This window comes from Malania oleifera, chromosome 4 (assembly GCF_029873635.1).
Source record: "Malania oleifera isolate guangnan ecotype guangnan chromosome 4, ASM2987363v1, whole genome shotgun sequence".
NCBI lineage: Eukaryota > Viridiplantae > Streptophyta > Magnoliopsida > Santalales > Ximeniaceae > Malania > Malania oleifera.
In genome coordinates, this window is record NC_080420.1 from 55454954 (window position 1) to 55599132 (window position 144179).

General features: G+C 36.1%; 1 protein-coding gene and 2 pseudogenes across 4 annotated transcripts; 2 read left to right on the plus strand and 1 right to left on the minus strand.

Moving 5' to 3' along the window:
- Positions 1-33732: 33732 nt before the first annotated feature.
- LOC131153276 (inositol phosphorylceramide glucuronosyltransferase 1) lies at positions 33733-59302 on the plus strand. Of its 4 annotated transcripts, none has more exons than XM_058105478.1 (10): positions 33733-34544; positions 34902-35022; positions 35959-36144; positions 36945-37108; positions 48399-48506; positions 48844-48981; positions 49101-49238; positions 49520-49805; positions 49911-50034; positions 58792-59302. In XM_058105478.1, exons 1-10 carry the CDS (start codon positions 34296-34298, stop codon positions 58931-58933), a joined length of 1656 nt encoding a protein of 551 aa, XP_057961461.1. In that variant the 5' UTR covers positions 33733-34295; the 3' UTR covers positions 58934-59302. The 4 variants fall into 4 exon arrangements, with proteins under 4 accessions (XP_057961461.1, XP_057961462.1, XP_057961460.1 ...); XM_058105479.1 differs by having other exon boundaries at positions 33770-34544; positions 48844-48990; positions 49538-49805; XM_058105477.1 differs by having other exon boundaries at positions 33772-34544; positions 48844-48990.
- Positions 59303-66339: 7037 nt separating this feature from the next.
- LOC131153812 (pentatricopeptide repeat-containing protein At1g11290, chloroplastic-like) lies at positions 66340-77556 on the minus strand (annotated as a pseudogene).
- Positions 77557-125214: 47658 nt separating this feature from the next.
- On the plus strand, positions 125215-127218 carry LOC131154004 (peptidyl-prolyl cis-trans isomerase CYP19-3-like; annotated as a pseudogene).
- Positions 127219-144179: the final 16961 nt, after the last annotated feature.

Consider the following 144179-nt stretch of genomic DNA (forward strand, 5'->3'; position numbering starts at 1 on the left):
GTATTAGGTACTTGTTCTTAACTGTCACCTTACTTATTTCTTGATAATTGATATACATCCTCAACAACCCGTCTTTTTTTCAACAAACAAAACCAGTGCTCCCCATGGTGACACACTAGGTCAGATGAATTCTTTATGCATTGACTCCTATAACTGATCCTTTAAATCTTTCCAATTTTATTGGAGTCTTAAAGATTGGTGCCGGGATATCTTCCAACTTTTAATTCCTCCTCCTGGCACTTCCTTCATATAGGTCAGGTACACCCCAGCATCTCACCGAGGCAGCCTCCTCGCTTGATTAGCTAACAACATCTATGGCAAGGCACGCACGCACGACACAAAATTATGTACTCCTACTCCCTTGATTGTCTGACCACCACTTCCTTTTTTATAACAATCAATACTAGCATAACCAAAAGTTAGCCAGTCCCTCCTCAAAATCATGTCAAACCCATGTATATAACAAACCATTAGATTAGCAAGTTGCGTCCTCCCTACAATACTAATTGGATAATCCTTGAGAAACCCTTTACAAACTGCAATAGTTCCTATCAGTGTGACCATAGATAAATTTTTATTTAACAGCTAAGCTTCTATCAAACACAATTCGATATATTCCTGAGATATAAATGAGTGTGTTACCCCGGAATCAAATACTACAATAGTTTTATTTGAGAATAATAAAACATTACCTGTTACCACGTCATTTGAATTGTTTGCTTCTCCTAGTGTAAGAGCATAGACTCGCGTTGGGGCGGTGCTCCTCTGATGGCTATCTCGAGATACCTGACTATCCCCCCAGAATTTTCTAATAAGGATTGCATTGATTAGCTGCGCATGACAGTCTCGTGCAATGTGGCCAGGATGACCGCACAAATAACATACATTCGTTCTAGCCCGACATTTCCCTGGATGTCTCCTTTTACACTTGGGACAAAGAGGGCGTAACGGATTACCCTGCCCTGTTCGATTCCCTATCTCAGATCTCTGGCCCATATTATTTTTATTTCTTTTCCATGAACTCTGATTCATATCGGCTTGGAAACCAAGAGGCACATGCCTCTTCCCCTGACTTTGTAACCCTGCATATCTTTACCGACTTGTCTCTGCTACTGTGGCTTTATCCACCAGTTCCAAGAAATTTTGCACTTGTAAGACCACCACCTACTTATATATCTCCTATCTCAGCCCCCTCTTGAAGCTTTGCACCTTTCTAAATTCGTTAGGAATCATAAATGGGGCAAAATAGGATAGCTCCACAAACTTAGTGGCATATTGTGGCATTGTCAGATGGCCCTGAGTCAAATTCAAAAAATTCTTCCATCTTAGCATCTATAACGGAGGTGGGGAAGTAGCAGTCGAAAAAGATCTCCTTAAAATGTCCTAGGTCAGTGTTACTGGTACTGGCCTCTGCTCCTCTAGGAGCTTCACCATTAACCACCATCGCTCGACCTCACCTGTCATCTTAAACGTAGCAAAAAGAACTTTCTGTTCATCAGTGCAATGTAGCATTGACAGTATCTTCTTAATCTCTCGTACCCAATTCTCTGCAATAATTGGGTCGACACTTCCTAAAAAAGCTAGGGGATTCATCCGAGTAAACTACTCTATGGTGCACCCCTGATCAGCAAGTGGGAAACCTTATCCCCTAAGGTTCTGTGCAATTTCTGTCATGACCTGCTGCACAACACTATGCAGTACTAGATCTGAATCACTACCACCCTTATTGGAAGCCCCCACATTGTCACTACTCCCAACATTTGCATTGTTATTCCCAGGGTCCATCCTAAAAATTGGATAGAAAACAATCTTAAAACTCCAATACCTTAACATCACAATTATCAAACTAAAAAAAAACAATTTAACATCCATGTTCTTAAGGTAAGCCTTAACACACAATTCAGTCACAAAATCGTCGACGGCTTGTACCTGTCACATAAAATCGTCGATGGTTTGGCCCAAAAATCTTAACTATCCTCCTTCTTAGATGCCCTTAGCTATTTTAAGGACCAAACCCTAAATCCAAAGAAATTATAACCTATCCAACCAACTAACATCTCAAGTTCTAGTCCCTCTGCACAGAAACAAAACCCATCAAAGGTTTGCCATAATTTTCCTAAAACCGACGTCTCAGGAAAATCATAGAAGACCATTAATGGATTTCTACCTCTAGGCTACGAGACAAAACCTAAAATTTCAACTTACTTAGGATATTCCATTTCACTATAAATCCTCTACCAAATCCACCATACACTCCCATCACCACTCATTCCTATACTCTGGTAGTACTATCAATTAAAGTCTACAGAACCTAACAACCCAGGCTCTAATACCAGATTCTAATGCCCTAGAAAATATATGCTGATATAATAATATTCATAATAATACACCATCGCGACATCTCTGATACCATACTTTTACATTCCTTTTTTTTTTCTTTCATTTTAATCACAACACACGCGCGTGTGCGCACGCGCACACACACACACACACATATGATAATATAAATATTACATCTGCCCATTCACTGCCTGCAAAAGCAAAAATAGACCTATCCATAACTGTACATACCAGAGTACTACCTCTCAACCATTACTATACCGTTTCCTTAGACAGAACTATAATCCAAAACTCTAAACATTTATATACATAGATCCAAACTATTTATATACATAGATAAAAACTAACACTTATCCTATCTATAATATCTACACCCCATCCTTGAGCTCCTAGGCTTGGTTACTTGGTGATCCTGAAATGTTGAAATATTAACAGGGTGAGACACCTTTTAGTAGGACAAAATAAATTAGTGCCAGTGTGTGGCAATGAGTTTGTATATATATGTATGATTCAACTCTTAATTAACTTAAATGAAATAGCAATGTTGGCCTTACAAGGCTTAAAATCTTGTTATCTTGTTTTGATGCTAACAAACAAGTGGAATTTAACATATTTGTGTGAGTAATGTTATTTCAGGGCTCACATATGAGAAAGTAAGGTTAAAGTGCTCACAAGGATCAAATGAAGCTTAAATGAGTCAAAGCATGGATTTGAAGATGATATATTAAACCTTGAAGAATATGAGGTCATGCATGATTTGTTGAAAGCCAAGGAATGTTTAAAGTCAAAAGAGCCAAAGAAAAGCAAAGTGAGAGAGCTAAAAAAATATTAAAGCTTGAAGACCAAGAAAGGGCCAAAGCAAGCATGAAGACTTGAGCGTTTAGAATGTTAATGTCTTAGAAGTCTCATGTAAGTGCTTTAATGTTTAAAATATCGTTTGAAATATTTTGAAACTCTTAGGTTAACTTCTTGGACCTAGATACCTTTTAACATACTTGGAAAATATTTTTATAAGGTTGAAAATTATTTTAAAAAGGTTAGAATCATTTTTGAAATGAAAAATACCAAAAAGAGTTTTTACCAAATGCTGTCAATTTTTATACATCTGCATTGAGGTGTATTTTTCTCTATCAAAAACTCTTTATTTTAAAAAGTGTTCAACATAAAAGTTATAGAATTTTCTCGTAGCTTTCTTTTGACACCAAGAACACCTAATTTGGAGTTATACATAAAAGTTATGTCCAAAATACGAAAGCGGGGTCACAACTGTCAGTCAACCGAACACTGTTCACACGAGGCACTTCAGCTGACTGAATAGCACACAGAACCACTTCATACCACCGAAGTGTAACTTGAGACGTCTGAAGAATAACTTCAGATGACCGAAGATTAAGTTCAGTCATCTGAAGATTTTTTGCTAAATTTTTTAAAGAGGCAGAACCACTTCAGACGACTGAACCCGAAAGTTCAATCATTTGAACACTGTTAACGGTCATATTTTTTAAAAGATTTTAAATTCAAACTCATATTTTTTGTGCTCCAAACTTTCTAAAAACTTGGGAAATTATCTAAGGAAACTTTTGCAACAAGGAAACTTGTTTGAAAGCCTATAAATACATGATTTTGCAAATCAAAACACACCAAAAATTGAAAAATCTGTTTGTGAAGCTGAAAGCACTCTTGTTTTTACAAGTTCTCTTGCTCACTCATTGCAAAACTCTTTTGCTAAGATATTCTGAAGTGCTAATCCTTCCTCCTCTGAATTCGTACTACTAATCCTAATCTAAGAAGGATATTGGTGAATTCTACACTTGAACTTCATTCTATTTCATATTGATATTTTACATTAAAGTATATAGTGTTGAACTTGTACTAACTTGCTCTTTTTAGAGAGTGTTTCTTGTACACAGCTATTCTTTTTATTTTTCTTGTAGATTGATGATTCCAAGTATTGTTTGGATCGTTGGCTAAGCAAGGGGATATTGCTTAAAGGGGCGGGCTCTAGCCTAAAGGAGTGACCGAACGAGGGGACATTGTTTGGAGAGGCAGGCTCTAGCTTAGTGAAGGAGTTTTTGAGCGTGGGGTATTGCTTGTAAAGGTTTTGTTCCACCCGTCAACATAATAGGTTTAGTGAATCCTTTGGTGGTTTGCCAAAGGTGAGGACGTAGGCTAGGTATAAGTCGAACCTCGTAAAAATCTTCGTCTCACTCTCTCTTTCCCTATTCTTTATTTTCAGTACATATTTAAATTGTGTGGAGGGTTTTAATTTGAAAATCAAGTAAACCTTAAAGTTTGATTTTGATATAGGTTGCGAAAACCAAAAGGGAGTACATTGGTTGAACCATTCTTTGCAGAAACCATATGGGAGTATGTTACTTGGCTAAACATCCCAAAGATAAACTAACTTAAAAGTTTATTTGAATTTTGAAGTTTGGAAAGAGCAATTGGATCTTATATTGAACATCACATTGAAGAAGCATTTTCATATATACAGGGCTTTGTTCAAACTCGCATTTACTACAGGGCTGAACATAATACAAAAGTTGAAAGTTACATATACCATTAATATATTGTGATTCTATGGTATAAAGCTTGAGATTGAGTGAACTGTGTTTATATTTCAGAAGGTGCTAAATCTTGAATGATTTCATAAATCTAATTGTGTTGAAGTGAATTTATTGTTTAAGAGAAACCAAGTTATTGTCTGATTGAAAAAATAGATAAACAAGTCAAAGAATTGGTTAAATATTAAAAGGACTTTAAAGAACTAAAAATAAAGTTTTAAAAGCCAATTCACCCCCCTCTTGGGAAGCTATTCCTAATTTCAAGTAATTTAAACTATACTCATACCTATACAATTTCATAGCACATATTCTATTTCATTTCATAACTCGACTCTAAAGCCCTATACATATAAATTACAAGTTACATGATCTATACACATATAAATCATTTACTAAGATTGAGGCATTTTGTACCGCCGTCCCTTAATCCAGCCATTCATACTCAGTTCACAATTCAGCTTAACAGCCTTATGCATATAAAATCACAAGTCATATGATATGTACACATATAATTCATTCGCTGAGATTGAGGCGTTTCATACCGCTGTCCCCCAATCCAGCCATTCATAATAAATTCACAATTCGGCTCATAAGCCCTATGCATAGTTCCACAAGTTACATAATCTACACACATATTAACATTCACTGCATGATTGAGGCATTTCATACTTTTGTCTCTCAATAAGCTAATCATACATTCATTTACCACGATTGAGGCGTTTCGTACTGCCAACCCTCAATCAGCTATTCATACATTACACTTGTTGAGTTTAAGGCGTTTGGTACCGCCATCCCTCAAACCAACCATTCATACTCATACCTTAACAAACAATAATATGTTTTGGTGAGCGTTTTCGTTGTGTGGTTTTATTCGCAAGTTTCGGTTATCCTAAGCGTAATTTGTGTGTTATCGTTATTATTAAATATATGTTTCATGGTTTAAGACTATATGTTTCATGTAGCGACCCGATAATTTAAACTGCTATAAATATAGAAATGCTCTCTGATACCACGTCTATATATAATATATTGCAACCCGCCCTAACCAGGGAATCCTGAGTGCACCTGTCATTATTGGAATTAAAACCATACAATGGAAGATACTAAAATATCCAAACCACTTTACCAGAGTTCTAACTATTCCCCAAATACATATATACAACTACCTGTCTATATAATATAGCCCCTAAAAATAACAAAATGAAACCACTGGTGACTCACCAGCTCTGTTTATCACCCCCAAAAGGTAATTCCTGCCCATAGTAAGTTAGGCACGATTCCCTGAACGACCTGAAAATGATTTGTATAATGGGGTGAGACACTTTTCAGTAAGACGAATTATATTATCATCAGTGTGTGGCTAGCAATGAGTTCCCATGTGAATATAAATCTTCCATTATTTAACTGTATATGAAATGACATTTTAAAACTGTACTGCACTGTATATCTAAAAATAAATAATTTTAAAATAAAAAAAATTGTCGGCTTAACATGACCCATTTATAGTAAATTTGCCCATATATGCATAAAAGACACAACTGGACTGATAAATTAGCGTCCTCATGCTATCACATACTCATACGACATGCTTGCCCCCATGATGGGTTGTGCGGCCCGAAGGCTGGACTCAACTCCCAGCTGGCCGACCATAGTTGAGTAAGAAATAAGGTTGTAAGTACGATTGTGCCTACCTATGGTCACCTGGAATTGCCTCGGATAGGGCCCCCTGGCACTAACCTCGGGGTAGTACTACGACCTAGGTCTCCAATCGACTATCCCATATCACACTTCCATGCTCATGTGATTACACTCACTCCCAACATATAGCTACGATATCGTGCTCATAACATCATATTTCATATCCATAGGGTTTTAGAACCATTTATGGAAATTTATACGATAAAAATTGTATTATAACTCATTTTGTATAAAACTTGACATTCTGTAAAACCTAGCCCCCGACTGTTATATCAAAACTCAGCCCCCGACAGTTATATCAAAACTTGACCCCCGACTGTTATATCATATTGTATTATATTAGTAAAAACATTCTGCCCAGATATTCCATTTAAAAACTGTTCTTATGCCACACAATTTTCATCTAATAACCATAAATAAATAAATTGACGGGAAAACATACAAGTTGCTGAAAACAGGGTCTGAGCATTTCCATGGTTTTATTTAACTCAAACTACATATTTTATAAAAAATTGGAGATTTCAAACCAATCATGTTAGTTTTCCTAAAAAAACGTATAAAACTCCAAATAACCTTTTTCATATACCTAATTCGTTTAAAAAACCATATATACCGTTTCTATAAATATATATTGCAATTTAATCAGTCCATAATTAAAAAAATTGACATAATATAATCCGCTTACCCGTTTTCCTAAAATTACGCCTGTAGAGATTCTAAATTTTGTGCCTACGACGCACACACAAACCCTGAATTCATAAATCCTTGTTTAATCAACTCAACCCCAGGTAAAATACTATTTTAACATTCCTTAGGGCCACAAACTCCAAATAAATTATTAAACTTCCAAAAATATCAAATGTTCTAAATTCCCTAAACCTTACCCTAGTCTTGAGGTGGTGCTTGGAAAGCCCAGCTCAAAAATCCACTCCACTGGACTTGTAGAGAAATGCTCATAGATCCTCGTGGTGACTTCCGATCATTGATTCGAGCGACGAACGCCAAGAAATCGAAGAGAGAGGGGATGGGAGTTCATGGGCTTAGAGAGAGAGAGATATTTCATTTTCAAAAAAAATATCTTCTTTAGCTTCTTTTATAAGCCATTGACCCGACCAGCTTCATCGATGAAAAGGAGCATTTGTCAACGAGTTGCAGAAGCACATTCGTCAATGAAAGAGGGGTTCGTCAACAAACCTTAAGTCTGATATTTACCATCTCTCGGGATTTCTTTGTCGATGACGCCTGAACTTCGTCGACGAGTCACAGAAGGGAACTCGTTGACGAAAATAGGGGATTCGTCGACAAGTCCTACTGCTTTGCCCTTTAAATTTTCCTTAATTTTTTTTCTTATTTATTTTCTTTTTATTTTTTGAGTTTGGGTTTCTACAATCTCCCCCCTTTATAAAAATTTCATCCTCGAAATTTGCTAATTGTTACCAATCACATCCTTAACTCACAATCCATCTCTATAGAAGAGTTGTTAGTAGCCCACATAGCGTCCCTGTCCCAAGTTTATTAATTACCCTCACTTATGGCTAAGGAATACCATGATTACACACAATGTCTTGAGAGATTACACTATCCTACAAAACTCTCCCAAAGACCATTCAAATATGAAACTGAAAATAACTAACAAAACTAGAAAGCCTATCTTATCTAACCTGCAAACAAAAACATTATTTACTTGTGTTGTCGTACTGAACTGTCCAGTACTAAGTTTCTCTGAAAATTTGTGGGTACTTCTAGTATATTTTTGTCTCTAACTCCCAAGAAGCTTCCTCAACTGCATGATTCCACCACAACACATTCACTAACTGTATGTCCTTAGTGCGCAGTTTCTGTATTTGCCAATCCAGAATCTGAACTAGTACCTCTTCGTATGCCAGAGCATCCTCGATCTCCAAAGGTTCATAACTTATCATGTGCGAAGGATCTGGCATGTACTTCCTTAGCACTGATATGTGGAAAACATTATGAACTCTATACAACGCTGGGGGTAATGCCACTCGATAGGCAACTAGACCAATCCTTTCCAAGATCTTGAATGACCCAATGTACCTAGGACTTGGCCTTCCTTTCTTCCCAAACCTCATCACCCTTTCATCAGAGCAATCCTAAAAAATAGCATATCACCAATCTCGAACTCTAGTTCCCATCGGCGAGTATCAGCATAACTCTTCTGCCAACTCTGCGTTGTTTTAATCCTCTCCCTAATGAGCTCAACCATTGTAAAGGTATGTCGAACTAGTTCCGACCCCAAAATTTGCCATTTACCGACCTCTTCCCAATACAATGGAGATCGGCACCTCTGACCATATAGTGCCTCATACGATGCTATCCTAATACTGACCTAATAACTATTATTGTATGCGAACTCTTTTAATGGTGGATATTTAATCCAACTACCCCCAAAATCCAGTATAGACGCTCGCAGCACATCCTCTAGAATCTGAATGGTCCTCTCTCATTGGCCATCGGTCTACGGGTGAAAAGCAATACTGAAAGCGAGTTGAGATCCCAAAGCTTCCTATAATCTCTTCCTAAATCAAGAAGTAAACCGCAGGTCCCTATCTGAAACGATAGACACAGGCACCTTGTGTAGTCTGACTATCTCGTACACATAGAGCTCTGCCAGCCTATTCATGAAATAATTGACTTTAACCGGGATGAAATGGGTAGTCTTCTTTAGTCTGTCAACAACTACCCAAGTAGTATTCTGTCTATGAAGTGCTAATGGCAATCCCGTGACAAAGTTCATGAAAATGTGCTCTCACTTTCACTTAGGAATGAGAAGTGGTTGCAACGGCCCTAAGGCCTCTGGTGCTCGACCTTCACCTACTGACATGTTAAGCGCTGCTCACCAAAACGGGCGATCTCTGTTTTCATGTTAGACCTCTAGAAAGATTCCTGCAGATCCTTGTACATCTTTGTGCTCCTTGGATGCACTGTATATAGAGAGCAATGTGCATCTTCCAAGATGGTTCATTTAATCTTAGCGTCATTCGGTAAGCATATCCTGGTGTGAAATATCAACACCCCGTCATCTAAGACATTAAAATCTGACTTCAACCCATATTGTACTCTACTCACAATCTCTACCAGCTCTACATCTATTGTCTGAACTGTCTTGATCCTTTCCTGTAAGTTCGGTTGCACTACCAAGCTAGTAATGAATGTCTGGTGACTTCCTTCCACTAACTCCATACCCAACCTTTCCAGGTCCATCCTGATCTGATGTTGAACTCCAATTGCTGAGACTAACGCAGCCACTGACTTCCGACTTAAAGCATCTATTAGAATTGGTGTATTCCCAAGAGGGGGGGTGAATTGGAAATTTAAACTTTTCCCCTAGGTTAATCTATCCAATGGCAATATATACACAACCTAGGGTTTGTCTGTGCAATTTCCAAATGCGTAGATACATATGAGTGGAAATTAAATCAAACGCATCATTCACACCATAACATACATGTGCGGTAAATATAAAGTGTAGAAATATAAACAAGGCACATGATATGTTATTGGGGTTCGACCAACTGTGCCTACATCCTCGCCTCTAGCTCGCAAGCCCGAGGATTCCACTAATAGCTCACTTAAGGGTGGAGCAACACCGATTACAACCAGATCAATTAGAATAGGGCTGACCTCAACCTTAACTAGGTCAATTAGCGGGGCTGACCTCAACCTACACGCCTTAACAGGATAACGCATCTAGCTTTCCTAACCGGGTCTAACCCAATCCGGGACTATTCCAAGGCTAATCTCCCTCTTCAGGCCCGTGTTTGGAAATACAAAAAATGTGTATATAATCAAATGGTACAGTGATTGTGCTTTTGTGTAAAGCAGATGTGTACCCAAATACACGCAACTACAAACACCACAATATGATTTAATATGTAAGCTCAATGTGGTCCAGTATCTCAACTCTTAAATATATATGTTTACTATCAGTGAAATAAGTGCGTTAGAGTATCAATCAAGCAATCTTTGTATCACAAAATATTCAGCAAATAAGTTCACACAAAGATGTCGAGTCTCAAGTATTTCAATCAGCAGGATGTCTCAAGCATGTAAGTATCAAATGATGTATATGCTTGGTTTGCAAAAGATGTGTACTCTTTGTATTCAGCAAATAATATATGAGTGAGTGAATATTGCAATAAAGATCACTATCACACAAACAAATATCTCTTCAAATATTTTTCAAGATAAAAGCACAATAGATATTTGAAAATATTTGAAGAGTTTTTGCAATCCGAAAACAAATACAAACTCCTCAAGATATTGCAATGACTATGCAATACTCAGAAGTTTTATATAAGTCTTCTTAGGAGAGACTTATTAACAAAGTCTCCTAAGAACACTTAGATTTAGCTCTTGTAAAAATCAAATCAATCTAATCAGAATGGGAGAGCAAACCTTTCTAATCAAGCACTCAATCAACTTACAGAGAGTTTGAGCAATAAGAGAAGGTAAGTATGAGTGGTTGTGGCTTAGATATGAGTATTATAGGATTTGGAAATTCTAGAGAATTTCTCCTAATCAAAGTGGCTAATCTCACCCTAATTTTCACAAATGTTCTTATATATATAGACATGGGAAGAGATATGACCGTTAGGGACCTATTGGGTATTATTAGGAAAGTTTAATGACTTTTCAAATATTTTAACCCTATTTAAAAGATGTTTAAATGCGGTAAAAATCAGGGCAACCCGAGAGGTCCGGTCGACCAGAATAGTTTCGGTCGGCTAGATCTTATATGGTTCGGTCGACCAGGGCATATTTGAACTGAATGGTCGGTCGACTGAAAGTGTCTTTCCAAAGGTGATTTTCCATTTTATTGAGGTTGGGTCGACCAGGCCATTTTGAGATGGCTAGTTTGGTCGACCAGACCGTTGGGATTTTTCCCAAGGACCCTCGGTCGACCAAGTAGTTAGAGTACAATCAAATGGTCAAATTGTTGACCTAGGGGGTTTCGGTAAACCGAGGCTTTTTGAACTACTTTGGTTCGGTCGACCAGGGCCTTGGTCAACTATTGACCTAGGTTTGTTTCGAACGACTAGGGCAAAATGAACTGCCTTGGCCGGTCAACCGAAAGTGTACAAAGTGTGCATTTCGGTCTCATTTCAATACACATTCACCCTATTCAAGTATATCAATCAAAGGTGTAATGGTGTGTGTCCTTAAGTCATTTTTGTCCATAATAAAGACACCGAAAGAATTCAGTGTCAGTCGACTTAAGGCCATTCTAAGGTCATTTTTGGTTTACAGTTTGTTTGAGCTTACGTATTATCATGCATGTGATGTGTATGAGCTTATTACAAACCAGAGCCCTAATTACTTTTATAGACCAATTTTTACAAATGAAATATATTACAACACTGAATCTAAATTGGTCTTCAGGCTTTTACTTGCTTTGTGCCCATCTTGATCTTAACAATCTTAGTTCCTACACAAAACCTCAAACACCCATTAGATACAATGAGTATTTGTCATAATCAAAACCGGGTGTGACCTATAAGGTTAACAATATCAGCTACCACATTAGCTTTTCCTATGTGGTAACTGATGGTACAGCCGTAGTCCTTTATCAACTCAAGCCACCTCCACTGCCTCATGTTCAACTCCTTCTGAGTGAAAAAGTACTTAAAACTCTTGTGATTAGTAAAGATCTCACACCTTTCACTGTACAGGTAGTGCCTCCATATCTTTAATGTATAGACTATTGCTGCCAATTCCATGTCATGCATTGGATAGTTCTTCTCGTACTCCTTGAGTTGGCGAGAAGCGTACGCGATAACCTTTACCTACTACATTAAGACACACCCGAGTCCTTTCTTTAATGCGTCACTATAGATTATAAATCCACCATCTCCTGATGGAATGGTCAACACTAGGGCAGTAACTCGTTAATACTTCAATTCCTGATAACTCTATTCGCACTCACTAGTCTATTCAAACTCCATGTTCTTCCTCATGAGTCGTGTCAGCGGACCTGATAGTTTAGCAAATCCTGCTACGAACAGATGGTATATCCTGCCATATTCAAGAAACTTCTAACCTCATGCATGTTCTTCGGTCTTGCCCAATCAACTACCTTTTCTATTTTACTCGGGTCCACTAAAATACCTTCCCTGGACACTACACGTCCCAGAAATGCCATTTGCCCTAACCAGAATTCGCATTTCTTGAACTTCACAAACAACTTCTTTTCTTTAAGTACCTCGAGTACCAACCTTAAATGAGTTGCATGCTCCTCAGGACTCCTCGAATAAATCAGGATGTCATCGATGAATACAACTACTAGCTAATCTAAGTACTCATGGAACACCCTGTTCATTAGGTCCATAAATACCGTAGGAGCATTGGTCAATCCGAAAGGCATTACCAGAAATTCGTAGTGGCCATACCTAGCATGGAAGGCCGTCTTTGGTGCATCCTCTAATTTAACTCTCACCTGATGATACTCAAATCACATATCAATCTTGGAGAAGACCTGTGTACCCTGTAACTAGTTAAACAAATCATCAATTCAGGGTAACAAGTAATTATTCTTAAATTTAACTGAAGTTATCTCTCTGTTGTCAATGCACATCCTCATTGACCCATCCTTCTTCTTTACAAACAACACATGCACTCCCCAGGGTGATACACTTGGTCTGATAAACTCCTTGTCAAGAAGTTCTTGTAGCTACTCCTTTAACTCCTTTAATTTAGCTGAAGTCATTCTATATGGAGCCTTAGAAATTGATGTTGTCCCTGGAAGCAACTCAATGGCAAACCCCACCTTGCAATCAGGAGGTAATCCCGGTAAGTCCTCTGGAAAAACATATAAGGACTCCCTCACCACGGGATATCCTCCAGCTTAAGTTCTTCCCTTGGTGCCTCTTTCAGAAATGCTAAGTACCCCTAGCACCCCTCTAGAAGTAGCCTCATTTCTTGAATAGCTGAAAGGATCCGTGGTGTAGAGCGCACACATGACCCGACAAATATAAACTCCTGCTCCCTAGGAGGTTGGAACACTACTTCCTTCCTGTGGCAGTCTATACTCGCATAGCTAGTTGCTAACCAATCCATCTCCATAATAATATAAAAGTCATGCATGTCAAAGATAATCAAGTTAGTAGGCATCATTCTCCCTTGAATCTTTACTGGACAATCTTGGATCACTTTACTACACACTACCCCTACCCCTATTGGTGTGACCACCTCTAACTCGGCATCTAACGATTGTGTTTCTACCCCACTCAATTTGATGAACTCCTGAGAAATAAAAGAATATGTCAAACCTAAGTCAAACAATACAATGACTTTATTTTAAAGAACGTAAAAGTTACCTGTCACCACATCTCTTGCATTCTTAGCGTCTCCAGGAGTCAAGGAATACACACGTGCCTGAGTCATACCCCTCTGGTAGTTTCCATGTGGTTCCTGGTTACCTCCCTGATACAACTGCTATGAAGGTGGGAAATTCAACATTTCGTTGCAATCTTGTGACATATGTCCAGGCTTATTGCACCGAAAACAATCACCCGGTCCGCCCCTGCACTCTCCCGAATGCCACTTGCCACACTTAGGGCAAACAGGGTGTGATAAGGTACCCTGAAATGATCTACCACCCATATCCTGTCGCTGACCTCCGTTGTTACCATACCTCCTCCAAGAACGCAACTTTGCACTCGTATGTGAACTAAAAGGCATCAACCTCTTCTTCGGGTTCTAAACCTCCACATCTCCTTGTAGACTCGTCTCTGCCATAGAGACCTTATCCACCAGTGTAGCGAATTTCTGCACCTGTAACACAGCCACCTACTTTATAATCTCCCGTCTCAGACCCCTCTTGAACTTCCAAACCTTTGTGTACTCATCCGATACCATGTAAGGAGCAAAACGTGACAGCTCCATAAATCAGGCGGCGTACTACTGAACAGTCAGTTGTTCCTAAGTAAAATTCATGAACTCCTCCGCATTTGCTTTCTTGACAGAGGTTGGAAAATACTGATAAAAGAAAACCTCTTTGAAATGGCTCTGCGTTATCGCCATCAATACCAGTCTTTGCTCCTCTAGTAGCTTTATCGCTTTCCACTATCTCTCGGCCTTTCCAGTCAACTTAAATGTGGCATAGAGCACCTTATGCTCATTTGTGCATTGTAGTACGACCAAGATCTTTTCAATTTACCGAATCCAATTCTTCGCAAGACTCGGGTTGGTACTTCCTATAAAGGTAGGAGGCTTTAGGCTAGTGAACTTCTTGATAGAATCTCCTAGTTTAGTAGTGGGACGATCCTGCCCTCGAGAACTCCGCATAACCTCGGCCACAAACTGCTGGGCGAAATCATGAACCGCGACTGTAGAATCACTGCCACCCTCATGGGTAGCCCCTCACTGCTACTCCCTTCGGCGATAGCGTTATGGCCCTTGGGATCCATCCTGAAGATAGAACCAAAACAAATTTAGAATTCTAATATCCTAACATATCTGGTGCAATTATAACACTAAAATATTCACTTTAAATAAACTCCAATACCGGCCTAAATCTTCTCCCCTAATTTACGACATACTCTACCAATTCCATATTCTCGTTCTAGTTTTCAAGTTCCTACCCTTCCACTCAGAAACAAAATCGTCGATGGATTGTCGCGGTTTTCTGAACCCGTCAACTGATCCAGAAAAACACAAAAGTTCGTCAAGAAATTTCCGCCTTCAGGCTTACGAAGCAAAACTCAAAATTCCTATTATACTCCTTCCTATCCTCATCCTACTTAAACCTATACTTTGGTAAGATCATACGACCTAGTTTGCAAAACCTAGCAACCTAGGCTCTGATACCACTTGTAGCGACTCGACAATTTAAACTGCTATAAATATAAAAATGCTCTCTAATACCACATCTATATATGTATATAATATATTGCAATCCGCCCTAGCCAGGGAATCTCGGGTGCACTAGTCATTACTGAAATTAAAACCATACAACTAAAGATACTAAAACATCCAAACCACTTTACCAGAGTTCTAATTGTTCCCCAAATACATACATACAACTACCTGTCTATATAATACAACCCTTTAAAATAACAAAATGAAACCACTGGTGACTCACCAGCTCTGTCTATCACCCTCAAAAGGCTAATCTCTGCTCGGTAGTAAGCTAGGCATAGTTCCTTAAAGGACCTGAAAATGATTTATATAATGAGGTGTAAGATGAATTATATTATCATTAGTGTATCGCTAGCAATGAGTTCCTGTGTGAATATAAAACTTTCATTATTTAATTGTATATGAAATGACATTTTAAACGATATTGCATTGTATATCTAAAAATACATAATTTCAAAATAATAAACTGTCAGCTCAACATAACCCATTTATAGCAAATTTTCCCATACATGCATAAAAGATAACCTAGAATGATAAATTAGCGTCGTCACGCTATCACATACTCATACAACATGCTTGCCCCCATAACGGGTTGTGCGGCTCGAAGGTTGGATTCAACTCATAGTCGGCCAGCCATAGCTAAGTCAGAAATAAGGTTGTAAGTACAATTGTACCTACCAATGGTCACCTGAAACTGCTTCGGATGAGGCCCTTCAACACTGACCTTAGGGTAGTACTATGGCCCAAGTCTCCAATCGACTATCTCATATCACACTTCCATGCCCATGTGATTGCACTCACTACCAACATATAGCTACGGTACCATACTCATAATGTTGCATTTCATATCCACGGGGTTCTAGAATTATATATGGAAATTTAAGCAATAAAAAATGTATTATAACTCATTTCGTGTAAAACCTGACATTCAATAAAACCTGGATCCCAACGATTATATCAAAACTCGGCCCCTAGCCGTTATTTCAAAACTCGTCCCCCAGCCGTTATATTATACTATTTAATATCAGTAAAAACATTTTGCTCAGATATACCATTTAAGAATTGTTCTCATGCCACACAATTTTCATCTAATAACCATAAATAAATAAACTGATGGGGAAACGTACACGTTGCTGAAAACCGGGTCTAAGCATCTCTAGGGTTTTATTTAACTCAAACTATATATTTTATTGAAAATAGGAGATTTCAAACCAATCACGTTAGTTTTTCCCAAAAATGTATAAAAGTCCAAACAACCATTTTCATATACCCGATTCGTTCGGAAAATCATATATACCGCTTCTGTAAATATATATTGCAATTTAATTGGTTCAAAATTCAAAAACAACTGACATAATATAATCCTCTTACCTATTTTCTTGAAACTACGCCTGTAGGGATTCCAAAAGTGTGCCTGCGGCGCTCACACGAACCCTGAATTCATAAATCCTAATTTAATCAACTCAACCCCAAGTAAAATACTATTTTAACATTCCTCGGGCTCACAAACTCCAAATAAATGATTAAACTTCCAAAACATGGAGAGTGTGGTGTGGCAGTCGATTGGGCCAGTGAGAAGGGTAGTTTTGCCGCCTAGCGTCCGGACCAAGAGAGGCAAGCCAATCGTACTACAAACACGTGGTTACATTATTTTGATCTAACAGGGTAGCCCAACCGCGGTTTAGATCCAGCCCTTGGGTTAGAATTTAAATAAAACAATTTAATTAACACCACATGCACCAGAAAGCAGTAAAGTAAAAGTGACACACAGAAATATTATTGAGGTTCGGCCAATTACCTACGTCCCCGCCTTGGCTAATTAGCACAAGGATTACCACTATAACTTGCTCACTTTAATGGGTGGAGCAGCACCTATACAAACCAGGTCAATTCAAGGGGCTGACCTCAACCATTACAACAATCCTTACTAGGTTAGATTACCGCCCCCTCAGGCCATGCCTAGAAACACTCAGATTTTACAATCAAATGGTACAAATAAAAGTGTTTTCAAGTAAAGCAGATTTGTACCCAAATATGCACAATCACATACGCATCAATAGCATGGATATATTGTAAGCTCAGTGATGCAAGATTTGTTCAATTATTACTCTACACAGTATAATCAATATGAAGCTCAAGAGTATTCAACACAATACAATCAGTATGATGCACAAGAGTATTCAACGCAAGTAAAGTCCTGGAATCTAAACAAGATATTTCAGTAGCACATCAATATTCCAAGTAGGCTAAACATATAATCAAACTAGTTCCAAAGTGGTTTTCCTCAATGAAATATGCACAATACTAGTTTGAAAAAATAACTTGCTTGTTTGAAAAACCTTTGCACACCAAAAGTAAAGCTTTTGGACACTTGCAATGGAATGCAAATATCCTAAGCTTTCTTGGTTTAATCCCACACGAGATTTATAATGGGGAAATCTGTGGGATAAACCTAAGCTAAACTCTCAAAGAAATAATTTCAAGTACACATACAAGAGGGAGTATTAGCAAAGAATAATAATCACATAAGCACAAGAGAAACTCTCACACTCTCTGATTTTTCGAATGGATGCAAGATATGGGAGTATTTGGATAAAGGAAGATTTTTCAATAGAGAGAGTTTTTGGTTAATCACTTTTTGCTAATTGCTTGCTAATCATGCAAATGAAGACATATTTTATAGCCACGTGAAAAAATATAACCGTTCGGGATATAATGGGTATTATTAAAAGAGTCCCAAAGGATTAAAATCCAATTAGCCTGAAATAACCCTGTTTTACCGCGGTTAAAATAATTTTAACTGGGCGAGGTTCGGGTGGCTAAACCTTGGTTCAGTCACCTGATCAGACACAGTTCAAAAATTTTTTCAATTAAGTTTGGTCACCCGGATAAAGGTTCGACAGCCCGAATCAAAGTCAGTAGCCATGCTTCGTGACTTCGGGTGCCCGATCAAATTTTTGATGGCCCGAAGACAGGTGTTCGGTCGCCTGGGGATATAGTTGAACTAAAACCATAGGGCGCCTGAGTTGGTGAACAGTCCCTTTCGAAGGGTTTGGGTGCCCGGGGAAGATGTGTGCCTTTGAGGTTCGGTCACCCAAGGGCTAGTCAACATTTTGACTTTCAAATTTCGGGCGCCGAAGGAGTTTTGTACTCCAAAGGTTCGGTCGCATGACTCCTCTAATCTTGCTTAGATTTGTCCAATTTTAAGCACAATTATAACACACTCATATATTTTATGCTATGTGTGTGAGTATTGGAGCCTAAGGTCTTGCTATGGTCTAATTGAGCTTACGCTATAACTTGTATGCATGATGTGCATGTGATAAACATACAACCACTGCCTATGTTACTATTACAGACCCATATAAATTATTACAGACCAATATGAATTACAATTATAAATACAAGTCTTCATGGTCTTGTTGTTTCTTCAAGCGTCCTTCCTTAGGATATTTATTTGAACCTGCATAAGCACTTGACAATCATCAAATATCAGTATTTGTCATTATCAAAACTAGGTGTGACCTATGAGGCCAACATTCTCCCCCTTTTTGATGATGACAAATACACCAAGCAAAAATTGGCTATAGCTTAAAGAAGCTCCCCCTAACAATATACATCATATATTTAACCCAAGTTTTTGCCCTACATCTCGCCCTTTTGGCAACAGCAAAAAGGGTCATAGGAGTGAACACTTTAGGCAATGGGTAAGTGTTACGTTTATATATTAGAAATTTTGAAAAGATTTGAAAAAAATTCGACAGAGTGTTGTTTGTAAATCGGACTTTCCAAAATAATGCCTATATAAAATGTAACCCTTTTGAGTTTAAAATTCCTAACAGTTTATCCAAAACTACTCAAACAATTCAGTATGGACCAACAATTCAAGTAAATGTTTCAATATCATTATTAAGTGGACAAAAGAGTTGTGCATTACTAGTAGTAAGCAATATGCATTACACGCAATAGGATCATGCTATAGATATAAGATATGTGCACACAATCAATAATCAATATTCACAAAGTCTAAGGGAAGGAAACAAATCAACAATGAAATTGGTTGCTAAGACTTGTTAAATTTCAATTAAGAGCTCCCCCTAAATTTATGCAAACTATGAAACATCTAAAAAGCTTCTCTACTGTGCATTAGACCTAACTCACGTCTAATTTGAATGAACCTATCCTCAGGAAGTGGTTTAGTGAATATATCCGCTCATTGTTCATTTGTGCATACGAACTCAAGAGTCACATCTCCTTTTTGCACATGATCACGAAGGAAATGATGTCTAATTTCAATGTGTTTAGTTCGTGAATGTGAGATAGGATTTTTAGAAATGTTGATTGCACTAGTATTATCTCATTTAATTGGTATTGTTTTATAGTGCAATCTGAAATTCCCAAGTTGTTGTTTCATATAAAGAGTTTGGGCACAACAACTTCCAACCGCAATATATTTAGCTTCGGCTGTGGATAAGGCAACTGAGTTTTGTTTATTGGAGAACCAAGAAACAAGAGATTGTCCTAAGTAATGACAAGTGCTGCTAGTACTTTTCCATTCAACCTTAATACTGGCAAAGTTAGCGTCAGTATAACTAACAATCTCAAAAGTAGTACACTTAGGGTACCACAAGCCTAACTCTATAGTCCCAACTAGATACCTAAGGATTTGTTTGATAGCTTTTAAGTGAGATTCCTTAAAGGTAGCCTGAAACCTAGCACAAATACACACACTAAATATAATATCAGGCCTACTAGCAGTAAGATAAAGAAGACTCTCAATCATGCCATTATACTATTTTACGTCAACAAGAATTCCTTACTTATCTTTATCAAGCTTAATGGAAGAGTTCATAGGTGTACCAAGAATTTTGCAATCTTCCATATTAAATTTCTTTAGCAAGTCCCTAATATATTTAGATTGGCATATGAAAGTTCCATGTTTGGCTTGTTTGATTTGCAGCCCTAAGAAGAAACTAAGTTCACCCACCATGCTCATTTCAAATTCGCTTTGCATGCATTTGGCAAACTCATTACACAATTAATCATTAGTTACTTCAAAAATGATATCGTCCACATAAATTTGAACAAGAAGCATATCATCATTTTTGGATTTGATGAAAAGTGTAGTGTCAATCTTACCACGAGTAAACCCATTTTCTAATAGAAAATCGCTAAGCCTCTCATACCAAGCTCTAAGAGCTTGTTTCAATCCATACAAGGCTTTAGACAACCGGTAAACATGATCTGGATATTTATGATTTTCAAAACCGGGTGGTTGTTCTACATATACCTCTTCATTAATGTAGCCATTTAGAAACGCGCTTTTAAAACCCATTTGAAACAATTTAAAGTTTTTATAAGTAGCAAAGGCAAGTAGCATACGAATGACTTCTAACCTGGAAACATGAGCATATGTTTCATCAAAGTCAATCCCTTCCTACTAGTTATACCCTTGGGCAGCTAATCTAGCTTTATTCCTAGTTACTACCCCATTCTCATCTTTCTTATTTCTATACACCCATTTTGTTCCAATAATTGATTGATCATTAGGCCTAGGAACTAGAGTCCACACTTTGCTTCTTTCAAATTGATTAAGTTCTTCTTGCATGGACATCACCCAAGACTCATCCTCTATGGCTTCTTTAATATTTTTAGGTTCTTCTTGGGATAAGAAAGCGAAGTGATTTACTATATTTCTCAAGGAGGATCTTGTGGCTACTCCACGGGATGGTTCGCATATGATTTGATCTATAGGATGATTTCTAATGAATTTCCAATCTCTAGGCAATTCGTGATTTTAATTTTCATTATCTTCAGGTGATTTTTTATTTGCTTCCTGATTTTTACTTGCATTGTTTTCAATAGACATTTTTTCTAAGCATTTTCTAATACCAATATCATCTTCATAATCTTTATTAGAAAATGGATTAGATTCATCAAACACAACATGAATAGATTCAATTACGGTTAATGTTTGTTTATTAAAAACCCTATATGTAACGACCCAAAAAAATAAAAAAAATAAAAAATATATTAATTAAAAAAAATTATTATTAATAATTAATTAATTATTATTATTAAGAAAATTAATTAAATTAAGAAACTAGAGGATTGTGGATATATATATATATATATGTATATTTAATTTTATATATATATATATATATATATATATATATATATAAGTATATGATAAGGTTAAAGAAAGGATAAAGGAAAGAAAAAAAAATAAAAGAAAAAGAAAAAGAAAACTTAGTGTTTAAGTTTTCTATTGGAACAAAACAGAGGGAAAGAAGAACATTAAAAACAAAATTTCACGCGCTGCAGCAGGAAAGAAAGAGAGAGAAAGGGAAAAAAAATTAAATATATTCTCTCCACTCCTCTTCTTCTATGATTTTGCGGCCGATTCTCGCCCAATTGGAAATCTGAAGATACCACCGAACTCCATTCTTCACCACTGACATATCTACCGAAGTGGATTTGTCGTAGGAGTAGCGTGGACATATCTCCTGGGGTAAGCCAAATGGGCGATCAGACACCACTGATTACGCACCGAAACTGCGTAATTGGACGTTTAACCCGAGCTTTACGGTTTATATTTTTAATTAAATATCTAAAATTGTCCAATATTTTAATAAAATGCCAAAATCATCATTCTTGAACTTTATTGCACTATTTATGAAGTTTTGGTAATTTTTTGTCGCAGGAAAATTCCCGGGAATCAAAAACGATACCTATTCATATTTTGTGCATAACTTTTCCATCCGAGCTCCGATCAAGACGATTCAAATTTTTGGAGAAATAGAAAAGGATTATCTACAACTTTTGTGTTTTGAGTTTTGTGAGATACAGGCTCCAAAAGAGTCAGATTTGCAATGAACAAAGAATGAAAAAAATGAAAAAATATAGCAATTCGGGTTTCCTATTCAGGTCTAGGGCTTTCCCCCTCTATCCTATTTAACCCTTCTCTTTCTCTTCCTGCATAGGCAGCCCCCATGGCTCCCCATTCTCCTCTTCTCCTTCCTCTTCTTCTTCTTCTTCTTCTTCTTCTTTAGTTTGTTTTTTTTTTTTGTTCTTTTCAATTCTGCTTCTCTCCCCTTGTCTCTCTTCCTTCCCTTTGTCTTTCCTCCCTCACTCTCCCCCTTTCCTCTGTTTCTCTTGGCCTCCTCTGCCCTTTTGCAGTATGGCCAGCCTCCTCCACCATCTTCAGCAGTCCCCAAGCACAGCAGAACACTAGCCGACTCCATAGCAGGACCACCAAAGCGCAGCAGCAACTTCTCCAGCACAGCAGCAACTTCACGGCTCCGTGGATTTGTTTCTCTCTCTCTCTTTTCCTTTCTTTCTTTCTTTTATTTACTTTTCTTTGAATCTTAGAATATTGAAAAAAGTTTAGTTTTTTTTTAATGTTATTGGAGTTTTCTTTCTTTTTGTTTAAGTTGAGTAATGTTGAGTATTTCATTATTGTTAAATTAATCTCTTTGTTTATCTAATTGATAGTTATTTTAATTTAGCATTCTTAATTAAATTCAGATATTTTTTTTGTCGAAATTCGATTTAGTTAGGGTCTATGATTAGTAAAGGTTGTGTTTTTATTGTGTCCCGTTATTGTTTACGTTTTTTTAAATTTCCATTGAATTCATGTTTGCATTTAAATTGTGAGTCTTGATTTGATCTCTTAATTGCGCTAAAGGTTCGAATTTTAGTAGGTTCGGTTTTTTTTTTAGTATGTGTCTAGTTTAGTTTCCATTGTGTGTTTTTAATTCCATATTCTAGGTTGCCATTTTTAATTAACGCGTGTCCTAGTGTTTCCTTAAGTAGACTAGGGTTCTCATTATTGTTATTTTAATTCCATGTTTAAAGTTTTCATTTTTAGTTAGAATGATCTAGTGTTTCCTTAAGTAGACGTAGGGTTTCTATTCTTATTTTCTTTTATTTAGTGCATGTTAATTTTAAGGTTTAAATTGCGTGTCATTTAATTTGTCACAAGTGAAATTGAACCATCTTGAAAAACCCGAATCTGAACTGAGTTCAATGCATTTTTAATTTCGATTGGAAGAACGTAAAATCTGAGATTAAACGCATTCCCTGAGGAGACGATCTAGCCCTTGGGCTTAATATTACATGATAGAACTCCTATACTTGGGATAACTTCCGAGCTGCTCATTTTTCGAGTGAGTCAACCACCACGAGAATCTAGGGATGATTCTCTACAAGTCTAGCGGAGCGAAATTCTCATGGGGTCGTTGTAGGAATAACTCCAAAACTAGGATAAATGGGCTATTTAGAAATTAATTGGTATTTAAGTATTATAAATTAGGAAATGTTAAAATAATATTTTATTGGGGTTGATTTGATTGAATCAGGGTTCGGGTGAGCGTCGAGGGTATAAGTTTGGGAGCCCTGCAAGTGTAATTCAGAGAATCAGGTAAGGGGGAATAAAATTATATCAGTATTTTATTAAAGTAAACCAGTTATTTATAAGCATACGAAATTTTATTATTTATCTATATAATTTTCAGAACAGCCTGATTACTAGGAAAATGATGATTTTGGTTTAAGGTTATATTTGGGATAATTGTTTATGATATTAAATTCGTGTGACATGAGAGTAATTTTTCCTAATAAATTGAATATAAATTGTTGTGGCATTTGGGTTTGCATGTGGGGATGTTTGGAATAATTATGACATGATGAATGAATTGTTATGTTTGATTCCTATGTGGAAATATATTGATCTGTGGGGATACTGTGTGGAAATGTATTGATCTGTTGGATTACTGTGTGAGAATGTATTAATCTGTTGGATTCCTGTGTGGAAATGATTTAATGTGTCTGTGTGAACTAACTGTGTGGTTATTTGTATGCATCTCAATATAACGTTGGCATGAGGAGGTTGTTATATTGCCTAGATGTAAATCATGATATGACGTTGGCAGGTCGAGGAGCTTGTCATATTGTTATTTATATGGGGTAGGACATTGGCAGGTCGAGGAGCTTGTTCTACTGATGTACGATGGGTAGGTCATGGGGATTGGATATTGGTGAATAATGGCACCTGTGTAGGCCATGTTATATACCCTGTGTGGGTAGTGGTGCCTGTGTGGGCCATGTTATATCTTGTGTGGATAATGACGCCTGTGTGGGCCATGTTATATACCATGTGTGGGTAGTGGTGCCTGTGCGGGCCACGTTATATCCTGTGTGGATAATGGCGCCTGTGTGGGCCATGTTATATACCCTATGTGGGTAGTGGTGCCTGTGTGGGCCATGTTATATCCTGTGTGGATAATGACACCTGTGTGGGCCATGTTATGGACCCTGTGTGGTTAGTGGTGCCTGTGTGGGCCACATGTAGATAAGAAGTACGTAGGTGCCTGTGTGGGCCACGTACTGACATGTACGCAGTTGCTCTATGTGGGCCACGTACTGAGGACATTGGAAGATGAAGTATGAGATGCATGATTCCTGTGTGGATGTGTTGTGCGCATGTGAATTTAATTATAACATAAAAATAATGGTATAGCATATTGTGAATGCATATGTGTGCATGCGGCGAGGTAAACAAACCACCGGAGGCTTGCTGAGAAAGGCGAGTGCTCTGCTAGGTAATTTCTTGGTATCAGTGCAAAAGGATGCTACTTGTATGGGCGGGTAGACATCCCGATCCTCAGAAACCTTCGCCTTTAAAATAATAAAGATGTGTGTACTGGCGGCGAGGTAATACTTCACCTAAGGGCTTACTGAGTAAGGTAAGTGCTCTGGTAGGTAGTTTTTAGTACCAGAGTAAAGGGAAGTTACTTGTATGGGCGGGTAATCTTTCCTATCCTTGGGGACTTTCGCCTGCATAAAAATTATGTACTTGTGCATATTGGATGTGTGTATGATATTAGATGTTAGGGATGTTATTAATAGTATATTTTCTCAGTTGTTATTGATATTATATGAGAAACAGTTTATTTTGATATGTAAATATTAAAATTCAATTGTCACACACTGTTATAATTTATTTCACCCTTACTGAGAAGTGTCTCACCCTAGTGGATTAACAATTTTTCAGGTTCTTCTGGAGACCGAGTTTGAAGGCCTAGGATGAGACTGTTTGTGGTAGTTTCTTTTTGGGGTATTGTGAGATACTGATATATGTATAGATATATTTGTACGAGATTACGTTTTAAATACTAGTTGTGGAGATAGATATTTGGATGTTGTAGTGTTGGTTTTTCGTTGTTATATAGAACTCTGGTATTTATTTGAGGTTATTTATTATGTTTCGCTGCGTGCATGATAATTATGGTATCAGATGCAGGTGATTGGAACACATGGCACCCGGGCCCCACTTGGTGGGTTCGGGGTGTCACACTATATGCTTTGCTATTGAGTGCATAACCTAGGAAAATGCCTTCATCGGATTTAAAATCAAATTTTCCTAAGTGTTCATTATCCTTAAGTACAAAGCATTTACAACCAAACATGAGAGTAGGAAATATTAGGCTTACGATTGTTTCATAATTCATAAGGGTTTTATTAATCGAAGGTCTAATCAACACCCTATTCATAACATAGCATGCAGTATTAATGGCCTCGGCCTAATAATATTTAGGTAAGTTATGCTCATTTAACATAGTTTTACCCATTTCTTGTAGTGACCTATTATTTCTTTCTACTACACCATTTTGTTTAGGTGTCCTAGGTGCAGAGAAGTTATGTGATATGCCCTCTAAGTCACAATATTCCTCTATGCCTTTATTTTTGAATTTCATGCCTCTATCACTCCTTATGTGAGTTATTTTATATCCCTTTTCATTTTGGATTCTCCTACAAAGTTTGGTGAACTATTCACATGATTCATTTTTATGTGCAAGAAACAACACCCATGTGAATTTAGAAAAGTCATCCACAATTACAAAAGTATAAGATTTACCACCAAGACTTTGCACAGAATTAGGTCCAAACAAATCTAGGTGAAGCATCTCTAAAGGTCTAGTAGTAGATATGAATTTCTTTTTCTTAAAACTAGATTTTGTTTGCTTACCCATTTGACATGCATCACAGATTTTATCCTTACAAAAGACATCTTAGGCAAGTCTTTAACTAATTCTTTTCTAACAAGTTTAGACAATAAATGCATGCTAGCATGTCCTAGACGCCTATGCCATAACCAACTAGCTTCATTTATAACAGAAAAACATGTTACTTGTTGTGAAACTAAATTATCAAGAGAGGTAGTATAAACATTTTCATGTCTATCAGCAGTGAAAAGCACTTTGTGATCCATTTTATTTTCTACTATGCATTTGTCATTTTCAAAAGATACTTTGTATCCTATGTCACAGGACTGACTTACGCTAAGTAGATTATGCTTCAACCCATCAACTAACAAAATATTGTCAATAGTAAGAGAGAAGTTCTTACCAACCTTACCTACCCCAATGATGCGTCTTTTGGCATTGTCGCCAAATGTCACATAGCCTCCATCCTTGGGAATGATTGAAGTGAATTTTCCCTTATCGTCGGTCATGTGCCATGAGCATCCGCTATCCAAGTACCACCTGTCCTTGGAGGAGGACGACCTTAGGCAAACTTGCAAAATAAGCTAAGTGGTTGATGTTGGTCCCCAAGTTTTGTTAGGTTTACGGGGGTTAGTAGCCGGATCTCCCTTAACTACCCATACTTTCCTAATTCTAGCATGCTTATTTCTAAGTGGACAATCAAATTGAATGTGACCAATCTGTTTACATTTAAAGCATCTTAATCTACACTTAGGCTCTTTAGGAGGAATATGAGATTTTGACTCATGTGTAAAGTGTCCTAAGTAAAGATTAGGTTGTCTAACATTTTCAATACCATTAAAACCACCACCCTCTTTACTTAAGGAGTTTCTTTGGGCACCAAGTAGTTTTTCAAAATTGTTTTTGCCCTCAGTGAATTTAAAAATGATTTTGGAGTTATCCTCCAATTTCCTTTCAAGCTCAACAACAATGACATCTTTTTTTTTTTTTAAATAGAAGCATGAGAGGTTTTTGTCATATTAAACAACTTTGATCAATTTTCACATTTCTTTTTCAAATCATTATTTTCTTTGGTCATTTTTCCAAACAATTTAGAAATACGAATATATTCAAACTGTAATTCCCTAAATGTAGGCATGCAATCACAATCACAATCATCAAATGAACAGTATGAAGACAATGAACTAGAAGGCAATACCTGATCCTCATGTGCCATCAAGCATAGATTAGTGACCTCCGAGTCACTGTGATCTGATTTTGAGTTGCTGCTACTGAGTTTGTCCCATGAAGTCCCGACCTTCATGGCTTTCTTCTTTTTCTTAGCCTCCATCTTCAGCAGTGGGCAATCAAGTTTGATGTGCCCCCACCTTGTTGCAATCATAGCATGTAGAAGCATTTGATTTTTCTTTTCTTTTGCTGGACTCTCCCTTCTCATTAGTAAACTCTCTGTATTTTTTAAAGGGGTTCTAGTTCTTCTTGAAAAAAATTGCTAAATTTTCTAGTTAGCATAGCCATTTCATCATTAGTGTTAGATTCACTACACTCACTAGATGTGTTAGTGGAAGCTTTCAATGAAGTAACCTTCTTAGTCCTACTATGCTCATTAAGTCTCTCGTTTATGCTCAATTCATATGTGATCAGGGAACCTATCAATTGATCTAAGGTCATGGTCTTAAGATCTCTACCCTCAGCAATGGCCATAACCTTGGCTTCCCAAACATGAGGTAAGCCTCTAACGATTTTCTTAATCATCTCATGTGTGGGATAGGTCTTTTCGAATGCATGCAATGAGTTTATGATGTGTGTGAATTTGGTGTACATGCTCTGAATGGACTCACCTACATTCATCCTAAATCCTCATACTCACTGGTCAACATATCTAGCCCACTATCCTTCACGTCTCTAGTACCCTCATAACTAACCTCTAACTTATCTCATATTTCTTTTGTGGTAGAACATGCCATAATTCTGTTAAATTCATTCACATAAAGACTACAATATAAAATATTCATGGCAGTGGCATTAAGACTAACAACTTTCATATCATCATCATCATACTCATCCTCAGTCTTAGGAACCCTAACTGCACCCTCTATTTTCATAGGGACATAGTTTCCCTTAGAGACGATCTTCCACACCTTCCAATCAGTATTCTGAAGGTAGATACACATCCTCTGTTTCTAGAAGGTGTAATTAACACCACTGAAAATAGGAGATCGTGTGAAAATGGTCCCTCAGGGAAAGGGGTCACGGTGCTATGAGTTAAATCTGATCTTTTTGCAAAATAACAACTAGTCTATGCAACGTGGCTCTAATACCAATTGTTAGCTTTACTGTGATTCCAAGAGGGGGGGTGAATTGGTATTTTGAAATTCAATACCTAGGTGAATGTTCTAACACCAGTGTGTTCACAACCTTAAGGACAATCTAGTGCAACTAAAGTAAATATAGCAGAATTTAAATAAAGTAATTTAATTAATGCCACATGCATAAGAAAGCAGTAAAGTAAAAGTGACACACAAAGATGTTATCGACGTTCAGCCAATTGCCTACGTCCCCGCCTTGGCTAACCAGCACAAGGATTACCACTATAACTTGCTCACTTTAACGGGTGGAGTGACACCTATACAAACCAGGTCAATTCAAGGGGCTGAACTCAACTGTTACATCGAGTTGGATTACCGCCCCCTCAGGTCACGCCTAGAAACACTCAGATTTTACAATCAAATGGTACAGATAAAAGTGTTTTCAAGTAAAGAAGATTTGTACCCAAATATGCATAATCACATACGCATCAATAGCGTGGATATAGTGTAAGCTCAGTGATGCAAGATTTGTTCAATCAGTACTCTACACAGTATAACCAATATGAAGCTTAAAAGTATTCAACACAATACAATTAGTATGATGCACAAGAGTATTCAACGCAAGCAAAGTCCTGGAATCTAAATAAGATATTTCAGTAGCACATCAATATTCTAAGTAGGATAAACATATAATCAAACTAGTTCCAAAGTGGTTTTCCTCAATGAAATAGGCACAATACTAGTTTGAAAAAATAACTTGCTTGTTTGAAAAACCTTTGCACACCAAAAGCAAAGCTCTTGGACACTTGCAATGGAATGCAAATATCCTAAGCTTTCTTGGTTTAATGCCACACGAGATTTATAAAGGGAAAATCCGTGGGATAAACCTAAGCTAAACTCTCAAAGAAATAATCTCAAGTACACATACAAGAGGGAGTATTAGCAAAGAATAATAATCACATAAGCACAAGAGAAACTCTCACACTCTTTGATTTTTGGAATGGATGCAAGATATGAGAGTATTTGGATAAGGGAAGATTTTTCAGTAGAGAGAGTTTTTTGTTAATCACTTTTTGATAATTGCTTGCTAATAATGCAAATGAAGACATATTCATAGAAAGGTGAAAAAATATAACTATTTGGGATGTAATGGGTAGTATTAAAAAATTTCCAAAGGATTAAAATCCAATTAGCCTGAAATAACCCTATTTTACTGCGATTTAAATAATTTTAACCGGGCAAGGTTCGGGTGGCTGAACCTCGGTTCGGTCGCCTGATCAGACACTATTCAAAAAGTTTTTCAATTAAGTTCGGTCGCCCAAATAAAGGTTCGGCAGCCCGAATCAAAGTCAGTAGCCAAGTTGGTGAACAGTCCCTTTCGAAGGGTTCGGGCGCCCGGGGAAGATGTGTGCATTTGAGGTTTGGTCACCTGAGGGCTGGTCAACATCTTGACTTTCAAAGTTCGGGCACCCGAGAGGTTTTGTACTCCAAAGTTTTTGTTGCCCGACTCCTCCTATCTTGCTTAGATTTGTTCGATTTTAAGCACAATTATAACACACTCATATATTTTATGCAATGTGTGTGAGTGTTGGAGTCTAAGGTCTTGCTATGGTCTAATTGAGCTTACGCTATATCATGTATGCATGATGTGCAGGTGATAAGCATACAACCACAACCTAGGTTACTATTACAGACCCATATAAATTTTTACAGACCGATATTAATTACAATTACAAATATAAGTCTTCGTGGTCTTGTAGTTTCTTCAAGTGTCATTCCTTGAGATATTTATTTGAACCTGTATAAGCACTTGACAATCATCAAATATCAATATTTGTCATTATCAAAATCGGGTGCGATCTATGAGGTTAACAGATATTTTTCTCGAGAAAATTTTTGAATTTTAGGTTCAAATTTTCTTAAGAAATGGAGCGAGCTTCTTCTTGTTCGGGTTTTAAAAGAGGAATCTGGGTGCTTAGTTGGACAAAGAAAAAAAATAAAAAAAGGAGACATCAACGTAGAAGTTTTCAAATGTATTTTGATTTGGTTTTGAAACTTCTGTAATACATTCGGTGTTCTTCTTCGACAGCTACGTAAAGACTTCTTCCCATTTTCCCCCAAAAGGTGTGAAAACACTTTTTTTTATAATCAGAGACTCCAGCATCAAGCCGATCCTTCAAATCTTCATGAGCGGCACCAACTCTGGAAGTTGGAGGACTGAGGGTATCCTCTAGCTTCCAGAGTTGGTGCCGCTCATGAAGATACAAAGGATCAGCCTGAGCCTGGAGTCTCTGGTTATAAAAAAAAAAGTTTTTCACACCTTTTGAGGGAAAATGGGAAGACGTGTTTACGTAGCCGCCGAAGAAGAACGTCGAATGCATTACAGAAGTATCAAATTAGCATCTTCATTTAAACAACCCCCTCTCCCCCAGTTTGGGGAACCCTGCAAAGAACTAAATGCAACAAAATTTTCAAAGCTTCCTTTCCCTCACTTCTTCCCTTTTTTTGTTTGTTTGCAAAATTTTCCCAACAACCAAATGGAGACAAATTCTAAAAATATATATAACAAAAAATGGTACCTCTAGGAGCTTCGCAGCATACTTCGATATGCCATCGAAGACGAGGACCAACATATCCCTGGTCGATCCCATATCGCGAATTGACTTTCCCAGAACTCGAACGTCCAATAGAAATTCATTGCCATAGAGAAGACTCACATACACCTCTTTTAGTTTTTGAGATGCCAAAACTCCATTGGGTTCAAAAGATCCAAGAAATACCACCAAAATCAATACTAAAAGCGAATTGCACAAATTGGACGGTTTCATTGTAATTCAAGTTCAAAATTGTGATAATTTTCTCGAGAAAATTTTTGGGTTTTGGGTCAAAATTTTCTCGAGAAAAGGAGCGAGCTTCTTCACATTTGGGTTGTAAGAGAAGAATCTAGGTGCCTAGTTGGGTAAATAAAAAAAAAAAAACGTCGTCATGGAAATTTTCAAATGTATTTTGATTTGGATTTGAAACTTCGGTAACACATTCGCTATTCTTCTTGGGTGGCTATGTAAACACTTCTTCCCATTTTCCCTCAAGAGGTGTGAAAACATTTAAAAAAAAAAAAAAAAACTTAGAGACTCCAGCCTCAGGTCGTTCCTTCGGATCTTCATAAGCGACACCAACTCTGGAAGCTAGAGGATACCCCTAGTCCTCTAGCTTCTAGAGTTGGTGCCACTCATGAAGATCCGAAGGATCGGTCTAAGGCTAGAGTCACTGAGTTATAAAAAAAAAAAGGTTTCCACACCTTTTGAGGGAAAATGGGAAGAAGTGTTTATGTAGTCGCCAAAGAAGAACACCAAACGCATTATAGAAGTTCCAAATCAACATCTTCATTTAAACAACCCTCTCCCCTTGGCCGGGGGAACCCGCCAAAGAACTGAATGCAACAAAATATTCAAAGCTTCCTTTTCCTCACTTCTTCCCTTTTTTTGCTTGTTCGCAAAACTTTCCCAACAATATAATTGAGACATTCTTAAAATATATATATATATAACCAAAAATAGTACCTCCAGGTGCTTCACAACATACTTTGATATGCCATCGGAAACAAGGACCAACATATCCCTGGTCAATCCCGTATCGCGAATTGACTTTCCTAGAACTCGAATGCCCAATAGAAATTCATCGCTGTAGAGAAGAGTCACATACACCTCTTTTGGTTTTTGAGATGCCAAAACTCCATTGGGTTTAAAAGATCCAAAAAAACCCACCAAAATCAATACTAAAAGCGAATTGCACAGATTGGACAGTTTCATCGTAATTTAAGGTTTGATTGGGGATAATTTTCCTAAGAAATTTTTTGAATTTTGGGTCCAAATTTTCTCGAGAAAAGAAACGAGCTTCTTTGCGTTTGGGTTTTAAGAGAGGAATCTGGGTGCCTAGTTGGACAAAGAAAAAAAAATAGGAGGCGTTGACATGGAAATTTTCAAATGTATTTTGATTTGGTTTTGAAACTTCTGTAATGCGTTCGATGTTCTTCTTTGGTGGTTACGTAAACACTTCTTCCCATTTTTAGAGTTGGTGCCACTTATGAAGATCTGAAGGATTGACCTGAGATTGGAGTCTCTGGGTTAAAAAAAAAAAAAAGTTTTCACACCTTTTGAGGGAAAATGAGAAGAAGTGTTTACGTAACCACATAAAAGGAACACCGAATGCATTACAAAAGTTTCAAATCAGCATCTTCATTTAAACAATCCCCTTCTCCCTATTCAAAGCTTCCTTTCCTTCACTTCTTCCCTTTTCTTGCTTGTTGGCAAAACTTTCCCAGCAACCAAATTGAGACAAATTCTTAAAACATATATAACCAAAAATAGTACCTCCAGGAGCTTCGTAGCATACTTCGATACGCTATCGGAGACGAGGACCAACATATCCCTGGTCGATCCCGTATTGCAAATTTAATTTCCCAAAACTCGAACAACGAGTAGAAATTCATTGCTGTAGAGAAGAGTCACATACACCTCTTTTGTTTCTGAGATGCCAAAACTCCATTGGGTTCAAAAGATCAAAGGAATACTGCCAAAGTTAATACTAAAAGCGAATTGCACAGATTGGACAGTTTCATTATAATTCAAGGTCGGATTGGGGATAATTTTCTCTAGAATTTTTTTTATTTGGATTTTGGGTCCAAATTTTCTTAAGAAAAGGAGCGAGCTTCTTCGCGTTTGGGTTTTAAGGGAGGAATCTGGCTGCCTAGTTAGACAAAGAGAGAAAAAAAAAAAACAGAAGATGTGGACGTGGAAGTTTTTAAGTGTATTTTGATTTGGTTTTGAAACTTCTATAACGTGTTCGGTGTTCTTTTTTGGCGGCTACGTAAATACTTCTTCCCATTTTCCCCCAAAAGGTGTGGAAACCTTTTTCTATTTTTTAGTAACCCAGAGACTCCAGAGGCCGATTTTTGAATCTTCATGAGCGCACCAACTTTAGAAGTTAGAGGATACCCCCAGTCCTCCAAGAGTGGCAAAACGAGTGGACGGGCTGGTCCGGACGAGTCGCCAACAGACCGAGTTATAAACAGATGGGTTAATATTAAATGGGCCACTTACATGACCAATAAGCAAAGAAAGCAGGCGGCGCATGATCAGTAGGGCAGTCAAAGATAATTCATCAGCAAGATCGGAGTGGAAACAAAAAAAAAATTATAGAAAATAAAAATAAATAGAGGTAGGGATATAGCAGAAAGTTGGACTACTTTTCGATTTCTCTGTATCAAGCATTTCTGAGGACAAATGGATTGACCCTTTATCAAATCGGAGAAAGGCGGGAGAGACTACTTGTTCGCAGGCAGCAGCGCACCAGCAGGAGGGAGGCAGCCAGATGAGAGGATTGAGAGGGTGAGAGGAGAGTCGACCGTGACCCGCCGCGACGTGAGAGAGTGAGAAGATTGGACTCAAAATCCAAAAATTTTCTCGAGAAAATTATCCCCAATCCGACCTTGAATTACGATGAAACCGTCCAATCTGTGCAATTCGCTTTTAGTGTTGATTTTGGTGGTATTCCTTGGATCTTTTGAGCCCAATGGAGTTTTGGCATCTCAGAAACCAAAAGAGGCGTATGTGACTCTTCTCTACGGCGATGAATTTCTACTGGGCGTTCGAGTTCTGGGAAAGTCAATTCGTGATACGGGATCGACCAGGGATATGTTGGTGCTCGTCTCGGATGGCGTATCGAAGTATGCTGCGAAGCTCCTGGAGGTACTATTTTTGGTTATATATATTTTAAGAATTTGTCTCAATTTGGTTGCTGGGAAAGTTTTGCCAACAAGCAAAAAAAGAGGAAGAAGTGAGGGACAGGAAGTTTTGAATATTTTGTTGCATTCAGTTCTTTGCTGGGTTACCCGGCGGCACCCCACCCCCCACCTCCCCCCCCCCCCCCCCCCGGGGGGCAAATGAAGATGCTGACATAATGAGTTATGCTTGGCAGAGATGATTTGAGGTTTTAGTAGATCTCTGGATATTTTAGTACTATATTTTGAATATATTCTACAAAACTTGGTATTACTCAGATTTTAAGTTAGTTTCCATTTCTTATTGGCCTTTTGAATTATGCAGGCTGATGGGTGGATCGTGGAGCATATTAGTTTGCTGGCGAACCCAAATCAAGTGCGTCCAAAGAGGTTTTGGGGTGTCTACACAAAGCTTAAAATATTCAACTTGACTAAGTACAAGAAAGGTAATCTTTTTTTTTTGGCATTAATTACTTGTTAGTTGGCGAAAAGAAGAGGAAAAGATTGTGAATGAAATTTGGAATTATGTGTTTTTGCTTTTTGGTTCCAAAGATTAAAAACCCCATCATTACCACCATGACCAAGGGTTATATCTCACTTCAGGAAGATGGCTGTATGAATCTCTTTTTGTCATTCTGCCCATTGATCTATATTGCAACTGTCCATCTATCTTCAACTACTTACTAATGATTATGGATATGTTCATTCCTTTATGTTTTATAGCTATACTGACCACCCTTTTTAACATTCTTATTCAAGCTATGTTCACATTTAGAACGTGTTGTTCTTATGTTGCCTAACACTCTAGTCCATATAATGTGGTTGTTATATCTTCTGGCTTAAAACCAAATTGAATTTTTTAAGTCCTCATTTCTCCCCCTGGTCTTTGTTCAATTATCCTTTCCCAAGTTCTATTTTATGGCTCATAAGTTTACTTCCACAACAATTGTTGCAATTTTGAATGTCTCCTTCATTTTTTATATAATCCCCAGTTCATATAATAATCTCCTTCAATCAACCATATTATCTCATTTTTTTACTTAAGCATTTCTAAACTTCTATAGGGATCCATCAAGTCATAAAACTTTTGCATCTCTCAATTTTTTTTGCTGCATACCTGAAAGAAGTGAATGAGTAATTTTAAAATGATAAAATAAAAAGAAACCAACCTCAAGTAAGTCATGAATGCATGATGTAGTTGTATCCTTTTGAAAAGAATCTAAGATCTCAGTTGTTTATCCAGCAGTTTCACAGCCAGCAGAGGGGCCTTATCAACTACCACAAATATGATTAATCATGCTTATTTTCTTATTCTGTAGTGCGGCACTTGTTTTGGTAAATTGTGTTGATAAGTTACTTGGATTTTTTTTCCTGTTTCTCAGTGGTGTATCTTGATGCTGATACTATTGTTGTGAAAAGTATTGAGGATCTTTTTAAATGTGGTAAATTCTGTGCCAACTTGAAGCATTCGGAGAGGTTGAATTCTGGAGTCATGGTAGTGGAACCTTCTGAAGTGGTTTTCAATGACATGATGAGCAAAGTGACAACATTACATTCGTATACTGGAGGTATAACATTTAAGTACTCTTCACTTTTAATATACATATAATTATAATGTTTCTTTCCTGCCATACATGACAGGATCATTTTTTACACTAAATCAAGATCTCTTCAGTTGGAAATGACCAAGCTATTGTATATGATTAAATAAGCAATATTATTGCTGACGCAAAGTTCCGTCACTTTTAACCAATTTATTTTGAACACGGCAGGGTTAAAATATATTTCTGTCTTAGAAATAATGTTGGCTTGAGGTTTTATAATAATGATGCTGAACTGTTTCTGTCTGAGACAATAATCACACAATTTATTCTGAAGACGCCAGGGTTAAAAAATATTCATGTCTTAGAAATAATGTTGGTTTGAAGTTTTAATATAATGATGCTAAATGGTGTCTGTATGAGACATAATCACACCTAAAAGTGAATGAATTGTGACATCTATGTAAATCCCAAAACAATGTCCAATTTGTGTATTTGTTGATGAGAGTGCATGCTGTAGAAAGATACCAATGATGTGTCCGTAAATACATGTTTGTGAGTGTACAGCCACACTTTTTTCCCCAATAATGCATATACAACGATATTATTCAGATACTACCCTGTCATTCATATATTATCCAAAATATCTCACATGCTTGTTTTATGATGGTTCTGCTTTCAAAAATAAGCTCATTGGTTTTTGAATCATGAATCATTTGCTGCATAAGGTTTGAAAAAGAGCAGGCATTCTTATTTTTTTAAGTTCTTGATGTTGCTCCCAACCCAACCTCAACCCAATTTTTGCTAACACTCATTCATGGTTGCAGGAGATCAAGGGTTTCTGAATTCATATTACAGTGGATTTGCCAATGCGCATGTTTTTGAGCCAAATCTATCCCCAGACATTGTGAATTCTAGACCTGTTCCTGAAATGGAGCGTCTCTCTACTCTATATAATGCAGATGTTGGTCTCTACATGCTTGCTAACAAGGTAATGATTACTGACTTCTGTTCTCATGCATATTGATCTTATAATATCACTTAATAAATAAGATTAGGTGATTAGAACAGTTCTCATCCTAGTTATTCAAAATATTTGGTCAATATGTTAAATGCTTTGTGAAATATAATTTGTTATTTACTGCACTAGTTGTTTCTGGCTGGTTTGGTGTGCTCTGATCTCTTTCTCCTAATTAGGGAATTTTATATAATTTCTTAAATAGCTTTACTTTGTGATGTAGGATGAGAAGCAGGTATTTTGACTCAATTTTTAGGCCTATGCCAATGATCAGGGTCAATGAATTTTTGGGTCCTAAACCTAAATGTGCTTAATTAATTTTTTATTATGTGTGTTTAGTTTGCTTGTAGTAGGATTATGTGTTTTGGGGGCTTGTTTGTAACGTGTTTTTGTTTTATTTTAGGGGTGTTTGTAATTTCATGTATCTATAGGGGTATATGTGTAATTTCTTGTATTGTAGGCTTTCTTATGATAGTGTGTGAAAGCCATGTAGGAGGTTGGTTATTGTTGAATTTGAATTGAGAAGTAATGTGTGATCCCAGGTGTATCGGACTTCCTTCTTCTTCCCCTTCTCTTTTCTCTTCAATTTTTTTCTAATTTTTCCCTTGGCAGCAGATTCTTATGCTGTCTTCTTCTTCTTGTCTTTTCCATCTCTGATTTTCCTTTCAAATTTCTCCTCTGTTCTGTAGCTTCTCTCTCTCCCTGCTCTGTTTCTGATCAGAGTTTACTCCTCTCTGTTTTTTCTCTCCTCTATTCTGGTCTGCTTTATGTTCTGCCTGCAGCAGCTCTTATTCTTCTTCCTTCTTCTTTCTTTCTTTTCTCCTCTTCTCTCTATTTCTCTTACTCAATTCTCTATCTGTTTCTACTATTTCCTTTTCTCTATTCCTTTTTTTCCCCTGCTCATATCAGCCCTGTAATTTTTCCACTCCAGCCAACAAAAGCTGCTCGTAAGCGGTTTTGTACTTTCGTTGTTGATCTTGGTAGTTGTAGAAATTTAGTTTTTGAAGAAGTTGTGAGAAGTTAAATTTGGAGGTCTAACCTCATCCTCTTCGATACAAAATTGCTTGGGTGAACAATACCAACTTGAAGGTTCATGATTGTTGCTTGCTTACTTTCAATGTTGGTTCAGTTGTGGAGGCAGTGCAATGTGATATCCTTCCTCTCAAGATTTGTCATATTCTCTTGGACCGTCTGTGGTTATTTGATGGGAGGGTTAAGTACGATTGATGTGAAGACTCTTATTCCCTCTCCAGTCTCCATTGATTAGAAGAAGTATAGGCTGATGCTATATTGAGCTCTTCTTCTCACCAAGATGAATTTTACCGTTGGTTCCTTTCTTATGAAGTGGGATGATCCTATTCATGAAGATGGGCTCCTTGGTGCTTTCCCCAACTCAGTGGAGTCGAGTTCTTTTCGGAAGGAGGGAGCTTATGCAGGATGAGATGCGGGTATTTGGATGGATCATTTTGACCCAATTTGGAGGCCTATGTCAAAGTATAGGGTTAATGGATAATTGGGTACTGAACCAATTAGTTTAGTAGTTGTTGTGTTTAGTTTGCTTGCAGTAGGATTATGTATTTGGGGGCTTGTCTGTAATATTTGTGTATTTTAGGGGTGTGTTTGCGATTTCATGTATCTTTAGGGGTATATGTGTAATTTATTGTATTATAGGCTTCCTTGTAAATAGTGTGTGAAAGCCATGTAGGAGGTTGGTATTGTTGAAATTGAATTGAGAATTAAAATGTGATCTTTCCCCCCCAATTGTATCTTCTTCCTTCTTCCCCTTCCCTTTTTTCAATTTCTTTTAATTTCTCCCTTGGCGGCAGATCCTTGATGTTGTCTGCATCATTTTGTTTTTCAGCATTCTTCTTCCTTCTTCTTCTCCTTCCCTTTCTTCAATTTCTTCTAATTTCTCCCTTGGTGGCAGATCCTTGATGTTGTCTGCATCATTTTGCTTTTCAGCAACGGAGTTTTTGTGCGGTTGGATAAGCCTAAACTTGCTTCTTATTCTATGAAGATCATAACAACATTGTTGATGTTTTTTGTGATCTGATTTTGTCAAATTGCCTTTGTTGCAAATAGTGTTAAGCAATATAATTTCATATGGGAGGTCTACAACATGTAAGATTGATTTTTCTTTGAAACTTCAAGAATTTCTACGAGCTCATCTGATGCTCAGGCCAGGACTCATGGGTATTCAAATTTAGAGGAAAAAAAAGCTTTGGTTTTTCATGCTGTTGATGGGTTTTAGAGCATTCCTGACAGGCGCCAAAAGTCCACTCACAGTGTTGAATGGCAGAGTTCTTTGCAGGGGTCTGGTAAGGGTTGAGTCATGGCTTAAGGCAATTTAATCTGGTTTGAAAGCACACAAGTTATTTGAAGAACGATACCTTTGCTTAGAGTTGCAATAAGAAAAGCTCTAAAAGAATTTAGGGATGGAAGTTTTTCTGTTGTGGAGAGTTCTCTTGAAGCAAGGAGTGATTCTTGGAGAAGTGGTGTGAGGGTGGCTTTTTAATGATGGAAAAGAAAAGGGTGATCAGTCAGATGAGGAGAGGAATTGGTGATCTTAAGTGGCTTAAAGGAAAAAAAGTGACTTTGTGCATGATGGCGGTGATGTAGGACAGATGTTAGAATATATATATATATATATATATAGAGAGAGAGAGAGAGAGAGAGAGAGAGAGAGAGAGAGAGAGAGCAATAACTATACAATAACTTGCATGTCCAGCACTTATACCACTAATACAACTAACACATATTTACAAATAAGACCCAACTAAACACATAATTACAAATACTAAATTCCCTAAAAATACAAAGAATTCTTTTCTAAACCTTCCTAAACCTACGCCAAAAATATGTGTGCTGAATGGGCGGCCTAGGGGGTACAGGTGGTCCTCCTCCATCATGGCTGAAAGGAACTCTGCTCTGCAGAGTGGGACTGCAAATATGACTCCAGCAAGTTAGGAGCGCTGTCACAAACATCATCCTTGGCAAGCCATGTAGGCGTCTAACTCGGGCTGGCCTCTCCACTGAACCAAGTAGTGATGAAAACCACTATGAGGAGACGTCACAAACTCATCATCCAAAATAGACTCCACTGTTTCCTGTGGTCGAGAAATAGAGGGAGGCTGAGGAGCGGCTGAACCTACATGGGCATCAAATGGCAAACCAGGAGGCTCAAAAGTGCTTTGGTAAGGTGTCAAATCCTCTACATTAAAAACTGGACTAATGGTCATATGAGTAGGTAAATCAAATAAATATGCATTAGGTCCAAGTTTCTTAAGCATGAGGAAAGGGCCAATGGCACGAGCATGGAGCTTTTTAAATGAATTTCTATGGTAGTGCTCAGGTTTTATGCGAACCATGACACTCTCACCTGCATTAAAATCTCTGGCTCTACGATGTATATCTGCAGCAAGCTTATATAATCCATATTATTCATAGCAAGTTTTCGCCTAACTTCAGCATGCAGCTCATGAATGTGATGGACAAAAGACTCAGAAGGCTCAGAAATACAGGCATCTGGTGGCAAAGCAACAAGATCAATGGGTGCATGGGGTTTGTAACCAAATACACACTCAAAAGGACTCTTACCTGTGGACCTATTCACAGAATTATTATTAGCAAATTCAACAGCAGACAGCACCAAGTCCCAATTGCCCTGTTTTTCTCCCACAACAGATCTAAGTAGGCCACCAAGACTACGTTCACAACCTCAGTTTGCCTGTCAATTTGAGGGTGGCATGCAGAAGAAAACAAGAAGTGAGTTCCACACAATTTCTAGTGTCTTCCAAAAGTAGCTAGAGAACTTGAAATCCCTGTGCAGAAATCACAAAGTCGAGAAAGAGCACACTAGATTGTAGAAAGCTGCACTTCTTGAGGTTAGCAAACAATTTCGCTTCCCTCAAGGTGGCAAAGACCTCATGAAGATGTATGAAATGCTCCTCCCTAGATTTACCATAGACCAGTATATCATCAAAGTAGACCACTAGGAACTTTCCTATGAATGGCTGTAGAATATGTGTCATAACCCTCATGAAAGTATTAGGTGCATTAGAAAGGCCAAGTGGCATGACCAATCACTTGAATAGACCATCCTAGGTCTTAAAGGCTGTTTTTAACTCATCTCCTGGTCTAATTCTAATTTGGTGATACCCACTACATAGGTCAATCTTGGAGTACCAACTAGAGCCAACTAGCATGTCAAGCATATCCTCAAGTCTAGGAATAGGGAACCTACACTTGACGGTGATTTTTTGATGGCTCTACTATCCACACATCCTCCAAGATCCATATTTTTTTGGAGTTAGGAGAGCTAGTACAGCACATGGACTAAGGCTATGCCTCACAAAGCCCTTGTCAAGGAGTTCTCCTACCCGCCTATTCAATTTAGCACGCTCATTAGGGTTCATCCTATAATGTGGCAAGCTAGGTAGCTGTGAACCTGGAATGAAATCTATGGCATGCTGAATGTCTTGCATTGGTGGTAGCTCACTAGGTAACTCACTAGGCACAACATCAGGGAACTCAACTAGCAACTTTCCTACCTCAAGTGGGCACTCACATAAAGACTCTTGCTCCTCAGAAGGAACCTCTCAAGTGATGACAGCTAAAATGCACCTGTTTTCTAAGCTCTCGCGCTCAAAAGTCCTATGATCAAGCAACTAAACATTTCGTTGCACTAGGGCTTGATGGACATCTTATTCCTTAACTTAGGATCTTTGGGGGTGGGCTTGGTAGGGGTCAAAATGATGTTCTTATCTTTGTGCCTAAACACATAAGTGTTTTCCCTACCATGATTAGTGACATCATGATCAAAGAACCATGGTCATCCAAACAGGACATGGGCCACATCCATCGGGAGTACATCATAATAGACCCTATACTTGTAATCTCTCATCTAGATGGGCACAAGATACCTCTCAGTAATGGGTAGATTTGTCCTGTTTACCCAATCCACCTTAAAAGGCTGAGGGTGTCGCTCTCCTTTAAGGTTTAATCTTTGTAGAGCAGCCTTAGAGATCACATTCATGCTACTACCCCCATCAATAACAAGCTTACATGTCCTCTCTCCACAACGAATGAAAGTGTGGAAAATAATGGTCAGTTTCTACTTCTTACTATGCATGGTGGTGGATAAGACACACCTAACCACTCTAACATGGTGGTCAGCCTCCTCAATCATCTACAAGCTCCCCCTCATTTCCCGAGTACTCAACAACATCTACAACCTGATCCTCACAATTGGGCAAACCATCAGTCTCACGCTCTAAAGCTAAAGCTTGTTGGGGACAATAGACAACATATGACCTCTAGCATGGCAATGATGACATTGCACAAATAGCTACTAGCTTGAGGAATACTAGGTCCACTAGAGCGAACAACATGATGTGACTCTATTTGCTTCGTAGAACTCTATCTAGGGGTAGATTGAGGGATGGTAGGCCAAAAGATTTGGACTAACGTGACACACTCACCTACGATAAAGACCTACGAGAGTTCTTGAGGTACCTTTCGATGGCAAGTTCCTTTTGATAGGATGCCTCTAAGGACTCTAAAGAGAACAACTCAGCCTCTCGCTTGGCATCCTCCTTAAAACCATTCACAAACCTTGCTACAGTGTGATGTGTGACCTCAACAACATCACTCCTAAGCGTCAGTTCCTCAAATCGATTAATGTAGCTAGCTACAGTATTGGTTGTTTATGGTTCAAGGGCTCGTTGAACAGCTGGCTCCTAAAGGAAGGAGGGATGTATTTTTCCATCAATCGTTGTCTCATCACTTCCCACCAGGTAATAGGAGGTTCACCTAACAGTTCTAGGGTTTGTTGTACATTTTGCCAATGCTTCTTTGTCGGCCCTACTAGTTTCATCTTGGCAAACCAAACTTTATCCTCACCCTGTGTACGGTACCAATTAAAAAGTCCTTCTCCAATATCCAGTCTAAAAAGGAGCTTGGGTCGAGTTTCCCATCATGCATGCACATCCACCTTAACCTTTTTTGTCACATCTCCATAGTCTTCCCAACCCTGCCTAGGGGAATGCAGAGCATGCTTGGGGTTAGGTTTGTACCCTGCATCGTTACCTTCCTCGAACCTAGACTCTAGATTAACTTGAGGCTAGGGGGGCTGAACTAGCCTAGCGGTCTGTTTTGGAGCCTAACTCATATTATTAGGCACTAGAGAAACCTCGGGAGTAAGAAGGATACCTTGGGCTGACCCTATTGAATATGGGGAGTCGTTAGGGTGCTTAATAGATGGCTCTATGTCTTCCACAACAGGGTGCTTGCCTAACATCCTCAAGACTTTGTTAAAATGTTGTGTGAGGTGCTCAAACTTTTGGTCCACAGACTCATGAAGAGTGTCTAATCGGGTAGACGAGGACTGAGTGTCAGTGGGTGCAAGTTCGTTGGGGTCAATGATTTTGTTGGTGACCATGGTTAATGCAATATGCTACAATCATGTCGTGGAGGGCTAAAATTGACTATGAATGATATGAATCCTAAGATTACTACAATGCACAAACATAAAGCTATAGAATATAATGCATATGAGTGGATATGGTCACACATAACATGGCAACATGCGATTGACTATGCATGGATTTGAACAAGGATGCAGTGATGACTTAGCTAGGGGAATGTACAGAATGAAGGGCAGTATTTTTTATTTTGATTTGATTTGATTTTTTATTTTTGAGTAATAAGAAACTTGGGAGTATGCAACTACGAATTTTCCTTAGCCGTTCAAACAATAGTCAAGAAAATGCAAGAGTTTGTTCACCCTGCCAAGGAATTGGAGCACAATTTGAGTTTTCCATTGATTTCCAATGTTAGACCAGCAATTTCTCAAGTCCCTACTCCCCGATTCACAGGAAAACAGATGTCAAACAGTAGTTCGAACTCGATCTGAATGCTGACGAAGCTTCAAAAGTCTGAAGTTTGCTCAGGCAGCCTAATTTTAGGCTGTATGTGATCTTAGGAATGCAAACAAAGCTTGATAACTCAATTTCTCCTCTGACAGCTTCATAATCTTAGGAGACAAGTCAAATTCTTAAAGCAGGAAGCAGTTTCTCGTTAGTCTGGGCAAAACTGGAGAACTCCAGCAACTTCCCCACGCGTGTGGCCGGTGCGTGGAGCGTGTGAGCTGCCGGCGATGGACCTCCAGCGATGGGGTTCCGGCTGGTGGTAGATCAGGGGTAAAGATTCCAGTGATGGTGGAGGTGTAGCAAAAAAAAATGCAGGAAATAGGGGATTTAGAAGGGCTGCCGGCTGGGGTAGTTTCAGGTGGCGCGTGGGGGCCAATCCCTTGTTGGTTGGGGATGATATTGTAGGGGAAGGGGTTTCGGGGGTGTCTGTCTGTGATGGTGAAGGAGGTGCTGCGAAGTGCTGCCTGGAATTTAGGGTTTTGAAACCAGTGGCACGAGTGTAAATTCCTGGAAAAGTTGCAGGCTGATGAATGCTTCTTTCTGGGATTTTTCTGCGACTTCTGACTTGTTATTGCATCAATGAAGTCTGTTAGAGTAGAATGGAGTTATGCGGTGGATGTGGTTTGAGCTTTTGAATGAACCGTGGTGGAGATTGTTACAGGAGCTACAAATCTGATGGAAAAACTGCAACAGGAAAGTCTGGAGTTGAATGGATTAGGTTCTGATATCAATTTGATGTAGGACAGATGTTAGACTATGTGTGTGTGTGTGTGTATATATATATATAGAATTGTGAGAATTAGAAGAAGAAGAGGGAGAAGAAGTAGATAAGAAGAAGAAGAAGAGAAGCAGCAGCAGCAGAAATACAGAACAGAACAGGGGTGAGAGACAGAATTAGAAGAGAGATAGGAGAAGAAGAGGAGCAGAACCTGTGGGAGAGAGAGAGAGAGAGGGAAACTGCAATCTGATTCAAAACAATGACTATACACTAACTTGCATGTCCAGCACTTATACCACTAATACAACTAACACATATTTTTACAAATAGGACCCAACTGAACACATAATTAAAAATACTAAAATCCCTGAAATTACAAAGAAATCTTTCCTAAACTTACACCTAAAACATGTGTGCCGAATGGGCGGCCTAGGGGGTACAGGTGGTCGTCCATCAGGCGGCTTATTCTTGGATGAGTTTTGCAAGCAGTATGGTTGCAATTTGAACTCTTTAGCAACCGTATATGATTTCTCCCATGTATGAGAGATTCCTATGGTAGACTTGGAAGCAATACCTATGTTTGAGCAGAGGAAGAAATTAATAGAAAGAGATAGTTAATTGTCAGGTTGAGTGGCAGGCAGTTAATTCTAAAGGAGATGGTTTTTCACCTACACCTTTTTTTTTTCTTTTTTAGAGAACCCGGTTGATGAAAATGAGATTGATTCTTAAAAACTCATGGATAAGATGATCTTGTTGTTGTCTACACTAGGAGGGCAAGAGGCTAGGTGGATTGTGGTAAAAGGCTAAAAGCTGAGAAGGGTCAAACAGAGTTGGCAAATTTGAAGTGTACTGTAAATTATGATGGAAGGTTCCTTTTACGTTTGTTTATTTTGAAAACTCCTTGTTGTCCCTTATCTTGTATTTTTTTACCATCTTAAATAAATTTTCTTTTCCTATTAAAAGGAAAAAGCACTTTAATTATAGGAAGGATGATGAGGGTGAGCCTTGACCCAATGGTAAGGTTGTTACCCTAAAAGTAGCTCACAGATGCCACAGAAACAGCCTACTCAATTGTGGAGATAAGTTTGTGTACTTCCATGTCCTCCCCAGCCCCCCTGATCTAGCATGGGACATTTGTGAACTAGTTATTGCATTTTTTGGATGAAATTCTCTTATTTGGTCAAGTTCTCTTTTTTGAATAAAATTTTTTCGCATTAGTGCATTTACTTCACAGCTCTCACTTCAAAGTACTGCTGTGGGGGCATAACCATATTTTTAACTTGCAAAATTTTGTAATTGGTATAAATCCTACTGTTTTATAAAATTCCAGTGGTGAACTTGGGTATGCCTCTGCTCCTCACCTCCTTCATCAGCCATTCTTGCTCACTTGCAACCTCCCATCTTTATACACAATTGATCACTATCAACAAAATCACCAATCCATCCCTGCAACAGCCTAGTCAGCCTAGAAACAAATGGATCTCCATACCCACCAAATTTTCAACTGTGCTTAGTTCTCACAATCACCAATACTGCCATCATTTCCTGGACACAACGATCGTCAATATTGCTTCTGTGAGAGTAAAGCACAACTGTTTCATCAGGAGACAGATTCAGGGTTTGTGGGATGTGATCCTGCCATAACCAATTGAAAACCCTGGAAGGGAAATTGCAGTACAAGGACACTGGGAAGTCAGAGGTACCTCCCTCACAGCAATGCTGTCTACTGATGCATGTGTGCGTGTGCGTGTGTGTGTGCAGGTGTGCACATGTGTGTGTGTGTGTGTTAGAAAGAAAGAAGTAAAGTGAGATGCATTAATAATTAAGATTTCAAGCTATAATTCTTTGTGCCAGCCAAAAACTAATTATAATTTTGACCTAGATACAATTCTGACCCCTGATTCTGATTCCAATTTTGCAGTCCAAACACAGATGCTATTCATTTTTGTATGCTAATGGCTTTTCATAGTGTTACTTTCTAATATTTGATGCCTATAGTCTCTGTCATTGTATTTGCTCATCACTCAAAGATATCAATATGCATTTATGTTGTTTGTACGTATCAATTTGCATTATAAGCTTATCTATATCTTCCTTTGTTGAATCCTTTATCCAGTAGGTAACATTGCATGAAGCACGGGCTGAAAAACTTTTGCAATATTTTTTTGGGAAGGAGAGTCAGTTGAATAAGTAATGAGCCCAGAATTGACTTATGCTTTTGTGTGTACTATTCTCTTCTTCCATTGATGAATAAACATTTTTTTTTTTTGCTTTAGAACTTCAAAGCAAAGCATACATGTGAAGATACAAAATACATCTTCCCTCAACCTCACCTTCAAACATATTGCTATAAATTTTTTAAAAAAATTCTCGTTAAAATTTATGTCCTTAGACAACCAAATAGACACAATACCTAAGAAATCATGCCTTGAGGTTCCAAATTGAGAGTTCCTTTTCATTTCTTTTATTTATTCCTGCTACACACACCAAAAGCAGGGCTGTTCTCCAGATTAGTTCTGCCTTCCTTGCATGTATCTTTTTTTGTTTGTTCAAACTTCGTATCAAACATGCCAGTGACTGCTCAAGTTTGTGTTTGCTGATCCATTCCTTTCCCTGAATATGAGTAAAAGGTGGTGTATACTGTCTCGGCCTGTGTCAATTTTGTACTTTATTCAAATCTAACTATGATGAATGATATGGATTCTTATGATGCTAGAATATTCTTTAATGTTCTTCTTTTTTCATTTGGCCTACTTGGATTGTATTGAATTTTGTGATCATATAATGCAGTTTGACCTTTTACTAATCCTTAAAGATTTTACAGTTCATTTAAGAATTGTTTGACTAAATATTGTGGAGACATTTCCTTTGAATTTGATGGCACATGACATGACCATTAGTGTCAAAATTTTAGTTAGAACAAATGCAGCAGCTATTGACATCATTCATTTTAAAAAAAATTCCTTGGGCTATTCCAATAGTTATTCTGATTCTGAGTCCATTGGTGGAAATACTGCAGACCTCGGTGCTAGTCCTTTTTTTTTTTGTTCCTCTTTTCTTTTCTTCCTTTTTTTCGTTTTTTGAAATGTTAAGAATATTAGGATATATTAGGATTTCAATGACAGAACTACAAGAGGGACTCACTGGAGTACAATTGTCGATAGAAAACCGATACAAATCTGGCAGTAGTTGTGGAAGAGGCTATCTGCAAAATCTACAGAAGAACCAATATTCAAATAGAAGTTACTCTTAAGTCTTAACAGAAAATGTGAAACAGAGAACCACTTCTCTTTCAGCTTGTCAGATGAAGCTTCGATCCCTATAGGGCCTTTGCATTTTCTCTCCTCTAAATTAATGGGAAAAGTGCTAAAGAAATTGCATGCCAAAGCTCCTTGTCTCTTGATCTGCATTACCCTGGCTGCCACCACCCAGGTGCTTGGGGGAATTGTATGCATGCATGCTAATGTGTCCCCTGGAAAAAACCTGTTCTGAGTCTAGTTTTTGACAAAATCAATTGATCGTTTCATGGCTAATGTAATATGATTGGTTTGGGCCTTTGATTTGCATGTACTTTGCCAGTGTATCATATTGTTCTTTTTATGTGTTGCATATGCAGTGGATGGTAAATGAGGCAGAACTTCGTGTTATTCACTACACACTTGGCCCTCTTAAACCATGGGATTGGTGGACATCCTGGCTTTTGAAACCCGTTGATGTCTGGCAGGTATAAGCTGTTAATTCCTTCCTGTTCCCTTTCTCTTAGCTGATCAATTTCTATATGCTTGGTGGTCTATGTAATTGCTTTTCATTTTCAATTTCTTCATGTAATCCTTCCCCCTATACTCTTTAGTTTTCTCCTTCATTCTTTAATTATTTCTTCCTCCTTTTGTCGGGTTTAGTTTGTCCTGGGTTTGTGTACATGCACGTGTTCTAGATAGACATGCAGTAGTCTATGCTGCTATTGGGTGTGATGGGGCTAGTAGCATAAATTGTTGTTTATTGACGTGGAAGGTGGTTCATTACCAGTTTATATGACTGTATTATGTTTGTTGATGTTGCAGACTGTTAGGGAACAGCTTAAGGAATCTCTTCCTGGAACTGGAGGGGGCAGAAATCCTAATGATGCTCTGCTAGTCAAATTTCTTTTTCTGCTTCCATTTATTGCTGTATTTTTCTGTTATTATCGGTCTTTTCTTCAGGTTTGCAGTGTGAGGATTATCTTGTTATTTTTTCCCTTTTTGTTAATGGTTATAAGCAAATAAATCATAGCTTTTATTTTATTAGTTAATATGAAAAAAAAATCTTGTTTTTATTGCAGGCACGAGAATTCTTTGGCTCAATTTGTCGGAGCTCATTATGGGATCACGTTAGACACATTCACTATAAATTTAGAGCTGGTGGCACACTTGCTTATTCCAGCATTTCTTCATCATCTGCTAATAATTCCAATCAACAGGTTATCATTTTTTTTAAGGTTCAGTAAATTGAATGTGAATAATTATTATTATTTGTTACTTCTTCTTCATTGAATAAAATGTTAATATCATCCTGATTTAACCCATGTTGCAGTAATTTCCCAACTGCCCTTTGCTACTCATATTAGTCACAGAAAATTTATTTCATTACGTATCTTTGTATGTACATGCTGATTACAGTCTCATACTTTTTGCTAATCAGTTTTGTAACCTTTAGTTCTTTGCTCTTGTTAAAGCATGTATTTGTTGCGACTGTAAACAGTTATCTAATGGTGCGCAGTACAAGGTGCCTGCCTACTTGGGTGGTGTTTCTGTTTTTGTTTGTTTCATGGCTGCTATCGTATCTCTTGTTCTTGCACTTGCAATTGTGCCTCGTCAAGTGATGCCTTGGACTGGTTTGCTACTGATGTATGAGTGGACTTTTACACTCTTTGTTCTGTTATTTGGAGGTTATCTTTACATGATATACCACTGGGGAAAGATAATTGCAACTCAAGCAGGGTCTTTTTCGGCTCAGGCTGAATCTTCTGATTATGATTCTGGAAAAGGTTGGTGGAATTAAAGCATATATTCTGTGCATGTTGTCAAGTACACTGTATGTGTTAATTTCTTATTTATTTTGTTTTTTTTAATGGTTATTGTATGTGTAACAGGACACCAGCGACAGGTGTCATCATGTGATGTTGCTTCAGGGTTTTATTGGATGGGGATGGCACTTCTTGCTGTTGCTGCTCCTTCTTTGCCTTGTCTCTTTGGGGTCACTGCTTTGTTTATGAGGTAATTTGCTTGACAAAAGTTCTGAATTTTGGTAGCACTTTTTTAGTCGCCCGCACCCATTTGAAAAACTGAAGATTGCTCATCAAATATTTGGTTTATACAAAGCCTTTACAGCTCCTGATTTTAATTGCTGTCAAAACATTGAAGTTTTGTTAGAGGTGACTTTCTGTGTGGCAGAGTACTGTGCTTCACTCTTTTTACTCAGTTCACCATCACATTGATGCACATATTTTCTACCATCCACTGATGGGCTAACTCTTAGAGTAGGAGAGGTATATTATCTTGAGTTCTCTAATGTTGACAATGCACAGCAAGTGCTTGCAATTAAAAAAAAAAAAAAAAAAAAGCATACATAAAAATCCTTATTATTATCTGGAAATCTTAAATGCACCAGATTTTTGGTAACATGTTTCTTATTCTGATATTTTAAGCTAGAAAAAGAACCCAGCTTTTCATTTGTTGCTCCACACTCCAAAGTTGAGGATTTTGCTATTATGACAATGAGGTCATCGCTGGATGGTTGATGATGAGGCGGGGTTGGTATAAAGCAAAGATGGCGAGGATTTTGTTGGTTGCTCAAGGATAGTTTTTGATGAGTCCTGCTGTTGTGTTGGTGATGGTGTGCTATTTGGACAATGGGGTTGTTACTGCAATAGTGGGATGGAGTGCACAAACAGAGCAGCGATGGATTGGAGAAACAATGGTGGTGGTGAGCTGTATATGGCTGTGACACTGTTAGATTACCACTCCTAAAAGCTTAAGCTATTAGGTTGCTGGCCAACAATGTTTGTAAAACTCTAACAGTCCCCTGCATGTGGAGAGAGAAACAAATGATAAATAACACCTTTTACCTGGAGTGGAAAATTTTTTAACCATCACATAATAAATGCGAGCAACATGACTAGAACCATGGACCTCCTGACAATCGTAGTTTTAATACAATGGTAGACTATCAATTTACCTAAAAGCTTAAGCTATTAGGTTATGAGGCAACAATGACTATCAAGTTTTAACAGATACTAATTGTGCAAGCTTGATATATATGAGTGAGCACCAACTTCAACCCAAAAGTTTAATTCATTGCCTATTCAGCCTATCTATGTACATAAGTTACTCTTCACTTTTATTTTTCACCAGAATGTGGGACAACTTAAAACAGCATATTTCCTACAATCTTCTTGTTGGAATAAGGGGGAGCCCTTGTGCAATGGATGGGCACCAACTTAGCCCAAAAGCTTTTAAATCTTAGGCCCATGCATTGTAAAGAAGTCACTTCTCCTCTCTCTCTCTCTCCCCTTTTTGGGATGACTCACAAGTTGATATTCCCTATAAGCGCCCACTGCAACTTGCGAGTCTTTGGCCTAGATGATCCTTATTAGCCTTGTTCCCACACTTGGTCGTCCAAGTGGTTGTATCTCCAGAGAATTGGCTTTTATCATTGCTTAGCTAGAGTTGTGAATCATCAACCTGTGGTACCACTTTTGGTGGTAAATTGGTACATGCACATGGGTATGAAAAACTGTAAACTCCAATACTTAATAAATTCTATTACAAATAAATAGGGTTTGAATTCCATCTATAGTTTCCTAAATTATAAAAAGACATGAAATTTACTAAGTGGCAATAATACCTAGAAAATGACAACCAAATCTAATTAAAATAAAAACAAAATCTTGAACGTTTCCTAAATAATGCATAGGGTTTTTTGGTAGCCCGTTTCTTATGATGACCCTAATCTCCCGCCCTCCTTTTTATTCTCTCATCATCGCCATTCCATTTTTTCAACAATTTCTTTTTTTGACATTTTTTATTGGAGGTTGAAGGTATGCATGTTTGCCTTTCCCTTATAAACACTACCAACCATCCTTCAGTAGGGTCTGTAGACTCTGTACTTAAGCTCTCTCTCTCTCTCTCTCTCTCTCACACACACACACACACACACACACACAAGTCATAAACCACCCTAACTTGAGGAATTCCTCCAATGATTAGAGTCCTTTTGCTTGGCACCATTCATGCTTGAGTTTCCTAGGAATTGCCTAGTTCTCCTCTTTGAGCCCTCCCTAGAACATCCATTGCTTGTGTTCAATGCTAACTCTCCTCTTTTAGTAACTCCCTTAATGGTGATTGAAATCATACTTGTTAAGGCGCAAGGTGCACTAAGTTGCAAAGGATACCTGGATCCTAGTTGTGACTTGCACCTCACAAAGATGAGGTACACATTTAATAAATTTGTGAGCAAAATGCAATATATAATGAATTCTCAATCTGCAAACTCATTTTCATTATTATTTGAATTTACAAGTACCAAAAAATTCAATACTAGAGCATAAATGCACAGAAAATATCAATTTGGACATAAGCACACAAGAGTACCCAAAAGAGAAAAAAAATACAGACTGCCAAGTATTGTTCAATATAAAAGACAATGAACAAGCGCATGGGCCTACAAGAGTACAATAGAAAATTCGGAATTCAAAAAGCTATGTCCTTGTCATCAAGTGAGACTGAGATTATCTTTTCCTTTCCCTTCTCATCAAATTTGTTGCCTCGATTCCTTTATCTTCATTCTTTGCACTAGCCTCTTGGCCTTCCTCTTCAATTCATTTACCACTGCAAAACTCACCAAATTTACAACACTAAATGGTATCCCGGCATCATGTATCCCATTTGCTCTAACTTTGCAAGCCCCATCTCTTGGTTTATGCATGCCTCATTAGATGATTGCTTCTACTTACCTTCCTATGTTGAATAACTTTTCTTGGATCTAGACTAAAATATAAATCTTTAGGCTGCTTTCCTTGGATCTATAATAACTTTCCCTGTAAGAAGAGAATATGTTATTTTAATACTTATGTTGTGTTAATGGTGGTATTTTTAAGACTGTATTATTAATAATATATAATAGGGCAGACCTGGAGCTGTATGTAGACTCCTGGAAACTGCAGCTCAGTTCTTTCCTTTCTTTTTCTCTCTTTCTTCTTCTCTCCTCTATCTCTAACTTTACAACATGGTATCAGAGCATTGATCTTCAAATCTGATTTATCTTGAATTGGTTTTGATACTCTGTTTTTTGTCTTTTTTTTTTTTTTTTTTCCCTTATACTCCCCTAATCAGTCTTCAAATCTTTGTTTGTGGCTGGTTTGTGAGACATTTGAGGACACCCTCCCTATGGGTTAGGTTGTGCAGCATCCTTGGCATGAATCTTTCTTCGCCAATTTATGCAATCATGGACAATTTCCTCCAACAGATTCAGGGCTATTAAATCTTTATTCACTATCTCATTTCAAGTTATTTTAGGTTTGCCTCAACCCATTCTACTGCCCCTCAGTAACTAGCTCACTCTTCCTTACTGGCTCATGTTTGGCCTACGTTGTTGATGCCCAAACCATCTGATTCGTCCCTCGCTTATCTTTTTTTTTATAGTTTTACATTTAAGTTACCGCGAACATATTCATTCTTCATGATAAGTTCCAATAAAAAAAATTACCATACACCTTGTTGTCTTGAATACTTGGTTATCTTTATTGGGCCACTACTTCAACTAGTAGTTTTTTTTTTTGGCAATTGTCAGTCAATAACTTACAAAGCTTTCCTTGCACTGTGCATCTTGTTCTAAAATGAATCTTTGCAGCAAATCATCCTTCGTCTAATATTTTCTCAATCTGTTATTTGATCTTCTTTTGAGGTAGCTACTATCATACTAGTCATTTTGTTAACCAAGGTCCTTCTAGTAGCAATAACTAAAAGGGATTTTCTCGAAAGCTGGAAAACATTATCTTTGACATATTGATGAGCAAATATTTGATGACTGAAGCCAACTGCTTTGATACCAATTTGATGTAGTGTGCGTGGAGGAAATAGACTACAAAATTAGGTGTAATAATTACAATTAATTACATACTAATTTAAGAACAAATAAAATGGAAAATATGTACAGAATTAATGTCCTAGAATTAAGGTAGATCTTTAGCATGATTCTCAAGGGATGGGAGATTACCCGTGTATGGTGCAAGCCACTGCAACGAAAGGAGACGATGGGAAGTCCCTTTCAGTCATGCAACTCAAGGAGGGATTGAGAAAGGGTGAGCAGACACATTTAGCCATGGTGGTGGTAGATGAAGAAGTAGGCGAAGAGCTGGTGCATACGACCATCCAAGCGGTGTTGGATGAGTACAAGGAGGTGATGCTGAATATGTTGCCTCATGACTTGCCTTCACGACGGACTGTGGAGCATGAGATCGAGTTGTTTCTAGGAGTGAAACCACCTGCAAAAGGGCCATGTCGGATGGTGCCTCCAGAGTTGGCAGAGTTGGGGAAACAACTTGATGAGTTGGAAGCGGGATGTGTTTGCCCTTCTAAAGCACCGTTGGGAGCATTGGTGTTGTTTTAGAGAGAACATGAAGAGCATTTACGGAAGGTGTTCGACAGACTAAGGGGAAATAGTCTGTATGTGAAGAAAGAGAATTGCTCTTTGCTCAGCGGAGCAATAGATTCCTTGGTCATGTGGTTGAACAAGACCGTATTCGGAAGGATATGGAGAAGGTAAGGGCGATTCAAGAATGGAAGATCCCCACGACAGTGAAGGAGTTGCGTTCCTTTCTTGGCCTTACTAACTATTGCAGGAAGTTCGTTGAGGGGTATTTGTGTAGAATGACTCCAATGATAGGACTACTGAAGCAGAGTTATTATTGGCCGCACATGCGTGATGATGTGGTTGATTATACCCAAACTTGTCTCACTTGCCAACAAGACAAGGGGGAGCAGAGGAAGAGTGTAGGGCTGCGGGAGTCCTTACTAGTACTGCCCAAACCGTGGGAAAGTGTCTCACTAGACTTCGTCACCAACCTGCCCATAATGGAAGATGCAGGGTCTATAATTGTGTTTGTAGACAGGTTTTCGAAGTGTGGTATGTTCATGGCTGCACCAAAGTACTGTTTAGCAGAGGAGATGACACAATTGTTCCTTGTGAATGTTGTGAAATATTGGGGTGTTCCCCAAGACACTGTTTGTGACCAAGACTTATTATTCACTGACAATTTCTTAATAGAACTTTTCAGGATCTTCAGTTCACATCCTGACCTCTCTTCAAGTTCTCATTGACGGACAGACAAAAAGATGGAGAGATTCAATGGGCTATTAGAAGAGTACTTGAGCCATTTCGTCAACGACAATAAGAAGATTTGGGTGCAACTACTTGATGTGGCTCCGTTTTGTTTCAATGCCCAATGGAGCTCAACAATCAACAAGAGCCCTTTTGAGCTTGTTACAGGCTAGCAATCGTTGTTACTTCACATAGTGGGCGAGCTGTACAGAGGAAAAAGTCCTAGGGCGTACATCTTCACTAGAGAATGGAGACAGAATGCAGAGTTTGCCCTAGCTTATCTGGAGAAAGCTTCTAAGAAAATGAAGAAGTGGGCAGATTTGGGGAGAAGACCGCAACACTTCAACCAGATGAAAGTGCATCATATGTTTCATGTTAGCTGCCTCAAGCCGTTCAACGTCGACACCGATGATCTGAGCAGAAGTCAATCAAATATAGCAGAGTTGAAGACAATGTCTCTTGACAGACGTGAAGTTGAAGATATCCTTGCAGACAGAGAGTTCATATCCTCAAGAAAGACGTGGCAGGAGTTCCTAGTGAAGTGTGTTGAGGATCATGCTGAAGATCTGCCTTAATTCTAGGACATTAATTCTGTATATATTTTCCATTTTATTTATTCTTAAATTAGTATGTAATTAATTGTAATTATTGCACCTAATCCTCAATTCACTATAAATAAACCATACTAGCCACTTTACAAGTGTGGTGGTTTTCAAACCTTATCATGGTATTAGTCTAAACGATCCTCCCTAATATCGTTTAGCGTCACAGGCACTCCTTTCTCTCGCAGCCCTAATCTTTTCTCCTCCCTCCAGTGCCACACTCCACCATTCTTTCCCAACGCCTCACTCACTGCTGCTCCACCTCCACGTACAGCAGGCCACCTCACAGCCCCCTTCCCAACACAGCTGGCCGTCGCAGCAATTTCCGGCCATCCCAGCTTCTTTGTGGCATCTTCGCCAGAGCCGTCCACGGCCTCCCCAGCCCCTGCTTCCATCCATCTCTCTCTCTCTCTCTCTCTCTCTCTCTCTCTCTCTCTCGCACACTGACCCTTCCCCCCAAAACAAATCCCTAAACCCCAAATCCCTAAATCCCTTGAGTTGAGAATCCTTTGGCTGCTGAAATCACAGTTCGGAGCCCTCTGCGAGTCTTTGGTTGCTGCCATCGCTGGCGCTTACCTTACTCAATCAATCCCAGCAACCAGCAACGGAACCCTCTGCGAGTCTTTGGTTGCTGCCATCGCTGGCGCTTACGTTACTCAATCAATCCCAGCAACCAGCAACCTTCTCTCCCGTGCACGTGAACCGTGATTCCCTCATGATTTTCCCCTCTGTTTCTGATTTCAATCCCAGCTACTTGAGCTCCTTTGCAAACGTGATTCCTTCAGGTTCTGCATACCTTTCCGAGTGGACCCACACAGCACCTCCTGGAGCCCTTCGCGAACGTTAAGCAAGGGTGATTCCTAGCCTTTCGCCCCTTCATTCATACAGCCCCTCCTGGTGAACCTGCCAGCGATACCTCTCGGAGAATACTCTCCGTCGACTCTCCTTTACTGACGTTGCTGCAAACCATCTCGAATCAACGAACCAGTGACCAGCGAACCTGCGCCAAATCAGCGCCGTCAGCGCAGAATTTCTCGACAGCTGGAAAACATTATCTTTGACATTGATGAGCAGATATTTGATTACTGAAGCCAACTGCTCTGATACCAATTTGATGCAGTGTGCGTGGAGGAAATAGACTGCAGAATTTGTTACGTAGAAATCTTACAGAATAGGATAATTATGGGGACGTGGTGGAAAGGGAAAATTCTCGACCCACATTTGCATATCTCTAGGAAATTCTGAGTAGCTCAGAATTGTTAGGAAAATGGAAGGGGAAAATTCTATACTGCTTCGTTATCTTGATTAGAATATATGCAAGTACATGACAGCCTTGCACATTAAATGTGCCTAGGAAAATGGCTGTTGCTGACTACAGTTGTATTGACTTCTCTAGACTTAAAAGATTTCATAAATAACTTTGGAACTTGACTTATAAATGAACTTTTTAGATAATAAATTTGGACTTAGGAAATGACACATGACTAGAGCATAGTAATGACACCTATATAAAAATAATAAATATAATGACAGTACTGTGTCATTCTATCATCCTTTCTAAGTTTGTTTACAACATCTTGCCCTGGAACAAACTTGGGAGGTGTGAACTCCCACTAGTTTTGACTTGGGGGCATGCCATTCTAATACGATCAACGAAGTAAGAGGAAGTAAAAATGAAATGACACCTTCTAAAGGTTGTTCGGTTTGCCACATAAAAAATATTCTTGTGGAATGACATTTTTGAAAATATCATTCTTGTAAATAGGATGCTTGACTCATGGGAATATTTTGTTTGGTTCTTGTTGTAAGATTCCCAATAATGCACATAGGATTTCCATGTCAATGTGTGGAGTGTGGTTCAAGTGTTCAACATGAGAATCATGGTAGGTATTTTAAGAAAATGACCATTATAAACCTGGCATTTGTGTAAACTAATATATGAAAAACAATTATATTATTTAACCCAAAACCTATTAAAAATAAATATTTAATTAAATCTATATCCAAAAATTTTCAACGATTATACATTTTTTTGATAGCATTTAACAATTATAAATTTAAAACATTTCACACTTAATAATTGATTAAATGAAATAATTAAGGGAAATATAGTGCCTAAATATTAACTATTATGTTAAAATTTATTAAAAAAGTAATAAAATTTATTTTATTTAATAAATTAAAAATGTCAATTAAAAATGTTAATTAACTATTTACACTTTTGGTAGACATTTTAAAAATAATTTATATATTTAATTAACATTATATGTATTTTCTAATTAAAAATAAGAAAATTTTATACTAATTTAAAATATTTAATATATTTAATTAATAATTATTTTAAATATAATTCTAGAGTGTGATTATATTATATTATAGGGGCATTGATGTCCAAAAGTAAAAATAGTAAGGGTAATTTGGTCCAAAAGGTTGGATTTTCATGGGAATGGGGTTCACATGAAACTTACCCATGGGGAGCTGGAAATAGAATATCCATATTTTGTGGGTACCTTCTCATTCAAAAGAATGTGAACGTAGGAATAAGATGCCATGTGCTTCACATTCTTGGTAATCTTAAGAGATGCTGTGAACCAAACGCACCATTAAGGTAAAAAGACAAGATGAAGCTGAAAGACAATCCCTCAATATTAACTTGCTAACCTTAATTGGGGCTTTAAGTATATAGAATAGATAGAGCAGTATTCCCTGTGAGCCAGATCCAGAGTATATTCCAATCTGCTGATCAAGGAAATGGATAACAGTAAGCAATGAATGTCTTTTTTTATTTTTTTCCCTTCTCTCTTTTGTAAGTTTTCATTTGTTGGAGGAAGATTTAATATTCTGAAAGGTCATCATTGTCACCATAATCATCATGATTATTCATAATACCATTATGGCTTTGGGTAACAAGAGCTGCAAGAAGTTTATTCTTATGTATGACAGTTTCTTCATTTTGTTTTATTGGGACCAAATGAATATGCGAAAATTCAAGTTATTTGTAAGTCTGTAATCAAGCCCATTTAGCGAAGAAATGTTTGCTGGTTTCTGCAGGTTAGGATTGATGGTTGCAGGAGGCATAGTTTTAGCATCTTTTATGACATATGCTTCAGAGCACCTTGCCATCAGATCATTCTTGAGAGGTGCTGAAGATCGAGACATGCCACGGATTAGGAGCACTTGTTTCTTCTGTTGATTGTTGGGTTAAAATGATGAGATATGAGCACCGGTTCTTCCTCCAAATTGTAATGAGTTGTAAATTATAGAAGAGCATTTTGACAGATTAGATTCATTAGAAATGCCTTTGTCCAAACAGTGCTGCAATTGTAATTGAATATATCTCAACATAAAATGAAAGGGAGCAAGGTTTGAATGGTTTTGAGATTTGTGATGTAGCGGAATATTCGTGCACCGAAGTTCTGGGTTTCTTTTGGCTACTTATTTTTGCTTTAAGTGGCTGGTGATCAGAATTTCATGGATGATCTCTGTTGCATTTCATGGAGTTTAAATATTGTATTGATTATTTCATTTCAAGTAATTATGGGATGTTTCTAACTCCCTTGTGGCACTTTGGATTTTTTTGGCCTACCTCATACACTAGACACTATAATACTTCATCTGTTTCAAGATATGCTTGTGTCTGGCATTTTATAATTTATCAGCTGCATGTTCCATGGTTTTATCGAGTAAATTTATACATATTTAGGAAAAAGGAGGATTAGCGTGTAATTTTATATTTATGACATTTATGTTTCTTCATCTTGAGCTTGTGTTTGCAAGTTTTCATTTGCTAGATGTTACATGACAACTTGATTTATGAATGATGCTTCTCTTCTCTGTACTCCCCAAAACAGGATCAATCCATTTTATTAAGTTTGCTGTGTTTCTTACATTTGCTTGGATGGAGAGCTTCTTGTCTGAATTGTGCAATCAATTATCTTACCAACTATTTTCATACTACTGAAGATCATGGTTCCAACATTCTGTACAGCACTTCATTTGCTTGTTTGTGTGCCAGTACTCAAATATGTCGGGCATAAGGAGGGCTGTTAGAAACTGGTTGAATTAGGCATACTAGCAGGGGAGAGCTCAACCATTCCTCGTCGCTAATCATAAATGATCGGCAGCTGTTTTCATGGAAAACTTTTCTATTTTTTATTTCAGCTTTTCACATATTTTAACTTATCTTTTAAATTTTTTTTTAAAAAATTGAAAAATACTTGCTCTAATGACAACTTGGTGATAGCAGCTGTATGGTTATTCTCCAATGACCTTGGTAAACAGGTAAACTTCCATTGAGAGGACAAATGGAATATTGAAAATGATAATTTTGTTATTTCAAAAGCCCAGCGCTTTTGAGAAAAGATCTTGATACTCGACTGCAAGAGGTAGAGAAAAGTACACTCTTTAGATTACTGAAGCAAGCAAGGGTGGTGTCTTTAACTAGCAACAACATAGATTGTTGGGCTTTAACTTGGGGAAAGCAAATTCATAATGCAACGACCAAACATTTTGTAAGGACATGCATATACATAGATTGATTTTAGTTATTGCTTCCTAAGCAACTTGTATTTATTCGCAAAGGCACTTAAGCAAAATAGTGTCTAAATGTAAGATTAGTATTTGGCAAAGTATATATTTTATCATCATCCGATATGCTGAGGTCTAACTTTATAAGTATGTATATATCACAAACAGCAACTTCACCCTACAAATCAATATTTTATATATTCCTCTAAAAATGTTGCACTTGAAAAATGTAAACAAAACAAAGTGTTTTTGTGGGTCTTCTTTTGTTTGGAAGATTCTTTTATTTTTTTTTAGTTTAAAAATTTTGGATAAATTTTATGCAGTTCACATTTTAAATTTATTTTGAAGCTGTAAAATTTTTTCCATACATCATTAGAAATTTTACTTGCATTAAAATAATTAAAGAAAGATTGATATCGACATATTTTTACAACGTATTTTTTAGGACCATGTAATAATGATAATATAGTTGAATTGTGAACAAGAAATAAAAAGTTGTGCATATCAGCACATGTTAGCACCATTGAGATAATGTGCATTTTTCATGTATGTCTTGAGATTTTTTGCTTCTGATGCGAATTTCATTTTTCACGTTGTCTTTTGACCTCGATTCGAGACTAGATGTGACAAAACTACAACAAGAATTCCCTACTTTTTTTTTTTTTAATTATTATATAAACTACTAAAATTTAATCTAAATTATTTGTTTCTTGGAAACATTCTTTTGCTACATGTGATATGTATAAATGAGTTATTGGACTTTCCAACGTGGGACTTATTTTTATTCCATTACAAAAAATAATTAATATTTTCTTAGATAAAAAGAATCAAATTTTTTGTAAATTATCTACTATTATTTTTTTTTTAGATTATGCACCAGGTATCCACGTGTTCGTTTTATGGTCCACGTGACTAATCCTGCTTCCCTTGAAGTTGACCCCACAACTCTAAAGGGAAGGTAAATTCAGGAGTCTAGGGGTGGAAACGAGTTCGGGAGGGTTTGAACACCTGACCTCGTGAGAGGCATTCCTGCAGTCCGTACTACCACCTGAACCACACCCTGGGGGTAATTATCTACTATTATTGTTAACACAATAAGATGTAAATTTGAACTATTGAAAATAATAATTTAAGCAATAAAAATTTTACAACTTGTATAATTAATCATTATAATGATAAGGAAAAACATGATATGCAAAGAATAATTAATTCTTTGATGACAAAGTACCATGTCCAAATGGTTTTTATGTAAATTATTACGAGGTATGCTGCAAGATTGTAGGAAAGGATATATTAGATGCTGTTCTTTTTGTATCTTTCTTTACAAACTCCAAACTACTAAGATAGGCAAATGTTCCCACACTGGTGGTCAAGATAAGGAATCTCATTGAAGCCAAGGATCCAGACCTATAGTCTCTTGCATCTTGATATACAAATTCATCACCAAAATAATGGCAAATAGACTACAAAAATGCTTTGGTTCATTCATTAGCCCAACCAAAATACATTTATCTCAAAAATTCTTCTGCCAATCTGACCTAAATTCAAAGCCTCCAAAATTTGCTTTTAAAATTGACATAATGAAAGCCTTCAATTTTGTCTACAGGAATTTTCTAATACCACTCCATGAGAAAATAGACATTGGAATGGGTAAAAAAATTTTATCACCACGCCCTAGATTAATAGCCATAAAATGGACTTATGAAGAAGGGGAGAAGGGTATCAGGGGAGGGATCCCATCTCCCCTTATCTCTTAGTAATGATAATAGACTAGGCTACTTATATATACAATAATAAATGGAGAATTAGCAAATCAACCTAAATGCAACAAGCTAAAAGTGGTGATCCTTTATTTTGCTAATTATCCTAACCCACATCTATAGCTAGTATAAAAGAAGTACTCTCTCTATCTTCTACTCACAAGGTTGAAATTCCATGGTGAGAAATCTAAGGTCTTTAATTCTGGTATCCTAAAAACATTGCCAAGGCCACAACTCAAATCCTAAGACTCTCTAAGGGGTAGCTACTGATCAAGTATCTAGTAGTACTACCGCGAGTCACAAAATGAGTTAACGAACAAGACTATGAAATGCTTATTGAAAAAATCTTCACCCTAGAATACACTCTTGAAATCACAAATATATTTTTATGCTAGGAGGTAGCAACTTATTAGGACTATTTTACAAAGTATACATTGCTATTAGTTTACAACACTCTTCCTCCCTTGAAAAGAGATTTAAAGATTTTTATGAAACAAAATAAATAGAACACTGAAAATTGCAGGGTTAAAGTGTCAAGATGTGTGTAATACTCATGAAGAAAGGGGTCTTGGATTAAAATTTTTCTTAGATTGGAGTATTGAAGCATCTACAATAAAGCTCATTTGGAATTTATGCACATCAAAAGCCTTTCAATAGGTTATTAGGATTCACACTATAAACTCAAAGGTAGGAGCTTATGGGCTATCCATGCTACATTAGGAAGCACATGGACATGGTAGAGGATAGGAAATGTCAACACTCATGCTTACTCTGACACTAACATGAAATTGGAACGAGAAATCTACATTTATGTGCTTTGATAACTAGCTCCCACACAATCCATTAGTTGAATATTATGGGCCTCGCATATTTTTTAAACTCAAACTCCTTAAACAAGCAAGAATAGCTTAAATGCTCCAAGATCTAGTTGCTTGGATATTATCTGCAAAAATTTTTCATATCAAATCCAATATCAGCAACTTACCAAATAACTCTTTTAAAGATAATGAGTACTAGGCTCTCACATCTACAAGTATCTTCTCCTTTTCCTTGGCAAAACTCTATAATAAGTAGAAGAGACCATGTCAAATGGGCTGATGTTATTTGAACTAAACAAAACATATTAAAGCAATCTTTTGTTAATGCTTGGCTAGCATTGCAAAACTGACTAATTGCACTTGATTAACTAGCATCTTGGGGGAAAAACCTCAAATAAAACTTGCAAATTATGTGAAATAAAAGCAAAGATAACGGATCATATATAATTTTTTTTTTCAACTCAAAAATCTAGTAGGTTTTCTCAAAAACAACTTATGCCTTTAAAATATAAGACGACCCTTCAAAATGGGAGGGATTTTGGATTGATTTGAAATGAATTATTATACAATTGAATACAATAATATTGTAGGAACCTGAACCCGGAAAATAAAAGAAAATAAATAAGGAAGAGATAAATAAGGGAAAAAAAAGGAAAAAGAAGGAAATTGGTTTTGTAGGACCCAAACCGTTAACAATTTCACTGAGCTGGGAAAAAACTATCAATGATTTCAATTAACTAAGGAAGTCAACTGCCAAATCGTTGACGGTTTTGTTAAGGCAGGGAAAATCGTTGACGATTTTCTTGTGAGCCTGCTTACTTAAGTGTTAAGCAAGGCATATTTTTCATAACTCAAACATTCCTTTTTCTCTAAAAAGACTTTTGGGGCTTTCTCTTTCTCTCTCTCTCTCTCTCTCTCTCTCTCTCTCTCACTCTCATGACCCTCTCTCTCCCGTAGGCTCACCCGGATCCCGTGATCACTCTCCAATCACTTTCCTCTTCTTTCTCGGTTTGCTGGTTTGTTTTCGGCGACGGATCGGAAAGATAGGGTTTTGGATTTTCGAAGTGTTAGCGGTCTATTTTTCAAAAACAGGTAAGGGGATTAAGTTAAGTCAGGTTTTTATTAAGTTTGAACTGATTAAAATGTGTTATATGTATGTATATACTTGATTTCAAAGGTTATTTCGAAAACTGACCATTCAAAATGGACTTTACAAATATAAGATATATGATACGGTATTTTGAATAAAATGAACGATGTAAAACTTGGTTTTATCATATGAACTTCATATATTATGTTTTCTTGGTTGTTTAAATGGTTATGTTCAAAATACTAAAAATCGTGTGGTACGCGAATAATCGGTATGGATATTCTATAATCGAATTTGTGTACGGTTGTTAAAATACTGAACTGTTTGTGAAACATACTGAAACTGCCTTTACAAAACACTAGTATTTGATGTGACAATTGAGGGTCGGGGGTCGGGTTTTATTTAATGGTGAGCTAGGTTTTATTTAACGACTATGAACCAGGTTTTATTTAACGACTATGAGCCGGGTTTTATTTTGACGGCCGGGGGCCTAGTTTTATTAAATGACAGGTTTTATATGAAATGAGTTTATACTACATTTTTTATTACTTAAATTGCATGATATGATTTAAGAACCCTGAGGACCGGTTGTATTGTGAGCACAGTACCGTTACTAGGGAATTACTATTTGGCTATGTGCACCCACACTGTACTAAGAGGTGTAGGGTGGTTTCAGCCGATTAGCTTGCGTAAGGGTTAAGTACCTTCCTTAGGGTTTGGACCAGGAAGTTGTAAGACAATCGAACCTGCAACTGAGTTGTGGATGCCTGTAGACGCACTTGGACATGGTTACTTTGATTGTATTTGGGTTAATTCCCCAGGGCATAAGTCCAGCCTTTGGGCCGCACAACTCGTACCATAGGGGAAGTAAATGGTGTGTTAGTCATAGGGAGTGTCTTTTAAGCATATATGTTGATTTATGTAAATAGTGTTATTATTTATTGAACCGGTTTATACTAGGGAAGCAAATGCATATCTTTCAACTGTAAATGTGTGAGTACATGTATATGAATTAAAATGCATGAATGTTTATGGCGAAGTAAAACTCTCCATCCGAGGGCTTACTGAGTAAGATGAGTGCTCTGATAAGTATCAGTTGTAACCTCACCCGATTAAAAAGGGTAAGATTACAAACAATAGCAGAGTAAAGATGCGTTACATGTATGGGCGTGTAATCTCCCCTATTGTCGGGAACTCTTGTTTATAAATGTTTATGTGTGTGTAATTATATAGTCTGCACGTGTTTTCTCAGTTGATGTTGATTTACAAACAGCTATATTTTGTTTATATTAAAACTCATGTTGGCCACACAATGATATTAAATTAATTTGCCTTATTGAGAAGTGTCTCACCCCAATATACAAATCATTTTTCAAGACCATCTCGAGATCGAGCTTAGCAAGCTCCGGGGCGGGGTGATAGCTAGTTTCTGTTTGTGAGTGTCTGTTAAGAACTCTAACGTATTTAAGTTATGTTTGAAGTCCGTAGATTTGTAATATGGTCGTATGGACTAAGTTAATTTTCTTTCTTTTGGTTGAGATATAATATGGATATTGGGAGACTTCTATGTATGTTAGCAGTTTAGAACTCTGATAATGTATTTGGAGGATGTATCATTTATTTCTGCTATTTTTATATAATGAATATGGTATCAGGAACACAGAGGTTACTAAAGTAACACCTCGGACCCCACATGGCGGGTTGAGGCGTTACAGGTGGTATTAGAGCCTAGGTTTGTTAGGTTCTGCAGACTTTGATAGTGGATGATTACCAGAGTATAGGTTGAGATAAGATAAGGATAAAAGTGGGTAGATTAGACGAGTCTTGATCTGGAAGCTTAGAGACGGTGATCCTTTGACGGTCTTCTGTGTTCTTCCTGAAATTACAATTTCAGGAAAACCACGGTAAATTCATCAATGGTTTTGTTTCTAAGTTGAGAAACTGGAACTTGGAAATTTAAGTGGAAACGTTAGGTCGATTAAGTATGTGTGTAGTGCCTGTGTCGAGAGTAGAGGCCGACACTTTGTGAATTTAGTCACTCCCATGACCTTAATTGCTTAAATTCAGCGTGCACGCGCACACACACACACAAGCTCATGATGACAAGCCTCAAGCCTATCCTTTCAATATATATACACAGATAGCTATATCATTTTGCTTGGAACCACTTCATTGATTGTTGTAGGTTTAGTTCATCAGGGGATTGAATTAATAAAAAATTAGAGAAGGTTGGTTTGTATGGCGAAGGTGAAAGAATAAGCTTTAGGGTTATGGAGGATGAAGACAATGAGAACATGGCAGCAATGGACATGCCACACAAATAACAACCTCCATTTGTTGGGGAAGGCGGGGTTAAATATGTCTGGTTTGCGCAAATGGTGGCGTAGGCAGAGCTGGCTAAATTTTTTTTTTTATTATTTTTTTTTTATTTTAATTTTTTTATTTTAATATGGGGGGCAAGCCCTGTCGCACGTATATGGGCTTAGCCCCTCTTTAGCCAGTCCCATTCTAATGTATTGCACCAAACATGAGCTTAAGGTCCCTTAGTCTAGCCTAGCAAAGCCATCGAACCAAATGCACACTGCATGAACTCGCGATCTGAATGGTTTGCTTGAATCGAGCTGAGACCTGGTTCTTTTAAGAACCCTGAATCCTTCATCCCTTTTCTCACCCTTGCAACCTCATTCCATCTGTTTGTTGCTGCATAAAAGTTTGAATTATAACCACATTTTGGAGATTCCATTTCAAGAAGCTGTCTTGCTGCCATTTCCCCTAATCAAGAATTTTTATAAAGCTCACAGGATGCCAGGAAGGCTCCCAATACTATGTGGTTGGGTCGCATAGGCATACTACGAACCATCTCATGAGCCTCATCAAGCAGTCCAGCTCGTCCAAGAAGATCCACCATGCACCCATAGTGCTCCATCTTTGGAGCCAAACCAAAGTCATGAAACATTTTCTCAAAATGCCTTTTTTCCTTCAGCAACCATTTCAGCATGACTACAAGCATGAATAACTCCGATAAATGTGATGTCATTTGGTTCAACAGCTTGCCGCTCCATTTCTGAGAAGAGTTCCAGAGCTTCCTGACCACATCCATGCATTGCAAATCCAGGGACCAGACATCATGGCATTCCACATGCAGATATCACGTTGCTTGGCTTCACTGAACACCTTACAGGCCCCATTTATTTCCCCACACTTTGCATACATGTCGACCAGTGCAGTCTCCAGGATCACATCGGATTCAATTGCCTGCTTTTCCACATAACCATGCATCCACCTTCCGAAATCCAGGGCCCCTGCTTCTCTGCAAAGGGAAAGGAGACTGATCATTGTCACTTCATTCAGCTTCAATCCAGCACTCCTCATACAAACAAAGAGATTGACAGCCTCATCAATGCAGTTGGCTTTTGCACAAGCTGGGATCATAGCTTACCAAATCATGACATCTCCATTCTCCATGCCATAGAAGAGAGTTCTTGCAGATCTTATCTCACTGCATTTTCCATATCAACAAGAGCTGTGCCCAAATCCAAAGACATCTGAAACCCATTTCTCAGAATGCAGGCATGTAGCTGCTTTCCCAGTTCCAAAGCCCCAGCAAATCTGCACTCGATAATCAGACTCAGCATCGTAATCTCATTTGGGCGTGTGTGCTCTTCCAACATTTGTCCAAAGAGTTTGGCTCCCTCTCCTATTTCACTACATCTTATGTAGCCAGCAATCGTGGCAGTCCATGAAACAATGCTTTTCTCTGGCAACCCGTCAAAGAGGCTCGGGGTAGAAGCTGAATTTCCGCACTTGGCATACATGTCTATCAGAGCAGTAGTAATCGGAACTCCCATTTTCTCAGTCTTGATATTCCTTATGACATAGGCATGCAGTGATTTTCCCGTTTGCGCGTTTGCAAGGCCTGTAAAAAGATTGACCATGCCAATCATTGCAGCTTCACTGGGCTTTACTTGCAGGAAAACCATTTCTTTGATGATATACAAGGCTTCTCCGAATAGTCCATTCCAGCTATAAACCCAAATCATTGTGCTCCAAGAACGGCATCTCTGTCAGCCATTTCATCAAACACGAAGCGCGCTGACTTGGCGATGAAACCGTGCATCTCTTTTCCTAATTTGGCCCAGAAGATTTGGACACATGCTTTTAGGATCGAGGGGATCGTAAAACTATCGACTTTGGCGCCCGATTTGCGCATTTGAATATGATGTCAAGCGCATTGTTTGGCTTGTTGTTCTTGATGTAAGAGCTTATTATGAAATTGTAATGGGCTGATGTGCTCGAACGGCAGCCAAAAAAATCCTGAAGAATGGGGATGGTGTAATTGAAATGGGGATTTGATTAAGGAGGCGTGGATTTGTTTTGTTTGATCCAAGTTGGTGTGTTTACGATGTGTGACAGAAACGTTTGGAGGTTGTGAGTGGTGGGTTTTTTATGGTTGTTCTTTTTGTGGGGTTTTACAGAAGTTGAATGCGTTTTGGAGTTGTAGAATTGTGAGACGGGTGAGAAGGAAGAGGCTTGCTCGCCAGTAGTATCATTGGTTATATGATCTTTGAGCTTTAAAATGCGTTTAGGTAAACTGTCATTCATAAATAATTCAATAGAGTAACGACAATTCATATACAAGATCACACCAGCAAAATATAATTAATTTTCTTTTTAAAACAAAAAAAAATATTTAAAATTCATTTTCCTTCCCATGAAAATTACAAAAAAAAAAAAAAAAAAAAGGTTATAGTCAATTTCTTTCCAAAGTAAATTACAAAGAAATCCATGGTTAATTCATGGTTCAAAAACCATATTTAATTTTTTATATATATATATATATATATATATTTTTTTTCTATTATTAATTTTTGCTCATTTAAATTTTTATTAAAAAATAAAATGTGATATTATCTAATGATTGTTTTCTTCACCGTGTTATTATTTTTTAGAGTGAAATATATTATTCTGTACTAAAAGTACAACATTATTATTTATCTATATATTATAAAATTTTATAGTTGGATCAAAGATATTCTAGAATATATTTCAAAAATCGAATAACTTGATGAATATCCAAAATTAAGTAAATCCATTAATTTGTCTATGAAAAATTAGCTTAGTAATTTTATAGCATTTTGTATTAAATAAAATATAAATGTTTCTATTGCACAACAATGAAACTCAATTCTTTTATTAAATAACTATATGAATTATGGGGTTTTTTTTTTTTTTTTTGTAATTTTTAACCATGAGTATGGATTTCTTTGTAATTTGCTTTGGGAAGAAAAAAATAATTATCGTTTTTTTTGTTGTAATTTTTATAGAAAGAGAAATAAATCATGGGTTTTTTTTCTTTGTTTTGGAAAGAAAGTTATGTTTTGCTTATGTAATTTAGTGTACTGAGTTGTCACACCTTGAGCATCATTGCCTTATTAGGTTAGTCTATAAATGATGTGGTAGACTCGGTCTACCTAATAATTTCTCATTTGTCAACTACTTTACCCAATGAAAAAGATCTTTGTTTAAGCATTGATTGGAGAAGCGGGATTTAGATTTCTTTGGTTTTTAAGTTAGTGTTTGAGTATGAATTTGAAACCTCATACATGAATTTGTGTAAATTTATGTTGCGTTTAGGAGTATATATAGATTTTCAGTTTTAAATTTGGATTTCAATAACTTTGGATAAATTTTAATCTAATTTTATATTACATTTTATCTAAATATACACAAATCTAAAGTCAAGACCTTTCCTAGGCTTACCTTTAAAGAAACTTAATATAATTTTATGTTACATTTAGTCTAAATCTATATAAATTTAAATTTAAATTCCAAAATCCATAAATGGATGGTAAGGGAAGTCAATATAATTTTATATTATATTCTTTTGCACGAGATTATAGTCCAAAGATCATCTAAACTTTTAAACATGGAATTATAGTCTAAACATTTCTAGGATGATTGCTTTATATAGTTAATATTTGTGCTAAAATATGCCATTACGAAATAAAAGATGCCTAAATTTTCATTTGATTTTCTTTCCTGTTGTTTTGTACTTTTAATTTATTTTTTAAATATAAATTATTTAATAGTATATTCCAAAAAAATTATGAAAGACATTGGAAGAGAAGTGAAAGATGATTAAATCAATATGATAAAGAAATGCAAATAAAGGAAACTAAAATATAAAGAGTTTGAGGCTTTGAGGTTAATTGATCAACTCAAATCAAAAGTTGTGGCTGCACTCAAAGCCATATGACCACAGTTGATATGTAAGAATAATATATGAAAATGAGAATGAATCCAATATTTGAGATTTGTATGTTGAAAATCATTTCTAATGAATCCAACTATTAAGCTTAGATTGTTAGTTCTAAACTTTTAAATTGGAAAATCTAAGAGCAAGTGAAAATATTTAAATTGGAAAATCTAAGAGCAAGTGAAAATATCAACCCAAGAGGAATATAATTTAATGCCTTAAAATGACAATATTACTCTTTTATTATCCCCCCCAAAAAAAACTTTATACTCTCTAACAAGATTGATTTTTCTACTTAGATCAATTTGACCACTTCTTTTTAGGATGATTTTATTTTTTGTTTTTATTTTCATTTGAAAGTAAAAGTTAGGTGCAACATGTTAGCTCCCAAGGTTTCATCAATTTGATTTTGATGATAACAAAATATTTTGTACTAATGGTTTTGGGATTAAATATGTTTTGCAAGTCAAGCCATTAGAGTGGAAAATAAAGAGAACTCGATGAGCTTGCTACTTGTATTTTTGCAATTGTTATTTTAATTTGTATATCTTTAAGAATATGACAACCATGACCAAAAAACAACTAAAACAAGAAAAACAAAAAAAAATTAAGAGATAGTTCCAAGTTGCCTTGCCTAGGCGGTCGACTTGCCAAGAAGGGTAGTTGACTCATCCAAACAAAAGACTGGTCCAAGCAAAATGCCAAAAAGGTAAATTACCCCTTGTGGCAGATTGACTAACCAAGGTGAAAGATTAAGCAGTCGATCGGCCCAAGAAATTGGTCAACTGGTCTTACTTTTTAGAGACTCCAACAATTATTAGTTTTGCACTCTAACAGCTAGTGTTAAGTTGACCAAGTTGAGACAGGTAGACCAGTCTAAATAGTAGATTGACTCTAACTGCAGGCTAAAACGACTAGTTTGACCAAGATCTCTAGAATATGCCTTCTTAAGCCCATTGAACATTAAAGAAGCTATTTATATTGATTTTCTAAGTTCCTAAATTCTTTTTTCTCTTCTAATCTTTCTTATTCCTCAATTTTCTCAATCTTGAGAGAACTCTCCAAAACTATGGTGTCATCACTTGCATATTTCTTAGTCTCCAATCCCTAAAACAAACTATGCAATGTACTTTATCTGCTGGGTTATGGGTGGGCATTTTACCAGAGGTTTCTATTGTATCAATCTACCTTTGTGTGATTCTTGTTGAAACATATACTCGGGAGGTGGGTGTAGGGCACATGATTTCAAAACATTTATATAATATTTCTATAAATTCCTGACATAACCTATCCCCTTACCTGTTTATTGAGAATGTGCCTGCAAGGATCCTAAACTGACGCCCGCAACGTTCGCATAAATCCTTGTATTCAGATGCCTAAGTTTAATTAACTCAACCCCAAAATTATAATTATTTTAACATTTCCTAGGCTCACGTATAACCGGTTAGATTCTAAAATAACAACCAACCTGATATCCATATACCCATATTCTCCAATTTAATCGATTAATTTTTAAAAACAACAGACATAATTTGTACTCCTTACCTTAGCATTGGAGTGGTGCCTAGGATCCCCAAATCAAAAATCTGCTCTGATTAAAATGACGAGAATTGAAACTAGGACCCCGTGGTGGTGTTCGTTCTTCACTTTGCTCGGGAAACGAGGGAGAACTATAGAGAGAGAAAGGGATGGGCGAGGGAGAGAGAGAGAGAGAGTTTGAGTGCAGAGACGTCTCAGGGGGGGTCTTCTGTGGATTGTGAATTGGAAATCTCCAGAGAGTGGAAAGCTTAAATCTTAAGCTTACTTTAAGATCCATTATTATATACATATATATACCCATCATATTATTTAATTAATTCAATTAATTCAAATTTTTTTAATACTATTCATTTTATTTGTTTAATTAATTAATATAATATAATAATAATAAATTTTTTTTAAAGGGTCATTCCACTAATCTTGTATAACTATTTTTGAGGTTGTCCTCAAAAATTTGCTAACCTACTCTTATCACAATCTCCTCTAGGAATCACTGAAATGTTTATCCGACTCTAGGAAGAGCCGGCGGCCACCCGCATAGCAGCTCCGTCCCAAATTTATTAATAACTCTCACTTGTGGCGGAGGAATACCATGGTTACATATATAGGCTCTGGGAGATTACAATTAAACAAAGAAAACTCTCCCAAAACCACTTTAATAATTTAAAGACAACTAAGCCACAACCAACAATTTTAATTATATATTTATCTAAACTATCATATTGAACTAAACAACTTGCGCTTACCTAAACTGTCATCTTTATTTGAACTGTTATACTGACTTGAATTGTTATATTGAACCGTCTAGTGCTGGGACTCGCTAAATAGTTGTGGGTACCTCCAATGCATCTCCTCTTCTAATTCCCATGATGCTTCCTCAACTGTGTGATTACGCCAGAGTACCTTAACCAGTGGGATTTTCTTAGTACGCAACTCCTGGTTTTTTTGGTCTAAGATCTGTACAGGCATTTCATCATATATTAGAGTATCTTTGAGTTCCAGTGCCTCATAACTTATTATATGTGATGGATCTGGGATGTATTTCTTTAACATTGACACATGAAATACATCGTGGATTCTTAATAATGCTAGGGATAATGCTAACCTGTAGGCAACTTGACCAATTTTTTCTAATACCTCAAATGACCCAATATACCTAGGGCTTATCTTACCCCTCTTACTAAATCTCATCACTCCTTTCATTGGGGCAACTTTCAAAAACATGTGACCCCTCACCAAACTCCAGTTTCCTCTGCCGAGTATCTACATAACTCTTCTGTTTACTCTGAGCTGCTTTAATTCTTTCCTAGATAAGATTGATTTTCTCAGAAGTTGGTTGTACTATCTCTGGTCCCAAAATCTATCTTTCACCAATTTCATTCCAATATAATGGAGATCGGAACCTCCAACCAAACAATGCCTTATACGGTGCCATCCCGATACTGGCCTAATAGATGTTATTATAAGCAAATTCAACCAGTGGTAAATACTGGATCCAACCACCTCCAAAGTTCAGCACGCAAGTTCACAACATATCCTCCAATATTTGTATAGTCCTCTCTGTCTGTCCATCGGTCTAAGGATGAAAGGCTATTCTTAATGTTAGTTGTGTACCCATAGCACTTTGCAAACTTTTCCAAAATTGAGATGTGAACCATGGGTCTTGATCTGAAATGATGGACACTGGTACTCCATGGATTCTAACTATCTCTTGTATATATAGCTCCGCTAACCTGCTCATGGAGTAGTTAACTCTGATGGGAAGAAAAGGGGCAGTCTTTGTCAATCGATCAACAACTACCCAGATAGCGTCCTGTCCATGAAGTGCCGATGGTAACCCAGTGACGAAGTCCATAGAAATATGTTCCCATTTCCACTCAAGAATGTGGAGTGGTTGTAACTGTCTCATCGATCTCTGATGCTCAGCTTTCACTTGCTGACATGTCAAACATTACTTTACATATCAGACTATCTCTCTTTTCATATTGCTCCACCAGAAGGATTCCTGCAAATCTATGTACATTTTCGTTCTTCCTAGATGTACCGTATATAAGGAACAATGTGCCTCTTCCAATATTGTCTTTTTAATTTCAGAGTCATCAGGTACGTATAATCTTTTCTAATACCATTTCGCACTTTATCCATAATCTTTACTAATCCCATATCCTTCATCTGAGCAGCTTTAATTCTTTTTTGTAAGGTGGTCTAAAGTACCTGATTAGCAATGAGTGCCTGGTGATTTCCCTCAACCAACTCCACACCAAGCCTTTCTAAATCTATCTTGATCGGATGTTGAGTCACTATTGCTAATACTGATGCATTCCCTGATTTCCAACTTAAAGCATCAGCTACCACATTAGCTTTCCTTGGGTGGTGACTGATGGTGTAGTTGTAATCAACTTCAGGGGACACAGACTTTCTCCAAAATTGATCTTAGATCCAGGTACCATTAAGTGAAGTTCAAGGTAGAGGATGTGAAAACTAAGGTGTAGTCTCAAGAGGGGGGGGGGGTGAATTGGATTTAAAAATTTTATTTTAATTTCTTTTATGACTTCTTAACCTCTTTTACTTATTTTAATGTATTCTAGACTTCTTGTTAATTTATTCAATACATAAAAAAAATTTAAGCCTTCATAAAATTCACAACCACACAATTATTTAATCAATCAAGTAAACAACTAATCAACCAAACCAATAAACCACAATGTGAGATTCAGCTTATATGCAAGTTTCAGCTTTTGTTTGTTTGCAACCCTGTATATATGATTTTGATTTCTCAATATGAAGTTTAATATAAAATCCAATACTCTTTCCAAAAGCCTTAGACTTTAAATAAACTTTCAGTTAAAGAGTCTTTGGGTGTTCTTTGGGTTTTTAACCAATCAACGTACTTCCTTACGGTTTTCGCAAAGTATGGATAAACCAACATACTTCCTTTTGGTTTCCGCAAGCCCAAAAATAATTTAAACTTCAATTGATTTAATTTCCAAACTCCATAGTATTTATGATTAAGAATTTAAAACATCCATGCCATTTATATGTATGCTGAAAGTAAAGAGAGTAAGGGAAAGAGAGAGACACCGGGTTTTTATGAGGTTCGGCTTATCCCCAGCCTACGTCCTCACCTTTGGTAAACCACCAAAGGATTCCACTAAACCAATTCCTTTCCGGGTGGAACAACACCATTACAAATGATACCCCACACTTAACACTCCTTTAATAGGCTAGAGTAGTCACCTCTCCAAGAGATACCCCAAGCTTGGTCCAACAACAATTCAAGAACCAGAACCGTCTACAAAACAAAAACAATATTCGGTGTACAAAGGCACTCTCAAACAGAGCAAATTAGTACAACAATTCGGCACTATAATATACTTCAAAGTAAATAACAATATGAAATGAAATTGAAGCTCAATATAAATCTATCACCGGTATAACCTTTCAATGATTGAAAGATTTAGATTTGGTTGCTCAATTTCAGTGGAAGAAGATTAGCAAAAACTCAGTTGAGAGAATAGCAAGATGTGAGCAAGATAGCCTTTTAGAATTGAGAGCACTTGAGAGTATTTAATTATTGAATAATTTCTTGGTGTGTTTGATCCTTGGGTTTAATCATGTATTTATAGAGTTAAAAAACATATTTTCGTATTTCCCAAGTTTCTTGGAGTGTCCCCCAAGTTTTCACAAAGTTTGGAGCTTAAGAAACCAATTTTAGAAACTTTTCCCGGCTGTTAAAATTTCAAATTTTTCGAAGGTTAGTTGCCTATCAAAAATGATTAGGCTATTGCCCAACTTTTTTTAAAGAGGCAATAGGGTGTCAGGAACCTAGTAGAACATGGACAGGCTTCTCAGATTGCATAGTCAGGCTTTTGGGAGAACATGGTCAGACTCCTGTCCTGCTGTCAGTTTTAAGCACCCTTCAGGTTTTTTGTCATAAGGTTTTATATATAACTCCAAATTTGACATTCTTGATATCAACATAAAGTTAAGAGAAAATTCCACAACTTTCATGTTGAACACTTTTTAAAATAAGGAGTTTTTGATAGATAAAAATGCCTATCAATGTGGATATATAAAAAATAACAGCATTTGGAAAATCCTCTTTTTGATGCTTTTCATTCCAAAAATGATTTTAACCTTTTTGAAATAATTTTTGATCGCATAAAAATATCTTTCAAGTATTTTAAAAGTTATCTAGGTCCAAGTAATTAACCTAAGAGGTTCATGCATTTATATTGAAATTATTTGAAATACTTACATAAAACTTCCTTAAGATTCTAAATCCTTCAACTCTTGAAGTTGTCATGTATGTCCTTGCTTTGAGTCCATCTTTATTTTAAAGTTTTCAATGTACTTTAAGCTTTTAGCAAGTTCGATTTAATATGCATGTTCTCATAATCTTCAAGTTTTATTAAATCATCTTTGAATCCATGCCTTAAGTTTCATATGATCATCCTTTTTGAAGTATAAACTTTCAATGGATCCTTGTGAATACTTGACCTTACATTTTCATAGTTGAGTCCTGAAATGTCATCACTTAACTAGATATGTTAAGTTCCTTTTGTTTGTTATCATCAGAACAAGATTTTAAGCCTTGCAAGGTCAATAAGATGTTCTAAAAACAGTGTTCCGAACTCGGTATGGCCATTGTGAGTTCCTAGTTATGCCGTTCAGACTGACGAATGCTCCTGCTATATTCAGGGACTTGATGAATAAATTTTTCCATCAGTACCTAGATCAGTTTGTCATATTTTTTATTGATGACATTATGGTATATTCAAAGAACCCTGAGGAACATTAGGAACATTAAGAATAGTTCTTTAGGTGTTGAGAGAAAGAAAGTCGCATGCAAAATTCAAGAAGTATGAATTCTAGTTGAAACAAGTCACCTTCCTTGGACACGTGATAACCAGGGGTGACATTTCTGTGGAACTGAGCAAGATTGAAGTGGTAGTGGACTGGGAAAGACCAAAAAATATGCAGGAAGTCAGGAGTTTCTTGAGATTGGCCAGATACTATCGCCAGTTTGTAGAGGGATTTTCTAAATTGTTAGGAGCATTGACAAAGCTGACTAGGAAGAGTGAAGTTTGAATGGAAATATGAATGTGAATAGAGCTTCCAGGAATTAAAGTAGCGACTCATCATTGCACCTGTTCTGAGGATTCCTTCGGGAGAAGAGGGTTTTGTAATTTACAGTGATGTGTCACACAAAGGGCTTAGGTATGTTCTGATATAGCGAGAGAGAGTTGTAGCTTATGCTTCACAACAGCTCAAAGAATATAAAAAGAATTACCCTACCCATGATCTGGAGTTAGCAACGATTGTTTATGCTTTGAAAATTTGGAGAAATTATTTGTATGGGGGTAGGTGCGAGACCTTCATAGACCACAAGAGTTTGAAGTACTTTTTCACACAGAAAGAATTAAATATGAGGCAGAGGAGGTGGCTAGAGCTAATTAAATATTATGACTGTACCATCAGTTACCACCCAAGAAAAGCTAATGTGGTAGCTGATGCTTTGAACTAGAAATCGGTGTGATCAACAGTATAAACAGTAGTGACCTAGCATCCAATTCAGATGGATTTAGAAAGGTTTGGTGTGGAATCAGTAGAGGGAAATCACTAGGCACTCATTGCTAATCTGGTACTTCAGCCCACCTTATAAGAAAGAGTTAAGGTTGCTCAGATGAAGGATGTGGAATTAGTAAAGATTATGGATAAAGTGCAGAATGGTCAAGGAGCAGAGTTTAATATCTCAAATGATGGAGCTTTGAGGTTCCGTACCAGACTACGCATACCTGCTGATGCTGAGATTAAAAGAACCATTCTGGAGGAGGCGCATCGATCCCTTTATACAGTGCATTCAGGATGTACTAAGATGTACAAGGATATACATGAGTCTTTTTGGTGGGGCAATATGAAGAAGGAAATTGTTGTATATGTAGAGCAGTGTTTGACATGCCAACAGGTGAAAAATGAGCATCAGAGATTGGCAGATATATTACGGGCTTGTGTGGTGAACTTTGGGGGTAGCAGGATTCAGTATTTGTCACTAGTGCAGTTTTCTTACAACAATAGCTACTAGATTAGTATTGAAATGGTACCATATGAAGCACTATATGGTCGGGGGTGCAGAACTCCACTCTATTGGGACGAAGTTGGTGAAAGACAAATTTTTGGGCCAAAGATTGTACAGCAGACTTATGAGAAAATCATACTTATCTGAGAAAGGATCAAAACAACCCAGAGTCGACAAGAAAAGTTATGCTGACACTCGCCTATGAGAGCTGGAGTTTGGTGTGGGGGATCAAGTATTCTTGAGAATTACATCAATGAAAAGAGTTATGAGATTTGGGAAAAAAGTATAAGTTAGCAAATTTTGAGGAAGAAATTTTTATGAGGAGGGGAGGATGTAATGATGCTTAAAAAAAATTAAAATTAAAATTAAAATAAATAATTAATAAAATTATTATTATTATTATTAATTAAATAATATAATATAATATATTTATATATATATATATATATATATATATATATATTTGAAACCTAAAACCTCTAGAGGCTTCAGATTCAATTACATTTCAAACCTCCAGAGGCTTCAAATTCAATTACATTTCAATTTCAAGCACCCCCTTACGCCAACTCTCACTCTCTCTTCGTTGCTCTCATCTCTCTCTCATCAATTTCTCGGTGAATTCTTGGTTGATTGAAGAACGGAAAATACCATTGGGTTCCATTCTCGGCCACCAACATTTTAACTAGAGTGGATTCGTGATTAGGGTATCGTAGGCACCACTCTTGGGATAAGTTAAACACTCTCTCTCTCTCTCTCTCCTCAATTTCTCTCAAATTTTTAGTCAAATCGATGGTTGGACACCACAACAGGGTCCTAGGTTCGATCCTCGTCATTTTAATCGGAGTGAATTTTAGGTTTGGGCTTCCTAGACACCACTCTTGGGATAAGGTAAGGGGAATAAAATTATGGTTTATTTATTAAATTGTAGTATTTGATTAAATTAAATTTCTGGGAATATTTTTGAATTAAGTTAAACTGCAGGGATTGGATTAAATTAGATTTCTGGGAATATGTTAGAATTAGATTAAACTGTGGGGATTTGATCATATTAGTGTTTTTAAATATGCTAGAAAATACATTTAAATATGAGAATTGGATCATACCCGCATTTTCTTTAGAATTTAATCGGTTAATTGGAGTACGTGGGCCTAGAAAATGTTAAAATAATTATTATTCTGTGGCTGAGCTGATTAAACTAGGGTATATGAATACAGGGTTTTGTGCGAATGCCCAAAGCATTGTTATAGGATCCATGCAGACATTTCTTTAGGAAACAGGTAAGGAGAATAGATTATGCTAGGTGTTTTTACAAAGTTAACTGCTAAAATTATAATATGTGATTTCAGAAATGATATCTGAGTTTTTTTGGGTACACAGACATATGAGATAAGAGTTTTGAAATGATATACACTTTAAGTTGGGTTAGGTTGAGTAAAACCCTAAAGATAACTATATTAATATTTTTCACAGTATATTAAAGTACAGATTATTAGAGAAAATGTGTGGCATGAGTTGAATATTATGCATAAATAATGAAAAACTAAGATGTAGTCCTAAAAGCGGGAGTGAATTGGGTTTATAAAATTTTTCTTTTAATTCTTTTTATAAATTTCCAACTTATTTTATATTTAACAATCACTCAAGAATAATTAGATATTCAATGCTTGTATAGGCCAATCACAAATCACACTCAATTAAGGAATTGATTTAATATCAACACAAAGTAATGATTCTTAATGAAAATCAACCAATTGATTTACCAAATACAAATTAATGTATGAACTACAGCACTATCAAGATTTGGTGATTAAATAGCAAAGTTTGAATATGAATGCTTGTAGAGATTAAGCCCTGTATTAATGAAATTGGTCTTTCAAGATGATAAGTAATATAACATCCAACACTCTTTCCAAAAATTCAGATTTCAAATAAACCTTCAATTAATAGGTTTTTTATGTTAACCAATCAACGTACTCTCTTATGGTTTTCGCAATTTATATTGATCAACCAACATACTTCCTTTCGATTTTCGTAAGTCCTAAAAACAAATTAATCTTTAGTTTATTTAAAGTCCAATCTACATAGTATTTATGATCAAGAAATTTAAATCAACCACGCAGTTAATAAGTATGCTAGAAATTAAAGAGTAAGGGAAAGAGAGTGAGACCGAGTTTTTTTACGAGATTCGGCTTATACCCAGCCTACATCATCGCCTTAGGCAACAACCTAAGGATTCCACTAACACGTTCCTTTATGGGCGGAACACACCGATACAATCCCTTCTTCTTTAGGGTGGAGCTCTCTCTCCAAGTGATACCCGACGCTCGGTTACAATGATCCAATAGCCCTGACCCGTCAAGAAACAAGAAACAAGAAGAAGAGTTTGTGTACAAGAATCACTCTTAGATAGAGCAAGTTAGTACAAGTGTAAGTACAAAATATACTTCAACATAAGTCTCAATATAATGAAATTGAAGCTCAATGTAAATCTATCACCAGTATAATCTTTCTATAATTGAAAGATTCATACTTGATGCTCAATTTCGGTGTGAGAAGTTCAGCAAAAACTCAATTGAAAGGTCAGCAAGATGTGAGCAAGATAGCCTTTGAGAATTGAGAGCACTTGAGAGTGTGTTGATTGTTGAAAATATTTCTTGGTAATGAAAATTTTTGCCTTGGGGGCTATATATAGAGTTTAAAAAGTTAATTCCTTATTCCCCAAATTTACTTGGAGTGTTTCTCAAGTTTGCACAAAATTTGGCGCCCAAGAAACCAATTTTTGAAACTTTCCCGTTTGTAATTTTTAAAAGACTCTCAAATGACAGTCACCTATCTCAGTTTAATTTTGAAAGTCAGTGTGCTAGAAAGCTCCTATCCAAACACAATTAGTCACCTCAATTGACAAGGCAGGCGCCTGTCTGGTTATGCTGAGGCGCTTGTCACCATTCTGTCTACTTCGCGGATCCTTTAGTATTGTTATCATAACTTTTTTTATACAACTCCAAATTTGACGTTCTTAGTATCAATAGAAAGTTAAGAGAAAATTCCACAACTTTTATGTTGAATACTTTTTAAGTTAAGGAGCGTTTTGATAGAAAAAATGCTCATCAATGCGGATATAGAAAAAATAACAAAATTTGGAAAATCCTGTTTTGGTGCTTTTCATTCCAAAAATAATTTTGACATTTTTGAAATAAATTTTGGCCTTATAAAAATATTTTCCAAGTATTTTAAAAAGTATCTAGGTCCAAGTAATTAACCTAAGAGTTTCAATGCATTTATATTGACTTTAACTTGAAGTACTCACATAAAACTTCCTTAAGACTCTAAATCCTTTAATTCTTGAGGTCTTCATGTATGTCCTTGATTTGAGTCCATCTTGTCATCAACATTCTTTGAGCTTCAATGATATTTGTCAAACTTTGAGCTTTGATAGTATTTTTCAAACTTTGAGCTTTGTAACACTTTGATCTGAGCTTTGCTTGAATTACTTGTTTGTATGTTTTCATTGTACTCTTGTGATTACTTGATCTTGAGCTTTACTTAAACTTAAACATGAGCCTCAAATACCTGTTATCTGAAGATTAATACTCACAACTCAAACATGTTAAATAACATTTTATTTGTTATCATCAAAACAAGATTCGTAAGTCATGTTAGGCCAATAATCTCCCCTTTTTGATGATAACAAATAAGGAGCAAAAAATAAGTAAGCCTTAAAAAGGCCCCCCCCCCCCTCTTACAATTAAGCATCAACTTAACAATATTTGCAATATCAAAATCAATTTCAATATTAATTTCAATATCATGCTCAAATTTTGCCCAAAACTTCTCCCCCTTTTGACATCAATAAAAAAGAGTAAGATATTAAGAAAAATATATAAATACGAAGGCAATGAACAACCATAAGAAAAAGTATAGATTTAGTGAAGGCTCGAAATAGAAACTTTGCATTTATCATGCATATAAAAGATTAATAATTAGTCCCAAAATAATACAAAAGATTGTATATCAAAATTCGCAAAAATCTCCATAAATCATGATTTCATAGCTTAACAAATCTAACTCCCTCTGGATGAAGTATATTTCATATTCAATAAATTAAGACTTTCATTCGTGACTTATAAACTATGTATTCAAAAGGGTGTCAAAATTACCAATCATGCTTTTAAATTTATCATGCTATGCTCAAATATCAATTAATTTCATGTAAGAATAATACCAATGTCCTATTAATATCATCACTATCATAACATGCTTATGTTTAGCAAATTATTTCAATTTTGCAATAAATTGGATTTATCATTTTATCAATCTTCAAATGACTTTCTAAATTAGATTTTTGAAGCAAATGACTTCCTTGATTTCGAAGATAAGCCTTGTACAATCAAGCTTTCTTGATTTATGGCCAACAATACCATTTTCATTTGTTTTCATATGAAAAACATCAATAAGCTCGAAAATTTATCCTTAAGTATTTATAAAAATTCAACTAAGGTTCTGCTTTTTCATCCCTCATGATATGCATACTTAATATAGACTTTCAGTTTATGCATTAGATCTTCAAGGTCTCTAATATAGTAGACATATCTATTAATATTTTACGAGTTAAGCATGTCTATTTTTAGTGCATAATTATAATTATCACTTTATCTCTTTTAGGATTAGCTAACTTAAACTCTATAGGCTGTTGAGTCATCACTAACCCATTTTAATATAAATTTAGCTTTCTTAATTCCTAATAAGAGAATCCCTATGTTAGCTTTGGTGCAATCCCAAGAAGGGGGGGGGGGTGAATTGGAGATTTAAAAATTTCCTTCTAGGTTCAACTAATCTAATAATAATATTACTCAACCTAGGGGCAGACTAAATGTATATGAAATTACAAATACGATATATTAATCACATTTCAATACATACAACGTAACTCCAGCATTTCCCAATCAATATGAAATATATTCAGTAAGAAAATTAAATCAAGCACATAATTGAATATAATGCACGAAATATAAAAGCGACACCGAATATGATATTGGGGTTCGACCAATACTGCCTACGTCCCCGCCTTGGCTTACTAGCACAAGGATTCCACTATAAGGCTCACTTCACGGGTGGAGCGACACCGATTACAACCAGATCAATTAACGGGACTGACATCAACCTATGCCTTACTAGGATGGTACACCTAGCTTTCCTAACCGGCTCTAAGCCAATTTGAGACTATTCAATAGGGCTAGTCTCCATCTTCAGGCCCACTCCTAGAATACAAAGGATATAAAGATTTGCGTACAAACAAATGCTTCTTACCTAAGTAGACTATGTACTACAATTCAGCACAGTATAATCAATGCACACCAATGATGTAAGAACTATAAGCTCAATGGTGTATATGTGCAAACAACACTTAGTATAATGTATCATCTCAAATATGCACAAGAGTGTTCAAACAAGCTATTCTTTGAAACAAGATATACTAAATCTTAATGTTAGATTAGGGTTTCAAAGATGCTAGCAATAATATTCAAACACACTCAAAAATATTTTTTTCATTGTAGCAAGCACAAGAGTTGTTTGAAATCAAGCTTGTAAAAGTATTTTGCACATAAAAATATTGCTTAAGTGTTGGAATTGGTGTGATCCCAAGAGGGGGGTGAATTGAGGTTTAAAACTTTTCAGCTAATTTAAAACATTTCACCGATTCACCACGTATCATATCCCATTCAACATATATACGTGTGTGTGTAAAATGATTTTAACACTGAAAGCAAACATACACGTGCGCAGTATCTTATTTAAATCAAATGTGTGTATGAGAATAATTTTGATATTAAATAAACATTCATATACATGCTGAAATTAAAGTGCAGGAATTTAAATAAGATAGAAAGAGTGACACCAGATTTGTTATCGAGGTTCGGCCAAACTAGCCTACATCCCCACCTTGAGCATACCCCCAAGGATTCCACTATACTTGCTCACTTAACCGATGGTAGCAAAAGCCTTTTACATCCTCTCCTTACGGGGCGAGGCAAACCCCAGCTCAATTATTAGGCTGAGCCAAACTAGTCTTACTTATGGGGCTGAGACTCCCCAGTTCAATTCTGGGCTGAACCAAACCAGTCTTATTTACGGGGCTGAGACTCCTCAGTTCAATTCATGGGCTGAACCCAATCAATACATTAAAACTATTTTTGTACATGAAAATGCTTCTAAAAATACAAGTTGAGGTGTACACCTTTAAGCTCAAATAAATGCACTCTAATATGATATGCAATAATGCTCAGTAGAGTAAAGGGTTCTTACCTAAATAATATTTGCAGAAATGAAATGTATATGAAAAATGAGTATTATTGTTTTCCTATAAATATTTTTGCAAGTAAATAATATTTGGAGAAACTAGGAATTTTAAACTAAAAAGAATTTGTGCAATAAATAATTTTTCTTCCAAGAATATTTATCAAAGAAAGAACCGGGAGAAATGCAAGCAATACTCTCAAAGATTGATTTTCAAAAAGTAAATAACAAGTGAGAGTATATGCATGTAAATACAAATAAAATGCCCAAAATAAAATACTCTCTTTAAAAATGATTTTGAGATAAAACAAGTGAAAGAGAGTTGGAGAGATTTGTTTAAAATATTTTGCCCCAAAAGAATGATTTAAACAACAAAAACCTTTTTGGGGGAACTTTGATTAACAATAAATTAGAGAGAAGATTTGGGTTAATCAAAGTTGCTAATCTGGAGTTATGAGGGGGTGTTTATAGATTTTCAACAAATCTGACCGTTGAGGGACACGCTCGATATTTTGAAAAGGTTTAATTAAGTTTTAATGACGTTTTAGCACTTAAAAAATATTCCAACCCGAGAGCACCGGTCGACTAGGACAAGTTCGGTCAATCTAAGTTCTTGGGGTTCGGTTGACTGAGCCAAAAATGAACTGCTCATTCGATCGACCAGACATGTAAGTTTGAAGGTGATTTTTCAGTTTTGTGAGGTTCGGTCGATCGGGAATATTTGAACTAGATTTTTTGGTCAACCATGGCGTTAGGATGTCCCCCGAGGACCCTCGGTCGACCAGAGTGTTGGAGTACATTTTGGGCTTGGTCGACCAGGTGGTCAAAAAGTGGACTCATAGGAGGTTCGGTCGACTGAGTGTATTTGAACTAAGTGAGTTCGGTCCGAATTCGGTCGACCGAGAACTTTTGAGCTAGCAAGTTCGGTCAACCGAATCTGCACATTTAGTGCATTTCGGTCCTATTTTAAGCATTCAATCACCCATTTCAAATGATCATTCATATACGTGCATGAGTGAGTGTCTTAGGGTTATTTTTAGGTCCTTTTGAAGACACCGAAAAAATCCGGTGTCAGTCAACTGAAGTTTTCGTAAACTTTGTTTTAGCCCCGATTTTTACCCTAAAGCTATTCCAAAAACTTTGTATGATTTTAGTCTATTTAGAAAAATGTTTTTGGTGAGATGTGATGGTCCCTAGAGTCTATCTACGGTCGTTTTGAGCATTCAAACACATCATAAAGATGCATGCATTATTGCAAACCAAAGATATAGAAATTAAATGCAATTATAACAGATAAACGTCTTCTTCATCTTTTTGCTCTTTTGACTTCATGGAATGCGCTTGAGTGTATAGTCATTAAGTCTTGCAAGAATCTATCGCCGTTTCCTTATGTGTGTGTTAAATAAATGACCCTATTTACATGCTAAATACACACATAAGAAACATGTGCTTTGTCAGCATCAAAATAGAGATTAGACTCAAAAAGTCAACATTAGGGAATCTTACAATATCAATGCAAAGACTCTAAAGCCAATGAGTTTTCCCACACAAGATTTATTTATTCAAATAAGTGGGAAAAACTCTAGCCTAACTCTCAAGATAAAAATCAATTAACACAAATTTCAAATGAGAGTTAATGGCTATTTAAAATGGACCACAACTAATTTAAACACTCTTTCTAGGCTTGAATAATCAAGGAATATGAAATAGGAGAGTATTTGGGAGTAGTATGAGCAAAATCAGATTGGAAAAATTTAGAGAGTTTTGCTTAATGATTTTTGCTAATCCACCCTTAATTAGGACAAATGAATGTGTATATATAGACAAGGGGGAAAAATTAGTCATTGGGGACATGCTGGTAACTTTAAAAAATGTTTTAATTATGCTTAAGAAAATTAACCATGTTGAACTGCTCTTAACCGTTGTAAAAAATAAAATAACCCGAGAGTTTCGGGTGCCTGATCCATAGTTTGGTCGCCCGAACAGACACACTTAGAAAAGTTCTTTTTGAAGTTCTGGTGCTCGAATATGGGCTCGGTTTGCTAAACCAAAGGCGATTTCAAAAGACTGCGGTTTGGGTGCCAGGTCCTGAGTTCAGTTTGTTGAAATGCATGTATTCGGTAGCCTATGTTCGGGCTGTTGAGTTGGTGGGAAAAGTCACAATCAAGGTTCGGTCGCCCGTGAACGCTACGATCATATAGGTTCGGTCGCCCGAAGCCTAAGTCAAGTTTCTGATTTTTCCACAGTTCAGTCAACCGAGGCAAATATACTTGCCAAGTTTGGTCGCCCGAAACCTCATAGATTTTGGGCTAAGGTCCTATATTCATGTGCATTCAAGTGTAGGGACCTAAGGGCCATTCTAGGGTCATCTGAGCTTACTTACTCTTACATGCATGATATGCAGTGATTATTACAGACCCATTTGAAATGAAATTATTACAAACTCTATAATATTACAACAAATAATATATGTGTCGGAGTCTTCATATTTCTTCAAGTTGCTGCATGTTATAGATGTGATCCAACTTGGTATAATCCTGCACACAAACTTGATAGTCATCAAATACCAAGAGTATTTGTCATTATCAAAATCGGGAACGATCTATAAGGTCAACATTCTCCCCATTTTTTATGATTTCAAATACACCATGCAAAAGTGGGTACAACCAAGAAAGACTCTCCTTGACAATATGCATAATGTTAAAGATTTAATGGTGTAAACATTTTTCAAGTATCCAATTTTGCCTCTTCTCCCCCTTTTGGCAACAGCAAAAATGGCTATGATATATATAAAGTCATAGGCATTGAGTATAATTCATTTAGATACAAGATAGGTTTGGGAAACGTTTTAGAAATTTCAGTAGCATGCCATTTGAAAATAGAGCATTTTCCCAAAAATACATGTATAGAATTGACCTGATTGAGTTTTAGATTAACAGTTTATCCACAACTACCAACTCGAACAGTCTAGTGTGATCAAGACATAAAATAGAAGTATAACTTTCAATCATTCAAGAAATATAATAGCCATACAATGCAAAATGAATGACAAAGATAACCTCAGCAATTAAGCACACAAACAATAAAACTGATCATTTAAATGATTTAAATGACATGAAAATAAGACTAGACCATAAATATACACAAACCATTGCAATTGAAACATATCATAAGACCCGTAGAAGATTTGAGTTTAAAGCACACGACATATGATATCAAATAGTTGGTTTGAGTACAAACACAGTCTAACAAATTCGCATGCATTTACATGTGAAGTTATTGAACCATTTATGCAATTAAAAATATATGTATATAATAATAAATATATACCCCCCTTATGATATTTTCATGAAGTACTGGGGGTGCTTGCTAAAAAAGAAACTTTAATTTAAAACAAGCAAGCAACATTTTTCTAATTTGTCAATTAAGCACATACTAAAATATAACTAGAATGTGACAACCATATGGATCTTAATAATTTAACAAACAAATACAAGATCATATGGTGACACAAGTGATAGTGGTAAACAACATATTTCACATTAAGATCTTCAATGAAGTCAATACATTTTAGCACATGCCACAAAAAGTATATCCAAGATCTAAGCTAAACATATTGGTGAGCATATTAAGATGTCAGTATTGTCGTTCCTATAGGCCATAGATGCATAAGAGAATATATATCAAGGCATGCTATGTAGTTCATGACCCAAGAACATTCCATATCAAGTAATATTCAAGGATATTAGAAGAGCCTCAATATTTTGATACACGAAAGTGATGCATGAAGATCATTTATGCTTTTTCTATAAGGATTGAGCTTAGCTCCCCTAAACATTTTTGATAATTATGTAAGGATGAAATTTAATATTCAATTAGTTTTCACTCATATTTTCAAAAATATTTTAACTTTTATTTTATTATAATAATCTTTAGACAAGGTTTTACTTGGGAAAATTCTAACAAAAATTCGGCAGCATGTCGTCTATAAATTGGATATTTTCCCATAAAACATATTCCTGATAGGTTCATATAAGCAATTTATAGTTCAGTTCAAGGCACACGGGAACCTATATCTACTAATAGCATGCAATACACATCAACTGCATCAGCCATGTAGGAGGCTTTCAATAACAAGCATGCAATCCAGTAGTAATCAACAATTCATAAATATAAAAACCATCCATAAAAAAAAATTAATCATTCAGTACATTATGGATAGTAGTCTATAATGCTGATTTCATAAAGGCATATGAGCATAAAAGGTATAATATCAAGAGAGCATTTTAATTTATAAAACCACGAAGAATAAAAGCTCCCCCTGAGTTATGCACTCAAATCATTTTATGTCTTTTTCATAATTTTCAAATTCTTTAGCAAAGTATTTTAATTTTTTCAATGATTTAAACTTGGCGTTGAATGCTTTAGGCTTTAACGGACCAAAAAGTTAAAAGGAATATTCATTAAGATGATAAACCTATGTCTGCCTCTTTTCTTATGAATCTAATACATGTGAGAGACATAAGTTCAAATGGGTTTGAATTTTAAGGTTCATGCATAGGTTTCTATGAATTTTGTTCTATCATCTAGATTGAAACCTATAACAATCATTTTTGCCTTTAAACTTATTCTGATCATGTGAAGCTCTAAATGATTTGATTGAAGTTTGAGAGCTTGGAGGAAAATTGAATACTCTTAAGAAATTGTTGACCTTATAGGTCACACCCAATTTTGATAATGACAAATACTTAGGTATTTAATGGTTTTCAAGTGTTTATGCAGGCTTAGATGAACATCCCAAGGAAGGACACTTGAAGCAACTAGATCACCCTGAAGACCTGTTATATTTGTAATCGTAAAGTCAATATTTGTAATATGGGTCTGTAAAAGAAACTTAGGATGCGGTCTTTATTACCTTACCTGCACATAATGCATATTGGATATATTGTAAGCTCAAAATGACGGTAGAATGACCATAGGGGCTAAATGACCTTAGGGCAGTCGACCGACGCCGAATTTTTGGGACTATCTCAAAACGGCCCTTGAAAAGACCCTAGTAAGACCTTAGGTCCCAACACTCACACACATATCATATAATATAAAGGAGTGTTGAATTTGTGCTTAAATTGAAAAATATTAGGGATTTTGTGAGAGCACGAGCGATCGAACCCTAGGAGTACAAAACTCCTCGGGCGCCCAAATGTTGACAAGTCAACATGTTGACCAGGCTCTCGGGTGACCGACCTATAAATACACATACCTTCCCCGGGTGTTCGAACCCCTCGAAAGGGACATACCACTTAATTGGGCGACCGAACTGTTTAGTTCAAAATGAGGCTCGGGCGACCGAACTCACGAGTTTGGGCCACCGAACGTTTGACCGGGCACCCGAAGTTATGAAGCTTTGCTACTAACTTTGATTCGGGTTGCCGAAGGGTAATACGGGCAACCAAACTATATTAAACTCCTTTTATTATTGAGTCAGGTCAGGCGATCGAACTGAGGTTCAGCCACCTGAATCCCAGCTGGTTAAAATTAATTTAACCATGGTAAAATAGGGTTAACTCGGACTAATTGAATTTTAATCATTTGGGACTTTTTTAATTATTCCCATTATATCCCAAATGGTTATATTTTTACCCCTGACTATAAATATGAGTTCATTTGCATGATTAAGGTGAGATTAGCAAATTGATTAGCCAAAATATTCTCTCTTTTCAAAATACTCTTTTTGGCTAAATACTCTCAAAATCTCCACTTCCTTGATATATTTTGAGATTGTGAGAACATTTTTAGAGTGTTTGTGATTGCTATAGATTGCTAGAAACTCCCATTTGTTTGATTAATTGTTATATTTTTATTGGGGAGTTTTAGCTTAGGTTTATCCTACAGATTTGCTCATTATAAATCTTGTGTGAGGATAAACCAAGTAAGCTTAGGATATTTGCATCTTTGTTGCAAGTGTTTAATAGCTAGATTTTTGTTGTGCAAAGATTTCTCAAACAAACAAGCAAGTATTTTCAAACTAGTATTGTGCATCTTTCATTGAGGAAAATCTTATTGAACTAGTTTGATTATCTAATTAGTATACTTGGAATATTGATGTGCTATTGAAATACCTTGTTTAGATTCCAAGATATTGCTTGTGTTGAATACTTTTAAGCATCATTCTGATTATATTGCGATTGAGTGTTGTTTGCACAAAACTAGCATCACTGAACTTACACTATATCCATATCATTGATGTGTATGTGAATGTGCATATTTGGGTACATATCTGCTTTACGTGAAAGCACTATTTTTATACCATCTGTTTGAGCGAATACTATTATATTTCCAGGCGTGGCCTGTGGGGGTGGTAATGTAGCCCGGTAAGGATTGTGTAGGTTGAGGTCAGCCCTGTGTTAATTGACCTAGTTGTAAAGGTTGAGTTCAGCCCTGTGCTAATTAACCTGGTTTGTTTAGGTGCCGCTCCACCCATTTATGTGAGCAATTATAGTGGTAATCCTTGTAGTTGTTAGCCAAGTCGGGGACGTAGGCACAGTTGGCTGAACCTCGATAACATATCGTGTATGTACTTTATATTCTTCACATTTTACATTTTTACAAGTGTATGTTATAATGCACGATTTAATTTTCGCATATTATCTGTGCATTTGGGTGTGTATATATAGAAATACCCTAGGTTGAGAAATACTGTTGTTGGTTTAGCTAAACTTAGGTGATTAATTTTTAAATACCCAATTCACCCCCCTCTTGGGAATACACCAAAGCTATCAATTAGTATCAGAGCCTCGTTGCACTAGACTTAAACGTTTTTTGCAAAAAGATCGCAATGGCTCAATTTGGTGTATCCCCATTCGGTAAGGGACAGTCACCTTCTAGGCCTCTTGTATTTTTTGGAGTCAATTACACCACTTGGAAAATTAGAATGAGCATATTTATAAAATCAATGAATTGGATGGTTTGGCAGGTGATTGTTAATGGGATTTGTATGCCTTTTGATGAACATGATATTAGGATAATGCATGCGAATTCATATGCCATGGACATATTATATCTTGCATTAGATTCTGATATTTTTTTTGAGTTTATGGCATGTCAGACTGCAAAGGATATCTGGGATGAACTCAAAAGAAAATACGGAGAATCCTAGGAGAATGAAACCACCACTCAGGATGTGGTAAATGACGGGGTTAGTGCATTAACAGAACATGAGGTATATGATTCTATCTCTGCCTCTATTGATGATTCTTGTGTTGAATGCTGTAATGTGTGTTATATTGAATCATCTATTGTATATCATGATAATTCTGTCAGTGATGCATGCGATGATTCTCGTGAAAAATATTGCAATATATTGTATGATGAATCATCTTGTATTCCTTGTGAAAATACTGCTGTTGTGGCATGCAATGATTCATGTGAAAATTATTGTGTTAATTCATTTGATGAATCATTCGATATTCCTTGTGATAATCCTGTTGACAAAGCATGCAATGATTCATGCAATAATTATGATATATCTTATGATGAATCATGTATTGAATTTACTGTTGAAAGCATGCCTTCCATCGTAGAACTAGAAAAGGCCTTATTTAAAATGCACAAATTTCTAGTTAGGGTGTCAAATTAGAAGACATTCTTGAAAAAGGAAAACAAAAGGTTGGCTAAACAACTAGGAGATTTAAAAGAATATCATGCCATCCTAGAAAAGAGAAAAATTAGGAAGGTCCTGAAAATCACTTGCTTAGAAGGGAAAATGGAAAATGATTTTGAATCAACATCCAAGGTTGTAAGTGAAAAGATTAGTTTAATTAAACCCTTAGAAGTCAAAAGAAATAAATCTTTCAAAAAGGGTTCATATTATAAGTCCCACAGTCATACGTCGTCAAATAAAAATAAAACAAGTGAGCATAATCTATCACATGCATATAAATTTCGCTTATCTTGTAAAATGAAAGGGCGTATCCAACTTAGAAATGATAGAATTATAGACAAAGAAATGATGTGGGTTATTATGAAGGCAAACCCCTTAGGATCTAAGAAAGATTGGATTCTAATAGAAATTGTATAAATATTTTAATCTTCCCTTAGTTCCTAGGTTTAGGGGTCGTGATGACTGTAGGCTTGGGAAGTGATTGTTGCTTAAAATGAAATTCTTAGTATACACACTCACTAAACTATCTTGTTATACTAAGACACTTTATCCACTTCCAAATGGACATGACATCTATGCCTACTACTTAATTCTAAATGTTTAACCCACACAAATATGAAAATCTTTAGTTAAGCACACATTGTCAATTGCACAAGCTTGTGGTTTAGAGAATCCATCTCACGCTATATATCATTTAATCCTATACCCATCCTTGAACTTTATAGCCTTGAACAAGCAGCAGTCATCACTCTAGGTGTAAGCACTAGTTATTAGAAATTCCTAATATGATAAGTGCTTATTATAAGATATCCTCTTAGAATCAAAATTAGAGGCATCCACTAGGGAATTCATATTTTATTGTTAAATCAAATTATTCCCTTTAAGTTTAAGATTTAAATCCTCTAATCTTGATTCACTTATCCCCTTCCTAGGAAATCCTTACCAAACCACGTTCATATTCGGTAAGGTCCCTTCTCTCACCAGTTGTATCCTTGCTTCATAATTATAATTATATCTAAAGGATACATACCACTGTTCAAAGAGCTGTTTTCAAAATTCATACTCTCCTAGATGCTCTTTGCACATACCTGGACATCATTACTAAGAAAGAAAACATTTTTGAAAATGTCCACTCATAATGAATACTCTTCAAACTTAACATAAATTTTAATCCTTGAGAGTATTTAATCTACTTCATCTCACAAGCTCTCAAATCATTAAGTCATATCCTTTAGAGCTTTATGTACTTAGAGATGAGTTGAATGGCTAATATGATCGCCTAAGTCTTAATCTAGATGAATGCATAAACTTCAAGGAGACCTATGCACATGCGTTTGAAATTCATAACCATTTCGAACTCGTGCCTCTCACACTTCATATCAATAGAGGCAATATTGGCTTATAGCTCACTTAAAGAAATATTTATTGTGACTTTTTGGTCCTCTAAGCCTATTCATCTACCGCCAAGATATAATAACTGAAAATCTTAAAACACTTGGTTAAAGAACTTGAACTATAAGAAAAAGCATAAAATGATGAAGTGCATAACTCAGGGGGAGCATCCTTCTTTGATTGTTATATTAACTAAATGCTCTCATAATCATACTACATGTTTGAATGCCTAAATGAATATCAATATTGCACTGGACTCATTCTATCCTCTGTTCTTACTGTGCATATTCTTTGATGGATAGATTATGTTTTATAAATTGTTTATACTACCTGATTGCATGCTTGTTATTGAAAGCCTCCTACATGGCGGATGAAGTTGATGAGAATTGCATGTTGGTAGTGGATTATAGGTTCTCTCATGCTCAAATTGAATCATTTTGAATTGATTGCTTGAATCTATCAGGTTTTGGTGCATGAAAATTTGAAAAATGTCCGATTTACAGACGACATGTTGTTGAAATTTCGATAGGATTTTTCTTAAACCAAAACCTTTTTTCAAAGATGATTATGATAATAAAAATGTTAAAATGTTTTTGAAAGGATGAGTGAAAACTTAAATAGAAATATCACACTTTCATCCTTACAGAATCATCACATAGTTAGGGGAGCTCAGTTCCATCCCTATAGAAAGCTCATAAATGACTTATATGCATCACTTCACTTTTTGAAATATTGAGGCTTTTCTGAAAATCTCTGAGCATTATATCCCGTGCTTAAAGTTCTATGATTTGATATGGAATGTTCTTGGGTCATGAACATTATTGCATGCCTTAATATATATACTTTTATGATGCATCTATGGTCTATAGAGACAACTATACTGATAGGGGTAAGTAGAGTTGATTAATCAGAGTATGCTTAACGCTAGATTTTCATAATTAAGTATGAGTTAAGCATTTAAAATTAAATACTAGAAAAACATGCCAAGTCCATTTGGAAGTGGATTTTAATTAAGCTATAGCCAATGATTTCATCTTTAACCGATGAATATATGCATTAAGTTCAGATTTGTTATATACTTGGATTTGTAGATTGACTTGATTCTCAAATGATCTTAGTATACTAAAGGTGGAATGAATATGCTAAGATTTGACATTTTAGTGATGAACCACTTTGTAGGCCAATAGACATCACTCCCCCAAAACCTAGAACCTAAGGAAAGCATTTATGTAACTCCAATTGGAATTTGTTCCTCCTTAAGTTCTAATGAGTTTCCTTTCTTTACAACCCATACCATTTTTCTATCTTTGAGTCTTGATGGGTTAGGATTAGGTGGTACTTTGACTCTCTAGACCTGTTTGCATTTTACACCTTTCCTTTTAAACGGACAGTCAAATTTTACGTGTCCCTTCTTTTTACATAAGACGCATATGGTGTGAGTATACGGACTAGAGGAGGTAGTAGCATAATGTTTAGATTCTCTTACGAAGTACCCCATGTATAGGTTCTTCCTTTTCTTATTTTTAATCCCATTAAAACCTATACCTTCTTTGTCTAAGGTCATCTTTTGTGAGCGTAGAAGCTTGTGTAAGTTTTCTTTGCCCCTAGTAAATGTATGAATGATTTTGGCTTGGTCCTCAATTTTTCTTTCTAGGCCTTGAGTTTTTGAATCTTTCTAGTCTTTGAAAACACCTTGTAATTTTATGAATTCATTGGATATTGTGTTTGGTTTACACTCAAGTTCTGAAATGAGAAGATTTTTTTTATTACCACTTGAAATTTGAGATCTTAAGGCATTCAACTCTTTTTCCAATTTTTCATTCTTGTTTACTAAATATTTGATTTTGAAATCATTTTCCCTTTCAACAAGAATTTTTTATTCAAGTTCTTTCAACGATGCCTTATTCTTTTTTTTTTTCAACACAGTATAGCGTTAAAGTACTTTAACAAGAAACTTATGAGTTCTAACATATTCAACTTGCAATTCCTCATAAGGTTGCATGCTTTCACTACCATAACTATCACATGATTCAGTATCAGATGCATCATTCAAATCAACACAGGAATCATTACCAGGTTTATGTAATAAAATATAAGGAGACAAGTTTACCTCATCATCAGTTAGAGCTACGAAGCACAGTTTACCTCTTTCAAGATCTGTAGAGCTTGAGTCACAAGGAGTGATCACCTTTTCCTGCGTAGTTGCTCCATATGTTCTTTCAAGTTCCTCCCATATCTCCTTTGCACTATTACATGCCATAACCTTATAGAGAATATTAGTATCTAAAGCATGTAGTAAGGTGTTCCTGGCATCAAAGTTTACTTGCATTAGGTTCCAATCATTATCATTCAGATCAAATTCAGACTTAGGAACATCAATACAATCAATGATTTTTACAAGCACAATATTTCCATGGTTAATAACTTTCTAGAACCTCCAATTTAAGGCTTTAACAAATATGGTCATCCTAAATTTCCATATAGCAAAAATTTCACCACAAAACACTAGAGGGTTCGTAACTAACCTTCCCTCACATGAAGGGGATGCACCAACACAAGCATCATGATCTTTTTACTAACTAACTGTTAAGTCTAAGTGACAGGGTTTTGATACCAATTGTTAGCTTTGGTTCAATCCCAAAAGGGGGGAGGGTGAATTGGAGATTTAAAAATTTCCTCCTAGGTTCAACTAATCTAACAACATTATTACTCAACCTAGGGGTAGACTAAATGTATATGAAATTGTAGATATGATATATTAATCACCTTTCAGTGCATAAAACACAATTCTAGTATTTCCCAATCAATATACAATATATTCAGCAAGAAAAATAAATCAAGTAGAGAGTAGAAGATAATGTAGGAAATATAAAAGCAACATCGAATATGATATCAGGGTTCGGTCAATACTGCTTACATCCCTGCCTTAGCTTACTAGCATGAGGATTCCACTATAATGCTCACTTGACGGGTGGAGCGGCACAGATTACAACCAGATCAATTAATGAGGCTGACCTCAACCTACACCTTACCGGGATGGTGCACCTAGCTTTCCTAACCGGGTCTAAGTTAATCCGGGACTATTCAACAGGATTAGTCTCCCTCTTTAGCCACATGCCTGGAATACAAAGGATATAAAGATTTGCATACAAACAAATGCTTCTTACCTAAGCAGACTATGTACTACAATTCAGTACAATATAATCAATGCACACCAATGATGTAAGAACTATAAGCTCAATGGTGTATATGTGCAAACAACATTTAGTATAATGTATAATCTCAAATATGCATAAGAGTGTTCAAACAAGCTATTCTTTGAAACAAGATATACTAAATTTCAATGTCAGATTAGGGTTTCAAAGATGCTAGCAAAAATATTCAAACAAACTCAAAAATATTTTTCGATGTAGCAAGCACAAGAGTTTTTTGAAATCAAGCTTGTAAAAATATTTTGCACACAAAAATATTGCTTAAGTAATCTTGCAATATCAATGCAAAGACCCTAAAGCCAATGAGTTTTCCCACACAAGATTTATTTATTCAAATTAATGGGAAAAACTCTAGCCTAACTCTCAAGATAAAAATCAATCAACACAAATTTCAAATGAGAGTTAAGGGCTATTTAAAATGGACCACAAATAATTTAAACACTCTCTCTAAGCTTGAATAATCAAGGAATATGAAGTAGGAGAGTATTTGGGAGTAGTATGACCAAAATAGGATTGGAAAAATTTAGAGAGTTTTTGCTTAATGATTTTTGCTAATCCACCTTTAATCAGAACAAATGAATGTATATATACAGACAAAGGGGAAAAATTAGCCGTTGGGGACACGTTGGTAATTTTAAAAAATGTTTTAATTATGCTTAAGAAAATTAACCATGTTTAACTGCTCTTAACCTTGGTAAAAAATAAAGCAACCCAAGAGTTTTGGGTGCTCGATCCATAGTTTGGTCGCCCGAACAAACACACTCAAAAAAGTTCTTTTTGAAGTTCAGGTGCTCGATCCATAGTTTGGTCGCCCAAACAAACACACTCAAAAAAGTTCTTTTTGAAGTTCAGGTGCTCGAATATGGGCTCGGTTTGCTGAACCAAAGGCGATTTCAAAAGACCACAATTTGGATGCTAGGTCCTGAGTTCAGTTTGTTGAACACATGTATTCGGTAGCCTGAGGCAAATTTGAACGTGATGTTCGGGCTGTTGAGTTGGTGGGAAAAGTCATAATCAAGGTTCAGTTGCCCGTGAATGCTACGATCATTTAGGTTCGGTCACCTGAAGCCTAAGTCAACTTTCTTACTTTTCCACGGTTCGGTCGACTAAGGCAAATATACTTGCCAAGTTTGTTTGCCCAAAACCTCATGGATTTTGGGCTAAGGTCCTATATTCATGTGCATTTAAGTGTAGGGACCTAACGTGTAGTGACTTGAAGAATAATGTTATTCAAATAATTAAGAGGGAGAGAAATGGAAGCAGTAACAGAAGGAGGTAGCAAAGTTCGTCGACGACATTGCATTTTGAATATAATAACCCCAAAAATTTTCCAAGCACTCGTTGACAAACACAGGGGTTTCGTCGACGAGGGTTCTTCAAGACCTTGTCGATGAGGACCCGTTTTGTCGATGAGAAGATACCGAGAAAGGATTATTGGGATATCTGAAATTTGTCGATGAGGGGGTAGGTTCATCGATGAACTTTTTATAGGACTCGTCGACGAGGTGACGTGGCTCGTTGACGAATCCCGCAGTATAAATAGCCCTAAACTCAGTTAATCGCAGAAAAAACGATGACAAACCTTCTCCTTTCTCTCTCCTATGGCCTCCCCTCCATCTCTCTTCGATTTCGGCCCTATCAGTTGTTGGATCGACAATCTGAGGCCACCACGATGCTCCTGGCGGAGTTCTTTTTAAGTCTGTTGGTGCGGATCGTCAGTGGGATTGAGTCGAGTTTCTCCCTAGAATCAGGGTAAGTTCTTTTATTCAGTTTTTGACCTTCTGGTAGTTGTTCAAAATGATGTAGGCTAGGAAATATTGATATTTGGTTATGAAAAATGTGATTTTCAGGGTGTGGAATAGGAAACCCTGTGGGTGTAGGACCAATATACGATGGGGGCTTTTCAACAGTTTGGTAAGGGAAACATGCTATGCTAGGAAAACCTAGTATGATTTCAGTATGAAGTTTATGTTTTACCAGATTATTATTCAGAGCAGAAATTTATGCAATTTATTATTGACGTTAAAATATTTTAAATTATGGTGTGGCATAAGAGTATGAAAATAGTATAGAAACATGTTTTTACAGCATTTTCAGGAATATGTTTTACAGAATATACAGACAATGAAATGCTTTTACAGTATCTTTCAGAATACCATGATTTTACAATTTTATAGTACCATAATAGGTAGATTTACAGTGTATCTCAGAGAAATACAGTTGATATAGTTACAGAATATTAAAGTATCATGGTAAAATAGTTGGTGTATATAGAAACATATTATATTGTATCATACCTTGATGGATCAGACAGTAGAGCACGATACTGTAGCTATAGATATACAGATATTCAATTCAGAGTGCAACCACTTAACTCAGATAGTAAGTGGTATGAGGTCGATCGTGCCTAGTTGTGGACAGGCTCCCCATCAGATATGGGTTGAGGAGGGCTGATCTGACCGATGAGTAGAGTGGTTTACCCTGGTCGGCCAGCCATGATAGATCCAGCCTTCGGGCCGCACAACCCTGTCATGAGGGGTTAAATCATGACATACAACCATCTAGGGAAATATTCTCAGATATTATGGTATTATCAGATTTTTTTCGAAATAGTATTATTATTATGAAAAGTAATTTCATACAGTTTGACATGTTAAATTATATAGCTAAAGGTTTTATAATATGTTATGTAGTATCAACATTTTCAGTTTTAGTTATTTGTACTACTCTTAACTCGGATTAATTTTTATAGATCCACATCTTAGTAGCCACACACTAGTGATAGCATGTTTCGTCTTACTGAGCTTTGGCTCATCCTAGTGTTGAATTATTTTTCAAGTGAGCCAGTTGGGCGAGCCAAGCAGACTCGCAGATAGAGGAGCTATTAGTCTACCCTTTTTGAGGGTGAGTGTTTTTGGGATTCAATTTTGTTAGTCCTAGTAGTAGTAAGAGTAGTTCTTAAGAGTACAGTGAAATATGTAATATTTGTGTAATATTTAGACACTCTGGTATTGTATTATTATATATGGTTATGTTTATTTGACTTCCACTTCTCGATGCTTAGGTTGATGGTTGAAAAAAAAAAAAAAAAAAACCCTAGTTAAATAGTAGGTTGTTACTTAAGGGCCACTCTAGGGTCATTTGAGCTTACTTACTCCTACATGCATGATATGCAGTGATTATTATAGACCCATTTGAAATGAAATTATTACAGACCCAATAATATTACAACAAATAATAAATGTTTCGGGGTCTTCATATTTATTTAAGTTGTTGCATGCTATCAATGTGATCCAGCTTGGTATGATCCTGCACACAAACTTGAAAGTCATCAAATATCAAGAGTATTTGTCATTTAGTGAAGTTGTAGATGATTTTGTTTGATTCTCAAATTTTCTCTTAAGATCATAGATTTCTGAATTTTCTTTTTTACCCTTTTCTTGACGTTGAGACATTTTGCTGATTTGGTTTTCTAGTTCAAATATATATAAATCTTTCTTATTTTCCATAGAAGATTGGGATATTAGATCTTCTGTTTCTTTCATCACTTTTTCATTCTTATTTTCTAATCTTTTAATTTTTAAATCCTTTTCATTTTCAAAAATATTTTTAGATTCTAATTTTTTTATTACAGTTTCATTCTTATTTTTCAATGAAGTATATTGTTTAGTAACTTTAACTAAAATCTTATGAGCTTTGAATAATTCACTTTGCAGTTCTTCATAAGATGACATACTCTTATCATTGGATTCATTAGATGAATCATCACTATAATCATTAAATAATTTGGATGAGGAGTTTTGTTCTTCATCATCGTACCATGCCATAAAGCAAGCAACCTCTTGGTCACTTGATTCACTATATGAACTACTTGTACTAATATTATCCCATGTAGTGGCTTTCATTGCCCTTTTATTTTTCTTCTTAGAATTCCTCTTAAGTTGTGGACAATCCCATTTTATGTGTCCAACTTTCTTGCAATTATAGCATGTAGGAGGTTCTTTCTTTGTTTCTTTCTTATTAGTTTCTTCATCATCTGATTTGAGTCTCGGAATTTTCTTTTATTCTTCTTTCTAAGGATTTTTGTAAGTTTCTTGGTTATGAAGGCTAGTTCATCTTATTCATCTTCATCACTAAAGCTTTCGTTTGAGGCTTTAAATGCAATGGATTCTTGGGCTTTAGATTTTCCACTTCTTTCATTAATTGCCATCTCATAGGTGAGAAGTGATCCTATGAGTTCATCTAGTGAGGTGTTTTTAAGATTTCTTCCTTCCGTTATAGCAGTGGTTTTTGGTTCTCAAACGGGTGGAAGTCCTCTAAGGATTTTACGTATCATCTTATAAGTGGAATAATTTTTCCCTAAGGCGTTTAATAAGTTTATGATATGCGTAAACCTAGTATACATGTTTGTGATGGATTCGTCCAGATTCATCCTAAAGGCTTCGTATTGTCTAGTCAACATATCAATTCTATTTTCTTTAACATCAACGGTACCTTCATAGGTTACTTCTAGTTTGTCCCATATTTCTTTGACTGTTTTGCATGCCATGACCCTATTAAATTCATTTATATCAAGGGCACAATATAATGCGTTTATAGCTCTTGAGTTAACTTGCAACATTTTATTATCATTCTCATTCATGTCTTTTTCTTCATTGGGTACTTCTTTTCCATCTACAAGTTTGGTAGGGATAAGATCACCATGTGTGACAACCCTCCATACTTTCCAATCCATAGTTTGAAGGTAGATTCTCATTCTTTGTTTCCAAAATGTATAGTTAAGTCAACAAAAGATAGGAGGCCTAGTTGAGGATTGACCCTCGATAAAGGGAGCTATGCCTAGGTGTGCCATTTAGATATTTATATAAATTCTAATTAATATTTGCTATAATCCCTCTCTAATACCAATTGAAAAACTAAGGTGTAGTCCCAAGGGGGGTGAATTGGGTTTATAAAATTTTTCTTTTAATTCCTTTTATAATTTCCCAACTTATTTTATATTTAGCAATCACTCAAGAATAATTAGATATTTAATGCTTGTATAGGCCAATCAAAAATCACACTCAATTAATGAATTGATTTAATATCAACACAAAGTAATGATTCTTAATGAAAATCAACCAGTTGATTTACCAAACACAAATTAATGTATAAACTGCAGCACTGTCAAGATTTGGTGATTAAATAGCAAATTTTGAATATGAATGCTTGCAGAGTTAAGCCATGTATTAATGAAATTGGTCTTTCAAGATGATAAGTAATATAACATCCAACACTCTTTCCAAAATTCAGATTTCAAATAAACCTTCAGTTAATACGTTTTGGGTGTTAACCAATCAATGTACTCTCTTATGGTTTCCGCAATTTATATTGATCAACCATCATACTTCCTTACGGTTTTCGCAAGTCCCAAAAACAAATTAATCTTTAGTTTATTTAAAGTCCAATCTACGTAGTATTTATGATCAAGAAATTTAAATCAACCACGCAGTTAATATGTAACATCCTGCTAAATTAATTGAGATTTCCCCTACTTTTCTTAATAATAATTACTGTGAAATTCCACTGCTCTGATACCAAATTGTAACGTTCTGCTAATAAATAAAATCTTTTCTCCTATTTTAATATCAAAACATTAACCTAAATAGCGGGAAGCCACATACATAAACATAACCACATAAGTTACAATACCAGAGTGTCTAAATATCTCATAAATTATACAAAAATCACTGTTTTTCTCAAAACTATTCCCTACTGAAGTCGGGGCATACAAAAATACTACCCAAAAATACTACTCACCCTTAACAAGGTAGACTAACAACCCCTATACCTGCGAGCCTGATCCACTTGCCTAACTGGTTCACCGGAAAAATAATTCAACATTGGGGTCAGTCGACGCTCAGTAAGACGAAACATGTTATTACTAGTGTGTGGCTACTGAGTTATATTTCTGTGTAAATAATCTGATTTAAAAATAATATCATGGATAACTGAAATTGTAAATGCTAGTATAAATAACATATATTAAAACTATATAAATTTATTTTTCATAATACTACCACTATTTCTAGAAATCTACTTATACTTATTATATCTGAGAAAATTTTCGTGGATGGCTGTATGTCATGATTTAACCCCTCATGATAGGGTTGTGCTACCCGAAGGAGAGACCTATCTTGGCTGGTTGACCAGGGTAAGTCAACTAAGCTCCGACAGTCTGATCGACCCCCTTAATCCATATCTGATGGAGAGCTTATCCCGAACTGGGCACGATCGACCTCATACCACTTATTGTTTGAGTAAAGTGGTTACACTCTGAATTGAATGTCTGTAGCTACGGTATCGTCCTCTACTGAATCTGATCCATCTAGGTTTGATACTATATAGGTAGCTGATATCTTTAACATACTGTTTTACCATGATCTCTGAATAACCATAACCCCATAGAATTTATTTGAAATTCTAAATTAACTAACTGAAAAAATGATTTCTGTATAACTGAACTGTTGTCTGTATAACTAAATATTGGGGCATTATGGTACTGAAAAGCTGATTATTCTAAAATTACTGAGAATATATTTTTCAGAGTATAATGTATACTGAAATTCTTTTATTCTATAAGCGTATAAATATCATGGTATTTCTATTTATAAACTGTAAACATGGTATTCATGGTTTGTATAAATATGGTACTGTACTCTAATCAACTCAAGCCACACTAATAAATATTATTATAACTAGGCTCTGAAAACCGTATATATAATTTGAATAATAATTTGATAATAACCTATATTTTGTACTGAAATCATACCTAGCATAACATGTTTCCCTTACCTGATTACTGGAAAGCCCTAACTATCCGCAAGGTTTCCCACTCAACTCCCTAAAACCAACATTCACCAGAACAAAACATCATTATTTCTTTGTCTACTTCATTTTCTACAACTGCTGGAAAGCTTAATTTCGAATAAAAGACCTTACCTTGAACCTCGGGAGAAAATCAACTCAATCCCACCGACGATCCACCCCAGTAAACTTGGAGAGAATTTCACCAGGAGCATCGTGGTGGCCTCAAATCGTCGATTTGACGACTAATAGGGCTGAAATCGAAGAGAGATGGAGGAGAGGCTGTAGAGAGAGAAGAGAGAGAGAGTTTTTGTTGAAAATCCTGCATAAAAATCTTAGGGTTACACTATTTATACTGCGGCCTTCTTCGACGAGCCACGTCATCTCATCGACGAGTCTAAGAAGCAATTCATCGATGAACTCTCCCCTTCGTCGAAAAAATTCAGAATCGCCCAAAACATCCTTTCGGTATCTTCTCGTTGATGAAACGTGCCTTCGTCGATGAGACCCTTTTGTACCCTTTTCGACGAATCCCATGTGTTTGTCGACAAGGCCATGAGAAAATTCCTTGGGTTATTACATCCAAAAGTGCAATGTTGTCAACAAACGCGAAGCATTCGTCCACGAAGTCGGCTGCCTCCTTCTGTTACTGTTTCCATTTCCCTCCCTCTTTATTATTTAAATACCATTATTCTTTAGGTCATTACATAATAAGTGTGCTAAAATTAAAGAGTAAGGGAAAGAGAGTGAGACTGAGTTTTTTATGAGGTTCGACTTATACCCAGTCTACGTCCTCACCTTAGGCGACAACCTAAGGATTCCACTGACACGTTCCTTTATGGGCAGAACACACCATTACAATCCCTCCTTCAAAAGGGTGGAGCTCCCTCTCCAAGAGATACCCCATGCTCAGTTACAACGATCCAATAGCCCTGAACCGTCAAGAAACAAGAAATAAGAAGAACAGTTTATGTACAAGAATCACTCTCAGATAGAGCAAGTTAGTACAAGGGTAAGCACAAAATATACTTCAACGTAAATCTTAATATAATGAAATTGAAGCTCAATGTAAATATATCACCGGTATAATCTTTCTATGATTGAAAAATTTGACTTGACGGTCAATTTTGGTGTGAGGAGTTCAGAAAAAACTCAGTTAAAAGATCAGCAAGATGTGAGCAAGATAGCTTTTGAGAATTGAGAGCACTTGAGAGTGTGTTGATTGCTGAAAATATTTCTTGGTAATGAAAATATTTTCCTTGGAGGCTATATATAGAGTTTAAAAAGTTAATTCCCTATTCCCCAAGTTTACTTGGAGTGTTACTCAAGTTTGCACAAAATTTGGAGCGCAAGAACCCAATTTTTGAAACTTTCCCATTTGTAATTTTTAAAAGACTCTCGAATGGCAGTCGTCTGTATTAGTTTAATTTTGAAAGTCAATGTACTAGCAGGCTCTGTCCAAACACAGTCAGTCACCTTAGTTGACAAAGCAAGCGTTTGTCACCATTCTGTCTGCATCGAGCACCCTTCAGTATTTTGGTCATAACTTTTTTTATACAACTCCCAAATTTGACGTTATTGGTATCAACAGAAAGCTAAGAGAAAATCCCACAACTTTCATGTTGAATACCTTTTAAGATAAGGAGTGTTTTATAGAAAACAATGCTCATCAATGCGGATATAGAAAAAATAACAAAATTTTGAAAATCGTGTTTTGGTGCTTTTCATCCCAAAAATAATTTTAACCTTTTTGAATTAACTTTTGGCCTTATAAAAATATTTTCCAAGTATTTTAAAAAGTATCTAGATCCAAGTAATTAACCTAAGAGTTTCAATGCATTTATATTGACTTTTACTTGAAGTACTCACATAAAACTTCCTTAAGACTCTAAATCCTTCAATTCTTGAAGTCTTCATGTGTGTCCTTGATTTGAGTCCATCTTGTCATCAACATTCTTTGAGCTTCCATGATATTTGTCAAACTTTGAGATTTCATAGTATTTGTCAAACTTTGAGCTTTGTAACACTTTTTTTCTGAGCTTTGCTTGAATCACTTGTTTGTATGTTTTCATTGTACTCTTGTGATTATTTGATCTTGAGCTTTACTGAAACTTAAGGTTGAGCTTTAAATACCTGTTACTTGAAGATTAATACTCACAACTCAAACATGATAAATAACATTTTATGTTATCATCAAAACAAGATTAGTAAGTCATGTTAGGCCAACAAATAACTTTAATAATTTATGGAAAAGTATATATATAGACAGAGATATGATTTTTATACAGTACCATAGTATGAATGTGTCTTTATATATATATATATATATATATATAAAGTTACAGTATAACTGAGATTATATAGAATTTTATACATATATTTTATACAGTAATATAGTGTTCTATATAGAACTATAGTGTTCCTTAAGGAAGTACAGTACAAACATTTATACAGAGATATATCATTCCCTAAGTGGAACTATAGCGTTTCTTATGGAACTATAGCATTCCCTAAGTGGAACTACAACACAGATATTTTATATAGAGATACAACATTCCTTATGGAACTACAATATAGTATCTTATATAGAGTTACAGTGATTTGAAATACAATTTCACAATATAACAATTTTATGCAGAAATGTGTATATGAAATCATATTATGTTATTGTTTAGGAAATCACATTATATGGTTTAAGAACCCTGATGGACCATAGCTAGGCACGGTACCGTAGCCCCAAAGTTGTCAGTGTAGTGACACTTGTTTGATAGGGTGTTGGTGGCATAGTCGATTCTACCATTGAAGTTTAGAGTTACCCCTGGAGTCCGGACCAGTTGGGTAGGTGAATCATACTTATAGTTACAGATATAGTTATTGATACAGACATAGTTGATCTAGTCTGGTTAGGCCAACCATGGCAAGGTGCAACCTTTGGGCCCAGAAACTAGATCGTACAGGGTTAATTCATGATGTTATAGTATTATCCATCCGAGGCAGTTCTTTTATACATATATGCGCATTTATTTGTACAGAGATGCTTATTTTATACAGAGTATGATTTGAGATATATTTTATTTATAGCACAATTTGAAAGAAAGGTATGTAATATGAAAAGTATTTTTTTATGGGCATGTATATAGTTCTATATGAGTTCACAGAGTAAGAAGAAGATAGACAATGAAAGTGTATTTGAAACATTAAAACTCATGTTGCCACACATTGATAATAATCTATTATGTCTTACTGAGAGGTATCTCACTCTTATAATTTCATCTTTACAGGAAACCCAGGTAGATAGGCCTAGAGTTCTTCAGAGCAGAGATTAAGAATACTGTTCAGAGTAAGTAATGTTGAGACACTGTGTTGTACAGGAAAGTATTGTGTATTTTTGCAAAATGTTTATGGATGGACAGACTTTGGGAAATTATGTATAGTTATGGTGATGAATAGAACTCTGGTATTGCTATTGGATGTGTATGTATATAGATCCTACTGTTGAGTTTTATGACTGTTGAGGACTGTTGTACCTAGTGCCACTTTAGGCAACACACGCTACTATAGTGCATTTGCTATAGGGATTATGTATAGAATTTTACATAGGTTATTGTAGTCTGGTACCAGAGTTGTCATGATGACAGTATTACTCTTGTATCGGAGCAAAATTATTTTATAAATATATATACAGATGGAAAAAAATTGGTAGAAAATTAGGGCGTTACATTACTTTTCTCAAAACATGTTCAATTTCAATAAAATTCCTCCATGTAAATAAACCAACATATATTCATAAAGAACTTCCCTCGTAGGGTTTTCCTAGCTAACGTCATGCTTCCCCCCATTATAGGCTTATGTGGCCTGAAGGCTAGACTTAACTGAGGCTGGCCACCACCAGGCTAAGTCAACTTCAACATATGTCTGTAGTACGATTGGCCTACCACAACTAGCCCAGACCTAGGGCGGTCCACATCTCTCCACAAGTCTAATTGACTGTCAATCACCAACACTACCATACCAGATCAGTGTGGTTGCACTCACCCCTTTAATTCTATAGCTATAGTACCATGCTCTATACATTAATAGTCCACCAAGGTTCTTAATTCATATATACATATATATATATATATATATTGCAATTTACATAGTGTTATGTAATATCAATATAACGAACTCCTCATATCATGCCAACATTTTATTGGTATATATATAACGAACAATATAACAAACTTTTTATTACCTGCCAACGTTATATTGCAAATTTATGCCAACATTATAACGAACTCATCATATTCTGCCAATGTTATATTGCGGTTTCCATAAAATTCATAAAATTAGACAATATAACGAACTCCTCATATCCTTCCAATGTTATATTGTGATTTTCATAACAACAGTATCAAACTCTCATTTTCATAAATCTGTAAACGGCCAGTCAAATCACATCTTATATAAAACCATCATTCTCAGGTTCAGTATAAATCAACAACCAGTTAAAACACATCTTGGTATAAAACCATCATTTTCAATTCCAGTATAAATCAATATATCATACTCGACATTATAGCCATCATATCATCACTGGTAAAATCATCATATACAATCAAGCCATAAAAATTATCCTCATGCCTCACAAATTTTATCTAATAAATTATAACATTTTATTTTCCCATAAAAATATAGATTTTGCTGAAATATCATTTTCCACATGCATATATAATAAGAAAAACATTTATATAATATTTCTAAAAAATCCTGACATAACCTATCCCCTTACTTGTTTACTGAGAACATGCCTGCAAGGATCCTAAACTGACGCCCGTGACTTTCGCACAAATCCCTGTATTCAGATGCCTAAGTTTAATTAACTCAACCCCGAAATTATAATTATTTTAACATTTCCTAGGCCCACGTATTCTAATTAACCGGTTAGATTCTAAAATAACAACCAACCTGATATCCATATACCTAAATTCTCCAATTTAATCGGTTAATTTTGAAAAACAACAGACATAATTTGTACTCCTTACCTTAGCCTTGGAGTGGTGCCTAGGATCCCCAAATCAAAATTCTGCTCCAATTAAAATGACTAGAATCAAAGCTAGGACCCCGTGGTGGTGTTCGTTTTTCACTTTGGCCGAGAAACGAGGGAGAAATCTAGAGAGAGAAAGGGATGGGCGGAGGAGAGAGAGGGAGAGAGAATTTAAGTGCAGAGACGTTTCCGGGGGGGGGGGGGTTCTTCTGTGGATTATGAATTGGAAATCTCCAGAGAGTGGAAAACTTAAATCTTAAGCTTTCAATTCTACTTAAATCTTAAGCTTTCAATTCTGAAGCTTACTTTTAGATCCATTATTATCACCAGCGTGATCATCGCTATTCCTAGGGTCCATCATGAAAATAGAACAACATAATCTTAGAATCCAAACTCCATAACATGACTAATACATTAATCTAATTGAGAACCTTATATAACCCATTAACCTAACGTCCTTATTGTTAACTTTGGTGCAATCCCAAGAGGGGGGTGAATTGGATATTTAAAAATTTCTTCCTAGGTCAAACAGTCTAACAATAGTATTATGCAACCTAGGGTCTGTCTATGCAATTTTATATCCAATCGTTCACAATAAAACATACACGTGCGGTAAATAAATTGCGAAAAAGTAAATTGCACACACAATATGTTATCGAGGTTCAGCCAAAGTGCCTACGTCCTTGCCTTAGCTCACCAACACAAGGCTATAAGCTCACTTCACGGGTGGAGCGGCACTGGTTACAACTAGGTCAATTAACGAGGTTGACCTCAACCTACAACTACACCTTACTAGGATGGTGCACCTAACTTTCCTAACCGGGTCTAAGCCAATCCGAGACTATTCAATAGGGCTAGTCTCCCTCTTCAGGCCCACGCTTGGAATACAAAAAATATTTAATATAAATTTTGCGTATACGGAAATATGCTTCTCAACAAGCAGATATGTACCACAATATAGTCCAAATAATGATGCAAGCACAGATGATAGTAAATATGCTTAGTGCTTAATAATGTGTGCTAAACACTCAATCTAATGTAAATATACAATCAAGATCTATAGTGTCTTTCCAAGCAAACTTTGAAACAAATAATCAATGTAAATCAATCACCACAAGTTTCAAAGTATTTCAACAAGTATATTCAAAATATCTCAAATATGATTTTCTAAAAAATAATAGCTCAAGAGATATTTGAAAAAATATGTAAGCTTGTGATAAAATATTTTTTTCAAATCAAAATACACAAGCTTGATGAGTCTTGCAACAAAAATGCAAAGACTCACTAGTTATGAAGATTTTTCCCACACAAAGATTTATTAGTTAAATCGGGGGAAAAATCCTAGCTAAAAACTCTCAATAAGAAATAACAATCAAAGTATGACAGAGAGAGTTTTAGCAATATGAATCACTCAATAACACTCTTAGAAAGTTGGATTTCTCAAAGGAATAGCAAAAAGTGAGTGTATGGGCTTAGTATGAGAAATATATGCTCTTTGAAAAACAGAAGATTTTTGGCCAATCAAATATATGAATCCAATCCTTAATTTTTGCAAATGAAGCCATATATATAGACTTGGCCAAAATTATAGCAGTTGGGGAAAGATTAATTGAGTTTAATAAAAAATATCCCAGTTTAACCTCAGTAAAATTTGAGCAACCTGAGAGATTTGGTCGACCACTTTTAAGGTTCGGTCAACTGGGGTGCTCAGTTCAGTCAACCGGGAAGAATTTAATCTACGAGGATGGTCGACCAATCAAAGGTGATTTTGAACCCTCTGAGATTCGGTTAATCAAAATAAGTTCGATTGATCGAACTTTATACACTTTGGTCGACCAAGTCCTTTTGTACCCGGAGGTTCGGTCGACCAAAGCGTTGGGACTTCCCACGTGTCCATTCGGTGGGCCAGGACGTTGGTATTCATTTTAGGACGGTCAACCAAGTGGTCAACAATTTGACCCTGGGAAGGTTCGGTCGACCGAAGAACTCTGAGCATTGGAGTTCGGTCAACCGAACATGCCAACACTGTGTATTTCGGTCCTATTCCTTTTATGAAATTGTCCCTAAACACATGATACTTAATTCTAAGACAATAGGGGACTTTTTCATTCAAAACTTTGGGTCCTATGGCTGATCTAAGGCCTTTGAGCATTAAGTCCAAAAAAATCTGACGTCGGTCGACCGAAACCGTCTTGTGGTTCCCTATGGTCAAACTATGGTCATTGAGCATATAAGCCTATCATGCATGAGATGCAATTATTATAGACCATATAAGATACAGACCCAAATAAATTAAACAATAAATAAATGGGCTTCATCTCCATATGGTTGTTCGGCCTCTTTGCTATTCCAATGCCATGGTTTATGTGATCATTGTGGTCCTTATGGCTTCCTTGCTCCCTCACCATCTATGCGTGCTAAAAGTAAGTTCCTGTTCATAAGCTCAGTGCACAGGTAAGATAGTCATAATCAAAATGAGATAGGACTAAAAAAGTCAACACTTATTCTCAATTTAAGGTTTAGCCCTGCAATTTAGAAACAAAACCCAATGATAGTTTACCATAGTTTTCTTGAAATCGTCATTGTAGAAAAATCATAGAAACCACCACAAAGTTCCTACCTCCAAACTGCGAAACAAAATCCTAAATTATTATCTTAACTTCCAACATTTACTTACTAAAATCTTGATCTACTCATTTCCTGTCTTCTTCAAGATCTATTCCTAAACTCTGGTATTGTTTTCCGTAGTGCACTAAAGTCTACAGATTCTAACAACCTAAGCTTTGATACCACAATGTAATGCCCCAAAAATTCTGGCTATATTATTTTTTTTTCCATTTTACTTAATAAACTCTGATACCACAAACTGTAAACAAAGTCAACTCAGACCCAAAGTGGTTTACCAAGGATATACTTGTTCATAAATACATATCAACTGTGCAGCGAAAAACATGATATACCTAAACCTTATACACAATACTAGAATCCTACTAACTTCATAATTATACATATACATCTCCAAAAATCCATAGAAATATTCTAAGGACTCACACAAAATCCCTCTTCCAACTCAAACACTTACCTTGCGGCTAGGGCTGTACTAAAACCTCCTCTATCTCGGAGCTTGCTCCGCTCGTCTATATGAGTTTCTTGAAATGTTTGAATTATGGGGTGAGACACCTCTCAGTAAGTGGGATAGATTAGCATCAGTATGTGGCACATGAGTTCTATTGTGTTACTAACATATACGGTACTGTGCTATGAAACTAAACTAAGTCATCCAGGTTCTGCTATCATATAGTACATTTCATAAATAACTGTAATATAACTGTTTCACGGTTCCGTGTAAAATTTGTCATAATAATGTTTCTGAATAAACTGTTATAAATATATCTAGTCATGACATCTAGGCCGGTTGAAATATCACGGCATCTGGACCGACTGAATTATCACGGCATCTGGATCGATTGAATTATCACGGCATCTGGGGCGGCGAAATTATCACAATATACTAGAAATATCATAAGTTCTGTACTGTTTATAGATTTTCTAAAAATTCATTATAAAAACATGCTTGTTCTGTGTAACCATAAAATACTTTGACATGCTAATATATGCAATAAAGTCTTTATACTCATGCCACACAAGTGAGTGCTATTCTATAATATGCTGACTTTTTGGGGAGATTATATTTTTTGAAAAATAATAATAAATCTGTTTCAAGGGTTTTCTCAGTTCAAACATCAGACTTGCCAAAAACTTACATTAATTCATATATACAATTTTTGAATAAAATACTATATTTTAAATGGTAAACTTTTTGAAAATACCTGACATAATCTATCCCCTTACCTATTTCCTGGAACTATGCCTGCAGGGAATCCAATATTATGCCCGCGGCGCCCGCACAAAACTTGCATCCATAAACCCTAATTCAATCAAATTAACCCTAGAATAACAGCCATTCAACATTCCTACACCCACATATTACCAATTATTAACTAAAATTTTAAAAATAACCTCCTTACCCTTATTTTGGAGTGGTGCCTGAAATGCCCAATTCACAAAAGTACTCTGGTTAAATTGCATAGAATCGCCACCGGGATCTTGAAATCACGTTTATCAGCTGATTCGGGCTGAGATCAGGTGAGAAATCGAGGAGAGAAGGAGGGAGAGCCGCAACCCTTGATGTGTGTGTGTCTGTGTGTGTGTGTGAGAGAGAGAGAGAGAGAGAGAGAGAGAGAGAGAGAGAGAGAGAGAGAGAGAGATTTGATTTCCTTTAAAAAATGAGCTGCAGGACCTCACATATAAACTATTGCCAAACAAAACCGTCAATGGTTTGGCTTTTAACCAAACCTTTTCACCATTTTACCTTTAACAGTGCCACTGTAATTACAAAACTGTCGATGGTTTTCTACTCCCCCACCAAACCATCGACGGTTTGGTCTGCACCAAACCAAATTCCTTCTTTTCCTTTGTTTTTGTTATTATTCCTATTTTTCAGGTCTCTACATGGAGGGCCGTAAGTTTAACCTTTCTACTCAATACATTTGCAACTTAGTTTATAGGCTTTTGCTTGAAGAAGAAATTAAATTCTACTAAGACTTCTTTTTGATGAACCTCATGACTCACTCAAAAAATGAGCAGCTCGGAAGCTATCCCAAATATAGGAGTTCAGTCGTATACTAGTTAGCCCAAGGGCCAGATCGTCTCTTCCAGGAATGCAGTTTAATTCCAAATTTTGTGTAATTCAAAAAGAAATTAAAACAGGACAAATTATTGAACATAATTCAGATTCGGTTTTTAGGAATTTTGAGATTTTTGCAAGGAAACTTAAACTTAATCTAAAAATTAAACATGCAAGAAGATAACTAAATGAACGCCGGATTCAATACCAGAATAAAGAAGTAAGTAAACCCTGCAATCATCCAATTGAATAAAAATTCTAACTTTAAGTACAAGCCGAAACAAGATTAAATCCTAACAAGATAGAACCACTAACTTTAATGATAAAAACACCTAAGAACGATTTAAATTCTAATAAAAACTCCAAATAAGAGAAACAATTGATTTTTTATAATAAACAATAACCCAAATGAATATTTAAGATTCAAAAGGGAACTTAAAAAAAAAAAAAGACAATCTAAACTCAATAATTCAAAATAACTCAACCAAATTGAAATTCCAACAATGACTTTGAATAAAAAAAAAAGACAAATAAATATAACCCAATCAAAACAAATAAACTTAGTACCTTAACAACTTCAATGGAAAATAATAAACTAAAACAAATAATAACTAAGATTTTGAAGAAACTGGAATTAAAAATAAATACAATCCAATAACTATTAAAATTCCAAAGAAATACTTTAAATAAACAAAACTGAAATTATCATTAAAAATAACTTGAACAAGTATTAAAGAATAACGAGAGAGAGAGAGAGAGAGAGAGAGAGAGAGAGAGAGAGAGAGAGAGAGAGAGGAGAGAGAGAGAGGAGAGAGAGAGAGAGAGGAGAGAGGAGAGATGAGAGGAGAGAGAGAGAGAGAGAGAGAGGGGAAGAGAGAGAGAGAGAGAGAGAGATGAGGTCGAAGGAGGCAGGCTTCACGGCTACACAGCTACTGCCCAAAAAGAACCCCTTTTGTTCTCGCACAACTCCCCACACAAAGGCTCTCCTCCTCCCAAAGAAAACTTAGCTACCCAAAAGAAAAACTACAAAAGCCTACCAAACCCTACATGCCTCTCTCTCTAAAGAAACTTGCCCTTCCTTTAAATTCAATACCCAGTGCCTCTTTGTTGCATAGGCGGGTCAAATCAAGGGTATATGGGTTTTTTTTTTCTTTTTTTCTATTCATCTCAATTCGGCTCCAGTTACCCTTAACTTTCAACCCAATTTTGACCTTCCTACAGCTCGTAGCTCTCAAACTCAAAGCACAAAAGTTGTATAGCATCTTCTTGGATTTCCACAACATTTTGAATCATCTTGATTAGAACTCACATGAGGGAGTTATACCCAGATTACGAAGTAATGTCGATTTTAATGTCCATAAATTACCCTGTAATAATAAAATACCAAAAATTCACAAATTATTGAATAAAAATCCAAATATTATAAATTGAGTGCAATGTTAAAATATTGAACATAATTAGGTACTTAATTAAAATTATAATTTTTAATGCATGAATTTAAACGCCTAATTACGCAACTTTGACGCGTAATCACACTCCCCAACTAAAGTTTTGCTAGTCCCTAGGAAATAATAAAAAAAAACAAAGAAAACTCCCAAATCCTATCTACCTCTTCTTTCGCGGGAAACACAACTACATTTACCAAATGCAATAAGGCTTTAAACCCTTAGGTCAATCCTAGTGGATGAGTTGTAGTCTCGTGAAGGTTTCCAGGGTGACATCCACAAACACCAATTCCAATGAATATTAAATGAATGCACATGCAACACAAATACACCATTTCACCTATAGGAATATCACCAGATTACACACAAGCTCGTTCATACACAATTCACGCAACTCTGAGGCAAGTTATTCATGCAAGTTTTATCATTATATAGCCATTAAAAATAGTATACTCACATAGATTTAACCGGTAATTACAATTTAGAGTTAATGTAGTCGTATAAATTCAAGCATAAATAGGCAAATCTCGAGGCATGTGTAATGTGCGTAACTCGTCACACCCAAGATACCAGTGGATACCTACAGAACGATCATTTTGACTCGGCCTAATTGGTATACCCTAAAAAACACTCAAAAAGGATGAGTTCACTTGTCATATGTAAGGAGGAGTGTCATGATCAAACATCCCACATATTGCAAGGAACAACGCTAAATGTACGGAGTGAACTAGTATGAAAAGGATCCAGCCTATTTGTGAGGTGTCGGGTCCTTCACCCTATCATCTTCTCACCTACTTGCTATGTCCAACCAAGACCACCCTAGATCAACTTATTCACAAACTAGGTGTGAATACATCTGAAGCATTAGGCGATTGAAGAGTCTTTATGTAATGACCTACTTAATTTATCATATAGATTTTTTTCCCACATAATATCCTTATAAACCATCCACCTGGACCCAAGGGTACCAAGGGTAACCTGAAATTCAACACCATTACCTAAGCAACAAGAAACGTGAAATCATATACAATCAGAATACCATACAACCCAATACCAGAGTTTACTACAACCGTCATTTAATATACACATCTCAAAAATATCCAAAATAGTCCTAGGATCGCTACCCAAAAATCCGTCTGAGCCTAACAAGTACTTACCCTTTAGGTAAGGCAGGACTACCAAACGCTAGCACTGTGGAGCTTTATCTGCTCTTCTATCTGGGGCTCCTGAAACGTCATATAAGTTGGGGCAAGACACCTCTCAGTAAGGGAAGATAAACTAATACCAGTGTGTGGCAACATGAGTATTTCCGTGTTATACATATAATCATACATAACCATACTTGGTACAATTATCTATTTCATATATGGGAAAAACATGTATATAATCATATCATGGTGGAATATACTGAATTTCCATAAACATATTTCATCTCACATAATAATAATACAAAAACACCTTGGAAGGTTAGCTGGCTGGTGTCATGTATTACCCCCACATGACTGGGTTGTGCGGCCTGAAGGCGGGATCCGACAACGGTTGGCCGACCACTGCCGAATCAAAAGCAAAAGTCTGTAAGTACAATGGGTATGCCTCTACTAGTCCATACACCAAGGGCGCCAACACTACACTAACCACATCGACTACCATTCTCCCGCTGCCCCGTACGGCTAGCGGTTACACTAACATATCATGATTGTGATCATATAACTACGGTACCGTGCTCGTGTAAGCCTAAACCAAGCCAACCAGGTTATGATAACATATAACATATTTCCAAATTGTGATACATGATTATTTCATAATAATAATTATCAAATCAATATCATCATATCATTTCATAACATAATATGAAAATCTTCGGCCCTTACGCTGGCATTTCGTATTTTATCAATCATGGCCCGTACGCCGTATCACATGTCAGATAAAATCCTCGGCCTATACGCTGACATATCATATAAGAGGCTCAACCTGTACACCAGCATATCATATAAGAAAACCCTTGGCCTGTACATCGGTATATTATATAAATGGCTCAGCCCGTACGCCGACATATCATATAAAAACTCTTGGCCCGTACGCTGGTGTATTATAGTAAAACTTTGTATCATTTAACATTTTCCTAGAAAATAGTAAATCATAATAAATTCTACTCATGCCACACAAAATGGGTATTACACATATTTAAAACATATCATTATTTACAGCAGTATTTTCCCAAACATAATGCTAATATATATGCTATAAAATTATACATATATTTTTCATGAAAACAACTAGCTTAGTTTATCCCCTTACCTGATTCCTGAAGAGCCCCTAAAATATACCAGTCTTGCACTCGCAGGGTTCCCTGTTCAACACCTTGAAACCAACATCTCTTAGAACAAAACTTTAGTATTTTCTTGACTACTACAATTTCTACAACTACAGGAAAGTCAAATACTAAATAAAATGCCTTACCCTAAACTTGGGATGAAATCCAAGCTAGCCCCACCGACAATCCACTCTAACAGACTTGTAAAGAACTTCCCCAAGAGTGTCGTGGCGACTTTGGATCATTGATCTAGCGAAAAACAGACCCAGAAACTTAGAGAGAAGGGTGGGAAACCGAAGTGGAGAGATAAAGAGAGGTTTGTGCGTGAAATTTAAGCCAAAAATGAAGTTTAAACCTATTTATACACTGGCCTTCGTTGACGAGTCACATCACTACGTAGACGAGGTCAAGAAGAAAATTCATCGACGAATACTTACCCTCACCGACGAAATTCAGAACTGAGCTATATCCTCTTGGTATGTTCTCATCAACGAGACATGTCCCCATCGACGAGCCCCTCATATGTGCTCGTTGACGAATCCCTTGTGTTCGTCGATGAGACCTTGTTTAAATATTAAATTTATAATTTCTTTTTTCTCCCTTATTTCATTATTTAAATACGATAATTTCTCTGGGTCACTACACTTTATATATGGAGAATATGTGTCACGTTCCTGACTTTTTATTGTAGTTGTGTGGAGCAGATATTAATCTTTCACTTCATTCTTGTGCATTTCTATTTCTTTTTTTTTTTTTCTTTCTTCTGCTCATTCTTTAATTTCTGTCTTTTCATGGTCAATCAGGACAATTATTACACTTATTTTCTTGTCTTCATACCAACCATGTGAATTAAGCTCAAACAGTAGTCTATGAACTAAGTCTATTTCTAAGGATGGCTCAACCTTCACATCTTGAGCAGGCTACAAGACCTAGGTTTCTATCTCCCTACTAGATGTCACCTCTAATCTAGCAAGTCAAAAATCAAGACTAGTGTACAAAGAGTATTCAGGAAAGAAAAAGAAATTTGAGTTTCATGAACTCCAAGCTGACGTCAAAAACTCAAAAGAACAATAAATGACTCAACAGTACCTCACAAGGTGTCATAGTCGTCACGGGCGCTCCCTAAGTGCTCACAAGGAAGCCTAAGTGCTACAAGTCACGTGAACATGTATTTTCAATCTCATGAGATACCATGTAAATACAAGAGTTTATATAACTAGATTAATACAAATGAACTACTAGTCAACTTACATAGAGTTACAATTCCTAGATTAGCCATATAAAGAGAAACAACAAATAAATAACCCACTATACAACTTAAGTGTGTAACTCCTAGGTTATATGCAAGTATGTAAAGGGTATAAGTCAGTGTTAATCATGGTCTAATCATCCATATTCAATATTTTTTTTTTCAATGTGTTTTCTTACCCCCCCCCCCCAACTAAAGTGGAACATTGTCCTCAATGTGAAAGCATAGGGGAAATAGAAAAGATGTGCATAGGGGAAGTAGAGCGTACCTAGGTGGAGAAGTAAGGGAAAATAAAAATTGAAACTAAAGAAAAATGTGCCTGAAAATAAACTAAAAATAAAACAAGGTAAAACAAAATGAAAAGAAAGGAAAGAAAAACATCATAGTCTATTTGGCAGAGGCTCTAGAGGAATTTCATCTAGTGGGTGCAGGTCTATAAATTGAACTAGTGAGTCTCCAAATTTAAGTCTCCACAATGAATCAGTCTTGTTACCTGCACAAAAGTTAGCCTAAAATAAATCAATATGTTCTAAGGTACTAGAAAAAATATGTGTAGACTGCCTTCCTTGTTTTAACAAGAAAGGACCTTTATTCAGTATATTTTTTTAGGAAATTCACTTCTTTAAGAACCGGTCTTTGAGGTAAAGTTGTCTGAGCAGTTACCTTTGGTTCTTTAGAAGCATCAACATTAAAATTTTTACCTGGTTCCTTTAGACGTTCACCATTCTGCTCACCCTTTTTATCAGGTGTACCCATCACCATACCACTGCGGGGATTTGCTTTGGCATTGCACTCCTTGAAATTTACTTTAGTAGGGAATGATGGTTCCACGACTATCAATCTCCAAGGGTAAGGTACCACAGGTTGGTATCCTTACTGGTCTCGGTCTCCATGTTAACTAACTTCTTCAATTCTGGGCTCGCTTCCTCTGATTTTTCTTTGACCTCATCCATCTCAGTTATAACTTCAAGTGTAGGGACAACTGTTGGTCTATCGATGAGTATCTTAGGTTGGGAAGCTTCTTTTCCACTTCTCGAAGTAATAACAGCCTCCGCTGTCTCAAGAGAAACATTATGTATTTGTTGCTATTGGTGCTCGTATTCTTGAGGATTAGGTTGAGGTTCTACCGAAAAGTTCCCTTTTTCTAAGATATTCAACTGAGTGCTCATCTCATTAATGGTGTCCCAAAATTCATTTATGGCCTAAGTGTACTGATTATTAGTTGTGACTTGAATATGCATGAAATGCTAAAGAGCATCCTTAAGAGACTTCTCCGGCGGAGCAGGTGTTGCATTAGATTGAAATCCTGAAGGTGCATAACTCTAAGAGATCTGTTATGACTAATACTGATGCTGAAACGTAGTTTGATGATATGACGGCTAATAAGGGGGTGCATATGACTGGGAGGATTGATTCCAAAGTTGCTCTGTACTATTCTCCTTTTTCATCACTATAGCCTCCACTCTTCTAGTGAGTTCAGCCATACATGCCTTAACATAAAAATTATCTTTCAGTTCATACCACTCTTCACCATGTATTGCTCTTAATGGTTGATCTGCAATTGGTCTTCTGTCAATCCTAGTGTTCCACTGCTGAGCATAGTTAGTTAAATAATTCAGAAAATCCAATGTCTTATCCGGCTCCTTGTCGAAGAAATATCCCGAACACATAGTATGAATGAATTGTTTCAATTCAGGAGTCAATGCAGTGTATAAATAGTTGACCAGGTGCCATAATTCAAATCCATGGTGGGGACACATGTTAACCAGATCTCTAAATCTCTCTCAGCTTTCATGAAATGTCTCATCAACTCCTTGCATGAATCGACTGATATGTTTTTGTAAAAATTGAGTTCTCTGTAAGGGAAAAAATTTATGTAGAAATTCATTTTGCATATCATCCCAACTAGAGATAGAATTATGCCTAAGAGAATTAAAACATGTCTTAGCCTTGTCTTTCAATGAAAAAGGAAATAGACGCAATCTATTTGCCTGATTAGTAGCAACCCCATCTATGAATGTAACACATGCAAGCTCAAAATCAGTTAAATGCTGATACGAATTTTCACACTCCATCCCATAAAATTGAGGTATTATAGATATCATTCCAGGCTTAATATTAAAGTTTGTACATTCTCAAGCAATATGATGAAAGATGGTTGTGTGGTTCTAGTGGGCTGCAAAAATTCCATAAGCGTGCGTGGTGTAGGTGCAGTCATATTTTATTCAAAACTTATTCTTTTTCATGAGAAAAATTAAAATAACGGAAAAAACACTAGTTTGAAACTAAAACTGACATTCCTCGGCAATGACGTCAAAAACTTGACTCACTCGAAAAATGAGTAGTTCGAAAGCTATCCCAAATATAGGAGTTCAGTCGTGTAATAGTTAGCCCAAGAGTCAGATCGTCTCATTGGGGAATGCAGTTTAATTCTAAATTTTGTGTAATTTCAAAAGAAATTAAGAAAGGAGAAATTACTGAACACAATTCAAATTCGGTTTCTGAGAATTTTGAGATTTTTGCACAGAAACTTAATCCTTAACTAAAAGTTAAACATGCAGGAAGATAACTAAATGAATGCAAGATTCAATACCAGAATAACGAAGTAAGTAAACCTTGCAATCATCCAACTGAATAAAAATTCTAACTTTAAACACAAGCCCGAACAAGATAAAATCCTAACAAAATAGAACCACTAACTTAATAATAAAAACACCTAAGAACGATTTAAATTCTAATAAAAACTCCAACTAAGAGAAGCAAACTGATTTTTTATAACAAATAATAACCCAAACGAATATTTAAGATTCAAAAGGAGACTTAAAAAAAAAGACAATCTAAACTCAATAATTCAAAATAACTCAACCAAATTGAAATTCCAACGATGACTTTGAATAAAAAAAAGACAAATAAATATAACCCAATCAAAACAAATAAACTTAGTACCTTAACAACTTCAATGGAAAATAATAAACTAAAACAAATAATAACTAAGATTTTGAATAAATTGGAATTAAAAATAAATACAATCCAATAACTATTTAAATTACAAAGAAACAGTTTAAATAAAAAAAACTGAAATTATCATTAAAAATAACTTGAACAAGTATTAAAGAATAATAAGGGAGGGAGAGAGAGAGAGAGAGAGAGAGAGAGAGAGAGAGAGAGAGAGAGAGGGAGAGGCCAAAGGAGGGAGGCTTCACGGCTGCACCACTGCTGCCCAAAAAGAACCCCTTTTGTTCACGCACGGCTCCCCAGACAAGAGCTCTCATCCTCCTAAGGAAAACCTAGCTACCCAAAAAAAACTACAAAAGCTTACCAAACCCTACGCGCCTCTCTCTCAAAAGCAACCTGCCCCTCCTTTAAATTCAATACCCAGCGCCTCTTTGTTGCATGGGCGGGTCAAATCAAGAGTATATGGGTTTTTTTTTTTCTTTTCATCTCAATTCGGCTCTAGTTGCCCTTCACTTTCGAGCCCAATTTTGACATTCCTAAAGCTTGTAGCTCTCTAAACTCAAAACACAAAAGTTATAAAGCATCTCCTTGGCTTTTCACAGCATTTTGAATCATCTCAATCAGAGTTCAGATTAGAGAGTTATACTCAGATTACAAAGTAATGTCGGCTTTAATGTAAATAAATTACCCTGCAATAATAAAATACCAAAAATTCATAAATTATTGAATAAAATCCCAAATATTATAAATTAAGTGCAATGTTAAAATATTGAACATTATTAGGCATTTAATTAAAATATAATATTTAATGCATGAATTTAAATGTCTAATTACGCAACTTTGACGCGTAATCACCTCATTAAGGGAGTAACTTAAGTTGTGTCAAGAAGTGGCTAACAACCAACTCAATCCATTTTCACTATGAACTTTGACCCCTGAAAGTACTATTGCTACACTTGAAGACAATGAATCATTGCTAACATCTTCTTTTCTTAAGTTTTGTGTTTCCATTCACTAAGCTTTCGAATCTCATACCCAAGAGGATAAGCCTTTTATAACAAGATACCATCAAGGGTATAGTTTGATGCATCCATCTATGCCTTTAAAGGTTTCACTATGTTTAGAAGAGGATGTACGTACTAGATCCTTCATCATGACTCCCTTTAAGCTATCAAATTCTCCTTGGTACTCTTGTATCCAAATTTCACTTGTGACCTTTCTTTGAAAAAAACTTAGTTTATGAGACAATCCTCCTCAAGAACTTCTGAATGAATTTGTGGCAATAGTTAGCGAGACCAATAAAGGAACATGACTTCTTAACTGTCGTTGGGTTCATCCGATCTTGAATGGCTCTTACCTTTACTATATTTACCTTTACTATATTTATTTAGATACAATTTTGTTCAATCACATGGTAAAGAAACTTGACACTCTTTTGTGCAAAAGAACATTTCTCCTACTTCTATTGTTCTCCTTCAGCCTACTAAATACCTTCTATAGACACGCTTAATGTCCTTTTGTAGTAGAAATAACAATATCTTTAAGATACACTGATACAAACTTTAAGATAGTCATGAAACACTTGATTCATCGATATGTGCGTCAGTAAATCAAAAAACATCACCAAGAATTCATAAACATGTACGGCATCATGAAAATAGTCTTTTATCCATCACCTTCTACTATCCATAAATGATAAGTTTGACTACATGTTAAATTTGGAAAAGTACTTAGCATGACTTAATAAATCAAATAAATCAGTGGAATGGGATACTTACTGCACTTAGTAACTTTGTTGAGTTTCCAGTAATCCACACATAATTACATCCTTCTATCATGTTTCTTTGAAACAATACTAATGCTCCAAACAAAGTGTTAGAAGGTCGTATATAACCTATTTTCAATAATTCATGTAGTTGCTTCTACAGTTCTACTAACTCCAAAGGTGTCATCCAATACACCCTCTAACATAAGGACTTTACCCCTAGTAACTACTTGATCTCATGTTGTACGCCTTGTCATGAAAATATGTTGTTCAGTAGCTTATCTAACATGTCTTAGATGACAATAGCTAGGCATCAACTCCCACCTTACATTTTCACCCACCACTGATGAGGTGAGATAAGTTGGTTCACTGTTTTTCAATGCTTTTTTGAGTTATATGGTAGAGAAGAACTTCTCACCTTTTCTTTCTTTGCTACAACTTAAATCATTCAAGGGTGATCACATGTTTGGCAAAGGGATCCACCAAATTATTTTGCAAATACATAATAAAGAATTATGTTGTTTTTTAAGACTTCATTAGTAACTGAGACATAATATTGACATGTAAATTATAGCAATGAATTTTAAAAATCCTTAATTCACAACTTCACATTTCCTCGTGTTATCACTTATATAATAATCGCTAGATGGAGAGATTCAATGGATTACTAGATGAGCATTTACTTGCCCTATCTCGTAGATGCCAACCACAAGAATTGGATATAACTACTTAACATGGTTAATTTTTGTTTTAATGTTCAAAAGAGCTCAACCAGCAACAGTTCGTCCAAACTTACAAGCTAGCAACCACTATTACTTCACATAATGGGGGAGCCTCACGAAGGAAAAAGTTTGAGAGCTTACATCTTTATCAAGGAATGAAGATAGATGGGGAGATTACCTAAGCCTCCCTAGAAAAATCTATCAAGTGGATAAGGAAATATGCAAATCAAGGGAGAAGGTCATTACATCTCAAAGTAGGAGACCAAATGCTTGATAAGCTTTATCCAGAATAAATTAGGTCATTATGGGATCAAGATTGGAAAGTTCTTCACAAATATGAAGCACCTGTCGGGAAGACCTCTTAAAAGGTTGATCCTTTGCTTATAAAAGTGCACCATGTTTCATGTTAGTTACCTTAAGCCACTTTATGACAATAATGAGGACCCAACTCGTCAATCAATCAAAGCATTATCGAACACCAAGCAATTCGACATCAAGTAAACAAATAGTTCACATCATCAAGAGGAGCTATTATATGATTTCTTATTGAAGTAGAAGGGCCTAAAATATGAAGAAATCAATTAGATGTTTATGAAAGATATGCTTTTGTTTGTGAATAAAGTTCAATAGTACTTGGCGTCAAACTCTATGAAGACATCAAGCACCTAAGTAGGGAGAGAATGTCGCAAGCCAAACTTGTTCAAAGTCTTGTGCTTGCATATTGTTGTTTGTTTTGCACCTATTTGGTAGGTAATCATCATATAAATAGCAATGTACGATTTATTCTTTAAGATTAGTAGCACCTTATAAGAAAGGAAAATATGATTCCTTGTGCATAATGATGTTTCCTTATGCTAGAGGGATTGCATAGAAAGTTTTTTGTTGTGAGGGTGTGCAATGTGTGTTTATCAATTATAGTAAAACTACTTGTCATTGTAAACATGTTCAACCTACTTGCGTGCCTCCCTAAATACATAGTCTACAAAAGTATAATAGACTAATACATAGTTTACAAAAGTATAATACACTATTTTGTTATTCACCACCCACATGTTTACTGCATAATTACTTACCACTTATTTCTTATTTTGTATTTGATACTTGTGAATGTATTTATGTGATGTATTTGTAGTTAACTCGGTTGACTAATTAAAGCTTATGTGTGACAAACAGGTCGCACAACAACACTAGTCTTAGTACAATGTGAAGCATTCCACCCTTGAAACCAAACTCTACAAAATACTAGTTTAAAAATTAAAAATTCATAAAACTTATAATAAATGAATAATTCACTAAAAAAAAAAATACTAACAAACTAATTGAGATAATTAATTTGAACAGTGTAAATGTTGAAATACTTGACCCCATGTTACCCCAAAGTGTTGATGTATTTTCATAACAATAATTTTTTCTTGAAAAGGCTAAGCAAATTTAATCATCTTAATAAATATTTAATAATTTAAATATTTATTTTTTTTATAGGAGTCCCTTAGCTATTGTATAGAACTTGAAAAGTCTTGAAAAAAAAAATGAAAGAAAAATTTAAATAAATTTATTTTTAACGTGGGAAGGAAAATAAAAAATATATCAAATCAATGAATTAAATTTTAATTTTACACATCATAAGAATTTGGTTTATTTTAATTTTTAATTACATTAAAATAAATTTTTATTTTTATAAAATTTGATAAAGAGAAAAAATATAATAAAACATATTTTCAACAGTTTCTTTTTTCTTTTATACAAACAAAATTTTCACCCAAACATACCCTTAGAAAAACATAAATTTTCCGGGTTGAACCATATGATAGTATGCGAAAACTGAAACCACAAAAAATAGAAAAATTCACATAAAACCCTTACTCTTTAAACCCTACTTTCTGCTGCTATAAATACATTTCTCTCTCACTCAAGCGGTCCGTCTCCGTGAGCTTCTCCCAGCCCAAGCCTTTCGTGCAGGTGCTCTCTTCTCTTGTGTTATCTTCCATTTCTTCTGATTTGTTTCATACAATGTCCGTCTGCCCCATTTTCACACTTACTGTAAGCAGAAGATCCCTTTATATATATATATGCACATATCGAAGGCTTGCAGGTGATATTATGAGTACCTGTGGAGCTCAAAAGCTGTGCAATATCATAAATCGTCCCTCTCGCATATATATCCTCTGATAATTTTGGTATTTGGAGGGTTTTTCGTTGGGTGATGTACATTTCCTTTATCCTGTCCGTGCATTTCCCGTTAACTTGATTTGTTCATGTTTTTTTTTTAATCAGAGTTCCAAGTGCTGAAAGGTTGTTTGTCTCCTTATAGATTATTTTTGGAAAGAATTTGAAATTTGAAAGATTTTTGGGTGCAATATTGACTGTCAATATCTATGGAGAAAATGGGGTTTTGATGGGCTTGAAGAAATTTTAGGGTTAAATTCTTGAAATTTTTTTGGTAAAGTACTGTTGATAACCTAAGGTGGCATTTTCCCTTTCTTTCTGTGTGTGTGCGTGTGTTGACTGTGTATTTGTCTTCATGTCAGGGAAAAATTAGATTTGGGGTTTTGGTTTTTTGGCCTTAAAAACAAGTGAGATACTACGAAGATCTAATGGATGAAAACCAAGTACTTGGATGAATAAGGAATTCTTGGCCATTGTATATTGTGTAACATGGTTTGTTCAGAAGTTCCTGAATCCTGTGTTAGCAGTATCATTTTCACTCCTGATCAAAGAAGGTGATCAAAGAAATAAAACACTAATTTTCTAACCATTCATGGTGCTGGCATATTTAAATTTAAGCTCTCCTCTCTGGGTTTCTTAGATGTTTTATGATCATAAATCATGAGTTTTGGTTTAGGATCTAAATTTGTGTGAAATTAAAATTCTTTTGTTGAAAAGTTCAATCTGAAATCCCCTTTACAATTTTCCCAGCCTTGCCTTTGTACATGAATATTACCACTTTATCATGCTGCTTTATTCAAGTCTAATTTTGTGTTTCCCTATTTTTTTATTTCTTATATTTCACAAATAATTGGGTAATTGGGTTTTCTGTTGTCTTCATTAATTGAAGTTTGTGATATTCCTGTTTTAAACACACATCTACTGGTATTTGGCCTTTGGCCTTTGGCGGGAGGGTTTTGAATTGGGTAAGGAAATGTTGAACCCAAAGGTTTTCTTTGACATACTGATTGGAAAAATGAAAGCTTGTCGAGTTGTAATGGAACTGTTTGCTGATGCCACCCCTAAAACTGCTGAAAATTTTCATGCACTCTGCACTGGGGAGAAGGGTATTGGAAGAATGGGAAGCCACTACACTACAAAGGTTGCATTATTCTGAACTTCATGTGTCAGGGTGGAGATTTCACCAGGGGGTAATGGGACTGGTGGAGAATCAATCTATGGAGAGAAATTTGCAGATGAGAATTTCAAAATGAAACATACAGGTCCTGGTGTGCTGTCAATGGCAAATGCTGGACCAAACACTAACGGTTCTCAGTTCTTTATATGCACTGAGAGGACACCATGGCTTGATGGGAAGCATGTTGTGTTTGGGAAAGTTGTGGATGGCTATAGTGTGGTTAAGGAGATGGAGAAGGTGGGTTCAAGTAGCGGGAAGACTGCAGAAACAGTTCTTATTGAAGACTGGTCAGGTTACAGAAAATTGATTGATTATGCAGGAGTCTAGGGTTACCAGAAGTTTGTGGTTCATTATCATTCAGCAATGGATGCTGAGTTCAACTTATAGAGTGGAAATTCTTCACCTCATTGCTTGTGTAATTTCCCCTCTGCTCATGAACATGTATTTTTGCACATGTTGTGTTTGATGAAAAATAAAATGCATTTCTTGTTAAGTAGAATAAGAGTTTGCTATCTGCAGTTGTATCTTATGTACTACCCTAATAATTATTCTCATGCGATCTTGGATTCGGGCTCTGGATTTGGATGAAAATTCAATACAGAAGCGTATGAAGTTTGGTGTACATTCACATTCAAATTCATGACTCGAGATCAAATAAAGAATCCTCCCAAACACAATCAGTGTACTTGCTGGATGCTACTGCATTTCCTCTTGCTGCATGTCCTCGTAGGATCTCAAATTTATAACCTTGTTTGATGGAATGTGCATTCTATGATTTTGCCCATACCTAAAAGGTTATGCTTATGGTCATTGTGGCTGTATCCATTTTTCCTCACTAGGGCTTTTATACCATACAACTAGGAAGTACCAAAACCCCAACAAAAATAGGGGTGTTAATGGCGTTGCTCAAATTTTCAACTAAATTGATTAGGTTGGTTTGAGAAAAATGTCTTAACAAAGTGGGGCCGTATAGGATGCAATGCCATTTGGATTGGATTGGTTTGGTATGAGGGAGGATTGAGTTAGATTGGTTGCTTTGTTTTATTTTATGTTTTTAAGAAGCAAATAGGATGAGAAATATAAGTCAAATTAAAATTTTACAAAACATATACAGCGACTTAAGTTTTGACTTAAGTTCTTAATGGCTCGATACATGGAGATTGAACTACAAAGAGTTTGTATAAATAACCTTGGCCTCCAGCAACATCCATAATATGCAACTTTGGTCTCTCTCCTTTTATTTTTATTTATTTTATTGTTTTGACATGGTTAGGTAGGGGAGTTTGTGCCCTCAACTTGTCATCTGATCCACATGATCGATTTATATAGAATTATAATCAATGAATCAATCAAAATACTTTCAAAACCATTCTTTATAGGCAATTTAGATTGCTCTGCTTGGTTAGACAGTTCTATGAACACCTATAAATAAGGAAATGACTATTCGTTTATTGAACAAAAAGAATCACTCTAAATCCATCTAGTTCAAGCTGTATTAGCCATTTATTATGTTGATGCGAATGTGCAGTGGAAACCTCGTAAACTCGAAAACAATTTGGAACAAGTAATGCAAGCACTCAATGATGAATATATGGAAAAAGCAATACTCACAATGAGAACAAAGAAAGCAAACAAAATAAAAAAAAATACAAGAATTTACGTGGTTCGAAAATTTACCTATCCACAGGAGCAAACAACTTTTTTTTTTTTTATTTATCACTATCACAACCTCAAGCTTATATCAAAGGTTACAAAATAATTATTATATACGAACCTTAAGTGTTTAGAAACCTTATAACCTATCTAAATCATTCCTGTAGCAATCCTAGGAAGAAAAATCCTCCAAACCCCCTAATCTATTAATCATTAAATTCAAAAAACCATAACCTGCACCGAACGAAATCATCAACAGTTATAGGGAAATCGTTGATGGTTACTACAACCAGCTTCCTTGTTCTTCGAATTACTATGCTTCCCTCGGCATATGCGTTCCATTCAAATATGAGCCACATCTCCAACAATCTTTACCTTGGCGTATATTCACCACTTAGGAGAAATCCGAAAGCATAACCCGCTGCTCTACCTGGGATAGTAGATTAAGGCCGCCTTTCGTCTAGCACTTGGAGATGTTGATCAAGTCCAAGCAATGCTTGAAATTGTTCGTTGTGACAGGCTTCGTCAACGTATTAGCTGCATTCTCAAACGTGTGAACCTTCTTAAGTAGAAGTTCACATAAAGCAACCAGTTCCCTGATCCTGTGAAATCGCACATCAATGTACATTGTCCTCGCATGATACACCTGGTTCTTTGCCAAGTAAATGACACTCTGGCTATCACATTGCAACCAAACTCCACCTTGCTAGACACCCAGCTCCTTGTCCAAATCTGTAAGTCACTACGCTTCCTTGGCAGCCTCAGCTACTACCATGTACTTTGACTCAGTAGTAAACAAATCAACGAGCGACTGCCCCATAGATCTCCAACAAATAAGTCCTCCCACAAGGATAAATACATACCCTATGGTAGACCTCCTATCATCCAAGTATTTTGCGTAGTCAACATCCACGTATCCTACCACTGATGGATCACTCTGTTGTCTACTGAACATGATGTCATATCCGGTTGTACCCCTTAAGTACCTGAGAATCCACTTGACTGCATCCCAATGTTATCGACTCGAATTCGAAAAGAACTTGCTCACCACGTTGACAACCTGTGCCAGGTCTAGCCTCCAACATACCATGGCATACATAAGAAATCCCACTACACTGGCATAGCGGACCTTCAACATGTCACAAACCTCATTGTCCATCTTAGAGCACTAGGCGGTAGGCAGCCTGAAATGACTTGTCAATGGTGTGCTCACCGGTTTAGCATTAGTTATGCTAAACCTCTCCAACACGTTCTCCATATAGCCGCCCTGAGATAACCATAGTCTTGTTGCAGCTCTGTCCCTACGAATCTCAATGCCAAGTATCCTCTTGACTGCACCCAAGTCTTTCAAGTCGAACTCTTTACCCAACATATTATTCAACAGATTTACCTCAGTCATGTAAGCAGCAATTAGCATGTCGTAAACATAAAGCCATAGATATATGAGAGAATCATCCTCAAAACTCTTCACATAGACGCAACAATTGTACTCACACCTCTTATAGCCAATATAGATGTGATGCCCCAATTTTCATACCATTTTTTTTTCATTTTCGTCTCCAATAAATAATAAATATTAATCAAACATCTGCCATGTCAAAAGCTCTGATACCATTCTAACATAACTTGACCTAAAATGGGTATTGGGTAAACAATCTATCTTATACAAACAAACCTAACAGTGGAAGTCAATATTTACAAACCATTTAGAATACAAATAACCACAGTTCTACACATCCATACATATCCCAAAAATCCATAACCTACCCTAGGTCCCAAACATATCCCTAACACAAAACACTTACCCCGTCTACCAGTTTACCAGCTCCCCTCTATCTCAAAACTCTATCTATTGGTCTGTCACAGTTTCCTGAAATGTTTAGATATTTGGGTGAGACACCTTTCAGTAAGATAGAATAAATTATTCACAGTGTGTGGCAGTATGAGTTTAGTTATATCATAATATACTCATTTAAGTGATTACAACATTTGAGAAAATATACCGATACATACTCATAATCATATAGATATATAATATAATTTCATAAGTTATGTTACCATTCCTTATACTTACATAGATACAACCAATATTTATCAGCGAAAGTTCCTAGGATAGGGGAGATTACACGCACATACATGTAGCGCCCTTCTGCTTTGATATCATTTGTAATTTTGTCCAATTAACTCGAGTGTGGTTACAACTAATACTTATTAGGGAACTCACCTTACTCGGTAAGCCCTCAGGGGAAGAGTTTTAGTTCGCCCTAATTATTTATGCAATTAAACTCACACTCTTTCATTTCTCATTTTCATTTCACAAACTAGCTCATGAGTGTCCACCAGTAACAAATACACATTCTATCTGTAACTCATGGCTGCCTCGAGGATATTCACATCGTCATGCTTCTCCCCCATGACTGGGTTGTGCGGCTCGAAGGCTGGACCTAATCGCGGTTGGCCTACTTGGTTAAATCAAAACAAGGAAACTGTCCGTCTGTAGTACGATTGGCCTGCCCACTCCTAGTCCGGACGCTAGGTGGCAAAACTACCCTTCTCACTGGCTCAATCGACTGCCACGCCACACTCTCCATGAGACCGTGCTCTAGTTCGGACGCTAGGTGGCAAAACTACCCTTCTCACTAACACCTCGCTAGCAACAGTACTGTGCTCTCTATCCAACTCTAGTCCATCAGGGTTCTCATTTTCACATTTTAGTATTCGCATTTCAGTCTTCACATTTCAGTATGTTGGTACATTTCATCACATCAGAAATATTCTCACCATTTTCTGTTTCATTCCCATCTTATCAGTATACATTCCATCTCATAATAGTATATATCTCATTTCACGTATTTCAACATTTATCAATAAAGCATATTGATATTTCTTGTTTCCTCATTTATCATAGAAAACATATATATATATATATATATATATCCTATTCCATCATTTTTTAGTAAAATACACGTTGGTATATCACAATTCATCGTTCTTAACAAAACAATTATGTATTCCACTTTTCTTTATGTCCCATATTTCAAATCTCATATCATCACCATTCAGTATATAAAACATAATTGGTTTCCATTATCTTCATTTCTGCATAAAACATTTCAATATATATATATATATATATATATATATCATATTCTCTTTATTCTCAGTGCAAATCACATAACCCAGTTTCAAACACATTTCCAGTATAATTATATGTCACACAATTTTATTTAATATTCGTATCATAATAATCTCAAGCAAAATATCATATTCTCTTTTTCACATATTCATTCAACCAGTAATTTCTAAAAATAACTGTTATAATTTATTCCCCTTACCTGCTTACTAAGAGGCCTGCTAAAATTCCTAAATCCATGCTTGCGACATTCGGAACTCAAAACCCTGAAATCACATTTTCCCCAATTCAATTAACTCAACCCCGGAATTACAATTATTTTAACATTTCCTAGGCTCCCACTCCCAATACTAATTAAACTTTTAAAAATAATTAATGAATATATTTCCACTATCCCTACCCTAGCCTTGGATTGGTGTCTGGGAAACCCAAATTAAAAGTTTGCTTTGACTAAAATGACAAGGATTGGAGCTAGGACCTCGTGGTGGTGTCTGATTGTAGATTTGACTAAAGATTTAAGAAAAAATTGAGGAGAGAGAGAGAGAGAGAGAGAGAGAGAGAGAGAGAGAGAGAGAGAGAGAGAGAGAGAGAGAGATTACTTTATCTGAGGAGTGGTGCTTATGACGCCCTAATCACGAATCCACTCCGATGAAAATGTTGGTGGCCGAGAATGAAACCCAGTGGTATTTTCCGTTCTTCAATCGACCGAAAATTTGTTGAGAAATTGAGGAGATCAAGAGAGAGATGGCGAGAGAGAGAGAGAGAGAGAGAGAGAGAGAGAGAGAGCTCTCTCTTTAGCGCAGGAAGAAGCATGAAGCTTCTTCAGGAATCTTTATATATATATATATATATATATATAATATTATAATATTATATTATATTAATATATTAGTATATTATATTTTATTATTTAATTATTAATAATAATTTAATCAATTAATTTTAATTTAATTTAATTTTATTATTATTATTATTATTATTTTTATTTTTACGTTTCCATTCATATTATTTTTGGGGTCGTTACATTCTCCTCTTATAAAAAATTTCGTCCTCAAAATTTGTTAAATACCACTCCAAGTAAAGTCTATCGTTAACCTAATAAGTTTTGAGTTAATCTTTTAAACAACTTTGTTAGAATTGGTAACTAACCTAAATCTTTGGATTATACATCTTGTCCTAATACACCTTGCTTCAGCACCAACATTCAACAACTTCAATTTTCATCTCCAGTCTTCCAAAGATCTAATATCGACATGACCTTAGAAGGATCAATAGATAAATATCCTTTGATTATGGCATGACCCAAAAATTTTGAATTAGTTGTCCATAACCCACATTTCCTGTTTAGCATATAACTAATGCTCTCATAATGTTTGTAAAATTAATTACAAATGTTGTTCATGCTCTTCTTCAGTCTTTGAATATCCCAAATATTATCCATAAAATTATAATGAATTGATCCAAGTATGGTTGAATAACTTGATTCATTATATCTATGAAAATGTAAGGTGTATTGGTAACCCCAATTGGTAACACCAGAAACTTATAGCGATCTTACTGCGTACTTAATTTTGTCTTTGGGATGTATAATTCCCAAATCTTAATTAGTGATAATTTAATTGCAAATCAACCTTAAAATTTTTTGGGATTTTACTAATTAATCAAATAACCCACCAATCCCTAGAAGTCAATAGCAATTTTTTTTTTTAGTGTAACGTGATTAACTTCCAATAATTAATGCATAGCCTCAAGGCCCCATTATGTTTCTTAGTGAATAACACAGGTGCAACCTATGATGATATACTAAGTCGAACAAATTCCTTGTCGAGGAAATCTTCTAGTTGCACCCTAAGTTGCCTTAGTCCAGTTAATGTCATTCTATATGAAACAGTCGACATAGGCTCTATTTTTAGAACCAAATCAATATTAAATTCAATCTTTTCTTGGAGGTAACCCCGACAAATCATCTGGAAAGAATATCTAAAAATTCATCACCTATGAGTAAAGAAATTTGGAATTCGTTAACTCGTATATTTCTTTCATTGTTGTTACAACCCTAAACAAGTGCCCAAATTCTATCCTTTCACAAGCTCTTCAAATGTCAAATATGGTAGCTTGTTAGTTGGAAGGAAACCATCACTCCATTTGGATCTCTGAGTACTACTTTATTTTGAAAACAATCAACTATGTAACGACTTGCCTATTTTTCTATAATTTTTTTTTCTTCCATAATAATTTTTAATATAATAATCTTGACAAAATATAGTCAACCTGGACCCATGGGTACTAGGGATATACTTAAAATACAACACTGACAGCTAAATAGCGAAAAACGTAAAATCATATACATATCAAATCACCCAACCAGCACAATACTAGAGTTTTACTAAAACTGTTATATACATATACACATCCCAAAAAGATCGAAAAGTGCTCTAGGTTCACAATCCAAAAATCCATTAAACTCTAGCATAATGACTTACCCTTCTGATAGGGTAGAACAGTCAACCTCTAACGCTGCAGAGCTCTATCCGCTCTTCTATTTGGGGCACTTGAAATGTTTATTTATATAGCTGGGGTGAGACACCTCTTAGTAAGGGTAATAAACTAACATCAATGTGTGGCAACATGAGTATTTTCATGTTATACATATAATAGTACATAAATCATATTTAGCAAACTGTCTGTATCATAATTGGATAAAACATAATTTATCATAAGATGGTATATCATACTAAGTTTCTATACATGAAATCATAATATATAACTGTACATGAATAACACCCTGGATAGATAACTGACTGGTGTCATGTCTTACCCTCACATGACTAGGTTGTGCGGCCCGAATACGGGACCTAGTAATGGCTGGCCGACCACGCTAGATCAATATAAGTTTGTAAGTATGATAGGTCTGCCCCTCCTGGTTCGGACTACTAGAGGGATGCCTGCACTATCATAAAACAGCATCGACTGCCATTCTCCCACAGTCCCTTATAATGTGTGGTAACACTAACATATACATGATTGTGAACATATACCTATGGTACCGTGCTTCTTGAAAGCCTAAACCAAGCCATCCGAGTTCTGATAACATATAGTAAATTTCAAATAATGATACATGACTATTTCATAATAATATCTGTCATAATAATATTTTTATAAATTTTTGCATAACATGTTATATAAAATTCACAGCCCTTACGCCAACATAGTATATCATATAAAAATCATGGCCCTTATGCCGACATAGTATATTATGTAAAAATCATGGTCCCTACGTCGACATAGTATATCATGTGTAAATCACGGTCCTTACGTCGGTATAGCATATCATGTAAAAATCATGGCCCTTACGCTGGCATATCGTATCATGTAAAATCACGGCCCTTACGCTGGCATATTTTAACATAGTTTTGAAATCCCTGTACTGTTTTAATACCATACTTTAAACATAATTCCTGTATTGTTTTCATGGTTCTCTTGTAAACTAAGTAAAACATACTTATTTTGAGAAATCCCAATATTCTGATATAACATAATTTCATGAACATTATACTCATGCCACACAAATATGAATAGTGTTTTAAGTATAAAAACCTGATCTGAAATCATATTTCCTGATAAATAACATAAAATTCATTTTCTTATTCATCGACAATATTCCCAAACACTGTGCTAATACATACATAATTTTTAAAAATAAATGTTGTAATATGGTAAACAATTTCATGAAAAATTTTGACTTAGTTTATCCCCTTACTTGGCTGATGGAAAAGCCTACAAATTGCTCCAAAATTACAATCGTGGTGTTCCCAGCTCAACACCCTGAAATTTACATTTTCCCCCAACAAAACTTCAGTATAAACCCATCTAATACCTTTCCTCAACCCAAAAATACCAAATACCCTAATAAATATTAAAATAACTAACTTACCCAAATTTTGGTATGGTTCCCAAGTTAGCCTAACCAACAAATCACTCTACCAGATTTGTAGAGAATCTTCCTAGCAGTAACGTGGTGGCTTCTGATCATCGAACCGGTGAAATACGAAGACGAAATTGAACAGAGAAGGAGAAGGAGTCATAAGGGGGGGGGGAGAGAGAGAGAGAGAGAGAGGTCCTATAAAATTTTTTCCACAGAAATATGAGTTCTTGAATTTATATAGAAAGCTTGTCCACATGGTCTCGTTGACGAGTCGCATCTCCTTGTCGACGAGTCAATGAAGGGAGCTCGTCGATGAATATCTTCTCCTCGTCAACGAGTTTCAGAGTCTAAAACAGTCATCTCGGTAACTTCTCGTCAATGAGACGAAAGTCCCCATCGATGAGCCCAAGAATCCTGCTCGTCGATGAGTATTTCTTCACTCGTCGACGAGACCTTGCTGAAATCTCTTAAGAAAATTCTTTTCTCTTTTTTTATTATTATTTAATTACTATAATTCTTTGGGGATCTACAAACTAGGTGTATAATAAATAGATAACCACCAATGGCTAGCCTCATCTTTAAACAGAGAACTTGTAATGATGACTCATACTCATCAAGGACCATACCTGCTGGGACATCTCAAACCAGGATGTATAATCATTTTTGCCTGCCAGATCAAATGTATAAAAGGTACTTCAAAACTCTCATCATAGCTTTGTAATTCGTTTGAGTAAAAATTATATGAGCTTCTAAACATTCCTTAGAATTCTAAACATCCAATTTCTTTTCAATTCCAAACTAATGCACACACTTACACTTTTAAATCAGGGTAAAGTATCATTTTTCCTACCAAATTGGTTTCTAGATTTTTTTTTCTTACTTTAAACATTTTTTAAGACTCAATTTCTAACCTATGGTGGCACACGTTGAATATCAAAACATAGTTGGAAAATATCCTCATTGAAAAATATGGATTTCAATTATGACAAGTCTAAGTCCTATTATACGGACTTCAAGTCAACCATGATCTTGCTCCAGTGATTAGACAAATATGCAATAAGCATGTGTCTTGGTATTTTTTTTTGGTTATATAGAATACTAATGAAGTTGTTTAGTTAGCTATGATTAGTGATTGGACATTGTCTGGCAGCATAAATCTTGTGCGAAATGGACCAGGAAGGAAAAGGTGATATTCATTTGTGCTAGAGAGTTGCTAATGGTAGAAGGATTAGATTCTAAAGATGGTTTCAAAAGCCACAATCAATTGCAGACAACAACAGAAGATTTCACATTAAACTATATACAAATCAAATCCCAACCGAGCTGATGCCTAAGCGGTTAAATTGGTGTCCTATTGCCAAGTAGGATTTGCACATGATGGAGAGAAAAGATAAAACTCTAGGTCCTAGCATGTATGGTTTTCCTTATGGATAGCAGATTACTAAAGGTCCGAGTATCATTATGATTTTTCTTTCTTCTAAGTAAGTTGTTAAGGATGATTCTGTTAGGTGTTATTTGGTTCACAGGATCCTTCGGAATGCCTGACAATGTGATGCCCATGACATCTTATTCCCTTATTTGTTTTTAGGTTATGGTGATAACATCACTTCATAGGGAATAAAGAATTTCCACAAAACATAGGAGTCCAATTGTTACCCACTTAGTATCTTACATTCTTATGGGCATCTTAATTTTAGGATTAACTGTCCCCACTATTTTGGTTGACTTACGGAAATATGAAAATATGTAGTCGATGCACATTCTCATCAACCCATCTTTATTTTTCACAAACAATACCGATGCTCCCCAGGGGTGACATGCTGGGCCTGATAGACCCCTTATCTAATAATTCTTGTAACTATTGCTTTAACTTTTTTTAATTCTGTCGGTACCATTCTGTATGGCACTTTAGATATCGGCGCTGTCCTCGGAACTAGATTAATAGCAAATTCTACCTCATGATCAGGAGGTAGTCCCGACAAATCCTTGAAAAATATATCTATAAAATTCCTCACAACCAGGATATCCTCTAATCTCAACTCCCCTTATGATACTTCCTTCATGCAGACCAAATATCCCTGACAACCCTCCAGTAACAACCTCCTCGCCAGAATGGTGGACAAAATTTGTGGTGGGGTGTGCTCACATGACCCCACAAATCTATACTCCTATCCTCCAGGGGGTCTAAATACCACTTCTCTCTGACAATAGTCTACATTAGCGTAGTTAGCAGTTAGACAGTCCATCCCCAGAATTACCTCGAACCCATGCATATCTAAAATCACCAGGTCAGCTGGTAAAGACCCCCTAAATACAAACTGGACAATTCTTGGGTACCTTTCTACACAGCATTACTACCCTAGTCGGCGTTGACACTAACAAACTAATATCTAACGGCTAAGTTTCTATCCCACAAATTTTGACAAATTTTCGGGCGATAAAAGAATGAGTCGCCCCTGAATCAAACAAGGCAGTAACTTTATATGACAGTATTAAAACAGTACCCGTCACGACATCTCCTGCCACCTTAACATCTCCTTGCATCAAAGCATCAACTCGTGCCAGGGTGGTTTTCCTCTATTCCCTCGGGGTGCCTAGTGACCTCCTCTATACGTTCTAGGAGCAGGCGCAATTGCTGACGCTGCTCAGCAATCTCTCGCCATGTGGTCAAGCTGATAGCATCGGTAACATATCACCTCCTTGACTTGGACACTCTCCTGGGTATCTCCTGTTGCATCTGGGATAGAGGGGGGGCATTGGCCTGCCCTGTACTACTCTGTCTCCCATCCCTTGTCTTTAGCCTACACTGCCACCATGCCTTCTCCAAGGCCCCTGACTGGTACCTGCCTAAAATTCAGGAGGCATAGATCTCTTCCTTTGGTTTAGGTTCATAAACTCCTCTGCCTGGGCATTTCTGGTAGACGAGTGAATGTATCGATCATAGAAAATTTCCTTAAAATGGTTCCATGTCAGGGTCACTAGTTCCAACCTTTGTTCTTCAAGTAGCTTTACCGACATCCACCAACGCTTGGCCTCCCAAGTCATTTTCAAAACAGCATACAGACCTTTTTGCTCGTATGCACAGTGGAGACTTGCCAATATATATTCAATATCTTGGATCCATTCCTTTGTAATGATCTAATTGGCTCCCCCCCATAAAAGTCGGGGGATTCATGTAGATAAATTGCTCGATAGTGCAGCCTAGGTCAATTAGTGGGCAGTTCTATCCCCCATAGTTCCACACAATCCCTGTCATGACCTGTTGGCCTACACTACACAGTACCTATTCAAAGTCACTGTCACTTATGCTGGAAGCCCCCACGTTGCCACTACTTCCAGTATTTGCGTTGTTATTCCTAGGGTCCATCCTGAAAATAGAACCAAAACAATCTTAAATTTCTGATACCTCAACGTAACTGATATAATTTTCTTACTAAGAAAATGGTTAAACATCCCCATTTCCAAGGTAAGTCTTAACGCACCACTCAGTCTCAAAACCTTATCTATCCTCCTTCTTATATGCCCTAAGCCATTTTAAGGACCAAACCCTGAATCCAAAAAAATTATGGCCTACCCAACCAACTAATATATCAAGTTCCAGTCCCTTTCCTCAAAAACAAAAACTGTCAAGGGGTTTGCTAAAGTTTCCTTGGAAATAGAATAAAATAGTTTGAAGACCCTAACTTCATAACATTACTAGTACATTTATCCAACTAAGAATCGTAAAATATCTTTTTACCACCAATCGACTTAACATCCTTATTCCCATTTTAAGGTTCAGTTTTACCCCTCAGAAATAAGAACCGGCAATAGTTTACTATGACTTTCCTGAGATCGTCACCTCAAGAAAACTACAGAAACAATCACGGAATTTCCTACCTCCAGGCTGCAAGATAGAACCTTAAATTCCCAATCTCCTCCTCTAACAATAATTGACTCATATTTCAATCTACCCATCTCCTATTCTCCTTACAATCCATTCCTATATTCTGGTATTGTATTTTGCTATTTACTAAAGTATGCAGAACCTAACAACCTAGGCTCTGATACCAAACTATGACGCCCCGATTTTCATACCATTTTTTCATTTTCATCTCCAATAAATAATAAATATTAATCAAACATCTGCCATGTCAAAAACTATGATACCATTCTAACATAACCAGACTCGAAATGGGCACTGGGTAAACAGTCTATCTTATACAAACAAACCTAACAACGAAAGTCAATATTTACAAACCATCCAGAATACAAATAACTAGAGTTCTATACATTCATACATATCCCAAAAATCCATAACATACCCTAGGGGATAACACAAACATATCCTAAACACAAAACACTTACCATGTCTACCAGGGTACTAGCTCCTCTTTATCTCGGAGCTCAATGTACTGGTCTGTCACAGTTTCTTGAAATGTTTAGATATTTAGGTGAGACACCTTTTAGTAAGACAAAATAAATTATTCACAGTGTGTGGTGATTACGGGTCAAAGTTGTGTAATTAAGCATTTAAAATCATGTACTAAAGATTATAATTTTAATTAAATGCCTATTTATGTCCATTATTTTAATTAGTAAGCTCATTTGATAATTATCTTATTTTTATCAAAAATTTATGGGCATTTGTGTTTTATTATTGTAGGATAATTTTTAGAAATTAAAGCCAAAATTAAAATGTGCGTAGGTCGTGCGTGAGAGAAATCGAGCCATGCATGCGCGAGCTTGAGCCCATGAAGAGGCCATACACTTCTCGTGGAGCTAATGCCAATTGGTAGCCATGTGTGCTTGTGTCTAAGAAGACTCAGTGGGTTTCATGCACATGAATTTGTGTCATGCAATGAAAAGTGGGTTGCAATCCAAGTCCAAAATTCGCTAGGAGACAACCTAGATGTATTTCAGTATTTTAATCATAACTCTCTCATATAAAATCGGATTGGTGTGATTCAAGTGGCATTAATCTGGACGTTTACGGGGTCAAAATCGGGCTTGAAGTTGTTGCGTTGGGCCGTGTGTAGTGCTTAAGGAAAAAAAGTGTCTTGGGCCACCAAAAAATAGGCCTATGTGCTTATCTCAAGAGAAGACAAGACTAGGGCAAAATATTAGAGGGGAAATAGGGTATTTTATGGAAGAAGAGGGTTTATTAGGGGTGGGGGGGAGAGTAGCGTGAGGCGGCTGTGCGCAGGACAACAAAGGACTCTCAGCCTCTCTCAGATTTTTGGCTCTCTCTCTCTCTCTCTCTCTCTCTCTCTCTCTCTCCTTTGTTTCTTTGTTTTTTTATTTACTTTATTGTTCTTTAAATACAATTTTTAGTTTATTTTTATTCAAGCTTTTGTTCAAGTTTAATTTTTGTTTAAGCTTAGTTTATTTTTATTTAAGCCATTGTTGAAGTTTAAGTTTAATTTATTTTTGTTTGAATCTATTTTCGGATTAAGTACTATTTTTGTTTAAGTTATTAATTGGGTTAAGTTTATTTTTTTTAAGTTAATGTTTAATTGAGGATTTTATGGTTGAATGTTTAATTTGAGTAATAAAGTTTTCATCTTTGATCTTTTGTTCGAAATTTCAAACATAGGATATATTTCTTTGTCTGAATGTTTAAACATATGATTGTTTTGCTCATTTAATTTTGTTATCATTTATTTTATTGTGTGGATGAATCATTAATTAAAAATATTAGTTGTGTTGATTTTTCCATCGTCTATTTACCATTATTCGTTTCTTGTCATTTATTTTATGTGTATTAGGTTCTTAGTTTATATTATGCGTTATTTTAATTTAGTCACAAACTCTCAAAAATCCAAAATTATGAATCTGAATTGTGTTCAGTAAAACTTTATTTTCTTATTTTCTTTTTGGTTTACACAAATTTTGGAAATAAACTGCATTCCTTGAAGAGACAATCTGGCCTTTGGACTAAATATTACATGACAGAACTCCTCTACTTGGGTTGCCTTTGCGTTGCTCATTTTTAAAGTGAGTCAAGTTTTTGACACCGTTGCCAGGGAATGCCAGATTTAGTTTCAAACTAGTGTTTTTCCCTTTTGTTTTGCTTTTCTTCATGAAAAAAGAGAGAAAAAAAAGGTTTTTAAAAAAGTAAATAAATAAGAAATAAAAAATATGGTTGCACTTGCACCACACAATTTTATGAATTTTTTGCAGCCTATATGTACCACTACACCATCTTACACTGCTTTACCTAATAATACACTTCAATTCATGATTTAGTGTGGGAGGACGTCATTGATACCTTAGTTCTACGGGATGGAATCCGAGTGTCCTTATTATCATCTGACGAAGCTTTAGTTGACTACCAATACTTTTTTTCCTAGTGCTATAATTGATAAATTTACTAGACTTCATTTATTTACTTCTTCTTTGAGGCATAGAGCAAAGATGTAGTTTAATTCTTTGAGACCTCACTCGATCTCTAATTGGGCTGATATGGAACGTGAATTTCTACATAATTTTTGTCCCTTATAGAGAATTCAATTTTTTTAGCGGCATATCATTTAGTTTATGCATAAAGGTGACGAGACTTTTCAAGTTTGCTAGGAGAGGTTCAAGGATCTGATAAATATTTGTCTAGATCACGGGTTTGAATCATGGAGGTTAGTTAATTGGTTCTATACAACTCTTACTCCTAATTGCAAACAATTTGTTCAGACTACGTGCAATGGAGAACTCTTTAGTAAGGACTTGGATCATGCACTATCATTCTTTGATTACTTAGCTAAAAGTGCCCAACAATGGAATACACGATACGATCAAGAACCAATGGTAGTACAACCTTTCAGCGCAATCAGTGGTGGAGGTAAATATGAGCCAACATATTATCCACACACTCATCTGCACCAGTATCCACCACAACAGATCTATCAGAGCTACGCACTTCCAGGATTTCAGTATAATGAAACTCCTATTCCATCGACGATGTCTTTTGAGGATAGCATGACACAAATTGCTAATACACTTCAGGAATTTATGTAAATTATTACTCAGACCATGAATGAATTGCAGGACACCATTAATGAGATGAGCACGTAGTTGAATATCTTAGAAAAAGGAAAATTTTTGATAGAACCTCAGCCTAATCCTTAAGAATACTAGCACCAACAGCAACAAATACATAATATTTCTCTTGAGATAGTGGAGGCCATTATTAGTTCAAGAAGTGGAAAAGAAGTTTCCCAACTTAAGATACTCATCGACAGACAAACAGTTGTCCCGGCACCTCAAGTTATGACTAAGACAGATGAAGTAAAAAAAAAAAAGAGAAAGCGAGCCTAAAAGTGAAGAAGACAGTTAATGAGGAGGCCGAGACTAATACGGAGTACCAACCTATGGTACCTTATCCTCAGAGATTGACAGCCATGGGACTATCACTCCCTACTAGAGTAAATGTCAAGGAGTGGAATACTAAAGCAAATCCCCACAGTGATAAAGTGATTGGTACACCTGATAAAGAAGTTGAGTAGAATGGCGAGAGTTTAAATATAAAGGAACTAGGTAAAAATTTTAACGTTGATACTTCTGAAGAACCAAAGGTAACTGCTCTGACAACTTTGCCTCAAAGACTGATTCTTAAAGAAGTGAATTTCCTGGAAAATATACTGAATAAAGATCCTTTCTTGTTAAAACAAGGAAGGCAGTCTGCACATGTTTTGTCTGGTACCTTAGAACATATTGATTTATTTGATACTAACTTTTGTGTAGGTAATAAGACTAATTCATTGTGGCGACTCAAATTTGGAGACTCGCTGGTTTAATTTATAAATTTGCACCCACCAGATGAAATTCATCTAGAGCCTCTGCCAGACAGACTGTGATGTTTTTCTTTCATTTCTTTTAATTTTTTTTTACCTTATTTTATTTTTTGTTAATTTTCAGGTATATTTTTTCCTTAGTTTTAGTTATTATTTTCCCTTACTTCTCTACCCAAGTACGCTCTACTTCCCCCCCATGAACATCATTTCTATTTCCCCTATGCTTTCACATTGAGGACAATGTTCCACTTTAGTTTTTTTTTTTTTTTGGGGGGGGGGGGGGGCGATGAGAAAATACATTGAAAAAAAAAATTGAATATGGATGATTAGGCCATAATTAACACTAACTTATACCCTTTACATACTTACATATAACCTAGGAGTTGCACACTTAAGTTGTATAATGGGTTATTTATGTGTAATCTCTCTTTATATGGCTAATATAGGAATTATAACTCTATGTAGGTTGACTAGTAGTTCATTCGTGTCAATCTGGCTATATAAACTCTTGTATTTGCATGGTATCTCATGAGACTGAAAATACACGTTCGCGTGACTTGTAGCACTTAAGGTTCCTTGTGAGCAATGAGAGAGCGCCTATGGCGACTTTGACACCTTGTGAGGTACTGTTGAGCTATTTATTGTTCTTTTGAGTTTTTGATGTTAACTCAGAGTTTATGAAACTCAACTTTCCTTTTTGTTTTTGGTTTTTTTTTTCTAGATATTCTTTGTACACTAGTCTCGGTTTTTGACTTGCTAGCCTAGGGGTGATATCTAGTGGGGAGAAAGAAACCTAGCTCTTGTAGCCTACTCAAGATGTGAAAGCTGAGCCTCCCCTAGAAATAGACTTAGTTCATGGACTACTGTTCGAGCTTAATTCACATGGGTGGTATGAAAACGACAAAAGAAGTGTAATGATTATCCTAATTGACCATGAAAAGAAAGAAATTGAAGAATGAGTGGAAAAAAGAAAAAGGAAAAAA

Coding starts and splice junctions, on each gene's coding strand:
- LOC131153276 (XM_058105477.1), top strand. CDS start 34,296: ATGAAACCGTCCAATCTGTGCAATTCGCTTTTAGTGTTGATTTTGGTG. Junction 37,109..48,398: donor TCTACATGCTTGCTAACAAG/GTAATGATTACT, acceptor TTGCATATGCAG/TGGATGGTAAATGAGGCAGA. Junction 50,035..58,791: donor GTCACTGCTTTGTTTATGAG/GTAATTTGCTTG, acceptor TGGTTTCTGCAG/GTTAGGATTGATGGTTGCAG.